The following is a 114,992-nucleotide window of genomic DNA, read 5'->3' as shown; positions in this document are numbered from 1 at the left end:
TATAAGGCCTGATACTGTCTAACTCTTTTTTCTACCCTTTTTTCTTGCACTTCTGAGTGAGAAAGTGTGTAATTTTGTTGTGATTAAATGTATTGTTTACAAGTTTTATAGTACTATACACTGTATAAAATGTTTCTTTCGCCAAGTGCAATTATTTTTAGGGCCTCAAACTTTTTGTTACTGATCTACGCCTATAAGGCTATATATCATTTTTTTTATCCTCCAAACTTTATTCCGTATTTTTTATAAAATACATATTTTCAAAAAACCTTTCCTGACAAACTTTTAACTGATTTCAATTGTCTAATAATATGAATATGATTCTAATCCATTCATGAATTTTATGAGTGTATTATTATTTATTTATTTATTTATTTCGGAAATGAAAAGTATGTGAAATTGGAACAATGTAATACAACATTAACAGAGTATAGATTGAGCACCCACTGGGTCAAATAAATTACTGTTGTCAATAAAGACCATGACCCTAACCAGTGCTATATGGGTGCTTACATAAAATCGGAAACGGATAAAAGAGTCAGCATGAACAAAAAGGTTTAAAGAACAATATATATAATATAATAACATGCTTGATATAGTTAAGTTAACTTAATTAACTTAAAATATCAATATTGATGAATTTACATCTTATAAATAAAACGCTATAAAGCTCTTTTAGCACATTCACCATTCAAAGTAATCACTTGAGTGCCCCCCCCCCCTTGTCGTCCCTTCCGCTCATTGCCCCCTGATGCCATTGACCATTGATTTCCATTATTATTTTTTTTACTATTATAAATAATTATTTGCATCCTCCTTCAGGTTCTAATTCAAATTTGTTGTTTTACACTGTCTTGACTCATCATTTACAAGTATGTATTCGTGTATCCCACTTTTTTGTTTACTTTTTTGTTTACTTTTTCGTTTACTCTTTATTTATTACCCTACTTTTTCTTGTCGTATTGATATTTTATGGGACTCTCACTGCATATTCTTTGGAGCCTTCAACCAACAAGCTTTGCTTTTACTTTTAGCTCCCTCATATCCACATCTCTCATTTTCTTTCTTTGTCATTATTTTAGAACCAATTTCAAGAATACATTCTAGTACTTTTTTCTATTCTTATATTATGTATATAATATACATTTCATATTTTTACGATGTTTATTTATGCTTATCTATGAAATCTTGTATTGTATAATATTATTGTTTGTATTGAATTGTTGATTTTTTGAAAATGTGAAATGTTGATGTGAATAGACCTTGAACCCTGAACTCCGATAATATTTTGGTGGGGATTCCCTTATATTGACTTTCATAAAAAAAAAAGCTCATCTTGAAAAACAACAATAATATTTAATCACCTCGCTGGTTTAAGTTCATATTCGAACTCCCGTCAATAATAGGAGTGGGGAAAAGGCACTCAAGAAAATTCTATTTGTTCAAAATAAATTGGTCAATTTAAATCCTGTTCCGTTTTCAAACAAAACATAATTAAAAAAGGAAATCTCCAGAAACATGACAAGTTTCATCTATTCAAATCAATCAGGAAACTACTGACCGAGTTCAACAGGCCTATATAGGCCCATTAGTGGGATTTTTTTTAATTTATTCATTTAAATTCTTTATTTTATTTAGATTTATAGATATGAATCAGATAGGCATGCAGATAATGGGCCTAACATAAAATATATGTATCATTAGGCTCATAAGTTATCACATAGGCCTAATTACACATCTATTTGAGGTGACGTGTATAAAATCCTTGTTTCATTCCAATTAAATTATCCCTAAATTTCATACTCTGAGTAAATAATATTGGTAATCATCAAAATATGAATAGGCCACATAAAAAAAACAGCATTACGATCGATAATAGCCTGGAAGACATGCCAGGGGCCGCGGAACCGGGGGAGGGGCTTCACCCAAGAACAAAAAAAAACTATCCCTATAGTTGTTTGTACGTCGGTATTGATAAACATCGAAGTCTCATTTTTTAGCATTGATGACCTTACGATTCGTTATAGAGCAAGATAATTTTTGTAAAACTTTTTCCCAAACACTTTGGGCCAGGCAGCGCGGAATAGGAAAATAATGAAATTAAAAAAAAAAATATGAGGAAGGAAAATAAAAGGAAGAAGACAAGACGAAAATGAGAGTTGGGGACCGACAAATACCTGTACCCTTCATTTAGAACAAAATAACTATTCAGCCTGCGCTTCGCGCCCGCATTGACCGTTTGTTTCATTATTCATGTCTTGTTTTCAAGTCATTCTCGGTTTGTTAGATAAAACATCATTACAAAAGTGCTTAAAATGTCACGTTTTTTCTCTGAATCAGAGGCGGAAATCTCTCCCAAAAAGTAGGGGGGCAAGGGGCTAGAAAATTTGACAAGCAAAAAAAAATTGTTAATGAATTCATATGACACTCGATCTCTTTTCGATCTCTTTCAAGACTTACTTTATTATTCATGTATTACAGTTATAATCTGCCATATAGCTAACATAATGAGCATAATATTATACATGTAGGCTGATCAATTGAGCTGATTTCTCTTAGAAAGTTGTACAAGCAAATATTACCACTATTCTTATTGAAGCGATGTTTTTTATGAGGTAGGCCTATACTGAATTATGACCTGAAATAAATTCAGACATTCCTGAATTGTTTACACTTAATTTTCATCTCATATTAAATTCACGAGTTGAATTAGTAGAGTAATCAGGCGTTACCATGGCAACATACCATTACCATTCATTCAAATGAACTTATATCCATGCAGAACACTCTTGTTGTTTTCGAAATTTAATTTAAATGAGTTGGTCGAACCTATGTAGATTTTGGCATTTTCATTGTCATTTTCCGCCATTCATCTTTTCCCACCATAATGTTGATTTATGATGGCAATTCAATAAATGCCCCCAAAGGCGTACATGACCAAAGTTCATTGACCTTAAATTACCTTTGACCATGGCATGACCTGAAACTCACTATAGGATTTTCACTGACTCCCTTATTTCTAAGATTCATGAAAGCTATAGAAACCTATAGGCCTATTTCAAAGTTATGATTACATTTCACAAACTTATCCTGTTTTATTACAATGTTTACGACGCCGCCCGCGCGGCGCCGTCGGAAAAAGCGGCGCCCTGTCTCTGCAGGCAATCAAGACAATTGTATTTTTCTGCGGGAAAGATAAGCCGTTACCATGGCAATGGATCTTTTGCAAATACTTTGATGACTTGATAGGCCTATATCTAGAAATTGAATTTGGAAGGTTTAAGAATGATAGATTGGACCATTTAAATTGACAGGGTAATGTGCCATAATAGGCTCAATATGTTATTTTAAAAAAACATATTAATCAGTTGCCATGGCAACGGCGGAAGGAGGCATTTATGAAACTGGCAACAAGCGGATTCATGTTCAGCACCATCAAAATAGAGGAAATGACACAAAAAATCAGATTCTAAAGAAAAGTCTACTTGAAAAATTATGACGATTCCGTTTAGGCCCTATACTCTTACAATGATTATCATACACAATCAGGGTGAGCGGAGTTAGGGCAGGCTGCTATCTCAAGGTATGCCCTCGCTAATTCATTCACACAACAAATATTCATTCTAGAAAAATTTGTCGTGACGACATATCAGGACCTCCCGCACCTACGACTCTCACATGTTCATTCATCATATAAGAATATAATATTTTTCACTGTTTTCAGGAGTTTTTAAAGTGAGTGAAAAAAACCGTAATTTGGTGCAGTTGCGGTACAGTTGATCGAAGTTCAAACAGTTATCGGGTTACCCTACATTTAAAGCAGTATTTCACGATGATTTATTAAGGGATTGATTTTATTTTTCCACACTTTGTTTTTTCATGTAATGGTCTCCTCTTGGGTGCTTAATTATGCGAGTATACTAAACAATAAGGAATTTGGGACGAATTTAAAATGATAATCATAATAAGCAGCGTGCGCATCGCGCTTGTGAGGGTGAGCGAGAATTGGGCAGCGTACGGTACCTAACCCAGGGGCCCGGGGGGGCCACTTCCATTGACGAGTGGATACCATGCGCGACCATGGGGTCTCGAAAAGCACCCTAAACACGTATTTTCAATTTTCTGAAAATGCACCCCTTAACAAGTATTGGCGTGTGAAACCATACCCTTAACAAGTATTGGAAACAAAACGATACTCTTGGCAAGTTCCCTGAATTGACCCCCTAAACAAGTACAGCGATATTTTTATTGTTGTCACGGACGTCGGTCTTCGGCCTACCTTCACCCACATCATTGGGTTTAGTACAGCCCCACCTCCCACATCTCGCCCAAATCGAACTCTAAACACGTAGTGTTGACTCATGGGGCAAAAGTACATCCTTTATAAAACATTTTATTCCTAATTTTTATACACCCTCGCAAATTTGACCCTAAACACGTAGCTTTCCTCGCGAAAATAGATACCCTTTTTTCATTATTTTAGTGTTTTTGACACCCTTATCACGTTACGTACGTAACGTGCCCTATCTTGAAAAAGACATCCTTTTTACGTGTTTTTTTGGTCGCGCATGGTATCCACTCGTCAATGTAAGTGGCCCCCCCGGGCCCAGGGGCCCGTAGCCAGGCGGCTTCTAGAGAGTAAAAATCATTTACTAACGTAAGGTCACTCTCATACGAAGCCAGGGCTTCCGTCATATACTTTTGCGTGTACCACCAAAAAACCTGAAACTTTCGCCCCCGAGATTTCTACTTTCTTTCTAAAAGATCTAGCCCTAAATCATGTACATGGGATAAAACTTCATTTTCGACATTTCTACGCTCTCGTTGTTATTTTTGAACAAGAATTCATCAAAAAAATGAGAGAAATATTGTGTAAAGACGGAAGAGACTTGCCCGATGTTTACGCCGCCATCTTGTTTTCTATTGTTCTTCCCCAACGTTACCCGATGCATCCTAGGCCGGATACATACTATGTATCCGGCTCTGTGTATGATAATTGATTTTAATGTTACTGTTGTGGCGACGCATTCCGGTACTCTATTCTATTTTTGTGAATCGTTTTCTATAATCATTCTTATGTTTTATTCCAGGGGGGGGGGGGGGCCACTTACATTGACGAGTGGATACCATGTGCGACCAAAAAAACACGTAAAAAGGATGTCTTTTTCAAGAAAGGGCATGTAAGCCCAATGATGCAGGTAAAGGTAAAACCGACGTCCGTGACATTAAATATTGCTGTACTTGTTTAGGGGTTCAATTCAGGGAATACTTGCCAAGGGTATCGTTTTGTTTCCAATACTTGTTAAGGGTAGGGTTTCACACGCCAATACTTGTTAAGGGGTGCATTTTCAGAGTATGGAAAATACGTGTTTAAGGTGCTTTTCGGGACCCCATGGTCGCGCATGGTATCCACTCGTCAATGGAAGTGCCCCCCCCCCCCCCCCCGGGTTTTATTCTTGGTTTCCCTTCTTTCAAGCCTTTGAGGCTTTTTGGGATACCTTTTTCTTTCATTATTTTTTTTAAAATCTCACCTTAATGACTCATGATTATATTTGCATATTTATGTTCAAAATATTGTATGATATTTGTATGTTTTTACATGTATATAATTATTATTGAAAGAAATAAATGAGAGTATTTTCACTCTCCCTCAAACCAAACCAAACCAAATCATGATGTTTTCCCCTGTGACTTTAATAGCTTGCTAATATTATAACACTTTATAAAATCCTATAGTAAGAAACACCAGTAATTCATTTGTCTGATCAAAAAGTATTGATGAAGTATGAGATAGGGTATGTAATGTCAGTTACCAAAAACATGAACTTTTTTTTCTCATTTCCCAGAATAGAGGATATATTATATGAAACTTGGTAGATTTCCTCCTTAGGTATTAAACACCCATCCCTTCTACACCAAAATTAAAGATAATCAATTAACAATCAAGCCATAGGGTACCATTAAATACGTGTAACGTCAGTTACCAAGTGGAAAATGTAATGTCAGTTACCGAGATGTAAAGTCAGTTACCATGATAAAAAGTTGGTTACCAATAGTGAAATGCAAATGTGGTCAATTTTATGGTGAAGAAATATTATATACTTGTTATTTAAGTCTTTCACTTAGACTTAGTTAAATCACACCAGAAGGAGCTTGCTATTGACCTTTAAAAGGTACAGTATAGTTCACTAGGAATACTAAATAAAATTTTGAAGGAAGTTGCATTCCCATCGTGCAAAAAAATACAATGAAATTGTTTTGCATATGTACATGTACTTACCAAGTACATAATTGTTTGTATCGGACAATCTTTTTTTAGGGGGAGGGGTTACTTTTCCCAACCTATTGCCTTAGTCTGCAACATTTGATAAGCTTAACATTGCGATGAATGGGGTTTCCAGGGCCTCTTTTTTAGTTCCTAGGATTCTTTTGAGCATTGCAAGGCTTTAAGTAAATTCCTGGTTTTTATACCTGTTAGTAGTGTAGATGTGTGATACAAGTTTTGTTTTTGGTTTACAAGTATAGATGAAAAGTGAAATTTGACAGTTCTGATCAATGTTGTATGGATCTACTAAAACTGTGTCTTCTTTCTAATTTACAAATAGTTTCAGTTTCAGTTTAGAAGCTGGAGTTTATTTTTGTTAACAGCTTAAAAAAGAAATTAGCAAAGAGAATGATTAAACAAATTATGAAGAAAATTGAAATCTGACAGATATGAACAAGCATTGCTTGCACTGACCACAATAGAAATCAATAATAAAACTGCATGGCTGCATGAGATTCGGGGGAGGGGTAGCCTAGGGGAGGAGACCCTTATTCATTTTGCTTTTTTTGAGGGGAGGGGGAGGTTGGAGAAGGAAAAGGTTTAAAAAGTCAATATAAAACTGATGAATATAGATGGGTGTATAGACAGAAAAATTCAAGTGTAGGCTACAGTCAATGCAATGTTAAATTACTATAGGAATAAATGTAGCTGCTTTGACCCCCCCCCCCCCCCCCCCGTAAGTAAAACATACATTTCTTATCTTTTGATAATTTAAAATGTGAAGTATTATGAAACATTTATGATTTAAAAAAGCCTTTACATGTAAGTACCAAGAAAATTATGCCTTTGAAAATCATATAGCACTGGTAAATGTTAATGTGTAATGTCAGTTACCAACAAGTAATAATAAAAATGTTCAAATCAAAGAAAAGGAATTAAGAAAAGGAAAAAAAAATCATTGAAATGTTCGTAGAAACTCAGGTATACTTCCACATAAAAGCTCACTTTCATGTGAAGCCCTGCACAGACGATACAATGCAATGATTTGAACTACACATTTGACTTCCATGTGTTATCTCTATGGCAAATTAAGTGTAACGTCAGTTACTGTAATGTCATTTACCAGCATGGTTGTGGAAAAATTATCATAGCCCTCAAAAGACAAAAACAAATTATTTAATATTTTGACACATCTTAACCTACATGTAGTAACAGAGGTATATTTACATATTCAAATTATTACTCTATCTTCTCAGGGACATGAGATATTTCAATTTTACTGAACACCCTGAACATATCCTATCTCGTTCTTAATGAAAGTGCATTTTTTTGCTTTTTTTGCCACTTTCATTAAGAACGAGATACATGTAGGATATGGTAGGCATCCTACTTTACTACCACAATAGTCTGTAATTACAGACGCTTCTGACGAAGTCTTAATAAAGACGAAAGCTAAAGCTAAGAATGGTGTCCTGCATCATCGTTTGAGTTGGCCTCATCTAATTATATACATATATGTATATATATATATATATATATATATATATATATATATATATATATTTTAGTTCAAAAGAGTACAAATATAAGATGTAAACTTACATGAAATATCAAATCTTCAAAAATTCTTTTGACGTCAGAGCAGCTGAGACAAGCAAGCAGTCTCTCTCCTTTCCAGAATGCAGTCTAGGCGGTGCTGAACCAGCCCGAGTTTGCTCAATCTCGAGATTTTAGCCTGATTGGCCCTCTTCGCGATTAATCTCGAGATTCAAGAAACCCCGTCTCCACTATCGCAATTAGAAGAGCGATTCCTGCTCGAGCGAGGCATTGATGCATTGTGGTCTGACGCTGTGAATAAAATAATCCTGAGTGCGTCTGCACCTGCAAATTAGCAGGATAATTCGTAAATAGCGCGCTATTTTGCAAATACATGTAATTCCAAGTTGACTTGGGATTGCAATCTCCAGATTAATCCAGCAAACTAGCACGATAATTGCGTCTCCATTACAAATAATCTCGAGATTGTTCAGATCGGAATAATTTGCAGGATCAGAAATAGCGCGCTAATTAGACAACTTGGGCTGGTGCAGACGGCCCTTCTCACTCTTCCTAAAGAAGCGATGACTATAGGGGAAGGCGGGGTAAGTTGTGACACTTTTTGCATTTTGCATGATAGAATTGATATGACTAATGATATTGTAGAAATAAGTACCTTGCCTTTAAATATGATTATTGGGAAATCTTTTTCACCTATATTCAACTTTCTACCCCCACACTGAAAGTCGTTGTGACCTTTGAAAAAAACGATGTCAAGTGGCACAACTTGCCCCATTTGTGGGGTAAGTTGTGCCACCTTCGGGGGTAAGTTGAGCCACAAAAACTATGTACAAAATGTATGCGGGAAGAACCAGCATGTCAATTTTTTTATTTAAAGTCTTTTCACTTGCTAATTCTCAAAAAATACTAACATTCTCTCAAAGTAAAAGAACTCTCATGTGAATTTGCTCTTTTCTGCCTGCATATCGACTTACATTACCATAAGAATTACCATGGCTCAACTTGCCCCATGTTTGCTGGCTCAACTTACCCCAGTCCGAACTTAATGCGATAATTTCGCATCCACACATTTCTTATGTATCCATCATGTAAAAAACTGTGACGAGAATGAAGATCCATACCTGGACTGACAATGTTGTTCATATGCTTTATTATATGTAAAGAAGTGTGTGTGTAAAAAACACTTATCTATTTCACACCCTTTTTTACTTTTTTGGCTGAAATTTGTATTTTTCCCTCTAAAAAATTACTTTTTGTTTCAAAGTTGAAAACAATGTGGTGGGGTTAAGGGTTATGTAATGGGTCATCAATACATGACACCACCATAATGTCTAACTAATTCATTATTGGCCTGGGGGCGGTGGCTCAACTTGCCCCTATGCTCAACTTACCCCGCCTTCCCCTATAGCTGGCTGAACTCAGCCCAAGACAAGGGAATCACCCACTAACACCTTTACAATACCTTTACATTGGGAATAAGAGGGTCCCTATAAAGGCTGGAAAATGCCACAATAGCCTACATATAATCATCCCTATAGGGTGTTAGCACATGGAGCTTTGGAGGTACATGTACCCCCCCCCCCAAAAAAAAAAGGCGGGGAAAGCAAGGTCATTGTCTGAATAGGATGGGGTCTGACTTTGATCTGCCCCATACCCAGATACAATTCCTATGAAATAGAACTACCTGATACAAAATAACATATTGTACATTATGATATGATTACATAATACAACACATGGGTGGGGGGGGGGTGTCAAACAGTTTACATGTCTCTGAATTTAATGTAATGCATTTATTTTTTGTGTTTAATTATTGTCTAAGATCTTGCATTCATCCTATTTGGGAGGTAAAAATTAAAGTTTATTGCCTCCTGCATGTATTTAACATCTATGATAACATGATATTGAGTAATTGCTTAATTTGATATGTATCAACTCCAGCTGTGCTCTGTCCCATAATAGGGGCTACTCAAACAATATACCAGCAGAATTGAATGTATACTGGCTTAAAGGGGTACTCAGGGCTGAAAATATTTATATCTAAATATTCGAGTACAATTCACAGAGCAAAATGCTGAAATACATGTGTGAATGATGTGTCTCCTATAATGAAATAAGTTGCAGCAATGAATATCTAATATACTAAATTAGTTGTCAGTCCTATTTTTTCAGTTCTTGGTAGAACTAATTTGAATAAACCTAATTTTATAATAAAATACAAAAGAAAAAGTGGAGATATGACATCATCAATTTGCTCATTGAATATTCATGATGACATGTCTAGAACTGTTTCACAGGAATAATGCAAATCTTTAAAATGCCATAACTTTGTATTTTGTTGTCCGATTATCTTTTCTCTTAAAATCATATTATTTTCAGCCCGGAGCATCCCTTTAAGTATTTACAATTTAAATGTCTTTTTGTGAAGTATCAAGTTAATGATTAATAAGTCTTGTTTACTGTCTAGTGCCAATACGTGACTCAATTTGATATGATTTCAGTATGATACATGTTGCTCCACCCCCCCCCCTGCCTTATATATCTCCTTCTGTTCCTCTATCTCTCCAATATACATTCTATTTCTTTCCTCTATCTGTTTAGCTATCCCATTCATGCAATTCTTATTTTTCTTTTGAGTTTTTTTAAACAGGTTTTAATGTACATGTAGACCTGGGCAAGTGGCCACTAAACTCTTTTAATGTACACACAATCAAAACACATTGGGTTTTTTTACCATCTCTAATAAACAATATTTTATTTGTCAAATATAGACCTTATATCCATGTATTTCCACACATGTGCTGTCTATATTTTTTTCCTTTCATGTTTTGATCCTATAAAAGATGTCTGAACTTATTAAGGGATTTTAGATTGCACAGAACTCAAGACCATTGTGGGAGAAAAGAGAACAGAAACAAAAATTAAATTTCCTTCTGTAATCAGGAGAAAAAAAAGCTTCTATTTTGATGTGTTTTCTAATGGTTGTGTGTGTGTGTCACTGTGTGTAATATATTTGAGTGCCCGCCCCCCCCCTCCCAGAATATGATGCTCAATAGATTCAGAGCAATATGTTTGTATTTTTGTAACACATATATTTACACCATTGCCCCTGTCATCAGATTCTCACTTGTCAGCATACATGCAGTGTACAGTCTTACCAACTATGTTTTTACATATAATACTTTGTGCTACATGTAGCACATGTAGATGCAAGTGTTTTTTTTAATTTGTACACATACTCTTCTGTTTGTGTTACATTGCACCTATTGTGAAACAATTCTCAATATGTTCTTCGAGATTTTATTGTACATGTACATTGTATGTTTTGCTAAAGTTGGAAAATAAATTAACTTTGAACTGAGCATTTAGCCTACATTCTTTTAAACCAAATTACTGTATTAGGCTTCAGTCACAACCCAGAGCAGCGACCGACCGATAAGTAGCTTGCTCGAGCGCCGCTAGAATTTAGGCATCAGCCAACGACCTTAGCCTTACAGGTTTTCTACATAAAATTATAATTTTCTTTTTCTTTGAATCATACATTGTGAAAATAATCTTTTCACATGTACAGTATGTCTCTGTTTCATATACTTACTTGTATAGGAATTTGGATGAATATATGTATGTATTTCATATTACTTGTAGGCCAAGCCCAAGTTCAAAGGTCATTTGGGGTCAGTGTTAGAAAATACTGTTTTTACATGTATTTAAAATATGATTTCTCATACCCAGAGGTTTGCAGGTCTGGTTTCAAGGTTCTATTGTGCAAATTTCTTCTTTTTCAGTGGGGGGGGGGGGGGGTGCCATTATACATTCATTTTTTTTTGGGGGGGGTGCACAACGTTGACAGCACGTAATGTTTGCACAATGTCCACTCCCTCTGGGGTACATGTATGCAAGTGAAACGCAGTAAGTTCATTGGAATAATCAACTTTTTCCTGCTTTGATGGGGGTATGGGGGGGGGGGGCAAGGAACCCTTGCCTTCCTATGGTTGCATGTACATGCTTCCTAGTGCTTTGAACCTTTCCTTCCTCTATTCGTACACCTCATTGCCCAATCTTTGTAGGGACCTATTGGTGTTTCAAAAGACTTACTCCTAGATGTACTCAACCATTAAAAGATTTTATTTTATTGCTTGAATTCCAGTAGTGTTTGTGATAAGACATCATAAAGGCAGATGAAAGGTCTAGCTCTGTACACACTACTACCCATTGTCGTCCTGACTTCAGTTCTCTTGGTTCCGGCTTGTGCTACAAAGTCCAACAAAATGGCATCACAGAAAACAAAATGGGCCGAGCTGGTAGGGAAGGTAAGAGGAATTGATCAGTAATAGCTGCTTTTGTGTGAAATATTCAAAAATTAAAGTGTTTTCATTTTTGTGATCTTATATGCAAGCAACTTCCCCTTTGTTACTTCACAAAGTGACTTCCCCAAAATTGAAGATTTGTACCTCTGTATTTTGTAAATATCAACCAATATATCATCACCATGTACTATGTTACTGTTTTAAATATTTTCTCAATATGATACACATGCACATCATATTGCAGATTATAGGGACAAGAAAATCAAAATGTTTTGATATTTTGACAACTTAACTTTGATTAAAAAAAAATAGTAAGTTTTGTGTATTACAATATGTTCCGGTATTACTATTATTGAGATTGTCAAACCAGTATTATTCTTTTCTCATTATCAATATCCTTTTATTTGTTATTGCAGACAGGAGAAGAAGCAAAGGCAGTCATTTTGCAGGAAAGACCAGGATTAACTGTAAGTATTTTGTCGATTTGATTTCTTCCAGTGGCAGTTCATAGAATATGACAGTTTCCTTGGTAGTAGTGTAGAATGAAACATACATATATTCATATGTGAAGTTTTCACGTCAGAAGCTCATTCTTTTAACTTTTTCACTTAACTCAAAATGTTTTCATGAACATCTCCAAGTACGCACAAATGAAATTTGTGAAATAAATTTACTAGAATTAAACTGGTAAATGTATCTATGTATTATGTAGAAGTATACATTATGTAAGATGCTTTTCTTTCTATACATGCATTATGATAAAAAATCTAAATTCCATTGTAATCTGTTAATCTGAAAATCTCTGCTCAGTAATCTGAGGTAATCTCTTTTGGCATTGGATGTCATTGTCCAACACTTGTACTTTTTCTTTTTAATTCCTGTGGTTTTGTATGCTTAGTCATTCTTTCTCTAGATCTTAGTAGGTGGTTTCAAACCGCCTCGATCATAAGAATCCCCGTTAAATTACGAGAACTTTTTTAGGCTAAAAAATACCCATTAATTATTCCTGCATTCACACCGCCCCGAAACATACCCTTCGGGATAAGTTCCTGAAGTTATGAGCATGCGCAGTATGGTCTGTATAAGCAGGCAAGGCGCGAGATTCAAAATCACTAGCCCAGCAGCCACCCACGGCGCCCGCGCCCAACGACACGCTGGGCTAAAAGTTCCCGTAAATTGCTTTCACATTGCCAAAATACCTGCGACCTTGGAAAAATCCCCGCGAAAGTTCTCATAATTTCGCCAAGTACCTACTATTTAGCGGGTATTTTCTTTCGGGGAAATTACGTGTAGTTTGCTTTCACATTACCAGAATACCTGGTATTTTCTGATCGGGGTAAATTTCCCGATCAGAGAATACCTGGAACTGACGAACTTCGAGGCGGTCTGAAACCACCTAGTGTCATTGAGATGGAGGGGGGATGGGCATTCTGAATTGCTTAGATTTGAAATACATATCAGCTGTCAGGGGTTCTGGAACTAAATCTTGGTCTTAAAACGGGGGTCTCCAGAAAGGCTCTGGATGCTAAAAATGAAATGCTCTGGAACTGACCACATAAAAAAGGGGTGGAACTCATTAGATCGTAGGCATAATTGATAGCGGCTACTTATGAAAAATGTTTGCGTCTTGCTAGATTCATATCGGGTTAGCGCAAGCTAGCTGCGGGCACAGGGAGCCTCGGTGGCTTGGCGCTATGGGCATGCATTGGAACGAGAAATTAAAAATTTGAGGGTCTCCGGAACAGAAAAGGATAAGAATTTCTATGGCTTTCTGAATTGGTGATGCTCTGGAACAGAAATTTAGGCTGAAAATGGGGGTCTCAACCACGGCACATACATATCGTACATTTATACTTAAAGGACAAGTCCACCCCAACAAAAAGTTGGAATGAGCATTGTTTAATAATATATGATTCAGTCAAGTTGGTCCTTATTGTCAAATATATAAAAACTGAATTGAATATTGCATAATTCAAACAATAAGTATAAAAGAAATAGTGAGTGAGGGACATCATCAACGTTTCAGCGTTTTGGTAGTTTGATTTTTCTCTATTTATTCAAATCAACATTTTTCTGTTGTGGACTTGACCTTTATAAGTTAAGTACTCTGCGTAGAGAAGTATTTGGCAGTAATATGCGCTATAAGCATGTTGGTATTATTATTATTAGATAACAACTAGAATTCAAATTGCATGTGGCATTTCCAGCCAATAGTAGAAGCAGGATATGTGTTTTTGTATGATACCAAACCCATAATGATAACACAAATATTAATAAAATAATTTATGGCGTTTATAGTTAGTGACTTTTTTAGAGAACTTTTTTGTGGAATTCCTGTGTTGAATAGTAAGGCCAACATTTAATGGCATTTGCAGTTGATTTGGAAGATTCATGTGTAGACATGTTTGTTAGTATTTCTTCCATTCATCCAAATATCTTTAATAAAATGTTCATCTAAATTCTAGAATAGTTTGACCATGACTGAAATTTCGTATAAATGTTCCTTCAATTAGAAACAGTTCACATTATATATTTCTTTTTTTTTTCTGAATCTTTATTACAGGTTCAAATTCTTTCTGAAGACTCCATGATGACCATGGATTTTCGTGAGGACCGTGTCCGTATTATTGTAGATAGTGCAGGAAAGGTGGTGAAAGCGCCCTCTATTGGTTGATTATTGTCAAGCCATGCCATCTACTTAGTTGGAGAGTCATTCCATGCCTATTATCATTTTTTTTGGGGGGGGGGGTAAAATTTGATGATTATGACTCTATGCAATGATTGTAAATTGGAACAAACAAAGATTCAAGTATTACAAATTGAAACACTGATACTCAAGCAAGTGAGAAACAATTTCCCAAAGCCAAATCCTTACAAATAACATTTTTAATGGTCCATTCTCCAGTGATCATATGCTAATGTTTTTCCAGTGTGCTGACTTAATGAATTGATATCCTCTGGCTTAAACATGAATATCAATCAAACAACGTTGAGAATACAGTATGATGTTTTGATCAGTAATTCTGTGATGCAAACCTGAAATACATGTACATCTTCTCTGATAATGGCATTAGTACAATTATACCAACAAAATTTAGCATCAAAAACAGTTTTAGCTCAGTCATGGGGGGGGGGGGCTTATTAACAAGTTTATGTATTTATGCTAGTGTTATGCATGGTATGATACTATGACAGCATTGCTCATTGGATTAGAATTTTCAGTTTGTTCACGGACATCGATTGAATCTTGATGACTATAGTATATGATTGTAAAACTTGTAAAATTTAGAAGAATCGTCAGTGGCTTTTATTTTTGTTTAAAATGCTAACCAAATGAGTTAACAGTACTGTAGATTAGCCTAATTCAGGATGTTTGTAGAATATTGCAGAAGTTTTAATTATGACCATTGGTGCCTCATATTTCTCCTGGTCTTCAAAGCTCACGATTTAGAGAAGTTATGAATCACTGTGATATGATAGTTATTTCATTTCATGTCTATTTTGAACAATGAATTATGGATGGATGGATGGATATTCTGTGATCTTTATATAATGATTAAAAGATATAATTATATACTTAATACTTTCTGGTTCTTCTGGCTTTTGTACATTTAGTTTGACATTCAATTTATAATTTACCGGTATACTTTTCAAGATAACTCATCAGGTGATTTCAAGTCCAACGTTAACCTTTAGATGTTAGGATAACCTTGGGATGATCTTTTGATGTTGGTGTCTGGCTGATTTTGTATCAGCACTGCACAAAATCTAAAATGAAGCTGGTTCTTGGACGAGTTTCAATATGAGCCAACTTATCAATATGTAGGTAGGGGAAAAAATATGTGCTTCCAAAACCAGCACCGGCAATACTGAACTTGGAATCACCCCTTGAATGTACATCAGGGGTGTGAGGGATCAGATTTTTGTCTCGCCTGCATAGCAGAGCGAGACTACTAGTATAGGCGCCACTTTTCCGACGGTGGCGTCGTCAACATTGAAATCTTAACCAAGGTCAAGTGTTTGAAATGTCATCATAACTTAGAAAGTATATGGACCTAGTTCATGAAACTTGGACAGTCATTAGGCATAAGGGTAATAAAGTATTACTGAACATCCTGCCTGAGTTTCAGGTCAAAGGTCATTTAGTGTCAATGAACTTAGACCATGTTGGGGGAAATGTCATAACTTCGAAAGTGTATGGACCTGGTTCATAAAACTTAGCCATAAGGGTAATAGTGTATCACTGAAGATCCTGCCTAAGTTTCAGGTCACATGACCAAGGTCAAACGTCATTCAGGGTCAACAAACTTTGGTTATGTTGGGGGTAATAGTGGAATTGTCATAACTTTAAAAATTTATGGATCTAGTTCATGAAACTTAGACATAAGAGCAGCAATGTATCCCTGAATACTTTGTGCACCTGTCAGGAACATGGCAGAGATCAAAGGTCATTTAAAGGTCAATGAACCCCGGTCGTGTTGGGAGTATGTGTTAAATTGGCATCATAACTTAGAAAGTTTATGGATCTAGCTCATGTAACATCGACATAAGGGTATGAGTGATTGTTTTGCACATGTTTTAGGTCATATTATCATGGTCAAAGGTCACTTTGGGTCAATGGACATAACGTATCATATTAGTGTTTTCTTCTGTGAATAATTATTATTAGCTGTTTTCAAAGGCAGCACTGCTGCTATATCAAATTGCGTAATGCAGGCAAGACTGGCAGCGGCGTTCCACTTGTTTTTGTTTTGATTTTCAGCTTATATTTGGCTTTCCTCTGAACAAAAAGTATGGGAGCTCTTTCTATTTCAGACTTTTTCAACACTCTTCATCTTTTTTCAGATCTTTTTATGTGTGACCACTCACAGCCCTGATACATGGAACCAAATATGTGTTAAACACATTCAGTGGTGTACCTGGAAAACCTAGATGGAGGGGGAAACAATTTCTGACAAAGGGGAATCAAGAAGAAGAGAGGTCAATGGTCACTGCCATTACTTTTTTGCCAAATATTTTCTAACTGCAAAAACAAATTGTTAAAATCCTGGGAGGGGGGGCACTAATATATTGCGATATACATGTATGTGAAGAGCTGTGTGTGAGTGGAGGGGACAAATGAAGAGTGGAACCTGCAAAATGGATAGAAGAAAGAGGGGGGGGCAAAAACTTACCTAATAAAGAACAGCTGGTAGACTCATTCCAATAAATTTACCACCTGATGTGTACAGCTTATAAATAGTCCAGTTCTGGTCACATTGAGGAAATCATTGACTATAAACATACCGTAAAATTCTATGATTTCTTTAATGGGTAACAAATCTTTCCCTATAAATCTTTGTTTTATTTATTTGTTCACTCAATATTCCAATTCAACACATACATAGGCAGATCAAGGAGAGGGGGGGGGGTCGATTGAATATTTCGTATTATGTATTGTATTATGTTGAATGTAAGAAATAAAAGTAAACAAAGTTCAATTCCCAGGCCTAGCTACAGCATTCAGGGCATAATTCCCCCCCCCCCCCATCTCCCCTTCTTACCAAGGATATAGAATTTAATTCTGTGCTTCATACAGGCATCAATAAATGCAGGGGAGCTAGGCCTCGTGTTGGGGGAGGCATGTGCCACCCATCCCCCTATTTTTCTGTCAACATTTCAATTACATTTTAATTCAACACAAACATAGGTGGGTTTAGGGAGGCCTTAGCAGTATAGAACAACTGAAGAAAAAATGGGGATGTGGGATTGCACCCCAAAGCACCCTTTTTCATCCACCTATGTCTGTGTCAAATTAAAATATAAACTGAACAAGAAATCATAAGATATAGTTTAAAAGGGATGAGGCTTGGCCCCTTGTGTGCCCATTAATTGATCTAGATATGTCATCAAGAAATAAAAGCATCCTTTGACTTTGGGGTAGAAAAAAAACAAATTCCCCAACGTGAAACATGAGTATAGGCCTAACATGACTAGCTAGAGTGCTTATAACAAAAATATGTATTCCTATTTTGAAATTATACCCCCCCCCCCGGCCCCGATTTCTCCTCTCTCTCTTTGGGGGGCAGGGGGTGGGCGGGGCAAGTGCTCCAAGGCCCCCCCCCCCATATCTGTACTGCACTGCTCATGTATCACATACAAATTTCAGGCATGCAATTATCCCTGGCAGTTATATGGTCTTGTACCAGACTACTAGAAAAGGTTTATTTCATATTGTTTATTTGTATGTGAACCAAAAAATTATTAATATATTGATTATAAAGAAAGGAGATAGAGAGAGATTGGGTAGGAAGATAAAACAGAGAGAAACACAGAGATAGATTAAGAAAGAGGAGGGAGAGCATTCGACAGAAAGTGAAGCCGACTTCATACTTCCCACCAATTAAATATCAATCAATATCGGGCTTGTAAATGTTAAAAAGTATAGGAGTCTACTTTTTCATATATTTTTTAAAATTTCGCTTGTTTGTTTGCTACTTTGTCTATACCGTTCATAGGAACAAAAGATTTATCTTTTTTTCTGACGGAAAACCTGTCTGTTACCATCGTGAATTAACCAAAATTTTCGGAGGTAAGTTTAATTTAATAGTTTTCTGGATATTCAGTATATATTCTATTTGAATTAAAACGCATTTTTGGTATATTTTTTGTCCCTTGCATTGTCTCGTTTTAGTTTTTTCCAAACGCGTACCAAATTCGTTGTGTCACGATTCTTTATTATTGTCCCACATGCTCATATCGATGTGGTGTGATGCACAAGATATTTTTCATTTGAAAGAATTTGGCTCGAACGTGTGGCTTTTCATTCGAATTATTTTACTGCATAACGGACATACATGTATCATGGTACCACAATGAATATTATTTTCTAAAATACAGTTCATATAAACAATGAATGAACAATTTAATTTTTCAATCAGGTAGTTAGAAAATGATTTTGATTTTGATTATTGAGGCAGCGTAGCTCAGTCGGTTAGACAGTAACTTAGACTTAGAGCGCATGTTTCGGATAAGATTGTAGATCTCAACGTGAGGGGTTCGAGTCCCGCTTATGCCGAAACGCGTCTAACAAAAAATCTGATGCTATACTAACCCAGAGAGCTCCCGCCCGCGCAGCGGGCGGGAGCCCAGAAGCTTACCGTGTATTTTACCATTGTCACCGGACTAGGGTGATTTATGGTCTAAATATTTCTCCAAATGAATTGTGAAAACAGAAAGTATACAATTACCACGATTATATGGATGAAGGTCTAACGAGTGGCAGATTCCTGACATCTGGGCACAGCTGGAACCTCAAAAAAACGAAAAGTTCTCTCCTTCTACCCCGTCTCGATCGGCCATTTTTGTTAAAAATCGTAACAAAATGGCCGATTGAGACTGGGTAGAAGGAGAGAACTTTTCGTTTTTTTGAGGTTCCAGACTGTGCCCAGATGTCAGGAATCTGCCACTCGTTAGACCTTCATCCATATAATCGTGGTAATTGTATACTTTCCGTTTTCACAATTCATTTGGAGAAATATTTAGACCATAAATCACCCTAGTCCGGTGACAATGGTAAAATACACGGTAAGCTTCTGGGCTCCCGCCTGCTGCGCGGGCGGGAGCTCTCTGGGTTAATGCTATACTAGCGTTGTGTGTTAGCGTGCCTCACCACTGTATTCAGTGCAGGTGTGAATGCAGTTGGAAAACACTCCGTCCATCGGAAAGGACGCAAATGTTGGTCCCGTGTGTAGGAGAGTCACAACCTATGCACGTTAAAACCAATACACTATTTGTCAAAGAGTAGGGTGTTCATCCGGTGTATTGCCGGTGATAGACCTGGAAACACGACTGCATAAGTAATTGCATTTTTCCAGTAGATCCGGTAATAAAGGTAATAAAGTAATAATTGCACCTGCAGGTCCCGGCAAAATTCAGGTCAAGTCAATCTTGACGTTCATAATCATATGCCATAATAATCAATATAATGATTGTGGGCATTAACGGAAAGACGACAAGATTAACTAATTTGGCTCGAACGTGTGCGTGTGGCTATAATTATATATGAATTATTTTTACTACATAAAATTTATGATAAATGCATGTACATGTATCATGGCACCACAATAAATATTATACAATTCATAAAAATATTGAATGAACAATTTTAATGTTTTAATCAAGTAGAAAATTATTTAAATATTGATTAAAGAATTTGGCTCGAACGTGTGGTTTTTTATACAGATTATTTTACTCCATAATGCAGGGCGCGACAAAACCGCTTGCCCGGGGCAAGTGAAAATGACATGCGGGCAAGCATTTCTCAAAGTCAATTGCCCGATCGGGCAAGTGGTTGTTTTGAAAATGAAAACGATTTTACAGTAAATTTTAATAATTTTTCGATAAATTGCAATTATCGGCCAATATCTAGTAAGTGACTCACTCTGCATTGAAGTTTTGTACTGAGTCACATCACAGACTACAAACCTTAATAGAAATAAGAATAAATTACAATCGTGCAGAAATCTAGTAGGTAAGACAACAAAAATTTAGAAAGCTCTTAATTTGTCACAAAAAATGCATCAAAATTATCTTCAACACCTAAAACACAATACTCAATTAAAAGTACAGAAATTCCATTAACTTCTGAAAAAGTTGCAAAATAACTCATATTTAAAATATATGTGTGTCAAAAAATACACAGACAAATTTGGACCTTGTGTTGTATCATAGGTTCTTAACTAATATAGTAGAACTCAAATGCAGAGACAGAAGAAACAGAAGTACAGTTGCAATGAAGTTTAATGTGCGTCTGCCTGAATCAAGTTAATGCATGTACATTAAGAACAGGCACAGCCTAGGATTGGAATCTGTAAGATTCTAGGCCTGTGAACAAATACAATAGAGGTACTACTACACTAAGTTTGTACTAAGTACAAACTAAGTACTACTAAGTTTGTAGTAGATCTTCTATCACTCAGCTTAATGTCCCATGCAAGCGCACACGCATGTCGTATAGCCATCTTGTGTGTAAACGTCGCCGCGCGCTAGTGAAAATCAATGAAATTCATAATGCAAGTCTATGGCTTCAGTATGCATTTTGTGCTGCACTGTGCTCAATTTTCACAGCCACACGGAAACTTCAATGATCAATATTTTTGGATGTAATTGAATGTTGAACCCCTAAAATGAGAAAAGAATGTGGCGAAACTTGATATGAGCTATCAAAATCTTCAATTTATCAACAGATTTAAGCTCATTTTGAGTGGATAACATTGGATTTCGAAGCTAAATGTGGTATCAAACTCCATCTAAAATTCAGCTAGTTACGATGCCGCGTCATTCACCACACAGGAGTGCAATCACTGATGAGGAAATAGAGGATTCTTCCACCCTGCCATACTGCATTATGGAAGCGATAACGGCGAAACCCATTAAAAGTTGGTCAGCGCGCACATACAAATTTCGAGCATATCTGCAGCAGCGGTCATTGCCATACCTATGACCTTACAGCCATGATGCAATCTTCACAGTAGAGGTGCACAGCCAATAATGAAGATAATCTCTGTGAGCTACATGTAGCTGTGCTGGCTCTTATATTGTAGATCAATAAATAACAAAGCAATTTACCTACCAAGATTTTGTCTCACTGACATAAAAAGCCTTTTTGTTTTGTTTGTGAATGACTAAAATGGTATGAAACAAAAAAACATAATGAATTTTATAAGTACATTGTAGATGGTGACTGAAAAGAGTAATTTTTATGCAGAATCTGTTTATAACAATTTATTTGTTGTCAATGTAATCCCTTTTGAGTAAGTGTAAACAAAGAAAATTGTCTCTGAAATTGCCCACCAGAAATCTTTTCAAAGCCTGTGAATGTGATATATTGGCCATGCTTTTCTACTCTTTCTTTTTTTTCCAGACTGTCACTATATACTATAGTCTATAGATGTCTACATCTTACCTTTTTTATAAGAAAATGTGAATACATCTAAAAAAAAATCTATGACATGTCTGGAAAAAAAATCAAAATTTAAGAAAATAAGCAAGGCAAGACAAATCAGTTTTCTTTAGGAATTGTAATATTCATGATTTTCTCACATTTTCTTCTACTTAAATTCTGTCTATCTTTTTCATTTTTTTTCTACTTCGTCTTCCCTTTCTTCCCATCGACATCCTCCTTCGCCTTTCTTTTCTCCTCTGCTTTATCTTCCCATTCTCCATATTTCCCCATTCTTCTGACATATCCTTGTTTTCCTTCCCCTTTGCTCCACCTCCCACTTATTTGCTTCCTCAACCACCTCCTCCTTTATTCTGATGATGATCTACTCTTCCATCTCCTTTAGATCTAATTCTTATCATCTTCCTCTTCTCCTTTGGCTCCTCCTCTTCCCCTTCCTTCACTTTTTATTCTTCACTTCACTTTTTTCTTCACTCTCTGCCTTTTCCTGATCAGTAATCTTTCATTATCATCCTAAATAGTTTATTGTCCTTCCTGCACTCCTGAATATAAATGCAAGTGGAAGGGTTGAGTAAGGATGTGCTGAGCCGAGTATCCTATTTGTGTAAGATGCACAGAAAAAATCAACATGTCAGATTTTATGTTTGAACATTGCATTCATCAGTATTTAACAAAATCCTTACGATGTGGTATGGAATTCAACAACGTGATCCTGGAGAGCTCATCCCCATCATCAGGATGAACCATCCTTGATGAACTTGATGTTCATGTATTTGCTGCAAAAAACTTCCAATGGCTAACTTTTTGGTTTGCTCAAGTCAATAAGGGCATCACTTTGTTTTCTTTCATGTTATTTGTAAAGAGGCTGAGGAAGGTCTTCTCCACCACTATCCATGTTGTAGAGGGTAGCTTGAGGATGCATTTGCCTGTTACACTGTTCCTAGTAAGAATCTGAGCACCAGACTGATGAAGCGTTGAACATTTTCCTCATTGCTTGATATTCATCTGAAGTCACTTGCATTTGTGTCAATGAAAATGATAACCAATTATGTTGGTATATGATTATTGAAACCATTTTGAATAAATATGATTTCAAAGAACTGTTAAAAAAATGGATGATTGATAAGAGACATACACTGTATGCTCTGTATTCTCTGTAATTATATATCTTGTCACATTTTCAGATTGTTTGAGCATCTAATACAGTCATGCCAACCATAGAAGAAGTGAACGATGATGCTTCAGGAAATACTCCACCCAGTTCCTCATCAAGTAGTAATGCATCAGGCAGCAACAGTAGCACAAATGGGACCGCAGATGGACAGTCAGGATTTGGGAAGGTGGTGGTAAGTTGGAAACAAAGCTTAGCAACATTTTTTTTGAAAAAAAAGTGTATTGGGATATAAGGCATTACATGTTTTTTTAGTGTCAAGCAACTTCTCTTTTGACGCAAGGCAACAAAAATCAGAGTACCAATCAAATTCTTTGACAAAGTTTTAAACTTGTTGTACATGTATATATTATAATGCACATTTAAGGGAGCTATTTTTTGTCTAACCATAGTGTTACTGCAGCTAGATAATCAAATCGGTCTGATAACTTTATGTTGAAGTAATATTTACATAAACTTGTCTAGTGTTCACCCATTTTTGAAATAGGTAAGAAGGATTATAATACAAATTCATTTTATGTTTCTTTCTCTACCAGGCTTACCTTACTGAATTCAAAGTAGATGCAGCCCTTTGGGCATCCCGTCTTGCTACAGTTGTGTGCAGTATCCTCTATGTATTCCCTCTTCTTGGGTAAGATTGCCAGGGATTTATAGAAAGTGTATAGGTGTAAAGACCTTTGTAAACTATATTGAATATTTATTTTATCTGTTGGTCAATCAAATACCAAATTTCTGAATTTTGTAGTATTAGCAGTGGTAGACTTTCTTGGATAACTTTTTTAGTACAAAGCTAATTTTCCACAATGCCCATACCATGCGATCCAGCTTGCTGTTGATAATAAAGAAAACAGGGACTTATTCTAGTAATGAGTAGATGTTCTGAGCAATAAGAGTGGCATATTGATATAAAAGAATTTCATAGTAAATCAGATCTTATTGCCTTTTTAATCTGTGCTTTGATTATCATTTTATTGGGATATTATTTGAAGCAATGATTAAGCTTGTTAATACTTGAAGTTGCGGAGGCATTATTTATTTTTTGTGAATTTAAGCGTACATCCAATTGTCAAATATCCACTCAATACTTCTAGAACTGAATCACTATGTATGACATTAAAACATGTATAGTCAGTTAATGATTTTTCTTATGTAAATTATAACCCTATATATTCTATACATTTCCATCCATAGACATGCAGCCAGCCTGAGCTGCTACCAGCGAGCACTGATCCTGAATGGTTTGACTAGTGCCCTAAGGCTTCATCAGCGTATGCCACCTCTACAGTTCAACAGGATGTACCTAGGACAGCTACTCCTGGAGGATAGCTGCCACAATCTCCTATACTCACTTATCTTCATCAACAGCTACCCTCTTACATGTATCCTTTACAGTGTCAGGCCCCATTTTTGTTTCAGTTTAAATTTATGCATTTAAATATAACAATAATAGTTATAATAATGTTAATATACAACATTTATGTATCTCTAAATAGAATGTTTCTTAGTGCTGCATTCTATTGCCCCAGCTTTAGCTACCCTGCGTAGGTGCTTAAGTGTTCAGGTAATTCCTTCATTCCAGATACCCGTTTATTACACCTAGATAAAGAGTGGCAAATGTAGATGTAGATATACTCTCATTTGATCTTATTTATAACTTTTGCTTAGGAAAAAAAAATTGTAGCCTTTTTGAAAAGGTGGGATAATGACATGTGTCAATTAGTTGATTAAACATTTGTGTCAAATTTGGCTACATGCACCCGTTGTGAAAAGTGAAAACCTTTGAATATGAGATATCATTGTTTATTGCCTAAAGGCTTGGAAAATGAAATGGATTTAAGTTGCTATCCTTAACCTTTTGAATTCAGTTGTGCTGACACCAGTATTCTTGTTTGCTGTCTTACATGCATCTAGCTTCACCAAGAAACTTGCCAATGTAAGTAGTGGTGCTTGGTTTTTCCTTTTTAAATATTGACAAGCTTTATTCTGTTCATTGATGAATTACTATATGTTAGATAATGTACAATGATTTCTTTTCCAATTCTCCTCTGCTACTTTTAGGAGTACAAATTTAATAATCATTGAGAAATTTTTTAATCATCTTTTTAAACTTTTTTTTATTGCTATGTAAGGCTGCAAAAATAAAATTGTGACGGTGAAATGAAAAATTCAATGAGTATATGATATTAGGTTTTAGGGGTGTGCATAATTTTCTTAACTTGTACACAATCAATGATACAAAAAGTCATGTACACGGTTCAACTCTGTGATGCAGTGCACACACAATCAAATCACAGTCAAAGTTTGTGACAATGTCCTTCTAACAACTGTCGCACAGCTTGCTTAAAATCATTGTGTTGTAAACAAGATCTTTGAACCACATCTCGATGAAATTAAAGATATTTTATACCAGTTGTGGTAATGATCTCAAAATGAATTAGAACATAATCCAATAAAATTACCACCAAGTGTTTGTATGTATAAATAAAAAATATATGCTGAATGGCTCTGCTGAGAAATTAGTAAAATATTCATGGAATTCCATCAAATGTCGGGTATTTTTCCACGCAATACTAATACTCTATCCCACGTGTGCTTTTCTGTGTTAGTGATCATCAGCATTATCGGTTTTGAGCTAAGATTTCATGATTTCACAAAGATAAGTTTACATTAATGTACCAGATCTAGGTATATGATAATATTGTGACAATCAACCTTGATTTAGAAAACTTTCTCATGAAATAATTGTTTGCTGCAACTACTTTTTGTTACCTTCAACCAAAACTTTATCATAATGACAGATTTAAACTAACATTATGCACCTCTAATATACATGAACATGGATGGTACAATATACTTTGTTAATTTCTTTCTTTTTTAGATCGTTGGACCAAACAGCATGCCATTGTTGCGTAGATTGGTTGATAAAATCATCTCATATCAGGTTGACATCCTTCGCTTCATAGCCCTGGATGAAATACTCATCATGCCTGTTCTTATCTTTATGATGGCCACGTAAGTACGGACATCTTTGCTCTGTTCCATAAAACTTGTTATCAATAACGGATTAATCAAGATCTTTTGAATGCCTGGGACCTGTTGCAGAAAGTATTGCTATCAAATTGCAGCTCTGGAAATCAAATGTAACTTTGTTTTCACCAATCAATAGCAAGGATTTGGGGCTTGCATTGATTTTTTGAGTTGCATTTAATTGCAACCTTTTCTGTAATGGCCCCCAGGTGAAAATGAATCGTTCCAAAACAATCCAAGTGCATGGTGAAGTAGGTGTACTCAATTATTATGTCATTCTTAACACTAGGCTCTTAATTACCTCAAGACTGCATTTGTGCTTGACTTAAAAATGTTTAACATGAAGGAGATTGAAGATTGTTTTGGCCTGAAAGTTGAAACATTGCCTCACATGGCAGTCATTCAGGGTTCGTATGGTTCTGGCGAATTGTTGAAAGTTGATGTATGTGAAAATGCTATGTCAGAAGTAAAGATTCAGGAAATTGTCAAGGTATCCTGGAAAGTCATGAAAATTATTCACTCAAGATTTCTTTCAAATGAACTTTAATTTGTATTTGTGTGCCTGTGATTAACCATGCTATAATTAAGTCAAATTTACATCTATTCAGGCCAGAATAGTTTACATTTGTGAAGTTCTATTTTTGATAAAATTTTTACATATCTCTGAATATAATACATGATATGTAAAGTCATAGAATTTCACCTTTTCTGCTATGGAAATTAAGGAAACATTTCAGTGTGTAAGTCCTGTCTATTGTATTCCTTTGAATAGGAAGATGACTAAGAAGTTGTTTATAACTGCATGAATTTCTATATTTTCTCTTCTATCCCAGTGGTCGTATGAGTCTGATAGCACCTTTCATGTACTTTAGATTCCTGACATTCCGCTATGCATCAAGAAGGAATCCATACTGCAAGTGAGTAATATGACCAATATTAACTGTAATGCTCAGCAACATAATATAGCACAGCAGCATAGTCTGTATAAAGTCATGGGGAGGATATTGCATATGCAGTTATTGTCTTTATATTTTCAATTTTTACATCTGATGTGGCAAGACTACAGTGTTTACTTCTGCCTGTACCCTCCTGTCTTGCTTTCGTCTTTGTTTTCTTATTATCAACAAATTGTTCAGAGGCAGTTTTTTGTACTTGAAGAAAATGACTAAAGCAAGACAAGAGAGTATTAGGTAGTCGTAGCTTTGCACCAACTGTGGTCTCACCACACCAGACTCATCACTTAACTACTATAACTGCAGAGATGTAGCTTCAACCTCTGGGCCCCGTTGCATAAAGTTACTATAATAACTTTTATGCAACGGGGCCCTGCCTAGTTTATAGGATACGCGAAACCTGCACAAGACTGAACTGGGTTTGACTTTAAAACACCTAAAAATAGTGCCGTTGGTCATTAACATATAACTGACTGTACGTGATAGGTAATCAGGATCCTTCAAATACCTTGCGCAAAGGAATGCAAAACAAAATTGGGTTAAAATGCATATATATATAGATCAAAGGTATACATGTATAAGTTTTTGCATATCTTTAACATGTTATTGTTTTTGTTCTCACTTTTTGCCTGTAATAGTTTTATCCCTGTTTCATAATCAGTTATTGTAACTTTGCTGTTATTGTAATTATCATGGTGAAAAGGCTCATCAGACTCAAAGTCTAAGTTCCATTCAAGTTACCAACCTTTATGAAACAATCCCCTATTCTCATGTATCGTGCAGTAATGATACAGAATTAAAATTCCATAAACCTTTGGTTTTTGTTCAGGATTTTATAACTGCTTAAAGCATAGCTGCGGAAAGCAAATGAGCACGCTCTAGCATTAACATTTAAGTTCCAAGAGAGCAGACATACTCCATCCCATGTAACACTTATACCAATTTTGCTAGGTTTTAGAGTTGACTGTTACAATCCCTGCCTTGTTTCAAATATGTGATGTAATCACTTGTGCAATTTATCATTACTTGCTCGGCAGTCCTTTATATAGAGTTCTCTTTATTTACAGACAAATATTTCATGAACTGAGGTTACGCACAGAGCAGTACTGCAGGCAGCCCAATACACCAGCATTCCTTAGTAATTTCCTAACAAAGTGCATCAACATGTTGGGCCGCTTCGCACCTCAGGATCCATATCAGCAACAGCAGCAGCAACAACAATAGCGGCAACGATTGCACAACAAATTGCTAAGAACCTTGTATAAACTCAGTCTTACTGACAGGTATATTATTGAAATGTTTTTAGACTGTAAAAGACTACTTATTCAACTACAACTTATAACTCATTCTTACTTTGTATACACGTGTTGGTATAACTAAGTTTACCTATAAACAGACACTTTTTTATTCATTGCTTGCTCTGTCATACTTTAAATACTATTCCACAGTTGTGAATTCAACATACTAAAGCTAAATCTTCTTATAATCCATTGATAATATCAATATATTTTCCATTTAATAAATGACAAATTTATAATATAATTCTTGTTATTCATCCTTAAAATATAATATGCATGACTATAAAGCCCAGCGCACACTATGTAACACGATTCCACTAAGATCTGATTGCAACACAATCACATAGTGTGCGCTAACCTACAACACGCTGCGACTGTGACCCGATTTGTTGCAGTAGGATCACAGACCAAATCTCAGACATTTGACATGTCAAATCTTTCTGTGATTTTGTTAATTTCAGCCAATGAGATTTTGTTCCAGACAATAACATCATGACCAATTTACTGGACTGCTGCAGCGCAGACAACATACACGCAAAGTAAGAGGTGCCATGAGATGCAGTGTGTGTTGCAGGGCTGTTACAATGTGTGCGCTGGACTGTGATGGGATTGACAACCTGGTGCAATCGCGTCGCTTTGTTTGCACTTGGGGTAAAAGGAAAAAAAACACACCTCATATTGCACCAAAGATGCATGAAATTTATGAGCGTTGATATACATGTTAGGTTTGGTATGATGTTTTGGAATCTGATGTAATTGTAAGGGTTAAGTGCTTGAAATAGTGTAAAATAAGAGACTTTGATAATAGTAAAAAAGAAAAACTATTAAAAGGGTGTTGTGGGAGTGGCTTTGTGTTGGATTATGCAATTGGTTGGTTATTATTCCTTTGTTTGTTTTACAATGTTTAAATACAAATATGCACCAATGAGGAATTAGTTAACTGATGACTTTAAGTTCTCTGTTGTGGTGAAGATTATATGTTGTACCAAAAGGGCAGCACTGGCTTATTGACTTGAATGCAAGTCCTTTAATATTCTGAATGAGGTATTCTAAAAATGTAATTGCCAACTAACCTTTGAAATTTACTGTTGTCTTATTTTGTTTTCAGTATTTTTAATTACCAGTAAAATTCAGAATCACTCTTAGATATATCATGATTTGAGATTTTAAGGATTACTTAAATTTCACAACTCTAAAATGCATTTGTGGTGATCATAACTTTTTCTGGTGATAGTTTAGATGTAATTTACAAACTAAGTAGAGAAATTCCACAACCCTTTATCTATATTTCCAGTTTAATTATAGGAACTCGTAGGTCATTTGAAGGAAACAATCATTAACTTTATATGTTTTTAGGGAACAAAACAAATGAGATGGAAAGGCTTTTTGCAAGAAATAATTTTGTTTGGTAATTTTCTCCACTTTGATAGTATTTATTCTTTTTTAAAGCATAACGTGTGAATTTGAAGTCATCTGCTGTTTATCACTTGGCTGTTCAGACCGTGGTGTATCATACAATTCTGGAAACCACTTGTTTAATAACTATATTATCAAATTCCACCTTTTTATACAAAAAGATAAAGCCACTGTACTATGTCAAAGAGAAGGCAATATTCAATAGAGTAATATGATCAGGTAAAGATCCAGGGGAGGATGGTAGAGGGGGAATGTGCCCCCCCCCCCCTTACCCAAACTGTTTATGATGTAATGTAATGTGATATTTAAAACAAAGCATGAAGCATTATAATTAGTTTGCGTGATAAACCCTTCACAAATGCTGAAAATATAACTTATTGTGTTTTGTATGTCACTAGCACAAGGTGAGGTGAATTGGTGTTTTTGACACATGTGTTTAAGAATATTATCAATTTGTCAATTCATTATAGTCTGTTAAATAGTAATAGTAATTCATCAGGTTTTTTTTATAGCAATTAATGCAAAATGTTTAAAGCACTTTCACCAAAACACAATGAATACTGGTTTTTAAATGAGAAGGAAGTTCTAGTCACACCAAAAACTTGAGCTGTGTGGAAGTTGAAACAAGATTATTGACTTGGTGTTTGCAATATGATATACATATTTTGTATGTGATATATTTCAAATTATCTGATATTATCGTTTGAAATTCTAATCACTTATTTCAGGTGTAATTGTGTTATTTAGTTGTGTATAATTTCAACACTACAACACAGAATGCATTTTCTTTGAACAGCATTTTATTTTGGTCAAGGTTATATAAAGAAAATAGAAATAGGTAAAAAGTTTTATGTTCATTGAACAATACTTAACTTGATGTGTCACTAAAGAATACACCAATATTTTGAATATTTAACACAAAGTAGGAATGTTATATAATACTGTGTGATAGATCTTTAATTCAATATTATAGTGTATAAGCACTTCAATATACATACATGTATATGCACAAAAGTAAAGGTGGTCACCATGCATTGACATAATATAAATAAATCTATTAGCTTGTTTATTGTTGAATATGTTGTTGATTTCTGATGTCACATAGGTATTTCCATGTTCTAGTAATTTTTATCTGTACATCCACCTCCCTGGTATACCAATGTGTTTTGTATCGGAACATCAAGTAATGTAGTAATGTGGCAACTCATCTTGAGTTACAGCTTCCTATTTAATGACAAAATAAAAAAGATTGATATAAAAAGTGGAATTATTTGCACAATGGCAAGAGAATGGGAGGCAATTAAAAAATATGGATCAATTTTAGTCAGAAAAGGTAAACAAAAACTAAATTAATGAGCTTTCACATTCTTACATTGTCATTTGTCAGGATATCGTGATAAAAAAGTCCACTGTCAAATGTTGCTTAACAAATGCCCCCATTTTATAACTATGGTGGGAAGTAGTTGAAAAAAATTGGGCTGGACTTTCACGCCATATTTATGTTGGTTCCATGTAATTGATTCAATGTTCTGTGCAGATATCTTCTTGGGGTGTGCATTGCAAATTTCTTATCAATCTGGTTTCATTTTCCACACCTCCCAGGAGACACTCTTCTATACATTCAAACCAATGTAACTGCCATATTGCTTTCAAAGTATCTTTTATATGGAAATGAAAATCACTTGATTATATTTTGGTAATCCCAAAATAGACTCCTGGGGGCCCATAACACAAAGCTTAGAAATTACCCTTGAACATGTTTTAAAATCAATTGCATTTGACCACAATGTACAACTAATTGTCAAAATCAAGCGTTCGATTAATCACTAACCTTTGTGTTACGTGCCTCAGATCAGTGAAAGCTATTATGTTATTTCCAATGTTATATCATCCGTCAGTTTAGAGTCGGTGTCTTTGGTATGACTAAAGCATAACTCATTGTATCTCATTCACATGCATTGGTTGGTCTGTATCAGCATAGGTAATACCTTGGTCACATTTGCTCTACGGCGAGTCGAAAACAGCCGTTTTAACATTTTTGTACAAACTACATATAGGTGGTTTGAATTAAAATTATTGAAACGGCTGTTTTCGACTCGCCGTACGGCCGCCGTAGAGCAAATGTGACCAAGGTATAAGGTGCACAATATCATCCAGGAAAAGTATTAAAGAATAAAAACTCTCTTGCCTATCTCTTAAACAATATGCAAATAAATATCATTCAATCCTGGAATGACAGAATGGTCTCATTTTAATCTTATTGCATTGAACAAGTTTTTGTATTGCATTCAACCATTCTTATTTATTGTCTAATAGTTATGTTACATGTGATGTTTTTGGTTATTTTGTTGCTTTTCTTTCATTATTGTTTTGACTAAATGTCTGAGATGGACTTTTGCAATGGAAAATTGAATTTTATAGTGATAAAATGGATTGTTGAATTGTACTGATAATGAATAAATCTTATACCAAATGATTAAGTGTTCCTGTGGATAAGTCTTTAAACTTGTTTGTGTTGATGTTTATGAATTTTATTTCGTTTTATAGTTTTATACAAGATAATGACATGGTATATGAGGAAATTGGTTGTAATAAGGGGAATATCCAACCTTCAAATAAGTTCCTTTGAAAATATACTGAAAATTACATGAAGTGTTTGTGTAATTTCAGGTTGAAGGCATACTTTTTATTCAAAGTTTGATAAATCAACAAGAATATCAACTTGATGAGAATATACCAGTAATAAAACAAGCAGAAATTACATTTTGCCAATGAATTTATGCAATCTATCATGCACATCAAGCATGTATAACCTCTGCATTGTCATTTTATGAAATACTGCAACATTTTGTAGAATTATAATTTACAAAGTTAACGAAAATATGAATGGAATCAGTTTTTTTCCTAAGATTTGCCCAAACGCCCTTTGAATGGACAAAAAGTGTTCTTTGTAATTTCACCTAAAATAGGGACGCTCACTGTTACAGTTTATAGGCCAACCCGACCAAAAGTGACAATAGTTCATAATTTTCTGAAATATGCCCAGTCACCTCTCAAATAGATGGAGACGGTAAAGAATATCATCTTATGTTAGGACAATAAGAATTCCTATTTTCATCTTTTTGCCATTTTGGCCAAGGGTGAATATTTTTATAAAATGCCTATAAATGCCCCAAAATTGACCAATTTGATTTATTATTAATCTTATCTTACGTAGTGATATTCAGAGCGAGGAAACATATTTAATTCAAGAGCTAACCCCTTGAGCCAAAATATAAAATTGACATAAGTGCTTTATTATGAATCTCATCAAAATAATGTGAAGAGGGTAATTGTATTTTAAGTGAAAATTTCAACAACATTCATGAAAGAAAGTGAAAAAAAAATCAAAATTTCATGAGACAACCCCTTGTTATTTTGCAAATAGTTTAATTGAAGGAATTTGGAATAGTATGCTCAATATTCCACTTAGTTCAATTATTTTGGTAACATTTTCTTCCTAGCAAAATGTTTCAACCAATGAACCAATGATAGGTAAAGAAAATAACTTTTTGAATGCAAAGAATTTAAATCCTTGATTCCCGTTTTCTAGTAGTATACACCAGGAAAACAGGTCATTTTAATTATTAAGCATAAAAACGCACCTTGCATTAATTATTTCATTACAACATTACAACTAAAATGGTAAATTTCATTGATAAGATAATAGGCATAAATATTAATTCTTAATTGGCAGGCCTGAATGAGACGAGATGAGTAATATTTTACTTGAAGACCATATACAGAGATTCTTGTCCAGTAATTCAAAAGTAGTTCAACAAGAGTTGTGATAATCAAATGGACTTTGTGACGATAGTGAATGACATCGTCTGCCCTAGATATCGATGATGAGATGAAAAGGTGTGCGCGCCAAATAATGTTGACGCCTCAATCGAACCTGCAACTAATCGTCATCCCGAGACACAGTCACATCTCTATTCCAAAAAAAAATCTCTTCTTTCTAAATAGTTGTTAACATTCTATTTCCTGTGTGCGATTAATGAAGGCCTTCATATGTCAGGGCGAATCAAAGCGGTGAATCCCATAACTCTATTCCATTCTGTCACGTGATATGATGAAATCAGATCAAATTATAAACGGTGTACATTTTGAGAGCAAACAGAAATAAAGCAATGATGTGGATTTTGTCTATGACAGTTGCTTGACAACGCTCATTGTATTTTCATAACTCCAGGAAACACTAATCAAAGATCTTCTTGGTTTGAGATTTATGACTTTTTCTGAGGTTTGCTGACTGTGATGTGAGCACATCTGAGTTGACCCGAACAATTAACAAAAAGAGGTGTGATTTCCTTACTGCCTGCCGCTGCCATGTTCCAAGGAAATGAAAAGGAAAAATAAAACACGTTTGTTGATTGTTTGTGAAGTAAGCACGGAATCGAAGCATGTGTGCTTTAATGTATTTTCTATTTAATGTTCTGGAAGAAAGGGCCATTTTGTGGGTTTGCACTTCTTTTGAACTCGTGAGTTAACTTTGGTGACGCCTTTCTGCATCTTATTTGTAATGATCATCGAAGCACAAACCACCCCCTCTCCCATTTCCTTTCTCACTCTCCCTCTCTCTTTTCTTCGTTCTCACCTCGCTATTTAATCTCTAATATCACAAACACACACTCATTTTTTCTGTCATTATAACCCATTCTTAATTTATATACCCTTTTGCTCATTATGTTACCCATATATCATCCACTTCCCATCATTGGTTCCATTGAAAACCTGTCTAAAGTTTTGCCAAATGTCTAAATAACGTTAATCATTTTAACTTTATAACGTCCAATCTTACAAATTTAAAGTTTTTATAGTTTGGGTGATCTAAGAAAACTTTCTAATTCCTGGTCCAGTTCTTTTAAACTTTCAGCAGTCTTTTTTTTTCATAACCCCCCTCTCTCATTACTCATTAACAAGTTTGGCTGACATATCGCCCCCAATCCCCCCCCCCCCCCTCTCTCTCTCTTCTCTTTCTCTCTCCGTCCAGTCGGGGGCGTAACAGGGGTCGGTGGCCAGGAGGGGCAAGAGCCAAAAACTTCCCGGTCATATCATGGTATGAACAGGTTTTTTTTTATGATTGTGCCCGAGCATTAGGGCGAAGCAGCTCAATGCGTGATAAGTACAAAAAAGAGGGGGCACAGCATGACGCGCGCGGCAAAAATTTGTTTAATATAAATCCCGAGAAAAATCACTTTTTCATGAGAATCTAACTTAAGATTGATTTTGACAAGGTATTCAGAAAATAACATCATATCTTACTTTCCTTTCCTTTCATATTTCTTTTTGGTTCTTGGCCAGTGCTATGCGGATTGGGTCTGGGGCAGTGGCGGCACGAGGAATTTTAATCTTAAGGGGAAAGAACATGGGGGGCAACACTATTTTTTTTGCCTATTTCACAAATTCGAGCGATAAGCGTGGGCTAATTTTTTTTTATGTAGGCACTACCGACTTAAAAAAAGGACTTATTCAGGACTAGCTGTTTGCATTGGATCATGCAGATTATATCTTACCAAATAGATAATGCGAGCGCAAAGCGCTAGCTGAAAACTTTTTGACATGCTGAGATGATAACTGGACGTTCTAAGCACTTTTTGTTATCATGAGCTGGATGGCTATTTAACTAAACAATATTGATGCGAGCGCGTAGCGCGAGCTGATTTTTTTTATTTATGAAACTTATGAATACACAAGATGTGTATCTCGCTTAAAACGAATAACGAAAACTCTAATCGCGAGAAGCATATTGACTTGAACACTGAATTTTTATGCCCCATGTGAACAGATAATTTATTTATCTCAGTCAACAGTTACTGCGAGCGCGTTGCGCGAGCGAAATTTTGAATTTTATATAATGACCCGAAAGATTATGTTGACATAATATTGTAGGGAGCTAACAGTGAATGGATGAGAAAGTTTAAAGAACGAAAAGCTGTTTTGGGGCATTTTGCAGATTTATTAGGATGCTTATGACATTAACTACACATCTTTTTTATTTTTTTCAAAATTTCGGGGGGGGGAGCAAGTGGGGCCAACTCATTGGGGGCAAATGCCCCCGTGCCGTCACTGGTCCTTGGTGGAGCCCCCGGAACCTCGTAATATTTTAAAACATTGCAGATGGCCACTTTATTATCAAACCGCGGGTACATTCACAACACATAACTTCAATGCAGTTGCGGATAATAAACGAAATATTTTGAGGCAGCACAACGTAGAAAATATGGCAAAATTTGTAAAAAGTCGCCAGCGAGCGAAGCGAGCCAGAATTTTTTTTCCTTTTATAAAAAGATTTCGAAATTAAATTCTAAATATGTGATAATATATTTGACAATTTAGCCAAAGTAAACATTGAGAGGCTTTGTACGGTAAATCTAGCAGGCGTAAAGCTTTTCTTATACAGGTTAGGATCGACATAGGGGGATATAGAGTGCGTATCAAAAAAAGTTTACACTTTGAAAAAGCCATGGGAATTAAAATATATACAACATGTGGGTAATTTTTTCACATATAATCTTGGGTTTAGGTCTCATCTATCCAATGAAAGTAAAAGTTTTGACAGAATGTTACACTTGAGTGAGCACTGTCCATTTTTGTGAAGCTCGTAGAAATCTGTTTGCGCAGAAATGCTCGTTTTCACGCTGTGTCGAGGGGAAAGGGCGAAATCAAACTTACCCTGCGAAACATTTCTCATGCATTTTCCTTGCACTTTTAGTCAATTGAAATAAAACGGATACATTCAAGCATTTTGTAACAGTTTTGCTACCCAAATTGAAATTTCAACACTTAGTAAGCACAACCTTTACCCTTTTTGTGCCAGCTGGATCTGAGGACACAACTGAATCTGAACAAACGTTAATATCAGACATCTCCAGCATTTTTTCACTAAGTTTTTATCATTTAAAGTGGGTTTACATTTCATTTTTCGTTTAATACTTGTTTCTCCACATTTTTCCCAAGCTTGACAATGATCAACGAAATGAAAATCAAGCCTAAGCCATTTTATGTAAATCACAGCTCAGTGTAAAGTAAATATCGTCACGATGGCCTCGGTGTGTGGGGGAGTGGGGTGGGGCGCAATGCACTCTTCGAAGTGTTTTGGGCAAGGAAACAAGTTTAAAAAGGTAAAATATATCTTCAAATCAATTTTACTAGCTAAATTCCACGTGTTCTTCATGATTAAGGTCTACTTTTATTTGCATAACTATTTCAAAGTTCTGCGCAAATCATTTTTCACTAACTTTCCAAAAATCAGTGGTGCGCACTCAAGCGGAAATATTTTTCGACAGTTATATCGTAATTTGCTTAAATGGACCTGTACCAATGTTAAAATGTGGAAAAATCTTTAGGATATAACAAATGTATAATTTTACAGGATTTTTTCCAAGTGTAAACTTTTTTTTTGATACGCACTGTATAACTAGCCCTTGGCTAAGGATTTTTTGTTCTGATTGCGACCATCATTGCATAAAATTTAGCAAGCTTATAATATACGCCATCCACCTTTCTTCCCGTTCTTTGTATTTTTTTAATCCTCGGCAGCCGGGTCGTGTTATTAAGTTTTTTTTTTCTTTTTTTAGTATTTCAGGATATTTGGGACTTTCTCAAGCGTTCTTTCGTTCCTTTTCCCGCTTTTCTTCCATTTCCTCTATTTATGTTCGTTCTTTCTGTCCCTTTCTTTTCACTTTTTCCATTTCCCTTTCCTCTTTTTCTTTCTTTCTTTCCCTTTCCCTCTTTCTGCCTTTTCTCTTTTTCCGTTTTTTATTTTCCCGGTGAAATCCACCGGGGGGGGGGGGGTGGTGGACAGCTTGCCCCCCCCCCCCTGCCCCCCGCCTGTTACGCCACTGCCTCCAGTGAGTTAACTTGTTCTTCTTTCTTGTATACTTTCTCATTCCACCCTCCAGCCTATTTTCTTTCTTTCTTTTCCTTCCTTCCATCTTTCTTTCTTTATTCATTTATTGATTTATTTCCTTCTTTCTCTTTCTTTCTCACTTATATTTTTTGCTAATTATCTCCTTATCCCTGCCTTCCACATTATACGAGTGTATCCATACTTATCTCCTAGCTCTCTTAACCCTATCCTCCTTTGCGCCCCTTTGCATTATCTAAACTTGAATAGGCCTACCATCAATAGAAATAGTCATTACGCCTACATCACCCCCATGTTTTTTATTTGTTCTGCTCATTACAAAATGAAAATTATGGATTCTGGTTAGGAAACATACAGATTGGCTAACAGCCAGTGAGCATTTACAGTTACAGTGTAAAGCGCATGTTTCCTATTGTATTTTTTATTTTTGGAAAGAAAATATGATTGTATGTTACATCCATTGTCTTACATGTCATAGATCAGAAAACAATTGAACATGGTGGAATGTTCTAACAAATATCTCCAACTGTGTTACTTCATTCAAAATAATCAGAAAAGGACACTGCCTTTGTTTTTTTTTATTGTCAAGAATGATTTCTTTGAAAACTTTGAACCCCCTTTAAAAAAATTAGATCAAAGTTCTAAAGGATTTAGCTTTAGGTGGTATTGTTATGACAATACGGTCATAGATTGATACGAGGTGAGATGGAAGCGGGGTGGGGGTGGGGGATGGGTGACATGGATCAGGCAAAGTTATGACATTGCCAATTTGCAGCTGAAATATGCGGTCACTGCCAAGATCAAGTACATATTCTACCCTCACTACATGAGTAATAATCCCATATTCATCTGCCTCTCACCTGACACAAGAATACCAGAAACATTATTGAGAAAATAATTGAAAACTTATAAGCTAAAATGTGAACATGTAAACTCTTTGAAACATGAAAAAGTGGATTCTTGGTAATTTGAAGTGATTTCTTTCTATTTTTTAATATTATTCATTGGAGAGATTTCAGTGAACACTCACAAACTTCCCAAATGAAGAAAAAAGTGTATAATTTCTCTCCAAATTCTCCACATGTTCACTCTAAGAAAAAAATCACAACTAACTTGTAAAGTAACATTTTCAAAAAGTGCCTCACTTTCATAAAAAAATCAAACTAAAAAAACAATGTTAGTTCTCTCAAACTCGGAAATGAACACTTAAAATAAATAAAGAAACACATTAACATTATTCTTACACTGAACTCGATATGGGCTCAAGGGCCCAAACTTTATTGCAATATCGCTTCCCTAATAAATTAAAAGAATTTTTTTACTTTGGAAAGAGCAAACATATCAACAAATGATAACAAAGTTTAAAATAAGGATGAAAATGAGACAACAAAATGGTTATGACAAAAATAATCAAATGAAAGAATTTGCGCTACTGATAAAATGAAAACAATTTACATCTAAATTCTACAAGACAACATTGATCTACAATAGTTTTATGCTTTTTTTGTCTGTTTCTAAATTCAAATCTGTAATTTTTACACAATTTTTGTTACAAGAATAAGATGTATACAACAGATTCCATAGTCACACATACATTCATACCTTTCTCATAAAGAATCTTCAGTAAAGGTGGTTTTATTGAAGAAGATTTCATAAAGTGAGCACCATATATATAAGGGTGGGGTTGAAATTCATTGTGAGACATTATGTTCTGTACATGATCCAGTATATGACCTTTGACCTTTTCATTCTTATACCCATTTAGATTTATGTAAATTTTTAATAATATCAATGGACAGTTCTCAACTTTGTCAAAAAACCTTTTTTATGCAATTTATAGCAAGAAACTGGGAATATACCTGCAATTTTATTTAGCTCCATAAATGTGCATGATTGTAAAGAAACAAGTAATAAAATAATCACCTGCATATCACTATAAAAAGCGGCCAAAATAACTTTATTCCAATGCCAAAAAGATTTGTTTCCCCAATTCTCCACTCTCCTTATGTAACAACAATCCTTAAACATTGATAAGAAATGATTGATAGGTAGAAAACCCATAACCACAAACTGAAATGGATTTTAATGTCCAATATGGGGTAAAACTTAGCAATAGCTAAATGTGTTCTTCTAAATCTTTGCAACCCTGAGATAAAAATATAACAAAATAAAATTGAATGAATGGGGAAAACTGTAGTGAAATAGAAAAAAAGCCTACCAAATAAACATTATTTATATCATAATGAAAAAATGGTACAGAAGAAATACATCTGATAAATTGAATGATCATGAAAATTATATCTTTGAAGCAACTTACAATGATTAATATACAAATGGGCACAACACAGGAATGTCTATGATACAGGTCATTTAAATATGACACATATTAACATCAAACAATGGGCAAACAAATGTGACGTTACTAGCTTATCCAAGTCTTGGAACAATTCTTTATTTTTTTCACAAAAATTATTTAGGCTCACATGGGAGAGACGTAATGAAGAAACTCGCGTAAGAAGGTCTCTAACAAAGAATGGTCTTCATTTTTTTCTTCTACTCCATTCTACATCAAAATATAATACTGAAAATACATGATATTCCATTTTTTATCACTCTCTAACAGTCAAGAGACTAGAATGAATGAGAAGAATGAAATGAACAGGGGAATACCTAAAAAAAATCATCTTAATATAAATTAAACACATAAATCGTAATATTTCGTAAAAAAAACTAATGAATATATCAGGTCATTACATTAAAAATTCAAATACCTAATATGGATGTGATACAGATGAAATGACTAATTTTCCATGTTTATGTTGTCAAATGAAAAAAAATATATAAACATTTATTTTCTTCTGCTGTCATTTAGTACTACGTCTAGGTATTTCAAAAGAAGTTATAAAAAAATATCATCACGAAACAAACAATTTACAATTTTTGAGCTTACACCCTGTATGCTTCTTGTTCTCACCCTATAGTCTTGATGTAACATATATCTATTACATAACAATGTCTCAATTGCAGGGTCAATCATAATACATTTGCATCAACTTTTGTACAGCATATAAACTATACACTTTAAATACACACAAAAGACTGGCCCAAAATTCAAATAGTGCATCATAGTACAGCAATTTAAAATGTTCAAAACACAAGGGGAATTTCAGCAAGTTCTAAGAGATAGAAAGCATGACAGATGCTACCGTTGTAATGCAGCCTTTGCCATTACTTACCAAATACACTGGGGTTAGCTAATATGGAATTAATTTACAAATGCTCATGTAGCAATGGAGAGGGGGGGGGGCAGGGGTTGAAGAGTAAAATCTAAATTTAGTTGAAAAAAAATTCAAACTTCGATCATAGCATAGATTGGCCGATCAAGACAAGCATGATCCCTGCCTATGCGTCATATTTGAATTACTGCATTAACCATATAAACAAAATTACATAACAAATGTTAGTAGCCGCAGCACATTGTCTATGAGTATATGGATATATATATCATCTTGTATGCTATTTCAAATAATATAATGGCAACTGTGAGATGTATATATTCTGCATAGCGTTATGGCAAGTATTTCAAGTTTTTAATTCCAAAAAAATTAGGAGATTCAATTTAACCAAAGATGTGCTTTAGTTTGTGAAAAATCTGATGTCTCAAATGAACATAAGGGGTATAAAGTGCAGGTTTCTTAAATTAGTTTGGCAAAGAAGGATATGATGGCTGGGGTAATAATAAGTATATTCATAACATGCTAAGAAATATCATTCCCATGGGTCAAGTGCTATATTAAAAGCATAATATTATCATTTGATGATTTGATTTCCATCATGAAGTGCCAGTACAAAGACAGAACTATGGAATGAAGTTGTACATTATTCTTGTTGTTTAGAACAGATTTGTGAAAGCAAACTTGGGGAGAAAATGTTCAACTCAGAGAGGTCAATAATTGAAATCACACATGATGAAGGGTTATGTTAAGGGTCAAAGTTCTTGACCTCTAATATATAACAAATTAAATCAAACATTGCAGTACCAGCTGCAAGCATGGGTGCCGATTGCAGATTAACCAATAATGATTATGATAGCCACTGGAACATGAAATCAATTTGAATATACTTTTGCTAAATCAAAGAAATCAATTTTCTAATCAAAACTGTACATCATGTTCAATCACACTTGACATTGGTGTATCATGCAGAGGCAATATCATACATTAATAAATAATAAATATACAAACTCAGGCTCAGGAAATTCATGTACATAAACAATGTCCAAATTAGAGATTTAATGGCTAAATTTTATACAATTGATAACTCTAAAATAGAGCTTCTCATTTATACCAATAACCCATTTGCACTTAAAAGCTTTGGTTCTTAGTCATTCAGTTTGGTATAGGCCTAGTGATGAGATTATGTTTACTAGATCTATCACCATGGCAAGTTACATGATTGCAAAATGCTCTATAAAATCATTGCAAGTTCTAATCTATAGATTGTCATTTATTTTTACAATGTCAGGTTTAAATGAAATAAAAAAAAGTCTGAACAGAACAAACAGTAGCTACGGCTGGTAAGGTTTGAACTGCAAGGTCATACATGTATTTACATCAATTTACATCAAACTTGGCATCTTCACTCTATGTGGTGGACAAAAGGTCAAGTCTGCCTTTAATATTCATATTTATGGGAAGGTAACAGAAACAGCACACATTCATCATCATAAATCTCCAATAGCCTCACAAAATACTATATACATTCTTCTAAAACGTTTCTCCATCTTTCTGATAGCATTCTCATCGTACATCGCTTTCGTCGATTCACTTATATTACGAGCCTGTGAACACCATCTTGATGAAGACAGCTACAATAATTACAATGTCTTCCTTTTGTACATCCACTTAATGAGTCTATACTGCTGTATCCCTCCTGAGCTGGGCTCTTTAATGTCATCTTAGATCATCTTGTATGGAACCTAATCTATATCCTCTGCACAAGTAGTGAATACATTCACTCATTATGTTGCTGCAATCCATCTCACGCTATTGTGTAGGGATTTCTACATCCTATCAGGAGCGGAGTTCATTCAAGGTCAAGCAGTAACTGTCCTTTTTTTTTTTACATGTGTCACTCCAGTGGGGCTAGATACAGTGTTGCCATGATAACCAAGATGGGAGTGGTCTACGTGGCCAGTCCAGGGTTGAAGAGGAGGGAGTTCTTGAAGTACATTCTGGCATCTGTGCAAAGATGAAGAAAAAAAGAATGTCAAATGATTAATAATTATGTATATTACATACTTAATGCATGGTATACAAGATGGAATACCCATTACACATTATGAAACAACATTTCGATTGAATAAAAATGTCAAACTAATGAATAAAAAATTAAATAAGACAAAAAAGAAACAAATCACATAAAAAGTGGAATATCTTACAAAATGTAATATAACAGTGCCAATATTATCTATATTGAGTTAATAATATAATTTTAAGTTAATTGTAACATAATAAATTATACTTCTGATATTACTACTAAGTAGTTTGAGTGGACTAGCCTATGCCAACTTGGGAGTCATGAACAAAATGTCTCCAAGCAGTTCTATCAATTAGCTACATTAACGTGCGCTCCTCATTTTGATACTGCATGCATGAGACATTTATGTGAGACTCCATACATGACTAGTGATATATAGTTATATGTTATATGATAACATACTAGTAGATTAATGGAAGCATAGACATTATATGAAACCAAATTACAACAATCATCATTTAACAATATGTATGAATATAAAAAATAGTATTTTTTCTAAACTAAAGCAAAATATTCTCAAATTGAACAATATATACACTCAACAAACTTTCAAATGAAAGAAACTGGCATTCTCATATCATTGTATATTTTTATAAAGGTCTATTCATCTATATTCTAGAACATCTTTAACTCAAGAATGCACCTATATTGGATATTGAAACAACATTTGAATAATGAGAATCAAAACCACTTTCCGGTCATGAATGTTTTAACACTTGAAATACATATTGCAAAGTGGTATGAATGAGAGTCTCAAGAGCTTTGAGTCCATCCAGAAATCTAGCACAGCTCAGTAAGTTTAATAAATAAAATTGCAATTCCTATATGTTGAATTGATCTCGCAAGTTATACTGGAAATGTTTATTGAACAATTTCTTTGAGTAAATGCAGCTTGTGTATTCCAGAGCTATATTATTCAAGTTGCAAATGACCTTTACATCATCAACCTTTTTCCAGACAATGATATATTTTGGTGTTATAAGCAAGAATGAGAATTTAATCAGTGAGAGTGCAGCTATCAAAATCCCATTGTACGACGCACCGATGAGAAACAATAGCCCAATTTTCTATTAGCATTCAAATGAAGAAGATTGCTACGCAATTTGAGTGTAATTAAACCCAATCACTCAATTAGTTATTGAGTCATATCATAACAGAACCATATCCTATCTAGGAACCAGCAGATATTAATCATTTAAACTGCCATCTATTTAATAATTCATAAAGTGGGAACTAATTTGAATTGACACCTCACATCTGTAATGTGAAAGCTCACCTTTTAAATTGGCAGCATGTAATTACATTCATTTACTTGCAATACGTTAAATCTATTGCCGAATGTACTTAATTAAAAAAAGTCAAATTAAAGCCAATAAAGGCATCGTTAGTTATGGTTCACAGCACTCTTCTGTTAACAAAATTCATTTTCGGCTCCATTACTTCCAGTGGTAATGGAACAAAATCTCATTATAATGATCATGATTATCATCGTTATGACTGCAAATATGAGTATTAAACTACAAGAACATATGGGAAACAGCGTCAAAAAGCTATTGTTTCAATTTCATTATTCACATTTACATCATTGCAAATGATCAAATCAAACAAGGTCGCAGACTCTTTAAACAAACTAAAATGTTTTAATGTTAACCGATTAATGGTAGACTAATTACAAAAGCTTTTTGTTTCAAATGACTTTTGATAACACCTCTCATTACAGCTAAATCATTTCAAGAGCAACCAATTCAATTTCATATAATTTAATCCCCAGTGAAACAGAAACCTTCAGATTATGGTTGAACCTTTCCCCTCACAAAAACAAATAAACATCAAAAGAATCCTAAATGAGGCAGCAGAGTTTTCAATACATGTACAAAATTTGAAGATTTAATTTGAATGAACAAACTCTCCTTATCATATTGCTTGTATTTCTTCTTTTTCTGTTTGTTTATTATGAATAACAAAATAATAATGATAATAGTAATAAGACAATAAAATAATTGTTTAAAGACCTATTGAGTTAAAAAAGAATATTCAAAATAAACATTAACATTCTGGACAGGTGATAAAACAAATAAACCAAACTGACTTGGTGTAAACTAATTGCAAATGATAAACAAAATTCTTTTCTGTGATCATCAATATAAATTGGAACTGATAGTAATTTATTTACCCTTGATCTCCAGACCTGCCAACCTCCGGGAATGAAAAAGTGTATTCTGTGATAAAAAAGTGTATTTTCCCCCAAAAAAGTGTATTTCATAATAAAATGCGTGGCGCACTCGCTCATCGCGGCGCTCAAGCTGCATGCAAGCTAAAATGCGCACTGCTCTTGCAGATGAAAAAAAAAACATTTAAACATGTGTATGCAGTACATGTGTGTACAATACATCTAAATTAATTAGCTTGTCAAATCATATCACAGTCGTCAAATGTTATATAAACTGCCCCAATTTTGCATAATTTGATTTGGCAATAATTTTGCAGAGCAAATCATTAATAAAAGCTTGACCTTCAAACATCACTAAAGCTTTGTAAAACATTGAACTATAGAAACAATATAAACATGCACAACAGCATACGCTGCTTGCATGCAAACATAGTTAGAATATAGCAAAAACATATAATATGTGCCAAGCCAAAAACCTGTCACTCAAACAATTGATATATATTCAGGTTTTTAACATATGCTTTTAATTTCTATCATAATTATGGGAACATAGATGTGACATCTGGGGTAATCATAAAATCAAATTGTTTTTTTTTATTGAAGAAAAGTCACAATTGTGTGGTTACCCCCAAGAAGGGAAATAAATGTTAATATCCCTAAATAGGGCCACTTTTTTTCAGGGCTCATCTATATATTACATCACGAATTGTACAAAATTTAAAGGGCACTTTAATATGAATGAATATTCACTTCAGATTTAATTTCAATACCTGCCAGGGTGTAAAAAAAGGAATATATCCCTTAAAGACAAACACTACAAATCCACAACAGCATAAAAAACCCAAATATGGATGTTTAACATTGCACCATGAACACAAAGAAGAGCAGGTAAAAAAGAAGAAAATGAAAATACAGAGATCAAGAAAGCTACAAAACACCCTTCATGATGGTGGAATGGTGTCATGGGGAAAGGAAGTATTTTGTGGGTGTAGCTCAGAGGATCTAAGGGATATTTAACCTGCTTTCTGCAGCAAAGGGTAAAACATAGCAGTCATCATTCTCCTTCAAGTTTTATTTTATATACTTTTAACCTCAGACTAAAAAATCAATAAAAAAAATGCCTAAAACTTTGCCTTATAAGCAGATTAAGCAATAAAATCATCGTAAGCCAGCTGATATGTTATAATCAATTGAAAGTTAATAATGCTTCTTACATTAATATATTATGCTACCATTGATAATATTTTGTTATAGAAATAAGCAAGTTAAGCCAGAAAGAAATGCATTTAGTTTACTTTAATCCATGGCACACAGAGAAAGAAAGCAAGCACATTAAAGTAACATCATAACTTAGCAACAGGTGGGATATGTGGCGCAGGGTAGCAATTGGTAGGGTGGGGTAGGCGGAGGGGGGGGGGAAGGTTATGGGTTGGTCGGGGTTAGAAGGGTAAAGTTAAGTAGGTTAGGTGATGGTATTATAAAGTTTCAGGTGTAGAGTGGTGTAAAGTGAAGTGTCAAGAGGTGTATGGTAACAGGATGAGGCAGGATGGGATAGGAAATCGTAGAAATATTGAGAGAAAGATGGTGTGGGAAGGAGATTATTGGTGGATGGTGGTATGATATGGTGAAACAGTAAATATTAGAGTAGTTTTGGTTTAGGGTGGTACATGTATGATAATTGTATGACTAATGTAGAGTGAAATTAAATATTGTGGTGTGGTGTGGTGAAGACTGGTGCAATTTGGTGTAAGGAGGTATATAACATTGTATTTTAGTAAAGAGCGTTATGTTTTGGTATAGATGGTATTGAATGGTTTATTATATTAAAGAATGGTGGTCAGGAGGTATGTAGGGGTTTATGTAGTGAAGAGTGGTATATTTTGGTGTATTGAGTACTGTAGTGATAAAGGTAGAATGTTTTGGTGTATGTTGCATTAAATGGTGTACTGTAGTGAGAAGAGGTAAAGTTTGGTGTAGGGACAATGGGAAATACTGTATAGAATGGTGAATAGGAGAAGTGATTTGGTCTCGTTGTTTAGTGTGGTGGGTCAAGGGAGTTTGATTTGGTGAAAAGGGTGCATATGAAGAAGAGGGGTGTTAATCATTTAAGGTGTTTAAAACACTGTACATTTATCAAGTGAAGATTTGTGTAGTATGGATAATATGGTGTTTATCTTAGTATGGTGTGGTGTAGAGTATTATGTAGCATGTATAGTTTAGAGGTGTAAGGTGCTAATTAAGATGTATCCTGTAAGAGATGATAAATTGTGACCATGTAGTACGTGAAGGGATGGATGATAGATGAAAAGAGAGTATGACAGAGAATCCAAGGATATGGGTAGGGGTAAGGAAGGATGGGTTATGAGACCAAATGAGGGGGATTGGGAGATTAAGGGGGGCCACACCTGTCCGCCTTAAGGATGCGTGCTCCCGTTAATACCTTGGAGTCGGCTGACAGCCTCATTCCTCACCACGTTGTTGGCTCTTTCACGATCAATCTCCATCTCTGGTGACATTTCCTCTGTGAATAAAAAAATAAATGAATAGATTAACGATTCAATAATATTGTTTAATATGCTTGCAGAACTTAGATGTCGAATGTATCAGTTATTTGTCTACTACTTCCTCCTGACATTTACAATAACTCATCCTTTAAATGAGTAATACCCTACAAATAAAAAGAAAACTATATGATCACTGCTTACAGAATTCGAACAAATGACTTGTATGGTTGGACATTTACTTAGGCAACAGTTAATCATCAATTGCATGTTATATTTCAAACACAGATAATTGTATACACTTGTCACTTCTCGCTGTACAAAAGGAAATTCACAAAATAATACAATAACCATAAAAATCAACTTAACATTATATGACATGGACATAATTAAAAGAATGATAAGAGTACATGACATGTATTTTATATGAATTACATTCACTGGCTTTGCTTGCATAGCTATAAGGCATTTATTAATTAATTCATTAAATCTATTTTGTTTATGGCACAGCTGAGTGAAATATATTAAAAATTTTCATTTTTTATTTATTTGTTCCATGATATTTAATTCATAACATTAAACTACAGCAAATACGGACATAACATATTTCATAATTTTATGATTATCTTATGAAATCCCTTTCACGTGGCTGTTATCTTTTCAATCATAGATTTCTTTTGTTATACTAAAGAGGAGTTAGATATGTAAATTGCAAACTTATTTACTATTTCAATATTTGTTTGTTCCGCCTATAAAACATAATACAAAAAGAAAGAGATATCAGATTCATTTGTAATTTAGGAAATATTAATCTCATTTTTGAATGACCAGCACTGGGATAAAAGATATATAGTCACAAAGAAATAGGTTCCAGTAAGAAAGTAAGTTTGAAGTAGTGCAGCGCCACCTATTGGAGGATTGGCACCAGGCCAGTTGACACAACTACTGTTAATTTGTTCACTCCTCATCACTAAAGTGATCTGAAGGTCGCCAATGGATAATTACATTTGCAAACACGCAATTATTATGCCTCCTATATTTCTTTCTGCCGCCCGTTCACCACAGTTTAACCCCTTTATCATTTTCACACCAAGACTGACACTATCTTTCTTCAATATCACAGCTAGAGCTCTCCTCTAACATGATCTCTCTTTCTTTTGATGTCTGTCTATTTCTCATCTGTTTATCGTGATCTCTTCTTCTCTCAATCTGTCCATATCCCTGTTTCTCTTACCAATCTTTGAATCTATCTATCTATATCTCTCTCTCAACACTGATAATTACTAATATATATATATTTATTTATGAATATATACATATGATTTTCTTAATTCATTCACTATACTATCTATTCATCTTAGTGTAATGGTGAACTATTTCTATTAAAGGATGTCAATTATTATATGTCTCTGGTATAGGCCCTATTGTGTATCAGTGAATTGCAATGATTTGTCTTTATCTCTCTCCTCTCTCTATCTCTGCCTGTCTGTAAAACTCTGTATGTCCATCTAATTCTATTCTATTTCATTCATTGTCTCAATCACAACATATAAATGCTGCCTGTTTTGATCTCAGTTACAATACATGTATTGTTCTCAAATAAAATTACCCTTGATTAGAAAGTATATTCTCTTTCAAAGTCCATTCTTTCCATTTAATTATGTCACCCATTTCCGTCTGCCCCATCTCTCTTTTTTCTTTCTCTGTCTCTCTCTCGCCTCTTCATTCCAATACTATCAATATTAATAGCATATTTCAATTCTCCCCTAGCCTGAAATACCTATATATGTCAATACCACTCTCTCTCTCTCTCTCTCTTCACCTCAACTCTTTCCCGCCGCCATCACTCGGCATGGGCAAATGGACAATATCATTAGCAGCGCTTGCTCAATAATTCATTGATGATGGATATTATTTGTAGATTTCATGCAATAAGTCGGCAGTCGTTAGGTATAGCTTTCATGATTGGCTGATTATTGTCCAATCAAGCCAGTCATCAGGGAGATGGGTATTCCATTACTCTTATTTCTCATTCCCATTTCCTGCTGAGTTATATGGACGGCTCTCTTCACTCTTGCCTCATTGCCTTATTTGCATTATTGATGAGGATTCAAATCTAAAATTGGCCAAGTGTTGTGCAATGGACGACATGCACACTAGTGGCTGCCTAATAAACGGATGCCGTACCTATCATTGCATAGCACCATTACAGTCACTCATAAAAACACAGAATCTATCTATCTCTTCAAAAAAAAAAAATTCTCATTCATTGCCAATTATTCTTTGCTTTTTGTTCATGTAATTAACAGTATATGTCTGATATCCTTAGTTGAAAATAGATATAGTGATAGATTCCAATTTTCTGTTTCTAAAAGTTGAACACTTATATCAGTTTAATTTTCAAGGGTATTCCAAGAAAGCAATTGAAACATTATTTTCCTCACTTAACTGCAAAACAATTACAATGATCACAATTTCTAGATGCAAATAAATGGGCCTACACTACAGCAGACATGCTCCTACTTCTCCTCTCGTCCATGTCAAAGACATTTTCCAAGAATAGGTAAGCTCTCACTCAACCACAGTATACACAATAACAAAACAGACACAAACTTCTAACTCTAGAAAGAAAATAGAGATGCAACAACCATAACTACCTACATCAAATGAGTAAACAATGGCCCCACAAACATCCCTCTTCTGAATAACAGCTGTTAATCAATGTCAAGTTCTCAGCTATGGTATTTCTAAAAGTATAACTCTTTTTCAACAGCCAATCAAAACCAAGGATTGATTGTGAACGACTGACAACTTATCACTGGTGACACACATCATGGAATGGGACGCAGAGAAGTACTAACAATGGAGGTTTGAACCTATGCGCCACTCACCTTTCTCATAGACATCTGGACAGCTAGGTCTCCTGTCTCCACCGTTGAGTGCCCTGATGGATTCCTGCGCCGCTGCCTGGATGGGTTGGATAGTCTGAATGGGTGGGCTCCTGCTTGGCTCCTGGTCTGACATGGAGCCCTTCATCTTCTGCTGCTCCCTCTCACGCTCCCTCTGCTGCTGTTGTTGCTGCTGGGTCGTTGACTCGGCTTGCTCTTGGAGACGTCTCCTGCTGCGTTTCTCCCTCTTGAGACGACGGACAAGGATAGCTGTCAAAGACAACAGAAAAGAGGCAAATAAGCTAAGAAATACAAGATACCTGTACTGCTTTTCTAAAATCATATCAATGTTTCATCCTATAGGGCAGCTTTGATATAGTACATTATTAAATGAAAAAAATGGAGATATGAAGGGTTGTTATGCAAAATGGACATAACCTGATAAGACGACTGAGAGATTATTGAACCAAGTGAGGCAGAACATGTACATGTAGCATCAAAAGCAAACTGATATGGTGTTCACACTAGGATATATTCTCCTAATTCTCAAACAAATCATCTTTCCATCATGAAACCTACATAATGCCTGAAGGACATAATGGGAGCATTTCATGAAACAAATAATCAGTGAATTTCACAGACTATTTTAATCTTAGCCAATCAGATGCAAGGATATCGGTAGCTTATAACAGATAATCAATCAAAATTTGTTTCATGGATGCTCCCCAGGTTGAAACCTCAAATTCTGTATTCCTTATAGACTTACCAAACCTCCTCTGCTCAGCCACCAATTGTTTTTCCATTGACTCTCTAAGTTCACGCTCACGCAACAGTTCAAGCTTCAGTTCAGCTGTGAAAGAGAACATTATACTCAATTATTATATTTCATATAATTCAATAAGACAATGATACAATATCCATTGAGTAATGCATTCAAAAGGCATGAGCTAACATACATTCAATGTACAAATTTTCATCATATCTCATGAATACAAAACAATTAGACCATAATAATGAACACTTAATCTACTATTGAATTTATAAGAACCATAATATTACAATTTTATATCAAATAATCATAATAAAAATACTAATACTTGTAACACATACTGCTTGATCTTATTGAAGATAAAACAAAGTAAGTAAAAAATTTTAGAGGATATATGAAGAAAATCTTACGGACATATTATCAAATTCACTTCCTGTTATATGGTAAGGATGAATTAGTCTTAATATATAAAGGTAGCGTGACTTTCTCAGAGTAACACCTATTATGTTTAAAAACAGAGATGTCACACACCAAGTATATAATATGATTTACAGGAAATAAAAAGTTACTGGCTGCAAAAGGAGACCCTAATAATGATTCAAATTATTGTTCCAGCAATAGCAACTAATTCATCACATCGAAAGCAGGAAAGAATTATAGTTCCAACATGAGCTACAAACTAAAAGTACTTATTAATGGAACAGTTTTCAGTGATACAATTAATCACTTTTTATTTCATATTCAGTGACATATTACATGAAGTAAATGGGGGCAATTAATGATATATATGGGGCTATTTGAATAGATTCTAACTTATCTTTGTTTCTTTTCAGTGTCATTAAAATCAAATCCAACAATTTTGATTGATGTCGTCAATTGTCATCTATTATCGCAGGATTATTATTCAAAGGAATAGGAAGTGGGAGCATACAATCGTTAGCTGATAAATGGAGCGCAATTAAACCCTCAACAGTTGAGAAAACAATTGGGATTGCTAAACTTTCACTTTGAAAACCCCTTAATCCACGCTACAGTATGGTGGGAACGACTAGCATCGGATATGGCAATCAATGCTCAAATAAATGGCATGGAGTTTCCTTAGGAAAAAGCACTTGTAACAAGAAACAATTGTTTGATTTATTGACCTTGTTATCATTGGGCATTAAGCTAAAGTCTAATTGCTCTCTTTCTAACAAATAGAGGAGTGGCTTTGTGAAATATGACTGCTTGAGTGGATGAAGCCTCACTTTCAGTCATAAAGTCACTTTTTCAACATTTATCATGAAGTCTATGCTTGTGAGTAAGGAACTGCAATTACCAAGTATGAACTGACCACCTTTTGAGGGCTTGGTATGAGCCTACACAATCCTCAGGTGGGGTAAATACAAAGTCCTGAAGTAGAATATTTCAGACCAAAAAAAAAGTTTTGACTCATTTTATATAGCCTCCTTGAAAACTATGAACTTTTGGTTTGGCTTAGGCCGATAAATTAGACAATTAGCACACAACTAAACATTAAATCTGGTCTGTAGTTGATACAGATAATGATACTAATAATGTAATTAATCAAAACACACAGATGTATAGATGATAACTTCTATTGAATTGGAGACAGTTATCACTCTCTACAAAATATAAATCACACAACTGTTTAAATTCAAACAAAGAAAGGGGACTATCTATCATCAATCATTAATATGTGAGACCCAGTTTGACATAAATGGATTGTTAACTTTGTAGTTCTCAAACTTTGTATAATGCTTCATTTTAAATACATTTGATATAATTATTAGTTCATAGTGATGATGTTCACCATCGATATAAAATGAAGTTAATTGACTTTATGTTCTTATAGTCATGTGAAGTGGAATAATTTATTGTCATTGAGAGTCTATAAAAACCCTGTAAATTAAAAGACAAGACAAGATACTGTTAAGTAATTATCTCCTGACTACTTCTGACTTATACCAAATACTCAGCTAACTAATTTCACAAACTACATGTACAATGATTTTAACTATATATACCTTTATAACTTGTATGGTGCTCTTGTTTTAAATGAACACCCATGTAGGCACTCTGATACCTAAGTCACATTTGCTCTACGGCAGCCCGAAAACAGTGGTTTTAACATTTTTTATACCAGCTACATATAGGTGGTTTGAATAAAAATGAATAAAACAGCTGCTTTTTACTTGCCGTACGGCCGCAGTTTAGTGAGATATTAAATCCTTATTTGATACAAATTACGAGATCTTTTCCTAAATTTTCCAACAAGACATTTTTAACCTGAAAAGGGTGAAAGTGAGAAATCAAGTCTGTTCCCTTCCACAGCCCCAATGTGATGGCATATGTCATCAGGAAGCTAACCTTGATTCAAAGTTTCAATATTATTTCAATTTGTTGTCAGTAGAGTGAAACAGTCTGAGAGAAGAAATGAAAAAAAAATTCTTGTTTCACACTCATCATCTTGCATCTCTGCCTCGGATACGCATCTTTTCCGCACCGCCCCTGACCTTCTAGGGTGATGAAAAGTTTTTGGGTAGCTTCGGCAGAACTGTCAGCAGGACCGACTTGCTTATTGACATCTCAATTGCAAGATCAACTTTTAAGAGTGTCTTGAACATGCTTTGGGGGTTTTAACCCCCCCCCCTTTCTTCATTTTTTTAACCAGGAATATCACAGACTTAGATTAATCTTCTATTATTTTCGTCCATCGATTTTTATACTCATTTCTTTATCTTTCTCTTGAGTTCACTTCATTTACACTTTCCTTTCCTTCTTTCCCTTTCTTTTCATCTCTCTCATCCCGTATAATCATCACCATTTTCATGAACCATCGTAAGAGGGGTCAGCAGACAGAAACAACTTTTGAGATAAATACGTTTTGCTACTATAAAAAGTACATTACCATAATTTAAAAAGACTGATACTCTCCATTCTCTTCCTCCATCTTGACCATTACATAAAACAATTGCACTGTAAATTGCTAAGGTTTGTGTTAAGTGACCCAGGACTGTTAGGTCTGTATGCAAAGATTTTTGTAGTGGAAGATCATTATTACCTTTTTCAAGGTTGATCTGTTTGTCTCTCTGACGTGCATTGTCTGATGCTACCTTCAGTAGACCCTGGATGTTGGTGAGGAGAGTTTCCATGGAGGATGGACCCTGTAACAATGGAAGAAAAACAATAGAGGGTGAGAGGGAGAAAAACAATAGATGACAAGAGAAAGAATAAAGATGAAAAGAGGAAGGAGAGGGACAGAGGAAGAGTGGGAAAAAGAAAGGGACAGAGATAGAAGGGTGAGACAGACAAGTGAGAGCAAAGGAGAGAAGAAAGAAATAAAGAAAACTAATACAAAATCTTCTTTCCAAAATCTGTAAAAGAATGAACAAATATTATTTTTGTTTCAAAGCAATGTACATTAATTCCCTTGAATCTGATGATTAGCAGTTCATACTTCTTACCACTTGATGTGAAAGCATGTCACTAGCTGTCAATCCACTCATGGGCATCCCTGATTGGTTGGTGTTGTTGCCATGGAGCTGTTCATACTCCTCCCCTCTTGGGTGTGCCCCTCCCTCGGAGAGAGATCCATCTACACATGGAATACAAAATTATGGAAAAATTAAGATATTTCAAACAAAATGAAGTATTCAGCATATCATCATCGTCATCATGCACCATCACCATCTTCATCATCTATTTGGTTTGAAATTAATATCTGAAACCATTAGGTCTTCTCCAAACATAGCAATTGGATGTGTGCAGTTGGACCACAAAAAAGGGGGGTCCCCCTTACCATCTTTATCTGGACCTCCATAAAGATACTTGAAGAACCAAACCGACATTTTGAAACAATGTATTACAGTTTAATCACTATGATGCACAGTGAGACGTAGAATCAAATAAAAACATTGGTAAAGATTCAATACCAATATGATGCATATATATAAACCTCATACTATATTGATTTCAAAGGAGGAAGAATCCATTCCTTTGGAAAATATTCCTCTTTTTATTTTGATTCTCATTCTCAAGGAAGCATACGGGATAAATCAATACCTTCATCTGGTACTTTAGCCACATAAATACAAATCTTGGAATATTATTTACAAATCGTGAAGTGAGAAATTTCAACAATGCCAAACCTTTATAAGAGAATAGGAACTGGACATAGTTTGGTCTCTCGCCAATATCATCACTGCATGCCATCTAAGTTCACTCACCAATATTAAGTATTAAAATTATCTTGTATGTGTGTTCAGCTAATACACTTCATATTGATATTAGAAACTTGTCATCGCTTTTTAAAATTGAAATAAAAGTCTAATCAATAGAAATATCACAAAATGGAGAAAAAAACCAAACATGTAATTGATCATCAATTAAACTCATGCTCAGTTACAAAAGATCATTCATCAATATCATTTAAAGTCTTGGGTTATTTAATTAAGCTATGACAAAAGAACTCAAGAAATCAAGTGATGCTGAATCTCCTAACCTGATAAAACAATGATAAATGGTATAAGTTTGCATTGGACTGCTTGGCAGCAGGAATTTGAATCTATGAAGATCACAGCTAATGCAAAATGAAATGGGTAAAATTTGATTCAACACCCATGTTGCAGTAGTTTGTAATGTCAGTAATTTCAAGAAACTTATGAATTCATAGCTTAATCACCTACAGGATCTCTTTACTCACGGGAACATTAGCATTTTTTTATATCTTCATTCAGAAAGGTTTAAATAAAAAGCTTACTCATGCCTGAGGGTTTGTTCTCCTCTCTTGCATTAGCTGTTTTAAAAAAAATTAAAAGAAAATAATATTATATAAACAGTAAGTTCAAGACAAAACGAAAATAGCAAACCAATAACATAGTAAATTCAAGACCTCCACTGCACATTATTTTTTTAATGTAAAAAAGTACCTTAGTTAAAACTTGTTGAAAAAAAACACCAAAGTTAATTTCAAGCAGGGTTATGTTACAAATGCAAGTTATGATTAAAATCGCTAAATTGGGTTAATTCAGTTGATTTTGAAATAGGTTTAATACGATATAAAACATTTTTGCATTCATGCAAGATTCACACTTGCCTCTTTTCAATTCATTTTATTATTTGCCATTAAACAAATAGAAATTATCTTTAGAATTTATAAGTCAAAAGCAAGCACAAAACGGCATTTTATTTTTTGTTTTGTTAGTTCTTTACTTTAGCATTGAATAAATTCTGACAAAGAATGTTAGAGACCATAAATAAATGTTATATCCAGCCGTGTAAACATGCAACAGTTGCCACACATCACACAATAATATCCAATGAAAATAAAGACCTTCTTTGTCAAACGGGAATCAATATCTCAATATTCAGCCAAAACATATACGCATGGACATAATACCTTTTAAAAATATGAGCCAAGACACTTGAACTCAGTACATTTAAGTTTCAAGTCTCTATCAATGTTAATATCCGTATAGGAACTTGCCTATGTATTTTTGAACCGTCCTCTTTATGTGTCTGTTTTGATTTATTTTTGCTCATAGTAAGATTTATGATGACAAAAACTGACATAAATTGTAATAGTAGTGAAATCAATACATGTGGGAACTTCAGGGTTGATTTATTGATTGATTTATTTTGTTTTCCATAAAAATAATCACCCTTTGTGATCTCAATAAACCTGATTTTGTTATTAAAAAAAGCTTTGTTCTTTTTTTCTATATTAATAATTACAGCAAATGGCTTGCAATTAGATGTGAATCTTTTGTTCTTCATCGCTCACACAGGCAATGGAAGTGTATTTTTGTGTGATGTTATGACTACTACCATGAGGGGGTTATAGGAATACTTGCTCATCATTTGTAGATGTTGTCTGATCAAATCTCGTGTACCTAGGCTGTGTTCCATGGCTGCCATTGCCTCCTGGTGAATACGATCACTCTCCTTCTCGTCCTCGTCTTCGTGCATGGCCGATGATGAATCGCTCTTTGGGGAGAGTCCACCCTGTGACCCACCCATCCTGGGGCTAGGGCCGTCCGAGGAGCGTGGAGAGAGATCCCCATTCTCTAGGCCTTCATCATGGTCATCGATGTCGACTGATGCATGGCTGTGTGAGCTGGGTTGGCTTGACTGAAGTATGAAGAAGAAATAATGACATTCTATCAATGTAATGTATTGATGGCAGATTTAGACAATGTCACTAATAAGTATTTGATAGATTTTAATGTTCACTTTAAATCCATCATCATCATCATAATCACAATCGCAATCAGTTTATATGCGTGATATTTTTTTGCCCAGAAACAGGAATGTTTATGTAATGCAATATTATATGGCAACATTGACAGTACTCTTTTTTATGAAAAAGTATAATTAATCTAAATTTTGACTCTCATACATTTTTAATACATCACTGTGTGCAAACATATACCTAGCAGTGGAATGAAATTCTGTCAATTCAAAGTTTTATTTTTAAACTTTTAGCAGTTGTAATAATTTCATGAATGATATGGGGATTTGCGTCTAAGATAAACTGCAATATTTAGCACACCCCAAAAAAAATTATCCAGATAATTTGTTTCAAATAAGAATAATAATGCAAATATATTATACTCCCAAGAAAACAGAAAAAAAAGAGCCCTTCTGCTTCTTAAAAGAAATGCAAAGACCAAAATGAAAACACACTGATGTCTCATATATCATCTGAGCCAATGAAATATTAGACAAGTTATATGCAACACAATACTACATGCAGTTACTCTATATATATTTGTTGCAAAAAGAGGGATTTATGTAGGCTAATGGAAGCAGCTTCTTTTAACCATTTGTATGTGATAATTATGCCTCCCAGGCACACTTTATCATTATCACTTTTAGCGTTTTGTAAACCAATAAAATTCATCAATGACAACAAAAATCTGAATATCATCTGTCTCACGTTGCCACAAACAAAATAGACTTTCCAGAAAGGATCTGAAATTGCACAACCAAATACATCCATCTTTCTGCTCAAAACACAGCATCATAAATATTTTCTCAAATATGCCCTGAAAACTTTCTCTCTATTCCGTTGCCATTTTTTGAAAAGAAAGCTTGGTTGTCAATGGGTTTCCCGTAAGCCCAGGCATCCAACTCGGTGACACACAGCACACTTATGTAAAGCATCATCAAATTTTACGAGCAACGCAGCCCTCATCTATTATTTGTTGTTCTCGTCTACTTCGGCGGAAATAAAAGTTCCATCGATCCCGCGGCTACTCTATGTGTTTAACAACAGTGGTATGACGGAGTAAAGAAGTCATCACGACATACCAAACCCTAGGGTTTTTTGTTTGAGGTGGGAAATTTGCGGTAACAAAAGACGTTTTCCTTAAATATTAATTCACATTTCAACTTGAATGATTCATCCCTCGTACCGGGCAATCTTTCTTCAATCTTTCTTAGAATAATTTCCTCTGAGTATGAGGGGATAATTGTCTTAAAACAGAACATTAAAAGGTTACTGATATGTGTAAGACCCTGTTACATAAAGAGATTTATATTTTCAATTGATGGTAATATTTTTTTTAGAGTTTGGTCCAAAATATTGATATTACAATGAGCTGTATGTGTAGATATCATTGTGTCACTATAATGCCCTAGTCTTCTTTTGCATAGGAAAGGTAATATTTCTCAATGTAAATTTAATGTTAATTTTTCAAATGTTTTTACAATTTTTCAATCCACAAGAATCTGATCTGGTAGAATGAATTAGGTATTGTAAATGACCAATATTGTAGAATCCAACGTGAGATGGACTTTTGAGGCTGTCTTTTTGGACTGCCACGCACTGCAATAAAAACTGTCGAAAAGATCAATTCTATTTTCATATTTTAACATAAAACAAAATACCTTATTATCAGTTATACACATTTTGTTTAAGTAGAACGTTTTATTTGAATGAATACATGTATCAGGCCTTAGGTTTTAATATTTTTAGGGTAGGGCACTTTCCTACATGGCCAGATTTTTATATTACATCTCAAATGAAAAAAATGAGATGTATATAATATCTGTAAGATGAAAAACAGGCCCAAACAATGTTTTCCAAATATGCACCTACCCATACCAAAATATTATATTAACGAAGTAGTTTTATAATTGATACTGAATCCAAGATTATGTCAATGATGTAGTTTATCATTGATACTGAATCCAAAAATTAACAGCTGTAGATGAATATCATTTTAACTGCTTGTAATTAGTAAGTATAGGCCTACTCATAAATTAAAGGTGACCATGAAACGATTCTAACCAAAATTTGTGATGCAGCATTTTCTCAAATAGCACTGTCAATATTTTGTTAAGATGATCATGAAAATCTTGAAAGACCATAAGAGAAACTTAGATTAAAAGAGTTTTTGGAACATGTTTGGCTAATTTTGTTTGAGGGTTGGTTAACCTTGAACTATTGAAACTGTCTAGACAAGTATTCCAATTACAGCCAGGTGTATCAGTGATATGACAGGTAGGAAAGACAAAAAAGATTATTTGAAGAAGAAAGAAAGATAGGCGACATACCAGGAGAAAGAGAGAGATAGATAGAAAGGGAAAGTGAAAGGGAAAGAAAGATAGACAAAGAGAGTGGGGGGAGAGAGAGAGAAAGATACTGCAAAGTATGAATAGGAGGGAAGAAAAGAAATTCATTGAATGTTAAACTTAAACCCCTAAAAATCAAGTTCAAGAACATCTGAAAAAGGTAGTGAAGTGACTATGGGCCCTTTCACACGTGAATCTTGAATCATCATTGTACCAGTTGATGATTGCAATTCGTCTTTAGAATCATCAGACCTTTCACACGCTCACTCGAAAAACTGTGATTTGAATTCAAATTCAAAAGCGAAGGCGGTATGTGTCCTTGGTGACTCGTCAATAAAAGCACTGCATCGATACGATAAGTGCATGACAATTGTATTATCTGCGGAAGTGCTTGAAAGGACACGTAAGCTCCGCCCTCCAAAAGATGTTTTGGAGGTCAAGCCTTTCACACGTAAAATTCGTACCGAAATTTGAGTGAAACTTAACTAAAATTCACCTCCAGAGTAGAATTAGAATTTGTGATTGTGATTAGCCTTCATGATTCTAGTTTGGTTTCACACGTGCTAAGAATTCGTCATTAGCTTTGTTTCCCACTGGGATCATTCAAATTATGATTTTTTTAGTTTGTGAAAAGGTGGTAAGCTGATAACAAGGGCATTTTTAAAAGTAAAATGTAAGGACCTGGTACATCTTTTTGAGTGGATTTACAAAATGGAGAATGTTGTGCAGAAAACCCCTGGTTCACAAAATGGACCCATGATAAAATCCCATGCACAAGTCATGAATGTTCTCGTTTCCAGCATAACTTCATATTTTAAACCATTTCATAATGCCAACTCCAAATCATAGACTTTAAAAAAAGTGCCCACAGAAAAGTTGGTTGAACACTAAGTCTCAAAAGCGAATGCCAACATACAACCAGACACTCAAAGTGCCAAATCTATCATCTAAATTACAGCTCACTCAACCTAACACTTTTCTCACTTTTGAATAATTAAACTCCCAATTACATTAAACTTCAATATCATGCACATAGCAATTAAGCGTCAGCCCGGCTTTCATCTAATCAACAATTCACTACTGCATGGTCGACAAATGGAGGTGAAATTCTCAAGTAATAGCTCTTGTTGAGTACAAGAGGGTTACATATCCACATGATTATTTAAAGTTTTCAATGATTCACATGAAAATAAGAGATAAAATCAATCTTTATATTAAATCAAGATTCAGAATATATTTTATGATTGAATCTCTTGTCTTGTTAAATTAAAATGAGTGATCACACATATACAAGCCAATTATTTTTTTTCTGTTTATGTATTAAATTTTTTTCATTTAAAAGTTTCAAAAGATACTGTTACGGGCAATGAATAAATTCATGACACACAATATCTGCCAGAGAAATTCTATGAAATGATTGAAAATGATTATACATTATTTTCAATGATACCGTTACCTCAAAAGACATTCAAACATGGCAAAAGCTTCATCGAAAGACATTCAGCCTCATTAAATATCATAAAAAGACCCAACATCTCGTCAAATATCATCAAAACGACCTTCAACTATCTTAATTCTTCCCATTTCAAGATAAATGATTATGGCAAAAATGTTGCATAAGTATGCTTCAACGAGCAATAGCACAAATGGCTTTACTTTAATCCAAATTCATTACGGTAAAATGTTTGCGCGGTAATAGTTTTTAATGCAGAATCAATCTCCAATGTAGTTGTAATGACTACTCATTACTAGATTATAGCATACCCTAGGGAGACGGAAAGGAAGGACTCCAGATAGATAAAAACTAATCGAAACTTTTATTTCACTGATCCTTTTTCGTGTAATTAGCTGGTCACGGCTGATATTAATGATTTTGGTCACGTTAGGAGTGCATAGATAAGTGGGAAGCTGAATCGAAAGTGCATCTCCTCCACCATACAAACATGAATTACAGATCTATGACGTTGCTACTCTAACAGACACAAGAATTAATGAGCCGAGGGTGTATGAGACTTCTGAACTTTATGTCTCTTTCCTTTTGTTTCTCTTTCTTCCTCGCTCTTGTCTCTCTGTTGATATCTCTCTCCTTCTTACCCCTTCTACTTTTATTCCTTCTGCAACTGTGACAGCATGATTGTGAAATAATTATGGTGATTAGGAGAGGAATGAATATTTGAAGAGAGCCCCCTATTAGTCCACGATCTAATGGCCCTCATGAATATTGATGTGGTTCATGGTTATGAGCGTTGCCTTGCGTCAGGGCCTAGGGTGAGATGTACTAAAGCCTTTGCTTTGGCAGTAGGGCCCTCATTATTTCATGTATGTGTCTCTGCATGTTTCATACATACTCCATACTCTGCATGAAGTTTTTCGCCCGGTGCTATTAATTATTTGACATGACCGGCGTAGGGTCTCATTGCTCCTCCACCCGATGACATGATCTTTCATGGGCTCACTTTTCACAAAGTACACCCCATCATAAATTCATTTTCTAATGCATAAACAAGAGTTCAGCCAATTGCTGCTGATGATTTCAATCATTTTGTCATCCTGCACCATGATATCCTATTTCAGTCTTCCAACATATTTTCCTTTCCATCCTTTGTTTTCTTTTTTTTTTATACATTTTTTAATTTTTTCAAAATAAATTTTGATCAATTTTAAATTTTAGCCCTACTGCATTCTATTTATGTAAAATTGAATCAAATAAAGTTAAGGTATTTAAGAATTCTTGTCCTTTTCACTATTATCATCTTATTCAATGTTCTATTGTGAAGCCATCCTATTTTTATCATTCTCTTATTCATTGTTCATCATTCGACATCATCAAAATCAATGCTACCAATACAATCATCAATTTCAATAACATTCAGCAAAAGAAATTAAAAAAAAGAAATCATTGCAAATACTGCAGTAAATACCAGGATTAATATCATCATCACCACCATAAACATCACCATTGTAATCATCATGATCAAGATCATCATCACCATCCTCATGACCATGATCATGATCATCATCACCACCATCATCACAGCCACCATCGTCTTCATCACCACCATTATCATCATTACCATCATCAACATCGTCATCTTCATCAACATCATCATCTTCACCAACATTTTTATCATCATCACCATTATAATAATAATAATAATAATAGGCATTTATATAGCGCCATCATCACCATCATCACCACCACCATTATCATCATCCTCATAATTCTCATCATCCTCATCACTATCATCTGCTTACCGATCTTGGGATGCCTACAGATAGCTTGTGCAGGTTGTGGAGATGGGCGGCTCCCAGGTCGGCATGGTGAAGGTGGTGCATCTCGGCAGCCTTGGAGGGTGATGTAGTCAGATGGTTGGTCGGCATGGAGATGGATGATGGGAGGAATGCTGGATGAGTAGCCAGGAGATACGGGGAGGCTGCAGCCAAGTGCTCGTATCCATTGAATGGCAGACGGTGGTGGCCTGTAATAGGAGAACAAAGATTGGCCCATTGAATGAACAAGATACCACACTCTCAGTTGTGGAAATAATTGACATCTTTCCTCCCTTTTGCTCCTTCCTCATAATGTCCTTTCCTAGCCAAAAAATGATACATATTTATGAATGATATAATGTGTAGTAGCAAAAGAATACCTTTTCCAAATATTCTGGAAAAGGAATTTAAAATTCAAGAACGTTATTATCGTCTCTGGTCTATATCTAATTTAAACCCATCTTTTACTTTCTTTGAAAACAAACTGACAATTTGAGTCGTCACTTTTTTTATAAAAATAGAGTGTCATTATCTCCTTCATTTGATTTAAAATAATGCTCAGTGAAGAACAGCCAAAAATGGGAAGTGCAGTTCATAATCAATTGATGAAGGCCATTGCAAAGCATGCATGCATGTCCAAACAATACATATTGGCAAATGGAAAGAAGCAATTTAGACGGCTCTATGTTACATTTAATCATCTAATGAATGGCGTAATTTAGTCACAAATTGATGAAAAGGGAATTTGGCTTTCATCATGCACCCACTCAATCATGACGATAGGAAGCAAAAGTAATTAACACAAATTGATGTTACGACTGATATTCGTTTGACCATTATAAATGCATAAATGGCTTTTATGTAACCAATTTGTGCATATACAATAGTTCAATTTTCAATCATATATCATCTCTCTTAAAAGCCGTTAAAAGACTGGTTTCCTTAACACTCCCCATAAAGACTCTTTAATTTCTTCATAATTTGAATATACTTTCATTCAAAACTTTTTTAGAATAATAAATAACTTGAAATACGTGTTATTTAAACAATTTTTTTGACACATTTTATTCTTAAGAGTGGCAGCAAGCTTTTTAAAACGCATTCAAACTAGGTATAGGAGAACGGTTTCAAACAAAGGGGAGAGAAAATCAACTCCAAAGGTATTGACATTTCTGTTTGACAAAGGGTTTTCTTTTCACCACAGTTATCCTTAAAATGAATAATTCCGAAACTGGAGAGTAGCACATGATCTCCCCTAAAGCTGCTTACAAATCTAAGGATTTTTATCCTTTTCTTCTTTAAGTGTTACCAAAAGTCAATGACCTCACTTCAAAAGTCTGGTCTTCAAAAGTGATTAGAAATGACACTGATTTCTCTCTCGCACTAAAACCAGACTCTATTCACTCCATCTAAACCCCCCCCCCCTCATTTTTGCTCACTGTCGTTCACTAGAATGACAAATAAAACATCAGAATAAAGTTGCAAAGCTGTCATCAGTTACAAATTACAATACTATTCAAAATTCAACCAGCTAAATTTTAAAAGCTGACCTTTAAAAAGGTAATATTTCTTATGACATCTTGAAATTAAAAAAAAACATAGAAGTTGTTTTTACTGTCAATTTTCTGTTGCATTGTCTTAAAAAGTATCAGCAATAATTAGAAAAAATAGAAACATTAAAATTAGTTTTCTGTTAGTGTGAATGAAGCCATTTGAACACTGACTGTATCAATTCCATCCATGCAGAAAGCCCTTACCACAGCTCAACCATACACCTGGGTTACATTTGTTTCTAGAAGTGTCGAAACTGTAATGTTTTGAGATTTTATTTTTTAAATACAAAAGTGGGGCCCTCTGGGATAGGTGAATAATGACAGATTTTGACTAATTTTGACTGAATTGGGTATACAAGTTTTATTTCATTTCATTCTTTAATACGCCTGGCTAATGGGGATGAGTTTCTTGACTAAGTGAAGGAGAATAGATGTTACTGAACAAATGATATGGGGAAATAACATATATAAAAAGAAAATTACATAAAAAGAAAACAAAGTTAACAGGAAGTGGTTTCAGACCGCCTCGAAGTTCATCAGTTCCCGGTATTTTCTGATCTAGAAATTTACCCAAATCAGAAAATACCAGTAACTTGGGCAGTCTGAAAGCAAATTACACGTAATCTCCCCGAAAGAAAATACCCGCTAAATAGTAGGTATTTTGGCAGTGTGAAAGCAAATTACGGGAACTTTTAGCCTAGCGTGAAGTGGGGCGCAGGCGCCGTGGGTGGCTCAATGCTGAGCTAGTGATTTCGAATCTCGCGCCTTGCTTGCTTATCAGACCACACTGCGCATGCCTGAAAATGTTCTTGTGATTTAACAGGGATTCTTTTGATCGAGGCGGTTTAAAACCATCTAGGGAAAACAAAATGCAAGGACTATATATGAGGAAAGTGGTTCAAATTTTTAATAAAGTTGCCCTTCAAGCGAACTGTCAAAGTTCAAATACATTATCTCTTACCTTAGCCAGGAATTCCCTTCCTTAGCTCATGGACCTACTAGAGTAGGTCCATGCTTAGCTTAACTTTGCTCTTATCATATTGTAGTTCCACGCTTTTATATAGGGCAACTGCATAACAGAGCCATAAAGTGCCTTGGAATTTACCTTCATTATTCATACATGAACTCTCTTTTATTATCATTCATATGAATCTGCCCAAATGAACTCATTTTTATATAATACATGGAGGAGGGCGAAAGTTGGGGAGGGATGGTGGGAAGAGGGAGCGAGTTAGGGAGGGAGGAGGGGGGCACGGAGGGATAGAAAAGGGAGGGGTATCAATAGTGAGGGTGATGCAGAACATTTTTAAGAAAGGGTCGATTTGAATGAGAAATAAATCTAATTTGGGCAAGTTGAAGGTGAGGAGTAGTGAGCTAATCAGGGTTCGGAAGTGAACATGACACATACTTCCAGAGTTTGTAATCTCATCGGGTTTTTGTGACTTTGCAATGTACACAAATCAAACGGATCAGCTATCTTCAGGGACCCTCAGGTTTTCAATCCTAGTAAGTTTTGTTATGATTTATGTCTTTTCCCCTTTTCTTGACTGGTTTCCCTTGATTTTGATCTCTAACTCTAAGTCCTTTGATAAACTCTTTATTGATCTCACTGGAAGCTAGGAAAGGCTAAGGAATTGAAACAAGGATGTATATTTATTTATCATTGAATTTCATTGATTAACCCTGCGCTCTGCCATATTACATGCAAAAACTGACGATGAATGGTTATGACATTAAATCAACAATTTTCTTGATAAAAATCATTCTTAACCAATTCCATCTCATGACTAATAACCTTGCATTATTACTTATGAAAATGTTAGAGAAAGAATAATTTGCTTTCCTGACCATGCTGACTATATACTGTACATGAAGGACAAAGCAATCCAATTATTTTCACAAGTATGTTGATTCATAATTAGGTAATTTCGTTAGAAAAGTATCCTAGGCACCTTTCAAAGACCAAAAGCAATGGCATGTATGAATATTTAATTTTCAATTCATTTGTAAGAGGTTATTTTCACATCTATTGTTCTATTTGTTTCCATTTCCCATTAAGATATTTTCTTTTAATCCACAAAGCATTAAGCACAATCTAAACCTTAATGGTGCTCTTCTCTTGTGATATTAAAATGAAGAAAGTAATGTTTCAGAACGTACATTCATATCGCGCAGCGATAGAATAGAGCTATCTTCGAATATGACTTGTTGCTTGATACACTGCCATGGTTACAATGATTTTGATCTAAGATAAATGTTGCATAGACAGCAGGTACATCTTAGCCTTTTTTCAAAACCCAAAGGCCCAGAAAGATGTTTGTATTATCCTCAAAGATAGGCAACACAAATATAATGAACGGAGCCCTCACCTTTCGAGAATGACGTACTTGCTAACTTCCAGCAGAGACTTTCTACAAATATTTTCAAAGAGGGTTTATCTAAATTTGTTACGGAATCACTGTGACACAGCAGAACGACCCACCTTTCAAGTAATTACATTACCGCAACCCCAATAAAGCAGCCAAGCATAATTTAAACGGAAAATGATGGTTCAGCTCTTATTTTATCTAGTATTCTCCAGCCCCTTCCACGATAACTTTCAACTTTCATAGCCGGGGGCTAAAATGTTATAGGTACAGCAACCCTATCGCCATCAAATAATATCACATGGTTTTTTATCCGTCAAATGACAACACAGACTAACTTATTTGTTTCTCTATTCAGAGAAGCAACCGACAGATGCAACAAGAAGACTTTGTAAAGTCGATGACACCGCTGAGTGAAAACAAGCCAATTTTGAATTGTAACTATGGTTACAGATTGATTGAGATACGCACTGGGAATTGGAGCATATCAGTCTTTTATTTTCTTTCACCCCCAACTCATATTTTTGTTTTCCCACTTTAAATTTGGCATCACACAGGGAATTAGGAAGAAGAAGAGTGATAAAGAGTGACAGAATATCAGACACAGATAGAGAGAGAGAGAGAGATAGGGAGAGAGGGGCAAGGTGAAAAGGAGAGTGATGGGAAAATTAGAAACTTGTGAGCAATAGGGAGAGAGAGAAACCTTAATTCAAGACATTGTAAGGTAGAAAAAAAGCCAATAGCAATTCAATTTAAAACATGAACATCCAATTACAAGATAACACACAAAGTTTAACATTATGAATAAAAAAATAAATAAAAGATCAGAAGTAAAGAAAAAATGCACCATCTGCAATAAACAAACATAGGACTGTAACAATTGGAGTAAAATGAAAAAAATAGATGAAATTGTAAAATCAGTGCATAATTATTTTTAAAAATGAATGTCAGATAGGAAAGTAAGAAGCTACTAAAAGAAAGATGATGAAATGAAATAAAGCACAAATGGCTACTTCTAAATCATACAGAGAGGGGGAGCACACTTGATGGAGGAAGTTTTCATCTCGTAAACAGACAACTCTAGATGACAGAAGGATGCACGACAGATTAAAATCTTATCAATAGTTTGTAGAAAGAAGAGAGGTCCAACGGAGCCATCCATCTAGCTGACATAGGTCTCCTTGAATGTGAATCGGCAGAAAGCAGCGTGGAAACCGTCTGTCCATGGTCCGGTAAAATTGTGTTTTTGGAGGAAGGGGGAGATGGGGTATCATGACTGGCTAGCCACAGGTGCATGTGACCCTTTCTTCCAGGGAGGGGGGTCTGATGATAAAGAGATTTATTGACAGAGATGGGGTACAAGCATATACCCAGTCTGCAGTCTTTTCCTCAAACTTGTAAAACATTTTCTATGCAATGATTGACATCTCTCTAAATTACTTTTGTGAAGTGAAACTATTCAGAAAGGTCAAACAAATTATTTCTTTAATTCTACTTCAGTTTGGTAGTTTCCCCTCTCCTATTCATTCACCTGATTGCAAATCAATTTGAGCAGGAATCATATGACTTTTTTTTCGACCACTCATGCTCCCTGCCTGCAAAGGGAAAATTTCAATTTTTGAGATGTTGGTGATAAGATGAGGAAAGTGATGAAATTGTTTTCAATCCATGTTTTCTGATGAAAGAGATTAAAAGAATGAGAGCTGACAATGACAACGTACAAACGTCACAAGCTTCGGATCAGGAAAATGACTAAGCTCTTCTTTCACATCACCTCGACAATTCATTACACCTTCTTTCTCATTAATGACCCCCCACCCCACTTTAAGAAGGTGTTGTATTCTCTCAAACTTGACAATGACATCGCTGATATTTGTCAACTTGTAAATCTATATTTGAATATATTTTCTACTTAACAAAAAATATTGAGGCCTACATGAATTGAAATTTTCCCAACAAGGCTAAAAATTTCATCCAGTTTGCATTGCAGTGGTGGCAAGTGGAATGAACTGAGAGCACCAAGGATAATAGTTTTCAGTTCACATCTCATGAACTATAGAGTCACTAGTTTGCAAACATAGAGAGTCAAACTCCCCTGGTTATAAGAATTTGTATTATTCTAATATTTTTAATATATCACAGATCATGCATGCATTCCTTATGTTCTGGTTGGAAGCCCAAAGATGGTCTTTATGTCACTCAGTTGAAAAATTTTCTGCGAGCGAGAACATCTAGCTCTCTACATATTAGCACATACTAAGCATGCAAGATGGTGATATGTGACAACTTACCATTTTCCAGTTTGGGTCTTTTGAGGAGGTCAAGAGTGGGTCCCATACGAGAGAGTCCATGGATGGTTGGTGTGAGTGAGAGAGGAATGTTACGTTTCGGAGGTCTACCGGGTCGACTGCTGAGAAACACAGAATGAGAAGAAAGATATATTAGGCATGCTGAAGATTCATCATCATTTAAAAATTGATACTAATCTATTTCAATAAGATGATGTTGAAAGCAAAACATGCTGAACTTTCATAATACTCATTAAGAATGTGCATCCTTAGACCATTTGTAATTGGTCCATGCTTAGACCAAACACACAAAGAGCACCTGCTATACAGGGTAAGGTGATGATCACCTGAAAACCTCAGCATCATTACCCTCATTTAATTAACCCATGAACCTACTAATCTGAGTAGTAGGTCCATGATTAACCTCAGGCCAAATATTGCTATTAGTCTAAACCTAAAAAGGTGAAAAAAATTGTGTTTTAATTACCAAAAATAACATCGGATTCTGAATATTGAATTCAACAAGGGTCGGTGATCACATACTCTGCAAAACGCCAATCAAATTTACAACCCATGAAAAGTACATTGCCCCTAAAGCCAAAAGAAAACCCACAATTTAGCTCTCTTTGGGGAATCTTGTTCTAGTTCAGCTCACAATGACAAGAACCAAACTACCAAAGAGAGAAAAGAAAGAGAGAAAAAAACATCAAGATATTGCAAATCACCAAAGAAATGGAGTTTACCATTTCCCCAAATGACACTTTTGTGACTAGTTGCAGTTAGCCTCCATTCAGAAATGTAATTTAATAAAACACCTCATATTACAAGGGAGAGGTATCAGTGCTTGAAAAGAGAATAGGTCGAGAGAGAATGGGAGACAGGAGAGAAAGAAGGGGAGTAAGAGAGAGAGAGGGGGTACATGTAGTGGGAGAAAGAAAAAGGAGGAAGAGCAAGAGTGACAGAAGAAAAGGAAAAATCAATGCAATCAAACAATATACTTATCAAACCCTCTCTCATTGAAAAGAAAGAGAGAGAGAGAGATACAGTCAAACACGACAGCCAGCTGCTAAAAGACATACTAAGGAATGAAGAGATATTGGGAGAGAAGAAGAGAAAGAAAGAGAAAGAGTGAAAGACATTGATAGTTGGTGTCAGTGAACTTGGCGTAGTTGTTGGTAGGAGGACGTAGCTTTCAGAGTCACTGATACATCTAGAGTGAGCAAACATACCTTATAATGGCAGACTAGGTTAGACAAACTTGCACACGCTCGGTTTACGTATGCCAAACTTGTCGATTCTGCTTCAAAATCTATCTTACTCTTTTTCCCCTTACAAATCGAACATTTCTCGCGAGGCCCAGCGAGACGAGTTGGGGGAAAAGCCAGTCGGGGCACCTGACACCGAAAGCTAAAAACGATGAAAGAACGGATCTGTTCATTTGCACAGCGATTACGACCCATGACGAATGAAACGTGTATTTATGACAGAAAGAGAAATGGAAGAAAGAGAATGAGAGTTGAGGGAGAGAGAGGGGAAAAAAGATTGACCTATTTGTTTTTTCTCCTTCTGGATGTGACTTGCGAGAGGAGCTGAGCAAATGCAAGGACCAGTTTATAATTTCCCCTTACACCTTTGGGTTTGGGGGGGTAATGTTCCCAGGGAGCCGGGCGAGGGACAGGGGGGAATTTGGAAAATGGCTCTATCTGGGCCCCTATGTCAGTGACATTCAGTAACTGGGGCACACTTCTATACATGTACACAACTTCTAAAAACCTGCGGGCTGGTTAAAGGCTTTGGATGTTTAATATATGAAAGTATTAAATTGATTGATTGATCAAGCAAATACACTCTAACCTTACAACATCACTTAAAAAAAGGAAAACAAAAGAGAGCGTGGGGGGGGCGAACCTATACTTACCCAAGAGAGAATCATTCTCTTTGTTTCTATATACTTTGAACCTGATTGTTCTGAGTGTTTCCCCTCATCAAACTCACTTTCATTTCACAGAGGAAATGCAAGAGTTGACAGACAAACCCCTTAGGTAAATTAATAAACTAATTGTCACACCTAAAGTTAAATACATTTGCAACTATCAAACAGTGCTACACTGTCCTAATTTCAAATGTTTTGTATAAGTAAGCAGTTTCTTCAACCCCAAAAATGATAAAAATTTATCAACAAGTATTGTAAGAAAAGTTATTGATTTAATCCTATACATATCTCAGATATTGATGGTAAACTGAATATGCTTCAGTGGAATGTGTTTCTTTTTAAACATCTATTTTTTACATTCAGCTTTCTCATGCACTAGATAGAAACCCGAACAATGAAGTTAAGTAGGTGCTTAGGACTAAAGTTGTTACAATTAGCTAATTTGATGTAACTATAGGGGCCTTTTCACACGTGAATCTTGATTTATCATTGTAATGATGATTGCTATAGTTATCGTGACTGTGATTAGCGTTCGTGATTTTAATCATGTTCTAGTTTGGTTTCACACGTGCTAAATATTCGTCATTAGCCATATTTTTCACTGGAATCATCATTCAAATTACGTGGTTTTTTTAACCGTGTAAAAGGTGGTGATCAAATAAGATTAAATACAATTCATCTCAACATGTTTAGAAATTATGTTCTTCATGTCAACTTGTCGAGCCTCTGTGATTGGGCATGACAAGCCATTTCAATGTGCACCCAGAGATACTAACAACCCAATACCCTAGGGCCTTTTCATACACCCCCCCCCCCCCACAAATCTTATTTCCCAGCAACTGCCCAATGATCCATCTTTCCTATCCCGTCATCTGCATATGAAATAATGAGCGACTTATAAAATGATGAACCATAATAGGTACTGGGACATCACCTCTCATGTAAAATGAATCTCCGATCATTATATCTAATTTCGAGAGAGAAATGAACTTGCATGGTGTATTTCTGAGATGGGATATATGTGGTTCGTGATAACTGATACTTCATGAAGATTGTACTTCTCAATGTGGTAATTAGCACAGCCATCCATGAGCGAACATCCGGGTGCCTTGTTAATATACTGAAGTGAAAAAAAGCTTCAAATCTCTACATATTTGGTACATGAAACCAAGCACTATACATAATTTGGTTCAATTTCAACTGACACAAACCCACCCTGCCCCTCTCCCAAAAAGGGCAAACAAAAAACAAACAAAAAACACGTCTTTCACACAGAATAAATGATTTGTATTAGCTAATTTGAAAAAGAAGTAAAAAGAATCATCTTGAAAAGCATGAAAATAAAAATATTGCAAATGACTGGGAGAAAAATAAAAGAGATGTGTACATTCACCATGACATAAAAGAACAGAGATTATAGAAAACAAAAAACATAAATATTATCTTATCCACATCACAAAATCTTCAAATGTTTATTTAGTTTGTCAAGGAACACAATGCCACTTGAAAAATTAGTCATTTATAATATTCATCCAAACAAATATTTGAAGAAGGCTAGGTAACCACAAAACTAATTTAATTCTACATATTGATACACATATTCTACTCCATCACTTCCTTTGTAATAAATAACATCTGATTAAATTTCCTTTGATAGTAAATAACTATTCTAGTGTTCCGTGAAATGTGACACAGTTTCCTTTTTTTCATTGGACATAGCTGACTCTTAAGTATTTCTCATAATAAATGTAAACATAAATATAAAAAAGCAGGGGTTAAAGTCTTAATGATATCATTAGGTTTTCAGTCACCAACAGAGCACCTGATGTTAGATCATTAAAACAGATTTATTACAAAATCACAGAAATAGAATTTGGACAGGAAATATTTATCTCCTTGCTGCTGCTATCCCACTCGTCATCTCAAAGCTTGGAACTACATGATGCCTTCTTTAATAGTTTTTTTCTGAGATATTTCTCAAAACAGGGAGATGGGAAATATGTTCCATCTCTGAATCAATTAAAGCAATGAAACAATTTTGACTGTCCTCTCTAAAACTAAGGTTAATTTGCATATCATGAACAGTTGTGCAGTTGTTAGTTTTCTTAGTTATCTTGCTCTCAGAGGTTTGTAGCAGAAAATTTACCTTGATTTCAGTAAGATTGTTTAATGAAAAATAATATATTTTTTTCTCATTTTCCAAATCACCTTTATCCTCAGATGGGCAGCATATAGAAAATGATGAACATTCAAATCAGGGATGTACTAATAATTCCCTGATCAAAGGAGATAAGAAAACAATCAGTTCATTAAAACAGACAGAATGACATGAAAGTGTGAAACAAAATTACAAATGCCTTAATCAAAATTTTTATTTCTCACGCATATGAGAGAGATAACACATGATGTGTACTATTTCCTAACAATGCATTGATTGTCATTTCCTCCAAGTTGTTTTCCCAACTTGAGCATTAATGGTAGAAAAATACAATCACTAGTCAAAAGAAAACACAAAATGGCATTAGACAAATAAAGCAAATCCTCTAAAGAGGAAGACAAATTTTACACCAAAAACTTTATAGGTTAGAGGGATAAAGTGAAAGAAAACAGCCAGCCGCAGCACAAGTCAAAATTCATGATTTCTTTTTGGAGAGAGTCGGAAGGGAGAAGCTGGCACTTATGGAAAACAGAGTTGCAAGTAAAATTTCTTCTTTTGTGTGAAGTAGAGAGAACATCAAGCAAATTTCCATTTCAATTACATCAAGTCAGTCATAACTAAACATCTTCCAGGACTTTTCAAATCCTTTGTGGAGTAACTCTCAGCTTCACTCCTCTTCGCTGCCACCTACCCCACAAAAGAGATCAACGTTTGAAAAGCATGTTCCACTGTTACAATAATACAACTTTCGCTTGTTGGCCTTTGTGTTGTAGCACAGCCCATAGCAACACTCGGTTCACTTGAAACGAGAGAGAATGGAGGGAGGAAAGGGAAAGCTAGAAAAATAAAGTTGGAGGACTGACAAAACTTTGGAAAGCTTCTTATACATGGAACGGAAGCCCCCCAGTTAAAACACAGACAGGAGGGTTTTCTCTTTCTCTTCATTCTGCCTTTTATTTTTTTAATCCTGCGTGTAATTTCCAATGGGAACAATGGTTATGTTATGATTTATGATGCAAACTGAACACTGTTTCAAAACAGGAATGTTCACACTGTAAAAGCCAATTGTATTCCCCAAAATATGAATTTCATGAAATACAGGCCAAAAGCAGGGGCCCTAAAAAAGACAAAAATATTTGCGATCAAATACAAATGTTAAAAATTGTCATATTAAACAATAAGAGCATTAACAATGATTTAGATTGTTAATGTCATTGCCATTGTCAATTTGTGATCTATTCCAAACCTTTGCGTTGTAATGCCATGGATATCTACCATATCCATAAAAGTAATTGAATACTTTCAACACAAGTGGAATGTCATCAATAGTTACAGTGTAGTATCATCTCAAACTAATGAATGAGTTTCTTAAACTGTAACTTTATGATTATTTCACATATGAAAAATTATGATAAAACATATATATAGCATGAGATCAATCATGATAAAGCGATTAAACAGCTATAGAAAGTATTAATCCAATGATAAATGAAGGATAATGTTCTATCATTGGTGCTGTCCTTTCCTTTGACAAGAGACATGTATTTTCTGTGGAGAGAATGATCCGATCATGTTGACATTTCCAAATTGACTTTGCTTTGTCGTAATGCATTTGTTTACTTGTCATCACTTGAAATATGTAGCCCCAGGCCATAGACAAAGATGATGGATTCCAAGAAAATATAAGGGGGAGAAACCAACATCACAGAAATATATTCCTCCTATACTCCACTAATTTTCAACAAAAAGATTTCAGGATTCATTTTAATTTATCTTGTCAATCAATACATGAATGATTTGTTGATTTTAAAAAGCTCATGATTAAAGTAAGAGTTATGTCCCATATATCAAAAATTTTGAATGCTTCATTAATCAAGATCATTTGTAAATATTTTCATGGAAAATTGGAAATCGACATTTTGGCTTTTTAATATAATTTCCACAATTATTTTTTCTTCAATTGAAATTTCTAATTAAGAAGCTTTGAATATATCCCTATTCCTGGTGAATGTTCATAGAGAACAACCCAAAATCCATTTACAATGTCTTCATCGATCTATATGATTAATTTAACTCTAAAACTTATAATAAAGAATTTATTCATTAGAGGAGAGACCACTTGGAATATCTCAAAAGTCAACTGGTTACTGCACAAAGAATTTACCAGAGAATAGATGACTGAAGGCAACATTAAACCATTGAAATGAGATAAGTAATCACAAGAAAAGTAGATTTTAATAGCCATAGTGAAGCATGTAATCTAATGTAATCACATGCAAATCACACCAAATTCCATATACACAAATGAGAGAGAGAGGATTAACTCCTTCAACAGTTTCCAATATCTTTTTCAAACCAATTAAGATTAAAGCAACAGAACTAACACAATTAAATCCAGTAAGATATTAAAAAGAGAGAAAGAAACTTGAATGCATGCATGCTTGCCCAAGCTGAAACATTCTGATTTCTTGGTTGTAAGCTCAAACATCAATATAAATGGATTCTAAATGCACCACTGACCAACAAAAACAAACCTGAACTTGGTCAAATAAACATGTCCAATGCCATAAGAGAAGAATAAAATCTAGTGGAGTGAACAATGCAAAGGGATTAGAATCAGCTTATCTACTGGTGGGCAACAAAGCAGAAATGAACAATTAAAAAACAACTCCAACCATAATCCACCATTTGAACTTGACATCACAAACAAAGTAATTCAGAATAGTTGTGGCAGTCCTACCAAGAATTGAGGATTACTTACTGAAATTGTTTGATCAAAAGACAGAGTGGGGTGGTATATTGGCTTGCAATTTGCTTTTCGCACTAGGGAAATTGTTGTTTTGGTTGACAATAAATGAATGAATAAATTAAGGACCAAAAAGGACACCTTCAGGATCTAATGAATATAGTAATGCCATTTTAATATGAGCACTCTAATTGTCACCACGCTCTACTGGTTTCTAATTCATTAAATGAATTATAATGTATTCTTAAATATGCAAGTCTTTTCTCCCGCTTTGTCTCCCCCTCTCCTCTTTAACAAAAAATAATGATCGATCAATAATGATTACTCAACAGCTCGGTGATATTAGCCAAATGATTGGATGATCATTAAAGTTATCTTGGCATGGATCTTTCAAATTAAAATTATTTGTATTGATTGATAAGGTCAAGCAGTGAAGGTAAACTACTTCATGCACCTATTACAGAAGAGACTCACAGATACATACATTGTTTATATTAGCTACGATCTCAATAAAAATGGAATACTGAATTTAACATCCATCTAATTAGCTCCAACATCATTTTTCCAACGTGAGCCTGTAGATAATGCAACAGAAAAATTGTAACTTTGAGTTGAAGTAAACTAAGGTGGCCTTCGAGGTAGAATTGTTTCTTGAGTTGTCGAAAACTGCTTGACAGATGTAAAAGATCTGGAACAATTAAAAATAATGCATTTAACAATTATTTCTAAAGATCTGAATCTGACCAAAGAAGCATCTAAACTGACCAATCAGAGCAAAAAAAACCAAGATTGTTAGTTTGTTAGTATCCTTCATTGTGGATGGTAAAATCTCTCTGCAAAATAAAATCTGAAATTTGTCACTTTGTCACTCTAGCTTCATAACTAAATGACAGATGCACTTGTGGCTCATGTCCATGGCATCGTATTTCCTTAAGCATGATAGGAAAGAGGAAATATTTCTTGACAAGCACTTTTGTAAAGCAAAGATTTGTCCTCTGCTGAGGGATTCCTTTGTGAGTTTCTCCTGTATGAACACAAGTTCACACATCATACTCTTTGAGCATTTCCGCTGCTTCGCTACCCGGTGATAGTAGCAGCGCTGAGCCGACAATTCCCCATTGAGTAAGAGTCGTCCCTGTGCAAACAGCACCACTCCAGAGAGGAAAACTGATATTGCCACAAAAGCAGCACAGCTTTCATTCCTTGTTTTCATTCCATTTCATTCTCTTTTCATTTGTCAAATATTCTTTTCCTATGTATTTATTTATCTCTATTCCCCTCTCTCTCTTTAATTATACCTCTCATCCCATCTTCCTTTTTCATGCAGTCTTTAACATTTTCATCATCTCCTTTTCACACACTTTTATAGCTTTTCCTTGTTCCAAATTCATTTGATTCTGATATAGCTTCATAAATCATAATTTCAAGTTTAAAGAATATTTTCAATAAAATGTGGCATAATCATTTAAGATCATCCCTACAAACTATGTCTAATATCTCATCGGCTCACAGAACACACGCCATATAATTTTGTTCTTTCTTTTTTGTTTGTTTCATTTATTTAGGCCTAGTCACTTTGAATAGTATCCAATAAATATTTAGAAGAGAGGTCTGCTATCAATATTCTTTTTGTTCAAATATACTGCAGAATGATATAGTTCAAGTCCATTAGCAACTAAGGTATCATCTCTCTGAATAAAGAGAATTATTTATGTCTCGGCCTTAATGTCATCTACGACTGGTAGACATCAAGGGTTGAAATCAGATTCCTGGCTTGCACTTAGCCAGTTGTCATAATTCTATGACACCCAATACCTCCATCCCAATTAGAAGTCCATTACCAAGGAGTGTTTATGAGGGTCAAGGGACCGGTAGAGGGGTGCTGGCACTGCTGGTAGAAAGGGGTGTCAGGGGTTTTGATGAGATGGATGTACCAAAGAGATGGTGCACATAGAGAAGGAATTACAATAACTGGTGGAGGACCAGTATCAGAGGGTGTGTAATTGGTTCCAGGGGAGTGGGGCTTCCCGTAGAGTGTCATTGGTAATGATGATCCATTTACTGTTCAAGTTTTAAAAAAAAAAGAGACGAAATTTGCAACAAAGGTCTTGTAAGCCATTGACATTTTTTAAGTGCCGAGAAAAGCAAAAAGATATGCATCTAAAAAATAAAGAGACAAAAGATATATTTACCACTCTAGGAGACAAATATTTATTGAGGTCCCATCTTGAGAAATGTAAGTGAGAGAAGAAGAATGATGGAAAGAGCGGGGGGGGGGGGGGGGGGGGGTGGGGTCAGATTCAGTATAACTAAATGAAAATAGCTTTCAATGATACACTTCATCCAATAAGGTGTATATTTGCTAAATATTATAATGTCTCACCATTAAGAACATCCGGCATGGAATTTATTGGAATGAATTAGTAATTTGTATAATTAAACCATATAAAGGTCTGTCCGTTCCACAATACTAAGCATGGAAAGGGCTGCCATACTACATTACGTAATCACAAGGTTGGGTGATCACATCAAAGCTTTCTCAATTTCTCCACATTATTTGTGATAACCAAGGAAATGTGCATTAAATACATATTATATCATGTACTCACAGTACTGTACATTTTCTTTGTGCCTATTCTTACAAGAATCTACAAGCTGTTAAGTAACCCTGAATGTATAATTATCAACCTATATAACTGGGAAAATAATGTCAAAAGGACGGCATTGTGCTGATATTGAGATTTTTTCCATAGTAGCACAAACATGAATTTGATCACATTGTGTCACTTTCTTTCTTAATTTACATATGTAGTTCTCCCACGGACCTACTAGTAGAGAGTATATGGTTCTTAAAAAAGTTCATAAAAAACAAGCTGTATGGTGACAATTTCAATTAAAATCTCATAGAAAAATGCCCTGAATTCAATGCATGTGTAATTAAAAATAATGCAACATGAGATGGGATGAATGTGGGGCAGATTAGAGCTTTGTCATTATCTTTGAACCTTGGGGCAAGGCAATGTTCTATTTTGACAAGATAGGATTAGGAATAGGAATACCTCACAGCTGTATAAATACACACCAGTGTAAGAACTAATGAAGAGATATACCATAAATTAAGCCTGAAAATGAATGAAGCATCAATTGCCATATTTATGAATTCATCCTATTTTAATTTTCATGATGACAATGTTAATATAAGACAATGACATTTTCTAAGACTTCAAGATCAAGAAGTGACTCTTTTGCTTTGTTCAGAATCATTGTTATCAATATAAATGCAAGATAACACACTTTTAACCATTATCAAGGATGTGAATTTATCAAAGCAAACAGAGAATTTGTGGTTTGGGTTTGTTAAAAAAAATCACATAAAATATCTGCACATTTGATGTGACCAAGTCACCAAAGCTTATGCCATCCAGTTCATTCTAAAAATGTTACATGTTCACAATACAACTACAAACTCTGCATTTCTTTCCAGTTTTTCAAGTAAAAAATTACAGAACACCTGTTACATACACTGTGATAAATGTTGGCAAATACCATGCATTTATACTGAATAAATATATCATCATAATGCCAGGATTATATTGTGAACTTTGCTCAAGTTGTTCAAATATATGCAAAAGAAAAACAGAACTATAAAAACCAAGTGAATTTGATTCTTGGCAAATAAAACTAATTCATTATTTGAAATGGGAAGTAAATGACAAAGCCTTGCACAAATGGGAATATAAATATTTGCATAATAAAATATACAACCACATATTCTGTATAACAGCAAGCTACCCAGAACTTAAAATGTTATCTACATGTAGATTTAAAGAAGTTGAATTAAATTCCTAAAGATCTAGCATGAAATATGAATCCTTTACTAAGGTAACTTACAAGCAGAGTCATATCCACATAATGAGGGGATCATAAACATTTCATTTAATTCAAGAAAATAGATAGGGCAGATATATAAATGGCAACTGATAATACAATTCCAAGTATTGTATTAAAAAGTGACAGAATTGCACATAAAGGTATCCAGTTATCTCTGATGGGTAGGTATCAAGCATAATCATGTTTCTTATCGATGACTAAAAAGAGGAATTTATTTATGAATATCATATTATCATGAAAAGAGGAATTAATGTTTGTAAATAAATAAAATATCTTTAAGTTCATATCCTGTTCATAATAGTGCCCTCTTTTATTCAATTGCACTTGAGTAAGGTATTAAAGATCATGGGTGATTTTACACCTAAAAACTTGTAACATTAATGTAAACATTAATGTAAAATATCAATTTGTCATATGATATATCAATGCCCTGCTTTCAAACTTTTATATTAAAACAAAACGTTTCAAAAGTCAATTTGCAAGATTAAAAGTATGTACAATACAATTGCCACTCAAGTAAGTCCAAGGAGTGTCTAGGAAAGTGCCTTGTATCACTATCAGGAAAGAAAACATTTTGCTCTTCTAACATCTTCAGATGTATTCATGACTATGTGATTATATTATTGAGGGCCATCCATTTCAGTGATTCTTTACTAATTTTTGGCACTGCTTTCAAATTTAAAAGCATCCTACAGAGTTGATCTTTTCCAATTATATTGCCACATTTTACAACATCCAAAGGACTGCCTTTAAGAACAAATCAGGCCATATAGACCAATAATTCACAGGCCTGGAGATGAAATTTCATCCATCCCTCTCCTATCAACAATAAATGAATCCAGGTAAACTGTAAACGAAAAGCAACAAAGGAAATGGATACCACCTTTTCTTGGAGGATCATAATTTTTTGAAATGGAAACAATGAAGAGGGAAATATAACATTAAACCCCTCTGAAAAAATATTAGATACTGATATCTGCGTAAGAGGCTTATTTGAAGTGAACATCTGGTAAGGTCCTATTATGGCTCCCAGCACACTCCTGATGCAAGGAACAATACTGTCGAGACCAACACTGCTGACAATGCACCACTCTCAAAAAAATTTCTCAAAATTATTGAGAATAATTCTTACATCATCAAACAGTATAGATTGAGATGGAGAGGCCAGGTTTATTCCAAGGTAAACAAAAGGGGAGGAAGTGTCTTCATTCTAAAATGATATTTTCTAAATTTGAAAGAATATGATAGAAATTATCAGACCTTAAAGCCCATGCCTGATTCTAAGAGTAACTTAGAGGCTGTTCTCACTACGTTCCTAAAACTAGTTTACTGGAAACTAGTTTAGTGGAAACAAGTTTAACGCGTAGTGAGAACGGTCGAAGCGGTCTTGGAAGCGATCTTCCAAACCAGTTTGGAAAACCACCTCGCGATGTAGTTTTCAAGATCGCTTTTCCTCGTTAAACTGGTTTTAGTGTAAGTGAGGACACAACCGTTCTTCGGGAAGCGATCTTCGCTTATTCTGAGCGCGCTACTCCACACGACAGGTGTAGAATGCCTATGCTGCGGTTTCGAATTTCGCGCGAAACGTGTCACCCCACTGAGAGCGTTTCCACAGCAACAAGAGCGCTTTACGTGAAGTGATTTTGAAAACCACTTTCGTGTGATCAAGTGGGAACGCTAGCAAAGCGATCTTCCAAAGTGGTTTCCTGAATCGGTTTCCAGTAAACTAGTTTTAGAAAGCGTAATGAGAACGGCCTCATAGACCCATTTATAGATTAGGAAATGTTTGCCATTGCAAGGGAATCAATTCAACATTTAGAGATGCATTCTGTAGTATTTTTCCTAGACCATACAAAAGATGTCATATAGATATCAGGTTGTCTACCATTGCAAACAATGGTAATTAACAAAGGCAACACAAGATAGTCTTCTTTGAACCACAATCATACATTATATGCATCAGAAGATCATACTTTCAAATCCTGTCACCACTCCCTGAAATTCATTTCATGATTTTAATAAGATACAATACCCTGCCAAAAAGTCCTATTTAATTTTCCTGATCAGATCAGAGTCGGTGCTATATCCCAGTGGCCCATGGAGATAACTGAAAGATGATAGCGCTTCAATTATCTAAATCCATGGGATAATGGGAGGCAGATTAACATCATCAAGAAATGGAGACACAAAAGAACAAGGAGAGTGGCAAGATAGAGCCAGGTTGCATCCATCATTTACAACCTGTGATATCATTACAGATATTAATACTTAACAGACACGCTAAATAAGTCAGCTTAAGATTTCAAAGTGATGAGAAGAGATCGGTGAAGAGGAGTAAGGACACGATCCTTTCAACCATCAGTCCTGTCTGTACTCCTCGAGAGCTGCAGGAAAGGGACTTTTCACCATTGCTGTAAATTACAGCCAAGCGACTCGCAGGGGAAACCCTATACTCCAACAGCCTATCTCTGGCATTAACCTAAAAACAGTTTTCGTTTTCAATTAGCCATAAGCACCACTTGTTCGGGTGATTCGGGCGAAATTCTATTCTTTTAACTGCTTTGGAGCCCTGGAAGATAAGTGATATATGGCAATAAGAAAAGTATCACGCTGTCTGTGAATTTCTTTGGAAGAGAGTTGGAAACAAACTGATGATAATTGATGAGTGAATCAACCCCAGGTATTACAGACATTATCAATCCACTTTTATTTAAAACTATGACATCTACATGTTGAGTGTGTTTTATATTTTGTTCCCCACTCAACAAATATTCAAAATATCATACAGAATAAAGACTGATATCTTTGACCAGCTGAACCATTAGTATAATCAAATTTTGGAATAAAAGAATATTTAGTTGGCAACCGACTATCACGAGAAGGCAGCATTTTAAGAAACACTTCGTAAAGTGGTCAAATCTAGATTAAGGCTAATTGAAGAAAGATTGCAAGAAGTATTGTCACATCCTGATCAATTACATGCATGTCTCGTTGAGTTTCTGAATCACCTGTTCAACTTCAACACATCTGCTTTAGGAGGCCCTGTTCATATTTTTTTTAAATCACCACAAAAATCAATACTCGTCTCTCAATATCATACATCTTGATTGATATAAGGGGGGAATCTAAGAACATTTAAAGCAAAAGCCTTTGTTCTTTCTTCAGGTTATTTTTTTTTTGCAAGAGAGAGGAAGAAAGGAGAAGAGAGACTGAGAAAGGGGAAAGAAAGATACTCGACAAAAGGGAAAAGAAAAGGGTAGGAGAAAACAAAATATGTAACAGTGAAAGAGACTGTTACAACACATGCATAAAATAGGAAGAGAAAACTAAATAGGACTGGGGCAGCAGTAACATATCTAGTCTGTATCACAAAGAATTAATACATTTCTGTAATTAACACTGGTACGTGGAACTTCATGCGGACCTAAGAAAGTCAGAAAAAGGTATAAAAAAGCCTTTTTTACGTTCCTATATGACTACCACATTTTGTTTGATGCCAGATGCAAGGATGACTTCAACGTGTGATTCAGCTCATTTCAGCAAGCAGTATAAAGTTGTCAAGCCATGTTTCTTCATTCAGTCTGACAGTTAGTTGGTGCTTTTCGGAAAGAGAGCGAAGCAGATACCGCACAAGTTATTTGACCCCAGTAAAACCCTACTTACGTTCTTCTCTCTAATATTAAAATGAAGGAGTGCATCATTAAAAAGCTAGAATACTTCAAAATGATTTGAGTCTAAGAGTTTACTAAAACAGTAAAGATTTTTAGACAAGATATTGTTTTTTTTAAATGAAAGAAAATATCTTACAGCCCAGAATGTTCAAGTAAAATTATCTCTCAGAGGCTGTATCTTTTAATGACAACATACACCCTCATCTTTAAGTAAAAGACAGACAAATATTGCAAGTCAAATAAAGTTTGATAGTTTTACAAATGATCATGAAATTTTGCTGTTCTTTCATTCAAAATGAACAGCCCTTAGTGAGCAAATATATAAATGGTTGACCTTTGACCCATCACATGATTGATTGATGAACCAATGGCATTTGTTTGTTGCCGTTAATGACACTGCTCTGTCACTTTCATATGATAAGGAACAGGTAGTTCAGGTAACATAGGTGATTGATGGGGGTACAGAGTTTCAGCACAGTCCCTTTTCAACATTCTGCACTGTATAGGTTACCCCCACCCCAATAAAAAAAAATCTCTCATTGATTTCTCTCTTCCAAATATTATTCCAGGAATTATTTTTGTCAACCTTTGTCTACTAAGTCATCACTCTTTTAATTTTTCTCCTGTCTTTCCAAAATATGTCTTGTCTTATTTTCCATCTTCATCTCTTTAATAACCCTCCCACACCCACTCCATGCTCCCTCCCACAATCAAACAACTCATGTTATCAAATAGAAACACTAACACATCCATGACCAACAGTCATCAAAAGCGCTGACACAAACACTGTCAAGTACATACTGAAAGACCTTATCATTTACTGATATTTAATTGCCAGATTCACAAAAGGGACAATTTGGCAGGGAAATAAAAACCAAAATAACAAATAGGTAACAAAAACCTTTCAAAAGAATAGCAATTATACCCACTGAATGCAGACCCCCTCATTCCAGAGACATTGACTGAAATGTAGAGTGAATTGAAGTTAAATACCAGGTAATACAGTGTAGTTTGTTATATTGACCTAATCCTTGCCCTAAACAGTGTTATCAGTTGTGGACTGAGCTGCTCTATGAATGGGCAATAGTTTTTCCTGTGTGGTGGGGATCGTAAACAAAGCTCCTCAGGCTTTATAAATCAGGTCATTCACCCCTCACCAATGTCTGGTCAGTCTTCCAGTATTACTTCCCCTCACAAAGTTGGAAAGAAACTCAACCTTTCTCTCTGTATTTTCCTTCTGCACAATTAAAAAACAAGAGTATATTTTTATGATAACAATTCCTTAATATCTCTTTTTGGTGTTTTCTATACAGTGAAGTCTACTCCAACAAAAAGTTAATTTTAAATAGAAGAATAAAATAGCAGAACACTGAAAATTTCATCAAAATAAAAAAGTTTTGACGTTTTTGAAGTTTTACTTTTTTCAGAAAAGATTGCTATCAGGGGGAGTACAAATGAGGGAACTGATAATGCCATACAGACTTATTATCCAAATCATGATTCCTCTTTATTGTCAATTCTGAAAAAAAAAAAAAATGATACTTCATGCCATAGATTCTCTCTATTTGAATATCACTTGCGATGTGAATTGAATTAATATGTAAATTTGAGCAAAAAATAAATGATCAATTTATATCTGACTTTGATAGAATTTTCAGTCATGTTTTTTTCTATTCAAATCACATAGTGAGTTGAATTGGCATTTACCATCAAATATGCAAATATAATGCATCCCAGTGAATGAAGAACACTATATCGAATCTTGTAAATACGAATATCCTGCTGGGGGGGGGGGGTCTAAAGGAAACCTTCTGCAGGGTGTGTACACTAGGTTCATAAATAATTGCTCAATTTCAGGAGCGAGTCGTTAAAACAACTCTTCTACCTTGCAAGCTTTGAAAGAATGAGGAAAGAATATCAAAGAATTACGAAGTGTTTGAATTGTGGAGTTATTATCAGCAAAACTGTGATTGTGAAGAGCTAGCCAGCCTCGCCTCATTTCTAATGGCTATTTGCTTAGAGTGTGACTAATTCTAGGATCATCCATCAGATTATTTGCTTTTCATCAATTCTCTGTTTTCCAGAGTTCGCTTTTCCTCTTCTGTTCCTCTTATTCCTCTTTCACTTACTTAAAGGCTTGAAGAAGACTACTATATTCATCTATTATCCCAAACATCCATTGAAGAATATTGCATACATACATGTATAAGCAGGCAACACACACAAATACTGCACCAGTTGAAAAAAATATCCTTGAAATATAGGCCCTATGCATATATTTAAGTCCCTATTCCACTTTTGTAAGGCCTACGTTAGATCTGTTTTTCTTGTGTCCTCTAAAAGTTTCTTCCTGATCACTCTTTCATTTATTTCCTACCATCACCATTTTTCCCTCCATCTCTCTTTTCCTTCACAACCCCCAAATTGTGAATCTGTCAAAAAACTTCAATTTAGTAAGCAAAATATTCAATTTTCTTGACAATTAGACAAAGACGAGGTCTTTAATTCACCTCGCTCCCTTGTCTTCCATTAACGATTAACCAAACTCATTGGTGTTGGATTCAAGCATTGTGTTTGCTTTGGGTTTGCATCAGGCCAAAGCGAGAAATACATTTGTTTGTTTGAGTTAATAAATATCCATCTGGCTGGAGGCTTCAAGCAGGGCGATTTATCTGAACATAAGACGTCATGCATCCAAGGATGTGCTTATGCTTGGACCAGAATGTTGAAACGTCAAGTTCAAGACAAGGTTGTGTCCTTTCTTCAATTTTGACCGACAACAATCTCAGATGTTAAATATTGATGTGCAAGACAAAATATGTGTCATGTAGTTACCTTTTTAAGTTAAAGAGTGGAATATATAGAAAAGATAATATAAAATCTCACTTATAAAAATATTTTTGCTTTTCATTTGAACTTGAGTTTGAGTATGCAACCTAACATTGCACATTACTTTCTCCCAACTCCTTACTCATAAGAAAAACCATCTCTCTTGAACCTCCATAGATGTTGGGCATGAAATCTTTTTGCTGACCCTGCCTTTCAAAATATATGAAGTATAAAGACTCATTTAATCACTCTGGTATTAGGACATCCAAATATCAGTCATCATAACAGAAACAGCCACATTTTAATTGAAGTTCTCCTAACTTTGAAAAAAGGATTATGTAACTACATAACAACTTCATGAATCTGTTGCTTTTTCTTCAAAGTGAAATGAGGTGCAGACAGACCTGTGAGTGTAAAAAAAAATGCTGGAAGAGAAAAGAAACATTCTGAGATCAAAATATGAATTCATGGCAATAGACATTCATATTTCATATCCTGGCATAATGCAATATGGCATTGAATCTGGAGAAGGCAATACCCTAAACAGCTCTTTCTAAATTAACCCTGCTATCAACAGAATTATTCCATTCAATTAAATAAATTAATCTTTGAGCTAACAACAACTAGCATGCATATTTACAAACAAATACAAAAAAGTGGAAATGAGTACTTATCAACAAAAAGCAATCCATTCAATTATAAACAAAACATAATTTTGGTCTGCAATAAGTGTCAATTGCAATACAGATTATTAATAATTTATCATTCAGCAAACGAATTGGAAATTAAGATAGACATGGCCAATGCCCTTAATTTTAAACAATGTCTGAAGAATTATTTCATTAAGTTGACAAGGGTGGGTATAAAGCAGAGATATCAAGGTTAGCAGTAGATGGGTTAAGGGCTTGAAATCATCTCAATAAATTGGTTGTCATCCCTCCCTTCTCCTCCTGAATTGATTTCTGGAGGTAGGTGGGTAATGACAGGCCCACGGACAAATAGAGAAGGAAAGAATTCATTACTAGAATACACTTACTCAAATAGAACTATCAAAACCACCACGGGGTAAGAGAAAATAACCCAGAACTGACTGAGCAAATGATTTAGCTCCAAGACAATACCAGGATCTGTAAATTTGTTTTTCATATCAGGTCCCTGGCTTATTCTTCTTTTGATTTCCCCCTGCCCTTTTCATTATCTAAAATAAATTTGATTCATTTTTTGCCCGCTCTCAATTGCCTGCTTTGATTTGTACAGGTCCCTATGAGGATTTCCGTCGATCGTTTTGCAACCACTCTTTTTCTGTTACCTTTTTCCGTTCAATCACACATTGTGCGTGGCTTAAGGGGGCAGGAAGGGCATAGAGTTGAATGATGGTGAGAAAAGAGAAAGCCAACAAATGTTTGATAAAAAGAAAATACCGCAACTCAGCCGTCAGCGGTAATTTCTAAATGAAGTTTTATATGTGGAAGGTGAGCTTTGGTTTGAAGCTATCCAAAAGAACATGCAGGGGTAGCATAAAGTGGCCATAAATGTTTCTTTCTTATATCATCACCTTGATTTTCAGTTTAGAATAAAGACAATATTTCAGTAATGAAGGGAGAATATTATGACCTTATAATGTTAACACGAAGCCGATATGAGTGACAAAGAGTAGACAAAGATAATTCCCATAAAGCACTTGGTTCCTCAGGTTAGGTTTCTCTCTTTTTTTTCTCATAAGAAAATCAAATCATACAAATTTTTGATGACATGTTTCAGAAAATTGGATGCAGCACTTAAGGACATTTCCGAAGAAAATGTGATTTCTATTAGAAATTTTCCAAAACAAAATGTGACATCCCCAAGAGAAAATGTTTTGTATTACAAATAATCTTTATATTCCATATCACGATGAAGAGGCAACTAAAATCTGCATAGTATGTAGTAATTTGAAAGAGAAATGAAAGAATTTGAAAGAATTCACTCTTCTAAAACTCAACAACTCTTAGAACATTCTTATATTAGTGAATATATTATATAAGTGCAACAAGTATCATATTTATATAATCTAAAAGCTGATATATTTCAAAATAATCATGAAAAAAAACTGCTAGGAAAAAGGTACAATTTTCTTGTTGAAATAGTATTTTGATACAATTTCAGGACTATCACAAAATAATAAAACTATCAGAAAAGCTTTAAGAGAGAGACTGAGAGTATTATCAAAGAACAGATGTCAAATCATGACAAAAGGGAGAAAAGGAAAAATATGCTTCAACAAAAGAAAGCGTCTTTTGAAATATTAATATTTCACAATAACTTTTAGAATTGCAATCCAATAAAATTGGGGCCTGAAAACAAAACAATCATAAAAGCGTAACATCTGTCTCTTTTGTTGGGCTGCGATTACAAAGGAAAACAGTGTTTTTTATCACACCTTGTCATCTATTTGTTGGTGCTTTTTATTGAGTTGCCCGATTGATGCTAGTGACAGGCACACTGCGTGGCAAACGTTGACCACTCCTTATCAAGATCTAGAATCTGCTTCAAGATTGATACAATAAAATGTAATTAATATTTCACTGTTGCAAATGATTCGATGAAGTAAAGGGGGCAAGGGACACCCCGCTGATTGATGTATCTATGTACTCTACTTTGAACTTGCTTCAAGAGAGTACTCCATCCAAATGCAATGTTGAAAAATAACTTGTGTTCCTCCTTATTTGGAACCCCAGGAAAATCAGATAGTCACACTTTCCATCTTCAGGTTCTCTTTCTCAAATATTAATCAAAACCTGCACAAAGTGCTTGAAAGAAACAAATATCTATCTTGAGCAATTGAAAGGGGGTTGATAGCCAAGAACTTTTCGGGGTTTTAGTTTTTGTTCAGTGGTGGGGGGCGAAGGAAAAGTGAGAGTCAACATGAAAGACTTGCCTTATCTGGGGGAAGGGTTTATGCTTGCTTTTCTGGCCATCCCTCTAGCAGTTGGAAGTTTGTAATGAAGTTGTCAGCGATCTTCGCTTGATGAAAACTACTCAACACTACTTTCCTGTTCTCCTTATCTTAAGTCATCTTCTCTCTCTCATTTCTCCCACTCTTTCTCTTTCTCCCATGCTTTCTCTCTTTCTTGCCCCCTCCACCCCTTCTCTTCTATTATCAATTAAACATTATTCAAGTACAGCTGTCATAAATAGTGTGAAAACACATTTTGGATGTTCATTCAATCAATTAAATGGAGAGCCATCATGATTTCCTTCTGCTAAGAAACCTAAATGCATTTTGATATGCAACCAGCGGACCCCAAACAGTCATTCCTCTCCAAGGGAATATGAAAATGTATGCGTACTTGAGATATCATTCAATTAATTGGTATCAATGTCTGTGACATTTGAGTATTTTCTTTTCTTTTACCCTTCCCTACAGAATTATTATCGCTTCGGAATACTATCATCCAGGTTTTACCAAATATATTCTCCTTGATTCTGTGAGGCATGAATGCAAGCCAGTCATGATAATACACAACTTGTAATAAAAAAGCAATAAATCAGTGCTGATTGATGTCTTGTTAAGGAAAATCATTGGATGGGATGTAGCAAATAAGTTAATTTATATTCTCTTCCTCTTGTTAAGTCTGCAAATTTCAACTGATCTGATTTGTTTTCCTTGTACAAAATTTAGAAAAATATCATGACCTTCATTGAGAAAATTAAAATAAGTGATATTATTGTCTTTATAGCGTTTGAGTGTTCTTGATAGAATACAACAATCCTTGGAATACTTTTCTTATAACAACTTTATTGCACCCAATATTCTCTGTTTACACTTCTCGCCTCACACAGAACAAATTTTATGCCCTTTCTGTACTTGAGACAAATTTGACCTCAGATATGACAGTGTTAAAAACATCTAAATTAAAATTTCTGTTTATTATTCTGAAATATGGCAATGAATTCTTCATGGTTTCTGGAGATAAAATGGGATAGAGTGAAAGATAGAGAATATGAAATGGTAAGAGACAGAAAGAGAGATAGAGGAGGGGAGAAAACATGATTTGCAGGTTAACGAGAGAGATATGTAACCAAATAAACCTCATCAAATAAACCCTTTTCAGGACAAATACAGGGGAAAATATCTGCCCTTGACATGGAATAGGGGGTGGAGAGCAATTTATTATTTTCTTGAAGATATATATTCTAAAGCTATTGTTTATGACTTCTCCAAAGGTAAGAGTAAGAAAACTATAACTAGCAAGGTTTTGTTTTTCAGTTCTACTGACCTCTTTTATTTGGATTTGGATAATGGTGGCCCTGGAACTAAGAATTATAAACAGACATTTTTATCTTGGATTCATTCTTATTACTTCAGGTAGGTCATATTTTTGTTTGATGTGTAGCAATCTTTAGTGGGCATGCATCAAGTTTGGGAGTTCTGACCCTTTTTCCTGAATTATGGATATAAATAAACCAAAGGTCATGCCAATAACAGGTAAAGTTTAAATCAAATTCAGGGTTAATACATGATATTAGAGTGATTGAGAATTTTATGTTAATGGATTGAAAACTAATTAATATGTGTCCCAGTGATAAAAACCATAATTAATTCAAATCCTGAAATTAAATTTTATTTCTGGCAGATAAAACACTACAGGCTTTGGAGTAAGTAGCCCCATGATATAAACAAAGTGATACCTCCTTGGTATAACAATTTAAGTAAAAATTCACAAATTTATGACTTTGTCATTATACTGTAGATGTAATAGTATTTACTATTACTTCTTATCCTCATGACATATTGGGAATAGTTACTAAGAGGCTCTTTTTCCTTTCCTCCCCCCCCCCTTTTTTTTTAACGGTTGGTGTGGGTTGGGCCAGAGTGATGCATTTCAAAAGATGCCATACCTTGTAGATTACTTTTCCTCCTTATCTTGTAAATACAAGCTATACAAGCTAGATTATATCACAAATTTAGGCCTGATTTTAACAAATCTGCTGACTCACACCATTCAGCGATTTTGAAAATGAGAAGCTCGTGAAAAGGGGGAGTTTTCCAACAATTATCAGCCATTAAAACGGCTTATGATATGCTAGCGTTGACATGATGTTCCGTTACAAATGCAGCACTCCCAGCAAAAACAGGAAACGGGTTACCAGCTCATTGTCACTTCAAAATGGTTCGGGGGTAAATTATTTTCTGCATCAGGTGTGTCGGATCTACCCATGCCGATTTCCCCGCATAGACAGACATTTCAATTTCTCTCTGCAATTATTGCCGACTCCATCCCCCAGCTTCATGCAAGCCATTCGCTAGTATGTGTAAAGGTGCAATTCATGGGGTTAATTGGGGGATCTCCCCAATACTTAAAGTCCCCTCTCATTTTACAGGAAATATCAAAATGAATGAACTGTAGGAAAGATCACCATGACATCAAATTATAATCATGTCCAATCTACATTCTCATAGGAAATCCTTCTAAAGTTATTATTTCCGTTTTATAAAGAATATAGGCCTTATATTGTTTGTTTTGAATAATGAGCATTGTATAAAAAATCAAAATATTATTACCCTCCACCCCCCCTGCATAAAATGGTGGCAGATTATACCTTATGTCCTTTTTTACTAATATCTAATCAATAACGCTTCCTTTTTTGTGTACTAATTTGTCAACTGCGTACAATAAGTTTATATGCATATTCTATACAGTTGTATGGTTGACAGCCATGACTTCTTTTGGATGGCTAATGATGTCCTCTTTTCCAAAGTGCTATCTTCATAACTAAAAACAAACCTAAGTTAATGGATGGTAAAAAAAAATTGTGTGTGTGTGTGTGAGGTCAGGTCAATGACTTCTAGCCCATAGACTGCAATGTGACGAAAAACTCATGAGATTAAGAAACATGACCCAAGTAAAACACAAATTCCCAAGATGAAAATATCTATCACACCTTGTATAGGATGACAGCATTAATGGTTGCACAGACAATGAGCAACGGAAGTATTGCTAAAAGAGCTGGTGTGCTAATGAACTCATTTGCGGATAATGACACATTTTGAACAGCCTTTTCTGTCTCCCATTATGCCTACTATTTTAACAATGCAGAACTAGTTCATGGATGTGTTTGGTCATTTTGGCTTTCAAACAGATCACCCAGACTAAAACTTAATTAAAGCAATACAAAACTGATATTTCTACCTCAGTGTATTGGAACCTCCATTGCAAGGTGCCATCTCATGCTCATGAGGTCAATGCTCCAGAATCTTCACAATAAAAGTATATAATGATAGTATAAAATATTTGCACTAAGCTACACTAAGCACATTACATTTGGTGATAGGAACATACAGATTGTACTCCATTAGATAATAATAGAACAAAAGAAATAGATATTCACAAAAAATTACAACTGGCAACTATGACTGCAGGTACATATCCATGGTTTTCTTCAAGAACATTATGCAATGTATACGCACATCATTCTCTAATATAGCCATCTTTATTTACAAGGCAGACCTGGAATACCTGTCTACAATTAGAGGACAAGAAAGAGAGGAAAGAGGGGGATATTCTTAGGGTGAGTGTCCGAAAACAATTTCCTTTAGTCAAAGTTAATTGTTCCTGCTTCGCTATGACCCAATCGAGGTCAGAATCCAAAGAGATACTTCCTAAAAACAATCCATGTTTCACTATATTCACTATTGCGCATGGCAATTAAACAGAACCTAGAGGAGCACATACATAACATGTGTAAATTAAAAACTATTTATACATATCTGTGGTGAATTGAAATTAATTAAGGGTTCATGAAACTTTATGTGATATTGGAAAGTTGAGACGAGATCAGTTTTAGTGTTTCAAGGATATATTCTTCTAATTTCTTGACAATATTTTTCATAATATTAATCAACATATAAATTTGAATATTCTTACAACAAATTTCCAGAAGAATATTTTTTTAATCAAACAAATCAAACCAGGGTTTGCTTAGAATCCAGACATACAGTTCCTTCTGCCCTTTCCCATCCACTCCTTCAAATCAACTTGTCTTTTCTTCAAGAAGTTTCATTTCATTTGTTGATGACACAGATCAAAGATAAACCCTAGAGTTTCTCATCAAACTCTCCTGAATAAATCATCAAGCAATCCTCCTAATTTCCACCCTCAAATGAGTCCCATTCTTCAATTGCATGATTGCCATGGAAACGGCCCTAGCCATAAATCAACATCTGTAACCGATATGGTGGGCAGTCACACAACAGACAAATGACACATTCAGAAAAGATAAGGAAAAAAGAATGATGAGAGATGGGAAATGGATAGAACAAGATAATAATCCTTGAAAAGATCATACCGGTATGATTTGCGAGTGAAACAATTGCTATCGACCAATCACAGGATGGCTTGGAATTACCCATAATACCATCTTCACACCTTCTTTGTCAGGCCCTCTTTCTTTCTCTCAGCATTTGTTGGTAATTATCGTCTGGATCCCACCGAATCTGTCTGCGCTTAGAAGGGTCGAAGACTTGAAGAGCTCTCTCTGATCTCATCTCTCACCCCTCTCGCCCCTCTCATAATCCCTCGCCCGACTTCAATCCCCCAATATTTTGCTAGAATTGCTTACGAGGTCTTGACCCCCTCGTCTGTCTCTCATAGGTTGAGGGACCAGGACAAAGAATGAAAGGCAATAATCGCAGGTGGACACATGGCGAATTGAAGAACAAGAGCATCATGATTGAAACAGTTTCATTTCTGTTATTCTCCTAAACCTATCTGGAAATCTCCTTTTCATTATTCAGTGCCTCCCTAACAAAGAACCTATATTCATATTTCACACATAAAAGGGAGATACAAAACGTATGAAGATTTTACATTAAATTACACCATCCAACCAATCACCTTTTAAAAATGAAACACTGTGTTTTTTGCTTCGATGCAATTATGAATTTCACATCTTGACTTATTATTCATCTAAATTGTCTGATCACACACTTGGACTTCACAAACAATTTACAAGGGATGAACAGTTGAGAGAGGAGTTTTATGTACCTCAGATGGACTGATAAATTTAGAAAGTGTGTTATTATCACAATGGCCTCTAACTTCTTAAACAGCCCAGATATATAAACGCTCAGGACTATCAATTGTTCAGGAATTGACAATGCCAAAGGAACTAATAATGTTTACCGTCCCCTCTAAAACAATGTCAAAAATCTGGAGGAAATTCACAATTTTTTTAAAGTGATTGGAACAGGAAAAGTTACATCCTCTATGATTTTGATCCTACTGCAGTCATACATACAAACAATCTCACCTGGTTCAGATAAGAAATAAGACAGGATATGAAAAGAAGTCCTTTTCCCTTTTTTGTCTCCGATTCAGCTAAGGAAGTGCAATATTTACGTTCCTTTTCCAATGAGCCTTGCTCTAATTTGATATGATTTCAATACTTTGTGCAGAGGTTATGAGAGCAGCCTGTGCTTTTAGTCTGCATTATTATCAATGTTTCATAAACAACAAATCCTGTAGCATGTATTCAGTTATGAAAACAAACAAAATATGTAATTCTCAGTTAATATTGCACATACTCTACTTGAAACCTCAAATCTTAACCTAACGGTCCTAACCACAAGATGACTAGGCTTCTTTTTTTTCAATATATCTAAAGTGACCCTAGTACTTATCAACGTTTATGAAAAAATATATATATAGTTATGGCAAATGATATATTGGCTTGATGAAAGGTGACGAGATGTGTCTTACATGTAATTAAGGTCTGGATGTAGACTATCCAGCAGAGGGGAAGGAAGCCTCTCAATTCTGTTGACATTACCATGGATGTCTCTAGTCTGTTCAACGGATATTGATCCAAAGACATTCAATGTTTCTGACCTACTAAAAACTGCATCCACCAACATCACTCCAAAAAAAAAGACAAAAAAAATGAGGATTTCAGCAACTATGTCAGGCTGGATTGCTTATAGACCTGAACACTGTCATGAGCATAGGCTTAGTTATCAGCAAATTGGGCCTTCCTCTTTTCAGAGATTCAGACATACCCCCTCATGAGCGAGACGGTGTGGTAATTTGGAAGACATGAAAGACATCCTTTCAGGATCACCTGGAACTACCTTGCTTGCAAAGCATTTTTAATGCAATATTTTTTCTCAATGACACATCACAGTTTCTTTAAAACTAGCACCCCTCCCTGGACAAGCTCCCCCTCCCTAGACAAAAACCAGGGCTGATGTCAACACTGAATCCTGAAGTCAGTGTGATCATCCACATATCAGCTTTCTCGGTCATCAAAATATGAAAATTACAAGCACCTTATCATGTCCAGGTTATGAAGTTTTTGTTGGCATTGATGAATAGATAAAAAGATTCTGTGGTAAATGATGTAAACTCAAGAGGAAAAGGATTGTTTTCTGTTTCATCCGGAGGTCAACTGCCTCACAGAGGTTACTCCAGGGCATGACACTCTGAATGAAATCTATATAAACCAACAAAGAGAAACATCAGAGCACCTAAACTGAAGATAGCTAAAGATTCTTTGTTTTCTCTCTCTCATCCTGCAACCGCCTCCCTTAAAGGAAAGTTTGCCCTGAAGAAAAAATGTTTATTGCAAAATTTGGCCTACCAGAAAAAATAATAAAAACATTTATGAAGGTGTAAGGAAAATACATCAAAGATTAAGAAAGTTCTTAATATTTTAAGCTTTGAGTTGTTTTGTCATGATGAGCAGCTGCCCCATATGTTATGTAACACAAACTGCATAAATTCAATTTTTTAATGGTTCATGATGACTAAACATTGAATTTTTCTGTCAGGAAGAAAACTCTCTCTATCTCCTTTTCTTGCTATTTTACTTTCCATTTCACACAGTTTTCATCAATCCCCTTATTTTACTTCTGAACAATCCCTCTTTCGCTCACACTCACTCTCTCCCTCTCATTCCCACTTTTTCTTTTAGCAGCGTGAAAAAATACATTTACAAAAAGGCAACCGAAACACAAGAGCTGATGAATGAGCTCCAATTCGGCTTCATGACGAATGCGCTCAAGTGTGAATGATGTTTGGCGATTCATGCAAAATCTGATTTTGATGATCCATTACAACAACTTACCTCTAGGGAGAGTATCAATCAGAAATGTTGTATTCACACCAAAGAAAATTATCATCCTCATGCATATATGCATTCACATGCTGAGAATGGATATATTAAGAGAAAAGGCATATCAGAGGACTAACCGATGGGCAGTGCTGCAGAAACATTAAAGCATGGAGTTCTAATAGGATCCATTAAAGTCAGGTGATGAGACTTGGGCATGATACCAATAACCATTGCCAATTGATAACATCAAAGCAAATACTATCAAAGTTAAATAAAGAAACAGATCCTTAATCATAATGTCCCAAGTGTCCAGATCATTGTTATTTTGTTTGTTTCATTCCACGTTTCGAAAAGTAACAGGATTAAACATAAAAGTTAATTTGTCTCTCTCTCTCATTAAAGTGGTTAATGTATAAAAATACAAGTCACCTGTTCTTAGATTTATATTTGGTTTGACTCTTACGTCAGAATATGCTGCTAGGTGCAGTCAAATAAATTGATACATTTATTCTGCACGTCCTCGTTAACAACAATCATGTATGATCCCTTTCTTGCTATATTGGAACGATTTCCCTCTTTTAAAACGAGGTAATCTGTTCCATAAAAAGATGTGATGGATGGTATAATGCAGTGCGTCTGTGAGCTCAATAAATGCATCAATATTTGATATCTCATATTTTGTTGCTGTGCCTCTTTCAAAGAAGAAATGTCTAAATTATTGATTTTTGATAAATCTCTCTGACTATATGAATCTGCCTCTGAGCACTTTTCTTCACTCTTTTTTATGTTCCCTTTTGTTGATGCCGTGTTGAACATACTGAAATAACCAGGAAAACACTTTAATGCAGGTACGTTCTTTTATGCAAATTATTTATAAACTTGAATATCTTATTGTTATTCAATCTTTTAGGTTCATACTGTATGCATCTGATTGTATAGCGTTGGAATATTTGAAAATAACTTGCAAAATCTTAATTATGAATTCGTAAAAAAATTGTCATAAAAGTTAGCTTTGTTATGAACTTACAAAGGTGTTTTCAACAAGATGATGTAGTTTAAAATATTGTTGAGCACAATCAAATATGTGCACTGAATATATGTTTAATGAATTTCAGCTTCCTGACACCACTATGATGACGGCATTTTCACAAGATGGGTTTATTAGCCATGCCTTAATATCCACAATTTTAATTCATTGTTCAGTGTAAACCTTGGATTATACTTATTCTAATAGTAAACGTTATATTATACTTATAATATACGAAATTTTGTTAGTCAGATAATCAAGCTGGGGTATTTTGATTTTAGTACAAAATACAAGTATACTTGAAGTGTACAGTATTGCAATGTATTTTTGTATAGTAATATTTTTGTGCCTATTGTGCAAAGAACAGGTTACTCTGTGTATGAGGAAAGCAAATAGACTGGAGGCTGCCATGATTAACGAGCAATATATTTATTCAAATAGATGGAGTAAGGCACGCATGATGATGATGCATCAGTATGTACACTAAGAAATCCCTACCAAGGGGAAGGAGAGAAGAGATAAAGATATTTGTTTGATTAATTGGGATAGAATTTATGAAAGAGATTAGGAGATAGGATAGAGCTGGAGGAGTACACCCTAACAATGTGAAACATGTGTTACAGTCACACCAAAGTAATAGTCACCAGACTAATCAAAGCTAATAAATTATCTTAAATAGTATACAATTGGTCAGTTTAGAGTCATTCTTTAGTGTGACTACAGCATAATTGCAGTTTGATTTGGGACATTGTATCTTTTGTCCGCACAAGAAAAGCAGGAAAGGGATACAATGGGATAAAGACTCATTGTCAACTTGCTTGTAGTTTGTTGTCAAATAAAGCTCATTGATTGACTTGTTGTCATTGCTTGTCTATGTCTTGTTGAATCAACTGTGAATGATGAGAGAGAGGGAGAGAGAATGAGAACAAAAGAAAGAGAGAGAGAGAGATGGACTTAATATAATAATAATATAATATAGGGTATTTATATTGCGCACATATCCACCTTGTTAGGTGCTCAAGGCGCTCCTATATTACCCGGCTAAGCTAGGCGTTCAGAGCGCACACAGCTTTTTAAGGAATTACTTCCTACCGGTACCCATTTACCTCACCTGGGTTGAGTGCAGCACACTGTGGATCAGTTTCTTGCTGAAGGAAATTACGCCATGGCTGGGATTCGAACCCACGACCCTCTGTTTCAAAGTCCGAAGACTAATCCACTGGGCCACAACGCTCCACTTACAGACAGACATAAAGACGGAAAGTGTGAAAATGAATTTAACATCAGAGTAACACTACACTGTAGAGAAAAAAAATTATGAAACATGAAAAATAAAATAAAGACAAAATTTATCATAGATGTATTTTTATTTTTAACAAAATATAAAAGAAAATAAGATAAAATTATTATATATCTTCAAGAGCCACATAGTAACACTACAGACTAGGTAACATTGTAAGTGCTCATAGAAAGATGGAAGAGTTAATAGCTAACTGCAGAACAAAATCACAAGCTTTTATCTTTCTCTCCGATTTTCTTTTTTCATTTACACCTAAAAGTGCCTCTCAATGATGATTGCTTTAATTGTGAGGCTGTCAAATATTACTAGCCCAAGACTGATCAAATTCCAGCTGCCATTTATGGCGTTTCGGTAAATACACCAATTCAAACAATATGAGTCAATTTGTGTATCAATAATTGAAATGTTCGTAATAAGGTCCATTTGAAATCATGCGTGACAGATGGGAGCTGTTCATAATGTATCAGGTCTCTGCTATATTCTAAAGAGCTACATAATGGAAAATTTTCAGTTGTTTGCTCTTCCTTTCGACATAAGAGAAAGGGAAAATTAAAATCCATCATTATTTTCTTCATGTGCAAATGACATTCAAGAGGTCTTCCTTTTGGCCACTTTGAAATTGAATAATTTCATCATTGGCATGAATAGTATTTACCAGTCTAATGTTTGTTAGAAAAGTCAATGTAATCATCAAGGAATTTTTTTTATCAATTCTGAATATTGTGTGATGCTTATCTCTTCAGTCTTCTGGAGAAAGGAAATTAGATATCACACTGAAAGATTTTCAAATTATTTTTTCCCAATCAATTCTACTTTAGAGGTAATCTAATAAAAGTTACAAACCATTTCATAATGTGTATAAGTTTTAATTCAGATTGTCTTGGAGCTTTTAAAAAGATACCACAGCAAAATGTTTGATTGGTGGTATTTAAAACCATAACTACTTTCAGTTTCTATCAGACTATACTGAAACTGTGATTGTGGACTTCCGTGCTAACATTTATTTCATGTTTTTTATTCTCTACATTCCTTCTTGATTTGTGATCTCCTTGTGTTTTTTACTGTTGAGTCATAGGCTTGCATCTTTCTTGAGGAGTATTATTCCCTTTTCCACAACCCCTTACCCTCTTTATATCATGATAGATAGAAGACTTGTTGTATCATTTCACATGGTGTTTGTTCATCAGTCAATTATTAATCAAAGTAAAATGGGTCTGATGTGTGAAGTGAAAGCTATGCACTTTTAAGCAGTCACCCCCCTTACAATGCATCTCTCATCTCCCTCCTGTCTTCTGATTTCTCAATATTGCTTGCAAACGCTTCTTTCACCCCCATCCCAAAATTTCTGCTTTCACACTGACAAAATACCAAACTTGTGATTGATTGGGTTGGTATGAAACCTTCAATCTCTCACACTCGTTCTTCCTTTATTCCTCCATCACATCCTTTGTGTTATTTAGAAGTTTCTTTCAGAAAAAAAATCAAATATCTCAGGAGATTCTATAACTAGCCAATTCACATCTCACCAGCCTCCATGACCCTTCCCCTACTCCTTTCTCTCAAATTGTCAATCTTCCTCTCCCCTCTCCCCTTTCTTCTTGTTTCTTCTCTGTTACCCCCCCCCCCCTTTCCTCTCCCCATCCTACTCTTCCACTCACACCATCCCCTCTTTCTCCCCCTCTTCCTCATACTAGCCCCTCGATTCTTTGAATGGGAAGAGAGGCCAGTATCGGCCAGCATGTAAGATTGATGCCCCCTCTTAAAGAATCTGTCCCCGTAGGTCTACAGGTAGGCTAACCGTTAACTTATTGATCAATCCATTAATCATGTATAAGAACCAGGGTGTGGATCATATTTGCGTCATCAATTTCTTCTTACCCCAATTCATTCACATACCATTATACAGTTAGCGAAAAGATGGAGGCTGCACTGTACTATATATGCAATGACACAAGACAGGAAGTCCTGCAATGTCCTTTTTGTCCATCCAATGATTTTGTAACTTTTCTGTGGAAAGATAAATCTACTTGGACAGATTTTCAAAAATGTTCCTTTGTAGTGTGAGTGTATCACAAATGAATCCAGCTAGAAGTTTAACAAAAATTCACTTCTGAACAATTTTTCTGTTACTGTCTTGGAACTTGTAATAAAAGTAGCAGGCTATGATAGGGGCAGTAATTACCTATAAATATATATTTTTCATGAGAACTTCATAAATATCAATAAATTGAATAAATAAGTATTTGAAATATTAATGTATTACAATATCTGCAACGGAAAATAAAGAGGAGAAAGGTTATTAGAGTACGTCTTGGCTAAAAGAGTTTCACGAGTTCATGGAAGGCTCAATAAAAATTTGCTAAGCATCTCAAGCCTGTGGCTAGTGGTCAAATCAAACATCGCCTTTTGGCTTTGACCAGCTAACTGACCCCACATATCAAAGACTAAATTTATTGGATTTAAGATCAGAAGGCCGTATTATGTTTACTTTTGCAACTAGATATATATTACTCAGTCGTTTCAATTTATTTCTCTTTCTCTGCCCCATGACAGTTCATCTCAGCGTCAGATTTTAAACGCTCAGATAGACCCCCGTGGTAAGATATCCCAATGAACAAGCGAGATTGGGTGACTTGTAAGGGAGAGAATGGCCAAGCTTGCTAGAGCTCTTGACCGATTAATTGGTCAATGTGTGTAACGTCCACCTCTACTGGCCTTGCGGCGGCAGCTCAGGCGAAAAAATTTGATCAGCATTGGCCATCAACGTCAAAGTTGGATATGGTGCGCTAAATAGGTCTTGAAATGGGTGTCGGTACATTAAAAAGCATGCAAAAAATCATAGATGAAATATTTCATGGTGTGCAGAAAATATGATCAATATTAATCCTTGATATTTTACATCGATCCCGAGCATCATTTTACCTTTAACCTGTTAGTGTACTTCAGTGATATTACAAACAAGAAATTATGAGATCTATCTAGCTTAAACAGGAGAAGCAATGAAGTTGAATCAATTCTGTGGTTGTCAATGTACATGTAGCTTCTTGACATAGATAAAAGCAAAACATGGGAGGATGATCCGAGTTGGGAAAACGAGACACATCATATGATTTCCTTTAATTTAGCATTCCCAGAAGCCATGTATTAGATCAATTCTCTCTCTACAAATCAAATTAACTTGCCAGACCTTTCCGCATCATCCTGATCAGATTCGAAAAAATTGAGACCCACGCCCTCTGAAAACGCCAGTGGCGATAGTTCGCCGTTCCGCTCAAATTGAAACTTCACAACATCAAAATTGTAAAGATGAAAAACATATTCAGAAGACAAGCTTTTTGAGAGAGGGATGTCTTTGGCTGTCTGATTGCTTCACTCTTAATCCTTCTCTTAACGATGATAAACCGTTACAAGTGACACTTCCTAAAACAAACAGTATCAAGGGAGAAACTCCAGCAGGAATTCTACAACTGCACTTCAAAAATATCAACCAAAATCTCTAACATACAACTGACCGACATTTCTTAATTAAATTTGTCTTTGAGGCAACGCCATCTGTCCAGACTTTTTCGAGAGAAAAATATAAAATATTTTTCTTCATGAAAAAACACTATTATTTTGTTGAGATGATGGTCACTGGAGTGAAAGGTCTTCAAAGATATTACCAATGAGGGTTCCGGTGTCAATATTGAACAAAAATATTGTCTTTATTTACATCACAAGACAAACAAATTTCTCTGACTTAATTTGTAGTGTGTCGAGTCATTTCTAGGTAAATAAAGGCTGATGTTGTCACAATTACAAGGAGGAGGGTTTTTCTCTTCTTCACCCTGGCTACATAAAGCAAATATTAGGTCATACTGTTATGCGGCATGTACACGACCTGTGGCAGTCTGAGCAAATTCTTTTTAATTAAAGCTGTCACTTGAAGAGTAAGATAAATATGTCATCTTGTGCTATTTAATTAAATTCCACAAAACGAAGCAATTTAATTACAGTTCGACTGACAGAAAGAGAAAAAGAAACAGTTTTTGTTCAGAATACTCTACCCCCAAGATGGAACGGCCGTCCCAAGACAAATTCTTGCTCAAACAATCCTCCTGGAAGATGGAGGTTATCTTAACTGCCGTGTCCCCAAACATTGGTGCTTGTTATAGGATGTACTCCAAGATATAAAACATGATGTTCCTTCAAACAAATCTCCTTCAACTCCTGGATCAATGCATGTCCACAATATTCCACATCAATTTATGTTTCAAGAGCTCTAAAGGAAAACTTGGGTAACTTGGGGAGGCGGGGAAAATAAAAATCATCATTTCTATAATAAAAATCAAACATTCTAAAATCTACATCAGAATGACAATAGTTGTATTTGTAATACAATACACCAGATTGGCATCCAAAATGACTGATTTTCATTCTGTCAATACTCCTGTATTCTATCATTGTTAATTTCTTAACGATGACTCTGCTCAATCCATTTGAGAACTTTGTCTTAATGTCTAATGATCAGGTATTGCTGGGAAAGCTCTGGATTACTTCTCGAAATCTTCTGCGAGGAAATGCGAGACAATTGTATCACTCAAAGGGGCTGTATTTATGACTACGGGGCAAAAGATGACTGCTGATAATTTCTTTCTTTATTTGTATCTCAGCATCGGCTAATGCAGAGGTTTCTCTTTCCACGCAGGGGGAAATGTTTTACTCTGGAAATTAGTAAATGAGCAAAGTCATGAAAGAGGACTGGTTCAATTCAAATGGAATTAGCATAGCAGATTCACAAACCAATGTCTTCAGTATTATTTTTTTCATTTGATGCAAGCCAGGTGTACTTCCAACAATTGGTTTGCTGAAAATGAGATAATAATCATAACAGCTTCCTTCCAAAAGTCCTGGAAGTATGATATATGAGTGATTTAAATCAATGAAATTCCTATATTTTATCATTAAATCAATATGCAATAATTAGTCATTTATTTTATACACCCGTATGTAACAATAAAGTATTTTATATCCGAGTAACTTGTTCCACTTAAAAATGTGAAGGTCTGTCTTTTCTGGTTTGAAATCATGGTGACGCAAACAAAGACTTTTTGGAAAGAGAGGCCCACAGAATACACAAAGCCCTTTATTGTGGTATTAATTTTAAATGTACATTTATTACCTTTCACCTTACCTCGATAATCCTACTCCAGATTATAGGACCTTCCTTAGGTCACACATCTAACGGATCAAGTCCATGTGACTTCAACCATGTTGCCTTAGAAAATTAAAAACTCCCCCAAACCACCCCCCCCCTTCTTGCCTGCCCCCACTCTCCTCTTTCTTTCAAACTGTATTTACTCTCATTTCAATCATAGTATTATTTTGTTTCAATTAAATTTGGTTGAAGCTGATTCCATCCGCAGGGAGAGTGGATTAAAGACGGCTCAATTTTGGTGGCAGCTTGAGTTACGTTGCAGCGGGGAAAACACATCACATGCTGTGAATACAAGTGCGCTTCCTTTCAGGGACATTTGTATCACAACAAGAAAAATTGTACTTGCTAGGGTTTTTTTCTCTCTCTCTTTCAATTCTTCTATTTCCTCTTCCTCTCTCTTTCCTCATCAGACAAAAATGTTTCAATAAACTTGGTATTCCTTGAGGCTTTGGTACTTTTGTAATCTGGTTCTTGCCCTTATTCCCTCGTTTTTTGCATTTCAAATACATCTGTTGTTTTCCGTATTACACTTGATCAATTTCACAGAATATGCAGTCTTCTCATTTTCTTTCTATCTTGTGTTAAAAGAAGTGTAGTTTATCTTTTTAAATTACTGTGAGTTTCTTTATATCATTCTTTTGTATTTTTAGGTGTAGAACATAATACTGATAATTGTATCCTTTTTAAACAATAATTAAATTAGGCTTAACTCCCTAATAAAAATTGTTCATTAAAGGAAATTTCAAGAATAACCACCCAAAGAGAGGTGCAATGCAATATTTGAATCACAAAATTCAAAGAAAACAACAGTAAAAATAAAAAATAAAAAAATAAAGCAGAGATTCCACCTGAACTTTGAAAAATGGTAAACAATGAGAAAGAGACTGGTAATAATATCATAGCAGCTGTAACAATGGGGCTAAGATAAACAACAATCAGGTCACAGGCCATCTACGCTTGATCAGACCCACTCTTCGCTCCACAGCCGAAGCGAAGGAGACTGACGACGGGCAGACTAAGAGTTTAGCAGTTTCATATTAGAGAAATGGAAAATCTCAAGAAAATGCAGAGCTAACATTGTCCCCATTCCACTTAGCAAAGACTGTTTATATCATTGCAGATTCCAGGTTTTTTTAATGGTTTTTTTCCAAGATGTATTGTGTTATTCTGGAGTCAAAATCAAAGAAGTGAACCACATGCTGGGATCTGATTAATCACATGAAAAATATGAACATTCATGATTCTCCATTCTCATTGCAGCTCTCTTTTAGTCATTTGTATTTTCTTAAAGTCTGCTGTTATAAAACAATGGAATTGTGACAGTTTATGCTTGCACTAATGATCATTATGAAAGCATGATGAATTCATTTTCAATCTTAAAGCAAACAATGCACTATGGTTTCCAATGATCCCAAAGAGCACATGATCTCAAAAATCAATGGAGCAAAAAATTTGGCAACTCTGCATTTATGGAATGTGTCCATGATGAGGACGCAAGGTCTCGGTCGTCGGTTTAGAAATCATCCAATAATTCTCAGTGAAAGCGTAGAGAAAAGACAGGGTGGGGAGAGGAATCTTTCCATCTCGCAGGCATCTCAGAATCAGGTGGTCATGAAAGGGCTCTAATTTACAGTCATCATCAAAATTTAATGTGGTCTGCCTTTGTCGGCACTGGCAATTACCATTCATGGAGTACAGACGTTGCGCAGATAAATATATCAAGAAAATGATTGAGAAAGAGATAGAGAGAAGGAAAAAATATGGTTCGGGGACATCAAATATTAACACTTATGACAGGGGGGTCATTGAGATGACCAATGAAATATTCAGATTACGGTGCATTTGATATTCCAATCAGCTTATAATGTGCATAATGGTCTCGGTATTAGCGATACTGATGAGCAACGGAAAGATAGAAAATTGCAAGAAATTCTATCACATCTGGAAAAGGAGGAAATGATGGCAGAAAATTGGGATAATTTGGAGATCAAAGATCTTGCTAATATTCCTCATTCAAAACAAAAACCATCCCCAGTAATTTGATAAGGAATGATATTTTATTCTACTTGACGTGGAAAATGGAGCAATTAGAAAGTATAAATGATCAAGGCTAAAAGCAATTGACATATTTCTTGTACTCATAATAATAATAAATTTCATGCAAAGTACAGGAAATATTGTTTCATTAACCTAAATAAATTGAAATAATACTCTACATGTAAATATCCTTTTTGAGGAAGGCATATGGGAATGCTAATTGTTGTGAAAGGACACTTTCAACTAAACTATTATACATGTATGTGGGTCTATTTATTTAATATTAAAAACTACCACATGTAGGACCTCTTAAATTCTTAATACAAAGCTAAACATTTATATGTTTATATGAAACACAAATGTGGGAAATGTTGAGAATAATACTTCAACTGGTTTTGATACAGATCATAAGAGAAAACCACTTGTACATAAGCACTTCTTGCAATTATTAACAAGTAATTGTTAACTCGTTTCACAATACAAATGTTGACAATTTCAAGGCTAATTCAGTCGAAGATGAAAATATGCAGGAATCCACTAACAATTTTTAGGCTGTATTTTTATGTTAAAGTCTTGTTTAAATTAATGCATCACATCAATGTTTTATTTTATTTTTATTTTTCACATCAGAGACAGAAACAACTATTGAAACAAGACCATCCCAACTTATCTAATCTGACTTCTTGTTAGGACTACTTCTTGTCATATTCTTGTAGTCATTTAAAGGATATAAAAAGGTCTGGTATTAATAATTACCCTCTTTGTACAACGTCTACAGGTCTGGCACTATATTCTAAGAAACAAAACGTAACTAATCAAAGAATTGTTGTGACATCTAGGCTTGTTCAACCAGGAACAAAGGAATTCTATATCAATGAGGTTTGGATTAAAAAAGCCACCAACCTTTTCCTTTGTGTTGCAGTCTGCTAAACATGTTCATTCTCTCATCTCTTAAAACATCTTCTTTGTTGACCAATACTGACCTAATCCCCCCGTTCCACTTCAATAGTCCCACCATCTCAATGGATTCTTACACATGACTGCCAAAGATAAATACCCAGATGTGTTTGAAATCCTGAACTTGAGAGTTCTATTTATTCTACCAAGAAATTCAGGGATGGTCAAGTTAGTTCCTCCTTTTCAAGAGGCCAGCTAAATCAAATAATGGCAAGGTTTATATTATTCAGATCAATGAGATAAGTTTGTACAATACATGAATACTGGTCACAGCAAGTTAGAGGTGATATCTCCTTGGTCAGAGGTGGACAAATGAATCACAAATGACCATTGCTGGAGGATTTACCCAACAAACATTTGCATCAGAAGAGTGAGCATTGTACACTACACCTAAGATCATAATCATGTAGCCTATAAGGCTATCAGCTTATGTAACTCAGATTGGTAGATCTACATTCATAATGTTATGTATCATTTCTAAATCAAATACATTCTCATTTATAAATACCTACATATACATGCACATATTATTAATTTTGTTGAAGTTTCAAGACTTTCAACACTGTTTCTGCATGGCAAAAAGGAAATATTAAAGTAACAGATTACCAGATACAGACCGAAGGACTACAATGTGTGTATGAATCTAAGCAAAAAAAGCTTACATGTATTATCACACCACAGTCAAAGTGATCTCCAGTTGAATGAAACACTAATATCATCACACACTGCAATGGCAGATAAAACTCAATTTTACAGTAGGCCCTATATTCTAATTATAAAAAAATATGCAGTATACTGTATGTCTGTATTCAATAATTCATACCCTACTGTTGAGACAGAAACTGACTTTACTATTCAAGAGTTTTCATTCCCTAAAGTCCTAAACAAAACCAATTAACCCTTTTGTCCATTCCACCCCAATGTCAATACCATAGGTTTATCCCTGGGGCATTTATCTTAAATCTTCATCCACTCTTTGTTAATGTACAACAGGATGGGTGTGTGTTGAAATCGGCTTTGTTACCCTTCCCCAGTTCAAGGAAATTGGAATTCATTAATTCCAAGGATTTACTCCTGCACACCACAAATTAACAATAGAAACAAACAATTTATAAATGCATCTACAGCCAAGAATAGAATGTATTCCTTGATGACAAGTGGTACATGCGGGCCAACAGTACCATGCCTTGCTCAGTTCCTGTACAAGCCCTACATGTAGGGCCATAATATGTATATTATTTTTATATCAACTACTATTTTACAAAAAAAAAAGGTAGATTTGTAGAAATGCTAGCCAAACTTGTAATTGTTTTAAAAAGTGAGGCAAGCAACTGAGGAATAAATCTTTAGATGAACTTTTGAAGTTTTTAGTAGATGGTATTGTAATTGAAGACATTGTTGTCGATTAAACATAGTTTTATAAAAAAAAAACTACATCGGCATTAACAATTTAGTAACTTTTATTATAGCACATCTTTATTCATAGATCTATAACTTGTATCTGAAACCTAACAGTGTTGGTAGTGCTGGTAGTTTTATTACCTTAGCTCTACATAATCCATGCAAAATTGCACGAATATACATTTTATACCCGATTAAACATTTATAGCACTGTTAAAACAGATAGAAACAAGAAATGCCAGTTCAGTTTTATAGTCAATATCTTCTTACACAATGAAGTAAAGGCCAGATTACCTTTTTAAAACACTTTTATGAAGATCATCTTGCTTCTTTGATGTACTGGTACTAGACAAATTTCAGTGGAGAAAAAATGAATCTCCCGGCATTTATCAATATTTCTAAATGTATCTCTACATACTTCTTAAAAAGAGCCAAACACAATTTGGGAAGGTGAAATTTTACTTTTTATTGTGCCTGTTATAATAGTATTGTGAATTGATTGATATGATACTTGAATAATGAAAATTGTAACCTATATATTGTATAGGCCTATATTTATATGTATGCATTTTCAAATTACAATGTAATATTTCCTATTCAAATATATTCAATTCAATTTCAATTAGAAAATTGAATAATTCACATCACATTTTTTATTATCATTATCATGAAAATAATTGCCATCACTATCATTATAATCATTATCATCAATATCATCATCAACATTTTGAACATAATTAGTTGTGACTATCATTATAATCTTCATAAGAATTGGCACTATTATCATGAATATTGAATATACTTTTATTACAATAAATGCACTTTAGATGTCACACCCTTCTCAGTCAAGGGCAATGAGAATTCCTTCTGTATTCATCTTTAGATGAAAGTTTGAAGACAGAGAGACACAACGAAGGAGGAAAAGGAAATGGAAAAGTAATCCATGCCGTCTGTCTTTCGCTTTCCGCACTACAGATGGCAAACCAACCATCTATGGTGTCTTGCAATAACACAGAGCAAAAGATCAAAGGAACAATTATTACATCTACATGTTGGATTTGTGTCCAGCCGACCCACATTGATTCTCTCTTTCACCGCCATTGATTTACCAAGGTCTAAAACAGAAATTCATCCATAAGGAGGATGTTAGAACCAAAGAGTTTCTTCGCACCTGGCAATTCAATTCACATGAAGAAGAAAAAATCAGGAAATAGCAAACGGCATTATCACACATCTGCTGTGATGAAATGTAATTGAATGATTGGGATGTTCGAGGTGAAGGATTTCTATGGATAACTTATTTCTACGAAAACAAGAATATTGTGAAAACCATTTTGTGGAAAATGCGCGAAGAGGACACAATAATAGTATGAGTGTCAATCAAAATATGGCATTGTTTTTGACGAGGTCTTCATTTTCGCTGCCCGACTTGTTCTGAATTGCTGCTTCTTTACAAAAATGGTTCAAACACTCTGGAATCATTCATGCACACATTTCCCAATTTCATGTTTTTACCCAGCTCTCTCCGTCTCTCTTTCTCTCTCCTTTCTCTTGTGCTCAAACCTCCATAGATATGTGCACAAACCATTACAGCCTGCAATTTAAAGAGGTGAAAAAGAAGCATTCAGTCTCAATGAGTCGTGAGGAGAAGATGCGCGAACAAAGTGCAATTACCCAGGCTCCCCCAACGACTCAAACGTTGTGATTCCTCAAACCATCCAAGCACACATGATGATTGTTATTGCATTATGTTGTTGGCTCTGTGCTCATTCCTGACAATTATTATGGTATCTGGGCCAGTAGTCGATACGTTTTAACAGTCACGCACGCCGATTGAACAACCAGAGTGCCTTGCCCGGCAAACATCAAAAAGACACCTACACTACAAAGGCTCCCCATCGCCGGTGAGGAGTCAAAACACATCTGGTGAAAGCGTAGCGGTTCCCATTCCAGCTATCGCGCCATCTCCCGCTGCAAAGCAGCCAAAAACAAATGGCTTCATTTCTTGAGATATCGAGAAATAATGACATCCGCCAAGACCCCTTGGAACTTAAGTTTGTGAGGAAAAAAGGTTGCATGTACTCTGTTTGATTGCTATTCCTTCCATTATGATTGAATTAACAATTAAATCCATGTGGCGTAACAACTTTACCATCATACAAGACTCCAAACGCCGATGGACTTTCCCCAAAATTTGACATCCTCTTTCGCTAGTCTAAATGATAACCATTCCCTTCAATCATGAAACAGTTTCAACCATGATAACTGTAGGCCAGGCTTACATAAACAGGATTTTAAAAAAATGTGTATCACATTTAACAGCAACAGGAGGAAATACAAGAATCCTATTGAGCTGGGAAAACAGTAAATTAATATTTAATGCAAATATGGGCCAAATATATGGGAAACCACCAACCGAATCAAAGTTGGTCTTCATAATCACATTAGCATACTTCACTCTCACTTCCCTTCATCAACAAACCTTCATATTTTAAACAAATCAAATATGTCATTCCTCACATCAAATCAACCTTATCCAGCATTAACACCGACCAAGACTTCACCCTGTCACCAAACCAATTCTTTACACAATTATTCAGAGAGTAAAAGAGGGAATTTTTGACTGATATGCCAACAAAACTCCAAATTTCAGATGAAAGATCACGTTCCCTAAGCAGACTATACACACCTCTCATCACAAATAATTGTTAAGTCAATGACCCCAGCGGGGTTGCCAAGGTCAACCGTTGTGGATGACTAGAGGGTAGGAGACATACCCCGAGGTCAAGTTCACTCCTTAGTCCATTCTATTTCCCCCTTTCAAATCTAAGATTTACATTTACATACATGTACAACATGTAGGCAAAGCCTGCTTCATACAGTCTCCACTAGATATGACTCTGAATATTAATATTTAATCCAAAAGATTGTAGGGCCTTCATAAACTTCCAAATGAATCTAGAATATAATAATGTAATAGATTTATCTGTCTGTAACTACAATACTTTAAAAAAAAATTATTTTAGTTATTACAAAAAAAAATGTGTCAGGCAATTCTTGCAGAATTCCTGCATCCTCTGAAATCCTTTACTTGTGTGATTGAAGTTGAATTTAATACTCTGGAATCAATAGTCATAAATGTTATGGAAATATGCTCACTGAACTACTGAACATTCTCAATCTCTGACTAAACTCTTTTTTTTTGTGCAAACTTAATCATGCTAAACCTGTATGATTATACTTATTGTCACTAAGCTATTGAACATGTAAATGATTATTATGCCTGTAAAATACACATTTCCATGATTTTAATTTTATTAAAAATAAAATAACTGAATATATCTTTGCTTTAGTTCTATATATCTTTTACTGTTTACCCGGAACTCATTATTCCACATTTCAAACTCCTTGTTAAATTCTTAGTCATAACTTTCATTCTTGAAGGGGTGGTTGACTTTTATCCAATAAAACAAAATCCTTTGTTGTCTTGAAAATGAAATATGTCTTCGTTCAAAGAGGATAGTAAATTTATCCATCAATCTCCAAATGCAAGATAGTCCCTAAATAAATGGCCATTAAAACAAAGCAGTAAATTTCTTATCCAAATATTTCTCCCTTTGACCACAACATGAGCATCTGGTTTGACCTTCCTGGACAACATCAATAAACAGCATTATGGATTGCTTCTCTTTCTCTTCAAACTGACCACACACAGTTGGGTTATGTCCCTGCACATCATCAGCATGGAAAGATAAATGGCATTTCAGCCTCTGACTTCTGACAGTAATGTTACATCTATGCCTCGCCCAGATAAACATGAAGACTTTGTTATCCTCTACTTTTCCAATGTTCCATTTGATTTGAGATGTTTACAGTGCATAGAGATTTAGGTTACATTCCATTGGCAATTATTGAGGCCTTTGAGATGCAGAGTTTATATCATGCCACACAGATTATGAAAGCCATAAGCCTTGAAACAAAAATGAAATCTTTATTTGGACAGGTTAAGAAAGAAGGACATCTCAGTTGAAAATTGAAAACTTATAAATCGAAAGACATGTTTACCGAGGTTTACTAAATATTAAAAAATATTTTTCACATTTTTCATCTATTTCATCATATGCACGTCATGGACACATTTTCTGCAAACAGAATTGCAAAAAGTTGTGTATACAAACAAATATCTTATTTAATTCAATGAATAGCTGAGATTCATGGTCCACTTCACAATAGTTTGTTGTCATTTTTTCAAGGATTATATAATAAGTTGAAACTCCTCCATTTTATTCTAAATGTATCACTTTAAATTACCCCCCCCCCGACCTACATGAATTAATCACTATGCTTAAAAATAAAAAAATAAAAAAATATGTTGAACCATGTTCTGTATGGATGGTCCTACATGTGCATTGCAATTATCTATTGGTGTAGACGGCTCTATGACAGCTTCCGTTTCCTAAATCATAATACATCATATGCTAGTGTTTTTAGCAATATAACCCCCATCCTCCCCCTCCAAAAAGGGTATACATGTAACTTCACTGCCCCTCCCCCCAAGTCTAGCTCCCTAATGGGCTATCTGAACTTGACCCCTCTTCCAACCCTTCTTCATCATTCACTCACCAGCCCTTAAAACCCCCTAGCGTTGACCGCTACAACATGGCTTGTCATCCTACATAGCCCCAAGCAACCCACCGACCGACCCTTTTACCAATCTGCTTCCAAAGTTACTGTCACATGTGTCTGATGAAAGTCCTTATAACCATCATCATTATCTCACAAACATTCAAAACTTATGGGGAAGAACTCTATATTGTTACAGTAAACAAAACTAGCAATAATGGAAAGTACATATATGTAATTATCTATTTTACTAAAGTAAAATGATTTCATAATTCTTAAGTTTATTACTTTCAGATCTTTAAGTATCTTGATTGATCTTTTGTGCATTGAGCATGCGAAACTCAAAGCCTACCTTAAAATTCCTTCTTGAGAAAATTATTTTTTAGTATGGATTGTATAAAAGAAAATAGAGCAAATTAAATAAAATGATGCACCTAGGAATAATCGAGTATCAAAGACTAATAAGTGAGTGCAAATGTGCAATCAACTTCCTCAATGATCAAACACATACAGCCACAATCTAAACTTCTTAATATCACTTTATAACTAGATGTAGGCCTACAGTAAAAGCACAAAGATCTGCACTTACATAATCAATTTTATTGGAAATGATTTATTACATATCCTACAATTACAGGTAGAAATTATGTTATATCAATTTTTTCTCTCTCCCAAAGCGACAAATCCTGAATTCTTGTAAAACAAAGGAGTTGCAAACCCATTAGCAGATAGCTTATTTCATGTACATATAAGGAGGCTGAAGTAACCAAGGTTAACTGTTAAAAATTCAAGTCATTAACTTGTAACGAAATAAAGAGGACATGAACTAAGTTCATAGCTAGCCTTTGAAATAAGTTGATATAACAGTGAACTAAGAGCCAAATCAACAAGAAACACTGCAAATCTCTAATGCAAGGGGGGGGGGCTAAAGTAAAAATCCACACCTTTATAAAAAAAAAAAAAAAATCAGATATTTATTTTTCGTAAATATATACAGCATCATCACCAATCAGTAATAAAAACCAATATAATATCCCAACATTCTGATATGAATTTATGATAAGAGGAAGACATGTTTCCCTCCTTTTTATGAGGGGGTTGGTAATGAATCATTAGGAGATAGACATTCAGAATTTGTTTATACAGACTTACTGAGGCTTGATATTATTTACCCTTTCAAGTATAAATCCATATTAATTCAAAAATATATACATGAGTAAAATCTGGAAGTATATAGCAAGCTGTACAAAAGACAATAATAAGGATACTGAGGTCCAAGTACTATCTTCCCATGAGTTCCTTTTGGAATTGGAGGAATTTGTTTCAAAAATTATTAAATGATTACAAACTGACTGTATGTTTTGGTTGTAAATATTACAGGGGAACAGAAATAATATTAAAAGTAGTTTCTACAAAAGAAAAAAATTGAAGTGATTTGACTGATGCATCATCTTTCCTTCCGAGTCTATTAAAACATGAACATTATTTATTTGGAGGGGAAAGTAATCAGATACAATAACGTTTGTGGTATCATGCACCCAGCGCCAAGCCGAGATATGTAGCGGAACTCTGACTGG

At 34.9% G+C, this 114,992-nt stretch overlaps 3 protein-coding genes across 11 annotated transcripts; 2 read left to right on the top strand and 1 right to left on the bottom strand.

Moving 5' to 3' along the window:
• Nucleotides 1-11,938: 11,938 nt before the first annotated feature.
• LOC129260639 (uncharacterized) lies at nt 11,939-15,701 on the top strand. The gene is made up of 3 exons (XM_064114391.1): nt 11,939-12,132; nt 12,546-12,596; nt 14,693-15,701. The coding sequence occupies exons 1-3, from the start codon at nt 12,001-12,003 to the stop codon at nt 14,801-14,803; spliced, it is 294 nt and encodes a 97-aa protein (XP_063970461.1). The 5' UTR covers nt 11,939-12,000; the 3' UTR covers nt 14,804-15,701.
• A 2,670-nt stretch (nt 15,702-18,371) lies between these two features.
• On the top strand, nt 18,372-31,256 carry LOC129260852 (transmembrane protein 33-like). 2 transcript variants are annotated; one of them, XR_010296684.1, is made up of 9 exons: nt 18,372-18,700; nt 23,257-23,418; nt 23,780-23,874; nt 24,435-24,622; nt 25,109-25,176; nt 26,122-26,255; nt 27,104-27,187; nt 28,291-28,506; nt 28,983-31,256. XR_010296684.1 is itself a non-coding variant. In XM_064114390.1 (8 exons), exons 2-8 carry the CDS (start codon nt 23,281-23,283, stop codon nt 28,445-28,447), a joined length of 864 nt encoding a protein of 287 aa, XP_063970460.1. In that variant the 5' UTR covers nt 18,390-18,700; nt 23,257-23,280; the 3' UTR covers nt 28,448-31,256. The 2 variants fall into 2 exon arrangements, 1 of the variants encoding a protein (XP_063970460.1); XM_064114390.1 differs by having other exon boundaries at nt 18,390-18,700; nt 28,291-31,256.
• A 7,827-nt stretch (nt 31,257-39,083) lies between these two features.
• Nucleotides 39,084-69,672, bottom strand: LOC129260854 (dachshund homolog 1-like). 8 transcript variants are annotated; one of them, XM_064114623.1, is made up of 10 exons: nt 69,557-69,672; nt 63,332-63,555; nt 57,352-57,628; nt 56,259-56,294; nt 54,964-55,094; nt 54,561-54,663; nt 51,494-51,577; nt 50,731-50,997; nt 47,744-47,859; nt 39,084-43,089 (listed from the first exon to the last, which is right to left on the bottom strand). In XM_064114623.1, the coding sequence occupies exons 1-9, from the start codon at nt 69,600-69,602 to the stop codon at nt 47,753-47,755; spliced, it is 1,275 nt and encodes a 424-aa protein (XP_063970693.1). In that variant the 5' UTR covers nt 69,603-69,672; the 3' UTR covers nt 39,084-43,089; nt 47,744-47,752. The 8 variants fall into 8 exon arrangements, with proteins under 8 accessions (XP_063970693.1, XP_063970692.1, XP_063970697.1 ...); XM_064114622.1 differs by having other exon boundaries at nt 47,779-47,859; XM_064114627.1 differs by having other exon boundaries at nt 57,391-57,628.
• Nucleotides 69,673-114,992: the final 45,320 nt, after the last annotated feature.

The sequence above is a fragment of the Lytechinus pictus genome, unplaced genomic scaffold (genome assembly GCF_037042905.1).
Source record: "Lytechinus pictus isolate F3 Inbred unplaced genomic scaffold, Lp3.0 scaffold_19, whole genome shotgun sequence".
In the NCBI taxonomy this organism is placed as follows: domain Eukaryota; kingdom Metazoa; phylum Echinodermata; class Echinoidea; order Temnopleuroida; family Toxopneustidae; genus Lytechinus; species Lytechinus pictus.
Note: the sequence above shows the minus strand (reverse complement) of the source record. Positions and strands in the feature narration are given on the sequence as shown.

Bases quoted from the DNA above. Each gene is read 5' to 3' on its own strand.
- LOC129260639 (XM_064114391.1), top strand. From the start codon at position 12,001: ATGAAAGGTCTAGCTCTGTACACACTACTACCCATTGTCGTCCTGACT. The intron at 12,133-12,545 runs GTAAGAGGAATT...TTGTTATTGCAG, and splicing joins GGGCCGAGCTGGTAGGGAAG to ACAGGAGAAGAAGCAAAGGC. The intron at 12,597-14,692 runs GTAAGTATTTTG...TCTTTATTACAG, and splicing joins AGGAAAGACCAGGATTAACT to GTTCAAATTCTTTCTGAAGA.
- LOC129260852 (XM_064114390.1), top strand. From the start codon at position 23,281: ATGCCAACCATAGAAGAAGTGAACGATGATGCTTCAGGAAATACTCCA. The intron at 23,419-23,779 runs GTAAGTTGGAAA...TTTCTCTACCAG, and splicing joins CAGGATTTGGGAAGGTGGTG to GCTTACCTTACTGAATTCAA. The intron at 26,256-27,103 runs GTAAGTACGGAC...CTTCTATCCCAG, and splicing joins CTTATCTTTATGATGGCCAC to TGGTCGTATGAGTCTGATAG.
- LOC129260854 (XM_064114622.1), bottom strand. From the start codon at position 69,602: ATGGGACCCACTCTTGACCTCCTCAAAAGACCCAAACTGGAAAATG. The intron at 56,295-57,351 runs GCAAGTATTCCT...TTTTTAAAACAG, and splicing joins ACAACATCTACAAATGATGA to CTAATGCAAGAGAGGAGAAC. The intron at 47,860-50,730 runs GTGAGTGGCGCA...TTTTATTCACAG, and splicing joins TCCAGATGTCTATGAGAAAG to AGGAAATGTCACCAGAGATG.